Genomic DNA, 129,042 nt, shown 5'->3' with positions numbered 1-129,042 from the left:
ATTTCTCCACCAAAACCCCTGGAATTGTCCTTCTCCCGTTCCCAGGATCCCTCGTGGGATTTGGCCTTCCATTCCCAGCTCTCATCGCTCCCATCCATCCCTTTTTATGGAATTTTCCCTCATGGGAATCACCCGGGAAAGGTCAGATCTGCACTGAAAATTCCGGGTGAGGGATCCAGGACTAAAAATCCCAACTTTTCCAGCAGCTGGAGAAGTTTCCTCCAGCTCCAACACGGCCCAGAGCCATCCAAACCTCTCAGAGCTTCTGTTATTCCAAGGAAAAGGGGTAATGGAGCAACCCTTGGATGTTTTCTCTCTGAAATTCTGGGAAGGGGCACGGACGGGACCCGGAATTCCCACAAGGCATCGTTTTATTCCCAAAAATCCCGGCTCTCCATCGCTCCCAGAGGGTCTTCCCAAGCTCGGATGCTTCCCTGCTCGTGTCTCCAAGGAGTCAGAACTTTGGGATAAAGTCACCATGGCAACCGAGGCTGGAATCCAGGAAGGAAGGGAATGTCAAATCCAGGAGGGAAGCGCAGCAGCCGCGGATCTGCGGGATCCGGGAGCCTTTTCCCAAGAAAAAGGGACACCGGGATGCTCCTCAAGCTTCTGGCTCTGCTTGGAGCTGGAAAACGGATCCTTGAGGGAATCCAGGGAATGTGAGGGGAGCTGCATTCCTCCGAAAAGGACATCCCGATCCTACAGACGACACCAGATCCAAGGGATCCTTTTCCATGGGATGGGAAACCGAGGAGAGCCATTCCCAGCAACATTCCAGGGGCAACGTCCCCCGATAAATCCCTTTTTTTTTGGGAACGTGGAAGGGGCTCCCCCTCTGCAGAGGGAGCTTCCGGCACTTCCCGCTGCAGGACGGGGGAGTTGCCTTCTCCTTCATTCCAGGGGGAAAAGCTTGGGATTCCTTGGAGCTGGTTGGATTTCTCATGGAATTCCTCCTCCAGGGGCTCCCAAATGCTCCCAGCCTCCTTTTTCCAGGGAGCTGGGAAGAAGCTCCTCAGTCCATCCTCAAAATTCCCTGAAATCTGTGGAAGGAGGCGTGGAAAACATCTCCTCCGACAGCAGCTGGGCTGGGATCTGGGAATCCTCCATCGGGAAGCTGATGGGAAAGGGCAGGAGATCCTGGGATCCGGGAATCCTCCATCGGGAAGCTGCTGGGAAAGGGCAGGAGATCCCTGGATCTGGGAATCCTCCTCAGGAAGCTGCTGGGAAAGGGCAGAAGATCCCGGGATCTGGGAATCCTCCATTGGGAAGCTGCTGGGAAAGGGCAGGAGATCCTGGGATCCGGGAATCCTCCTCAGGAAGAACGGATGAAGCAGAATTCCCATCACACTGACACGGATGGGTGAGCAAGGGTCCTGTGACACGGAAAACGTTCCGGGGCTCCTGTTCCGACAGGGAATGAGTCACTTCCCACCAGGACTGTGGAAAATCCCCCGGCTCTGGGTCTGCCAGGGAAGTGGGGAAGAAGATTCCTGGGGATGGAGACCTCTGTGCTTGGATGGGGATGAAGGATCCGAGGAATTCCAGAGGGAGGGAAGGGGAAAGGAAGGAACGGGAAAGGAAGAGGAATCAGCTGCTGATCAGAGGGATTTTAGGGTTTCCAGGCTGATCCAATCCACTCCCTAAGTTTTCCAAGGTTGAAGACCCCACTCAGAGCCTCCGGATGAGGAAATTCCCGCTGCCCATTCCCGGAGTGAATTCCCAGCAGCGCCGGGAATGCGCTGAGGCAGCAGCTCCCGCCTCCGGCACAGAGACCATTCCGGACTTTTCCAAGGCAGAGCCGGCTTCTCCCATCCCATGAAATGGGACCTGAGCCCATGGAGGGATGGAAAATCCCATCTCCCGAGGGAAAAGCCTTTGGCCTGGCACATAAACATTGGGAAGACGCTGATTCCGGGGGTTCTTCCATCAAAACCTGACTCCTTCCCGGTGCCGCGCCTATTCCGGAGGTTTCCCCGCCGCAGGAATGAGTCTGGTGGGATCCAGGATCCCCCAGCTCTGCCCATCCCACCTAAACCCGGCCGTTGTCCCACCCAACGATCGGGATAAATCCCTTTTTTCCTCTGTTCCGTCATTTCCCAGGCAGCTCCGGAGCTCCTCTTCCCGGTCGGATTAATCAGGATCGGCATTCCGGGCACTAACCAAGAGCTCAGTTGGCTCCCGCCGTCCATCTCCAATGCCCTCGGGGATTCCGGAGCATTCCAGAGCCTCGGGAAGGCACAGGGACGAGCCGGATGCGGGATCCGGGAGGGAGGGATGGAAAAAGGACCTGGAGTGGGCGCTGGAGCATCCAGGCAGCACCTGGAGCATCGGATGAGGATCAGGAAGAGGGGATTTTTCATGGAAAACACGCTTGGATGGGAGATCTCGGGCTTTTCCAGGATAGGGATGAGCTGTGGAGTGCCAGAGCCACAGGTGAGCGACCACGTCCCAGACATCCCCTGAAATCCCAGCAGGAATTCCTCAGGAGCGGAACAACCTCCTCGCTCAAGAACTCCCCTCCTCGGGCGGTCTGCCGGGAATTCCAGGAGGTGGGAACGGAATCCCGCAGGGAATAACCTCCCCCGAGACACCCCAGATCCGCCCGGCAGCTCCTCCCGGGAGTTCCCCGCCCTGGGCGCTCCGGAGGAACCGGGATGCGGATGGGCCCCCCCCTCTCCCGGGCCGTTCCCGCTGCTCCCGGCGGGAGGAAGGGAAATCGGAGCTATTCTGGGAATCCCGGGTTATTGTTCGCTCCTCCGGCCGCGCCGGGGCTGGAATTCCAGGAGTTGGGGTTCCAAGGGATCCGAGGAGAACGGGGGGCGGGGCTGGGGGGTTTGGGGTGGATTGCGCAGGGGAAGGTGGGAATGTTGGAACGTAGAAAAAGAGGGATACTGGAATGTGGGAATACAGGGAAACGGGAACGGAGGGGTGTTGGAATACCAGGATTTAGGGGTAATGGAATACAGGGATATTGGAATATTGGAATTTAGGGATAATGGAATTTAGGAATATTGAAATACAGGAATGCAGGGCTGTTGGAATACTGAATCACTGGAATACTGGAATACTGAAATGCTGGAATACAGGGCTATTGGAATATTGGAATATCGGGATATTGGAACGTACAAGATACAGGGACAAATTAAAGCCGCTTTCCCCGGGAAACAAATGGATAAACCAAGAGGAAATTCCCAATTTTTCCAGCTGCCATAGGGATACCAGGAATTGGAGACCCCAGGCAAACCCTCCTTGTTAACCATCATTAAGCATCATTAACCTCATGGCTTAATTAATTCACACCCCCGGGTCCTCACCTGGTGCTGGCCACAAAATCCCAGAATTCCACCACCAGGCTCCAAACCTTCCCCTGACCCCAAACCCGGCATTCGAAATATTCCCAAAAACGCCCCAAAACGAGGGAAAATTTCATCCCAACGCCCCCAAAACCCCTCCCCCCCCGGCCTGGGAACGCTGCTCCCTCAACTTGGCTCATCCAGGTGCAGAATTCCCCCCGCTCCCAGCACTCCTCCCGCACGGAAAAATCAAAGGATCGGGAATTTGGGTCAGCTGGGACAGAGCCAAATCCCAGCCGGGATTCCTGCGGGATTCACCGGCCACGGGCAGGTCCTGACAGCTCCTCACACCCCTCGGACATCCAGTGCTGGCAGCAAAGCATTCCTGCAGCTTGGAAATCCCGGGAATTAATCAGTAATTGGACTTAACCCGCCCGGAGCGAAGTGCAACGGCCGGAGGATCCAGAGGGATCCCTCAAAACCAACCCCTGCGCCAGGATCTGAGGGATTTGAGCCCGAAAGTCTCAGGATTTTTGGGTTTGGGGGGGAAAATGAGTTTCCACACAGTGGGAATATTCCCATGGGAAAGTGTTATCCAGGTCAAAGTTACAATTTTGGGGCGGCAAAAAAAGCAGCAGCTGGAGAGCACAAGATGCAGGGATCCAGGATCGGGAGTTTTATCCCTAAAAATCCAAAGGGGTTATCCCTAAAAATGCCCCTCTGGCCTCCCCAGGAGGGTCCCCATGTTCAAATCCAAGGGTTCCCCTTCTAGAGGCTCCTGTAAGATCCCCCCCCCCCAAACCCCCGGTGAGGGGTGGGGGGCTCAGCCCCCCTCTTTGGGACCCCCCAACTTCCAGTGAGGCTCAGCTCCCTCAGGACCCCCCCCAAAATCCCCCAAACCTCACAAGGACCTCACCAAGGGACCCTCAAAAGCCCCCTCAGGACCCCCCAAACTCCCAGCAAGGGCTGGGGGTCTCAGCCCCCCCCTCAGCAAGGGACTCTCAGCCCCCTCAGGACCCCCCCATTTCCCCCTCAAACCTCACGAAACCCCCCCCAAAGGACCCGCGGAGCCCTCAGGACCCCCCAAAACCCATCACGGGCCGGGGGTCCCAACCCTCCTCACCCTCAGCTCCCTCAGGATCCTTTCAACACCCCCCAAACCTCACAAGAACCTCACCAAGGGACCCTCAGAGCCCCCTCAGGACACCCCGAATGTCCAACAAGGGCTGGGGGCTCATCCCCCCCTCACGACACCCTCAGCAAAGGACCCTCAGCCCCCTCAGGACCCCCAAATCCCCACCAAGGGCCGGGGGTCTCACCCCCCCCTCACGACACCCTCAGCAAGGGACCCTCATCCCCCTCAGCACCCCCCAAACCTCTCCAAAGACCCCTCAGGGCCCCTCAAACCCCCACCAAGAGCCGGGGGTCTCAATCCCCTTCATGACACCCTCACCAAACGACCCTCAGCCCCCTCAGCACCCCCCCAAACCTCTCCAAAGACCCCTCAGAGCCCCCCTCATCCCTCCCCAGCCCCCTCAGAGCCCCCTCAGGACCCCCACGCCCGCCCTCCCCGGGTGTGTCCGTGAGTGCGCGGGGCGTTCCCGGGGCCGGGTGCCGGGGGGCTGTGGGTGGGCGGCCCCCCCGTACTCACACCTCCAGGATGCGGTCCCCCTTGCGCACCCCGGCGCGGTCGGCGGCCCCTCCGCCCAGCACGGCGCTGACGTGCTGCAGCGGCGCGTACAGCTCGCCGTTGATGCTGCGCAGCTGCCCGCCCTCGCTCACTTGCCCGCGGACGTTAAAGCCGTAACCGGACTCGGACTTGACGATGCGGACGACGCGGGGCCCGCCCGGGGGTCCCTCCCCGGCCCCGTTCCGCGCCCCCGGCCGCGCTTCGCCCTCCTCGTCCGCCATCTTGGCCTCCGCGCACGGCGCGCGTCACGAGACCGGGCCCGCGCCGGCCGCCGTAGGGATGCCCGCGCCCCCACCCCCGTGCCACGGGGTGCGATGGGAAATGGAGTCCGCGGAGCGGCCCAGCGCCGTTAAAGCAGCTCGGGCCGCGAGGGGTGATGGGAGATGTAGTCCGAGGAGGGGGAGAGGCGGGGAGAGTGCGGCGCATGCGCTGTGGGCGTGGGAATGGGGGTGTTGCCATGGGAACGGGGGCTGTTGTCATGGGAAAGGGGGGCTGTTACCATGGGAACGGAGGGGCTGTTACCGTGGGAATGGGGTGTACAGGTGCTGTGGGATCGGGGGGTTGTTACCATGGGAACCGGGGGGGCTGTTACCGCGGGAATTGGGGGGTGTGGGCGTGGGAATCGGGGTGTGGGCATGGGAAAGGGGGGGGTTGCCGTGGGAACGAGGGGGTGTTGCCACGGGGACGACGGAGTGTTGCCGTGGGAATGTGAGGGTGTTGTTGCCATGGGAGCAGGGAGAGAGGGCGTGGGGACAGGGAGCTGTTGGCATGGGGATGGGGACTGTTGCCATGGAAACGGGATGCTGTTGCTGTGGGAACGGGGTGGGGTTGTTGCCACGGGAATGTGCGGGTGCTGTTGCCACGGAAACAGGGGGTGCAGTTTCCCCGGGAACAGGAAGGGGGCGCTGCTGGCGGCGGTGCTGTGCAGTGACGTCACGGGTGTGACGTCACGCCGCCTCGCAAGGCAGCGGGTGGGCCCCAGCACTGGGCTGGGGGTCGAGGCCAGGCCTGGCGGGTGCGGGGCTTGGGGGGCCCCGGGGTCATTGCCGGGGCCGGGGGGGCTCAGAGGGACCAGGGCTCCGGGGGGCTCAGGGGTCCGTGGGCCCCATGGCCGTTCCCAGGGGTCCTGGGGGCCCAGGGGCCACCAGCGGGGCCAGAGGGTTCAGGGGTGTCACTGCCAGGGTGACAGAGGGATCAGGGGGACAGGGACAGGGACAGGGACGGGGACAGGGACAGGGACAGGGACAGGGACAGGGACAGGGACAGGGACCCCCCAGGGCTGTGTCACCCCCGGGGCTGTGTCACCCCTGGGACAGGGACACCCCCGGGACAGGGACACCCCCGGGCCATGTCACCCCCTCCCCCCCTAGAACTGTCCCCCAGTGTCCCCCCCGGGCAGTGTCACTCCCAAGGGAAGTCCCTCCCCGGTGACAAAAAAGGGAAACAAAGAGAGGAAAAAGCCCCGAACTGGTGAAGTTTGGGGAGCCCCAAAAAATGGGGGGGGGGGGGGGGAAGGGGAAAACAGGGCCCTCCCTGCTCAGCTGGAGGGACTTTGCTGTCACTGGGGAGGGGACACGGGGACACTGGGCCTTTGGGACCCCCACGCCACCCATGGGGACCCCCACCCTTGGCTCCAACATCCCCTGGGACCCCCCAGTCCTGGGACCCCCACGTCCCCGCCATGTCCCCACCATGTCCCCACCATCACCCCCGTGTCCTTGCTGTGTCCCCACTGTGTCCCACCATGTCCCCACTGTGTCCCACCATGTCCCACCGTGTCCCACTCTGTCCCCAGCCTCTCCCCACGCTGTTGCCACACAGCCCCCATCCTGTGTCACCGACACGTGGGACGAGATGTAAATTCTCTTCCTTCCCCTTCGTCTCAAGAGCCACCACCCAGGGGACAAGTGGCCCCGGCAGTGTGTGACAGCCAGCCCGGGTGGTGGGGGACAGCGGCATGGCCGGGAAGGTGACGCTGCTGCTGTGGGGTGAGGCAGAGAGCGGTGGGGAGGGGACACCGGGGCTGCGGGGTCCCCTGATGTCCCAAAGGCCAGCAGAGCCAGTGGGGGACAGAGCCAGTGTGGCCCCGGTGTGACCGGGCTTGTGGGGTGGCTGTGGGGACAGGGATGGGGACAGGGATGGGGACAGGGATGGGGACAGGGATGGGACAGGGATGGGACAGGGATGGGGGCAGGGATGGGGACAGGGATGGGGGCAGGGATGGAGCAGGGGTGGGACAGGGATGGGGGGCAGGGATGGGGACAGGGATGGGGACAGGGATGGGGACAGGGATGGGACAGGGATGGGGCAGGGATGGGGGCAGGGATGGGGACAGGGATGGGACAGGGATGGGGCAGGGATGGGGACAGGGATGGGGGGCAGGGATGGGGGCAGGGATGGGGATAGGGATGTGGGGCAGGGATGGGGACAGGGATGGGGACAGGGATGGGACAGGGATGGGGGCAGGGATGGGGACAGGGATGGGGGCAGGGATGGGGGCAGGGATGGGACAGGGATGGGGACAGGGATGGGGGCAGGGATGGGGACAGGGATGGGGGCAGGGATGGGACAGGGATGGGGGCAGGGATGGGGGGCAGGGATGGGGGCAGGGATGGGGATAGGGATGTGGGGCAGGGATGGGGACAGGGATGGGGACAGGGATGGGACAGGGATGGGGGCAGGGATGGAGCAGGGGTGGGACAGGGATGTGGGGCAGGGATGTGGGGCAGGGATGTGGGGGAGGCATGATGGACAGGGATGGGGACAGGGATGGGGACAGGGATGGGGACAGGGATGTGGGGCAGGGATGCAGGGTCTGGCACCTTGGGGCTGGGGCAGCTGTGGGGACAGGGACAGGGGGACAGGAGTGCAGGGACAGGGACAAGGGGACAGGCACCATGCGGAGGGGCCGTGGGGACAGAGGCCATCGGAATGGGACCATGGGGACAGGGCCTTGGGGATGTGGCCGTGGGGCTGGGGGGGTGACCTGTGCCAGCACGGGGGGCCCGTGGTGTCCCCGTGCCCGGGCTGGTCACAGTGTCCCCGTGTCCTGCCTCAGCCCGGGGTGGCCGCGGTGTCCCGGTCCCCGAGGCGTCCGTGCCACCTGGATGTGGCGCGTGGGCGGCTGCGACACAGCGCTGTCCCCTGGGAGCCTCTCCAGACTTGCTGGGGACTGTCCCCGAGCACTTTCCCACAAGCACCGGTGTCCCCACGGGGACAGCTCGGGGACAGCCCCACACCCCGCCCCCGGGTGCCGCTGTCCCCGCGGTGCCACCCCCACCCAGCCCTGTCCCTTCTCCCTTCCAGCCCAGACCCTCGGCCTCGCTGGTGAGTCCTCGGGGGGATGCCACGTCCCCGCCCCGCTGTCCCCATCCCGCGCTGGCCCTGGCAGGCTGGTGTCCCCTGTCACCCGCAGGCGCCCAGACCACCCAGCTCCTCGTGCAGCCCCCCTGGACGCCACCGGTGCTGTGGGACCGGGTGACACTGACCTGCCAGGGCTCGGGCACTGCCGGTGCCACCACCTGGTACAAGGACGGGCAGCTCTGGCGGCAGAGGGGACCCGACCACCTCACTGTCACCAAGAGTGGCACCTACCAGTGTGACAGACCCGGCACCGGGCGCAGCCCCACCGTGAGCGTCTTAGATGGTGAGAGGGGTTGGGTGTCCCCAGCCTGGCACCCGCGGGGTCCCCGAGGGCTCTGGGTGGGCTCCGCTCCATGGGTCACCCCCCTGGTGTGACAAGAGCCCGTCCCCTGCACACGGGGACATCCCAGAGCATCCCAGGGCGAGCGGACGCCCGGGCTGGAACTGGGGACCCCTGGTGCGCTGGGGGTGACCCAGTGGGGGGGTCCCGGTGCCATCGGGACCCCACGGATCCCCGCGGTGTGACGGGACCCCCCTGTCCCCCAGACTGGCTGGTGCTGCAGGTGCCGGCGCGGGCGCTGCTGGAGGGGGACACGGTGACACTGCGCTGCCGGGGCTGGCAGGACAATCCCGTCACCGAGGTGCGATTCCACCGTGACGGGAACGACCTGGGGAAGTCCCTCTGGGGGCCCGAGCTGTCCCTGTCCCCTCTGCAGCTGAACAACGCCGGCCGCTACGTCTGCCGGGGCTCGTTGAAATACTGGAGTACACTGTCGGAGGTGTCGGCGCCGGTGACGGTGACAGTGCACGGTGAGCACCCCACCGCCGCCACCCCGACACCCGCACAGCCCCTCCCCAGGGACTCGGTGTGACCCCCGTCTCATCCCCAGAGCTCTTCCCGGTGCCGGTGCTGGAGGGTCCCCCCGAGCCCACCGAGGGGTCCCCCCTGAATCTCAGCTGCCTCAGCACCCCCAGCCCCCTGCGGCCCCGAGCCCCCCTCCTGCACCTCTTCTACTGGGACGGGCAGTTGGTGGGGGGCCCGCAGGCGTCCCCGCAGCTCCTGCTGCCCTCTGTGGGGGTCTCCCACTCGGGGAATTACAGCTGCGAGGTGCGCTCCGAGCGGGGGACCGTGCGGAAGAGCAGCGCCCGGCTCCGCGTCACGGTGCGCAGTGAGTGCGGGGATGGGGGCGAGGAGCCCCGACAGCCGCCACGGGACCCCTGCCTGGGCACCCCCAGCCCTGCCTGGGGACCCCCATCCACCCCTGACACCTGCCCCGGGTCCCCTCATCCTTTCTCGGGTCCCTCCCCGGGTCCCCCAGCCCTGCCCCGGGTCCCCCCATCCATCCCCGGCTCCCTGCCCCAGGTCCCCCCATCCGTCACCGGGTCCCCTCACCCCTCCCTGGGTCCCCCCCAACCCTCTCTGAGGTCCTCCCACGGTCCCCAGGTCCCACCATCCCCGTCTGGGTCCCCACACCCTCCCTGGTCTCCCCCCATCCCTCTCCAGGTGTCCCCTCCCTGAACCCCCCACCCATCCTTGGGGTCCCTTTCCAAGCCCCCCCCAGCTTTGCGCCCCCCTCTCCCTCCCTGGGGTCCCCCCGCCCCTCTCCAACCTTCTCCGTGTCCCTCACTGTCCCCTGGTGTCCCCCTCCCCCCGCAGGGGTACCGGTCTCGGGGGTGTCCGTGTCGGCGCAGCCCCCCGGGGCACAGCTGGCACTGGGGGACCGCCTGGTGCTGAGCTGTGCGGTGGCCGCGGGGACAGGTCCCCTGTCCTTCTCCTGGCACCGGGGGGGCTCCTGGGCACCGCTGGGCACCGGCCCCCGCCTGGAGCTGCGCCGCGTTGGGGACAATGACAGCGGCCACTACCAGTGCCGGGCCAGCGATGGGGACAGCGTGGCTGAGAGTGTCCCCCTGAATGTCACCGTCCTGGGTGAGTGGGACCTTCAGGAATGGGGTGACCCCACCCACCACACCCCCATCGCCCCTGGCCAGGTGCCAGCCCCGTCTGTGTCCCCGCAGTGCCCGTGGCCAATGCCACCATCAGCCCCGGTGCCCTGGCACACCCGGTGCGCGCAGGTGACCCCGTGACCCTGCGCTGCTCGGTGCAGGTGGGCTCAGCCCCTGTCACCTTCACCTGGCTGCACAACGGCAGCGAGGTGGCCCGGGGCCCCCTCCTGGAGCTCGGGGACGTCCATGTGGGACATTCCGGCACCTACCAGTGCGTGGCCACCAACCAGCTGGGACAGGACGGGCACCGCGTGTTCCAGGCGCTCAGCCCCGAGCTGGCACTGACGGTGACACCGCGGGGACACTGGGCCACAGGTGGGGTCACTCGGGGTCACTGCGGGGGGCTCGGACCGCCGGGTTGGCCCTGGCGGTGACACGGAGGGGACACGGCACAAGTGGCACCGCCGGGGGTCACTGTGGGGGGCTCAGCCCGCCGGGTGACCCCGAAGTGTCCCCTTTGTCCCCAGCAGTGGCCGCAGGGGTTGGCGGGTCCCTCCTGTCCCTGGTCCTGCTCGTGGGTGCCACAGTGGGCTGGCACCGGTGGCACCGCCGGGGTGGGTGACAATGGGGGCACAGGGGATTGCAAGGAATTTTGGGGTATTTTGGGGGCCTTTTGGGGGTCCTGTGGGGGTTTTGAGGTCCCGGGGGTGTTTTCGGGTCACAGAGGGTTGGGATTTTAGGTTTTTTTTGTGGGTATTTCGGGGCTTTTTGGGGGCGCTGGGGGGTCCTGGCTGGGTTTTGGGGTCCTGGGGACGTTTGGGGTTGCAATGGGGTTGGGATTTCAAGGACTTTTTGGGTATTTTTGGGCTTTTTGGGCTTTTTGGGGGTCCCGTGGGGGGTTGGGGATCTGGGAGAATTTGGGATTTCAAGGAAAATTTGGGGTATTTAGGGCTTTTTGGGGGTCCTGGGGGGGGAGGTGGGATTTTAGGATTTTTTTTTTTTGTATTTCGGGGCTTTCTGGGGGTGCTCGAGGGGGTTTTGGGGTCCCCTGACGGTGTCCCCAACCCCTCTGACCCCATTGTCACCCCCTCCCTCTTTCCTTCAGCTCCCGGGATGCCGAAGGACAGGAGGTGAGTGGGGGAGGGGTCTGGGGGTGTCCCCGTGTCCCCAAACGCCGCCCCGAGGTCACCCCATCGTCCCCGTTGTCCCCACAGGACCTCCCCGGTGCCCCCCGAGGAGGGGGAGGTGTTTTACACCCACGTGGTGCCCACCAAGAGGCCAGGGGGTGAGTGCGGGGTTGGGGACAGGGACGTGGCACCCGCGGGTGGCACTGGGTGGCACCGGTGTCTCCTGCAGGGTCCCCAAGTGCCACCCCCGAGGCCCCCCAGGTGACCTACGCGGAGCTGCCGGGACCCCGCTGGCACCCAGGGGACGGCGGTGACATCTACGAGAACGTGCTGTGACACTGGGGGTGGCACCGGGTGGCACCAGGGGTGGCACCGGCTGGCACTGGGGGACGCCGGGATTGGGACTAAAGCGGTGAAAACGGCAGAAATTTAGGAATGGGATTCTCCGGTTTGGGGCTTCCCCTAAAAATCCCTCCTTGGGAGGCCCCAGAAATCCCGAATTTTGGGAGGAAATTCTCCCGGAAATGGGAAAAGGATGAAAAATGAACGGGAAGGACAAAATTAAGAATAAAAATGGAAGAAATTCAAATTTTCCAGGGAAATTTTTCCCATTTTGGGGTTGCTTCGGCTTCTGCTGGATCCGTTTTGGGATTCCCCCCATGACCCCAAAATTGAGGGGGATTTAGGTTAAAAAAGGGTTTAAAATAGGGATAAAAAAGGGTTAAAAATAGGGATAAAATTGGGTAAAAATGGGGACAGAAATGGGTTAAAAATAGGGATTAAAAAAGGGTTAAAATAGGGATAAAATTGGGTAAAAATGGGGACAGAAATGGGTTAAAAATAGGGAGAAAATGGGTTAAAATAAAGTGGGTTAAAATAGATAAAAATTGGTTAAAAACATGGATTAAAATGTGTTGAAATAGATTAAAAACGGGTTAAAAATCGATGAAAACTGGGTTAAAATATGGCTAAAACCGGGTTAAAATACAGATTCAAAAACGGGGTTAAAAAATAGATAAAAATGGGTAAAAAGTGATAAAAACCGGGTTAAAAATAGGGATAAAAAAGGGAAAATTCAGGCCCAGATCCCTGGGGAATGGGGCTGGCATCAGGAGGCGGCAGGGTTGGCATTAAGAGGTGGCACGGTGGCGCCCGGGTGGCACCAGGAGGTGGCACGGTGGCACTCGGGTGGCACCAGGAGGTGGCACGGTGGCGTCCGGGTGGCACCAGGAGGTGGCACGGTGGCACCCGGGTGGCATCAGGAGGTGGCACGGTGGCACCCGGGTGGCATCAGGAGGTGGCAGCGCTGGCCGTGGCCCAGGCTTTCCTCTCCACGCGGGCGCAGTATCTGTCGGGCACTCCGGTGTCCCTGCGGGGGTGACAGGGGAGGTGACACAGGTGACGGGGGAGGCGACAGAGGAGGTGGCACCGCCGGCACCCGCACCTGAGGCGCTGCAGCTTCTGCTGCCCGATCTGTGCCAGGCGCTGGCAGCGCTCCCGCGCCTCGCGCAGCTGTCGCTGTCCCTCCTCGATGGCCGCGGCTCTGTCGCGCTGTCGCCGCTGTCGCAGCTCGCGGATCTGGCCCCGCAGCGCCTCGGCGTGGTCCCGCCGTGCCCGCTCCCGGCGCTCCCGCTCCTGTTGCTCCCGTGCCAGCTGCTCCTGGTGGCCACTGCGGGACAGGGGAGTGGCACGGGGACGTCGCCACGGTGCCCTGGTCACGCCTGGCACAGCCCCCCGGGATGGCACTGGTGTCCCCGGCGCCGCCGGGTCACACCCGGCTCCGGGACACCGCCACGCCTGGCACAGCCCCCGGGCTGTCCCCGGCGCCACCGGCTGTCCCCGTGCCACCCCGCGCCGCACCTGAGCAGGGTGAGGAAGTCGCGGCGCTCCTGCTCCAGGTGCAGCGCCCGCTGCTGTCGCCGCAGTGCCACCTGCTCGCCCCGCCCGCGCTGCAGCTCCCGCGCCAGCTCCGCCCGGCGCCGCTCCCGCTCCAGCTCCCGGCGCCGCCACGCGCGCTCCGCCGCCTCCTGAGCGCGCTGTGTGCGCAGCGCGTCCTGCGGGGACACCGGGGACACTGGGGACAGCGCCGGGGACACCGGGGACAGCGCCGGGGACAGCGACAGGGGACACTGGGGGCAGCGCCGGGGACAGCTGGGACACGAGGGACAGCGCCGGGGACAGCGGGGACAGCGCCGGGGACAGCGGGGACAGCGCCGGGGACACGGGGGACAGCGACAGGGGACAGCGGGGACAGCGACAGGGGACACTGGGGACAGCGCCGGGGACACCGGGGACAGCGCCGGGGACAGCGGGGACAGCGACAGGGGACAGCGGGGACAGCGACAGGGGACAGCGCCGGGGACAGCGGGGACAGTGCCAGGCTGCGCTTGGGGACAGCTCTGGAAGTGCCCGGCCCTGGCGCTGTCCCTGCTGCCACCGCTCCAGGACATCCCCCGACGCGGGGACAGAGTCCCGGGGTGGGGACAGAGCCCCGGGGTGGGCACAGATTCCCCGCGCCCTTTGCCGGGCTGGGGACAGGGGTGGTGGTGGCATTGTCGCCGCGGCGGTGCCACCCACCCGCGCCTCCTGCCAGCCCCGGTCCCGCTCCTGCATGTCCCGGACCCGGTCCAGCTCCCGCTGCCGCTCCCGCCGCACCCGCGCCCGCTCCGCCTCCAGCGCCGCCTCGCGCTCCTGCGGGGACACCGGGGACAGGGCCACCCGCTGGGGACAGGGCCACAGCGGGGGACAGGGCCCCGGGAGGTGACAAACCCCTGCCCTCACCGCCTTCAGCCGCTGCTCCTCCAGGGCCCGCTGCTCGTCGCGCCTGTCGCGGTCCCTCTCGCGCTGCCGCAGCCGCCGGTTCTCGCTGTCCGCCCGCCTCATCTCGGCCCAGAGCTGCTGCTTGCGCCGCTGCTGCCGCTGCCAGGCCTGGGGACACCGCGCGGGGACACGGACCCGTCAGCCCAGCGCCCCGTTCCCAGGGGAATCCCATTCCCTGGGACCCCAAAGCCCTGGGACCCCCAAGCCCTGGGACCCCCGTCCCTTGGGATCCCACTCCTCAGGACCTTCAACCGCCGGGACCTCGGATCTCTGGGATCTGCCATTCCCTGGGATCCCCTCCCTCCTCCTCCTCCTCCCTCAGGCCACGGTGGCTCCTTGTCCCCTCCCGGCGATGCCACCACGTCCCCAAGGTCACCAGAGCCCCAATCCCGCCCCGCGCTGTTCCCAACCTCAATCGTGGCCGATCCAACCCTTCTGACCCCTTCCCAAATTCCCCCTGGAATCTCGTACCTCCTGATCCTCCCTCTTCATCTGCTCCAGGCGTTCCAGGACCCTCCGGCCCTCCTGGAATTTCTGCTCAGCCCTCAGCGCCTGCTGCTCCCAGTGCTGCTCCATCTGCCTGAGCACCTCCAGCCTGGTGCTGGGAATGTGGGAGCAGAAAATGCAGGAAAGAAGGGAAAAGAAGGGGAAATGGGGAAAAAAAGGGAAAAGGAAAAAAGGAAAAGAAAGGAAAAGGGAAAAGAAGGGAAAGGGGAAATGGAAAAGGGGAAAGGGAAGATGGAGGCACCCACCTGATGAGCTCCTGTTTCCTGCGGTGCTCCAGCTCCTCCTGGAACTCCAGCCCCTTCTCCCGCTCCACTTCCATGATCTCGTTCAGCCGCCGCTCCTCCGCTGCCAGCTCCTCATGGATCAGCCGCTTCTCCGCCACTTGATGGTCCAGGATCGAGCTGCACTTGGCAGTCAGCAGCAGCTGCGGGACACTGGGGCATCGGGACACCGGGAAGGGGAGCGGGAAAAGGGAAAGGGAGAAGGGGAGCGCTCCGGCCCTACCGAGTTCAGCTCCCGCATCTCGTCCTCCTGCTCCAGCCTCATCCTGGCCGCCCGCTCCAGCAGCTCCTGCTTTTCCTGCTCCATCTCCTGCTCCAGGTCGCTCCTCCGGTCCCTCGGCTCCCGCAGCTCCTCCTGCCTCTGCTCCTCGCTCCGGGCCTGGCTCATCGCCTCCTGCAGGGACATTCCCGGGGATCCTGGGGAAAATCCCGGGGATATTCCCGGGGCCCTGGCACGGCCACGGGTGCCCCTTCCCACAGCCCTGGGCACCCACGGAAGGGTGGCATCCCTGGGGACAGTTCCAGGGATCCTGGAGACCCAAAAGGCCGGGGACAAAGTGGGGACAACCTGGGGGAAGCCACCACCCCTGGGGACATGCGGGAAGTGGGGAAAAAAAGGAGGAGCAGGAAAAAGGGGAGCGGGAAAAGCGGGAAAAGCCGGAAAAGCAGGAAAAGCGAGAGATGCCCACGAAAGCCGCGTCCTGCCGGGATTTGAGGGTCCTCAGCCGATCTGCGAGCTCCGGGACCGGACCCTGAGCCTCTTCCTGGATCCGCTCAAAATCCTTTTTCCCAATGATGAGAGAGGCCGGGGGCCTCTCCCGGGGAATTCTGGGGGGACAAGGACAGGGGTCAGGGGCATGGGGACAGCTCCCAGTGTCCCCTGCATCCCCAAATCCCACCTGGGTGGCCAATTATCCTGAGTCCCCAATTCCCCCTGAGTCCCCCATTCCTTCCTGGGTCCCCAAATCCCCTCAGGGCTCGGCCCAGCCTCACATGAGCTCCCGGACCATGTCCTTGGTGATGATCCGGATGGTTTTGGGTTTGTCCCGGAGCGAGGGCAGCGGTCCCGGGGCGCTCCTCACATTCCGGAGCATCACGATGGGGTTGGAGGGGCCCGAGAGCTGCGGGAAAGGACAGATTTGAGACCCTAAAATCCCCCAGATGCCCCACAAAATGCTCCCAAAATCCCCACAAATCCCTCCCAGCCCGGGGTTGCTGTGGGAAGGGGGGTCCAGCTCCAGCCTCACCTTCCTTGCCCGCTGTGGCTGCTCCGGCTTCTCCTTCTCCTCCTCGCGGTCACTCCTCGGGTCCCCCCTGTCCTGCAGCTCGGCCCTTCTGAGCTCCGCGCTCCGGACCTTCCGCAGGGACTCCTGTAGGGACAGGAGCGCTGCCCAATCCCGGGGACCTTCCCAGGGACATTCCCGGGGACCCGCGTGGCTCATTCCCGGCGTGGGGTGGGGACAATCGTGGCATCCCGGGACCGGGGACACCATGGATCCTGGGTCCCTGGCACAGAGAGGGGACACGAGGGACTCCTGGGACACTGGCACAGCCAGGTCACCCCTTCCCGCACCCCCGGGCACACACCCCGGGCCCTTGGACCGGTGGCATCGCTGGGGACGATTCCAGGGATCCTCCCCAGCCCTCCCTGGAGCCCCAAAAGGTGGGGGACAAAGCGGGGACCCCCTGGGGGAAGCCACCATCCCTGGGGACATGTGGGGAGCAGGAAAAGGGGGATCAGGAAAAGCGGGAGATGCCCACGAAAGCTGCATCCTGCCGGGATTTGAGGGTCCTCAGGCGCTCCCCGGGCTCCTCCTGGGGCAGGGGCCGAGCGAATTCCTGCATCCGCTCAAAATCCTTTTTCCTGATGATGAGAGAGGCCGGGGCCCTGTCCCTGGGAATTCTGGTGGGGACAAGGACAGGGGTCAGGGGCACAGGGACAGCTCCCAGTGCCACCTGCGGTGCCCACTTGGCCACCAAGTCACCCCAGGAAGAGCTGGGAGACCCGGTTTGGGGTGGGCAGGAAGGGGAAAAAAGGGGGAAAAGTGGCACCCGGATGGGATTTAGGATCCCAGGAACTCCTGGAAAACCCCGGGAGGGTTTTTTTCGCACCCCAAAATACAAATGCTGAAAGAATTTCAGCCCAACCTGACTCATCTGGGGACGTTTTGGGGATATTTCACCCTGTTTCCACCGGACATCCTTGATCCCGGAGATTTTGGGACAGCCCAGTGACACCCCTGGATCCCCAAATCCCGCAGGGTCCCCAGATCCCGCAGGTCCCCAAATCCCCTCAGGGCTCGGCCCAGCCTCACATGAGTTCTCGGACCATGTCCTTGGTGATGATCCGGATGGTTTTGGGTTTGTCCCGGAGCGAGGGCAGCGGTCCCGGGGCGCTCCTCACATTCCGGAGCATCACGATGGGGCTGGAGGGGCCCGGGGGCTGCGGGAAAGGATGGGGTGAGCCCCCAAATCCCCCCAAATTCCCCCCAGATCACCCCAACCCTCCCCAAATTCTCCCAAACCACCCCAAAGTCCCCCCAAATCCCCCAAACCCCCAAAATCCCCCCCAGCCGGGGGTTGCTGTGGGAAGGGGGGCTCAGGGACCCGCGGAGCGTCAGCTCCAGCAGCAGCGCAGCCCCCGAGGGCGGGCCCTGTCCCCTCCCTGTGGCCACCGGGACGTGCCAGCAGCGGGCCCTGTCCCTCCGAGTGGCCACCACGATCTGTCCCCTGTCCCCTCCCTGTGAGAGCCCCGGGACGGAGCCGGGGGCTGCCGGGGGCTCCTCGGCCCCACCCCACGCCCGCTCCCGCCCTGCCCGGTGCCCCCCGGTGCCCCCCGGTGCCCAAAGCCCCGCACCCGGCGCTCCCCGAGCGGCGTCTGAGCCCCGGAGCGGCTCCGGAGCCTCCGCCGGGCCCGGCCCTGGGGCGACCGGGGGGCACCGGCCCGGGGGGGACGGGGGGGAGCGGGGGGGTCGGGGCCGAGGGACCCCGGGGGGGCGTCCCCAGGAGGGCTCGGGGACCCCGGGCTGTCCCCGGGATCGCGGGCGGGGGATCGGGGGTCGCTGTCGGGTGCGGCCATCGCGGGGTCGCGGGTGTCGCGACGGCGGCCGGGGCTGGGAGCGGGGACCGGACGGGCCGAGGCTCCGGGACCGGAGCGGCCGCAACCGCCCGGCGCGAGCGGCACCGGCCCAACGCCCCCAACGCCCCCGGCACCCGCGGGGGGCCCGGAAAGGCAAAATCCAAGGGATGGGAGCGGGAGGGAAAAGGGGAGAGGGCCCCCCTTGAGGGGATGCCCGGGCAGCGGAGACCCCTCTCCTTTTTCTGTCTTTTTTTTCCCGTTTTTCTGTCTCTTTTGGGTTTTTTTTCCCCATCGTTTTTGGGGTTTTTTTTCCCTTTTTCTCTCTATTTTCTTTCTGTCTTTCTCCATTTTTCTCTCTTTCTCTATTTTCTCCTGTCTTTCTTTTTCTTTTTCTCTCTTTTTCTCTATTTTTTTCTCCCTTTTTCTCTATTTTTTTCTCTCTTTTTCTCTATTTTTTTCTCTCTTTTTCTATGTTTTTCTGTCTTTTTCTCTCTCTCGGTCATTCCCGAGGGTTGCAGGTGTCCCCAGGCCTCACTCCCAGGGAAACCGTGGATCCTGGGGGTCCAGACCCTTTGGAGAGGAATTTTGGGGATCCAGAGGTGGATCCAAGATCCCCCAAAATCCCACCCAAATCCCGGCCACCTCCCCCCCCCCCCCCCCCAGGTTCTGGGAACAGGAAAATTCCCAATCCCGGAGTGTCGGGACACGGCTTGATCCCGTTCCCATGGAATCAGGACCTGGAAAGACGCCGAAAGACGCCAAAAGACCCAAAAAAAAGACTGGGAGAAAACCCCAAATTTCCCCAAATTCCCAGTCTTTCCAACCAACCACAGCCCGCAGGGATTAAAGCAGACGGAATTGTTTTTTTATATGAAAACCGGGAATAAAAAATTCCAAGGGAATCCGGAGGGATCCCGGTTGGTGTCTCCCGGGTCAAACGTGGGGTTGGGCAGTCCTGGGCCAGCATTCCCGGGAATTCCAGCCTGTGCCCGTCCCCGCCTCGCCGGGAGACGCCGATAATTTATGGAAATAAATACAGGGAATGAAACCCAAAATCGCGGGATTCTGACGCGACGCCTGTGCCGGGTATAATTTGGGGGAAAAGCAGGGAATTCTGTGGGAAAACATGGAATCTTTGGGGCTGGGTGAGGATTTTCCAAGTCCAGGGGTGGTGCTGGAGGTCGGAGGTGGCGGCTCCCAGCTCTTTGCTGTGGGAAGGAGGAATTTTTCTTTGGGAAAAGGGTGGAATCTTCGGATTTTGATTTGCAAAAAACTCCCAAAAAAAGGTGAAATCCTGCATCTGTGTCGAATCCGGTTGGGAAAACCCTCTGGAAGCCACGCTGGCCACCCGGGACGAGCGGGAATTGAGAGATCCGGCTGGAAAATCGCCTCAGCCACGCTGCAGAGGGGGAAAATTCCCGATTCCAGCCTGGAATCTGCGCCGGGATCCCGCCCTGGGCGATCCCAAACCTCTTCCCTCGGGAAGGGATGCGAGTCCAGCAGGGAATTCCAGTCAAACCATTCCAAAGGGGAAGGATCCGGCTGGGCCCAGATCCTGGGATTCAGGTTTCCACCACTCGGATCAGGGGCAGCGGCTTCGGGCCCGGGAGGCGTTTGCTGGGAAAGGGAAACCAAAAAGGGATTTTTTCAGTGGGAAAAAGCCATGGAAAAGGGTCCTGGGGAGCTCTGGTTGGGCGCTGGATCACCAAAAGTTCCCGTGGGAGGGATTTGGGATCTGCTGGAGGAGGGAACGACATAGAAAAATCAGGGGGGGTTTCCAGGAGTATCCCCCAGTCCAAGGAATATCCCTGAATCCAAAACTGCATTCCCAAATCCAGAAGCCAATCCCCAAACCCAGCCCCCTCCCCAAATCCCAAACACCTTCTCCGCTTCCACAACCCCATTCCCAAACCCATCCCCTCCTCCCTGCCCGTCCGAGGCCGTGCTCCGGGGCCGGATCCCGGCGTTCCCGACGGACCTGCTGACGTATTCCGACTTGGAGCGTGCCCGGGCGCTGGGCCCGCCCCGGCTCACTTGCTGCTCGATCAGGTGCTCGATCCGGTCGTGCATCTCCAGGTTCTGGGAAAAACAGGGATTTGGGATCGGGGAGGGAATTTCCAGCCCTTGGGAGCGGGGTTGGGGTTGTCCCTCCGTGCTCGGAACCGGAATTTTTGGGGTTTGGGAGAATTCTGAGCGTGGAATGGGGCTGGGGAAGCAGGGAAAGGTGTGGGCAATTCCTGTGGGATTTGAGGGGTTCATCCCAGGAAAAATGAGGCTCAGGGGGACTTTTCCCTCTTGAAATCCCTGGAAGGAGCCGCCCAGGGAGGTTTGGAGGCGTCACCCCGGGCGTTGTCCCAAACAAAAGGGTGGAAGCGGCGCTGGGGACGCGGGGCGGCCCCGGCGGGGCTGGAATCCATCGTTGTCCCCACACTTTTCCACCTTCCTGCTCCCAAAAGATGCCCTTCAGGAGATGATTTTGGGCTCAGCTGGGAATTCCCAGCTGCTCCATTTCCTTGGAAAAACCACCCTGGAATGCCCAGCCCGGGACTTGGAGGGCAGCTTTTCCCGCTCCTTCTCCCACCCCATTTCCCACCCCTTTTCCCCCATTCCCGCTGCCCCAACCACCTCCACAAGGCTCTCAGCCACAATCCCGACATTCCCAAAGCAATCCCACCTATCCCAGGAGATCCAAGCTCAGATCCCACCCCACAAAATTCCAGGCCCCACCTCCGCTTCCAGGTAGGAAACCCTTTCCTTCAGCTCCTGGATCGCCGCGTCCTTGGCCTGGATCACCGTCTTGGAATTCTGGAGCTGCAACGGAGGAACTGGGATAAATTGGGACAGCCTTGGGAATTCCCATTCAGCTTTTCCTGGATTTTTCCTCGTGTTTCCCGTCACCTGCTCGATCATCTGCCGGACTTTCCGCTGCTGGCTCTTGAGCATGTCGTCCAGGTGATGGATCTTCTCCCGGAGCGCAGCCACCTCCTTTTCCAGCTGGGCTGAGCTGGGAAAACACCGGGAAAAAGTCCGGGAATGGTCCCCCAAAAAAATGGGAGAGCCCACCTCAAAAAAAAAAACCCCGGAATTCCCGCTCGAAAAAATCCCCGGGAATGCTCACCCCCCAAAAAAACGGGAATGCACACCCCAGAAAAGCCGGGAACGCCCACCCAGAAACGCCAGGAATGCCCCAAATCGCAGCTTTTTCTTGCCGGGTCTCGGGGTTTTTTTGGACAATGAGGAACGGGAGCCACAAATTCCCTTCCCAGCAGGATTCCCGAATCCCGGAACACCGCGAGGCCCCGGGAAGAACGGGAAGAGCCAGGCCACAACCCCGGCCTTCCTGGAATAACCCCATTCCCGATGATCCCCCAGGACAATCGGACAACCCGAAGGCTCCCAGCGCCCTCCAGAGATCTCCGAGAACATTTTCGGGATGAATCATCCCCGGGGTGGAGGGAGGAAGAGCCCGGCACGCCCTTCCCAGGAATTCAGCTGGCGGGATTCCCGGATCCTCACCGGTCCTGTTGGGCCACTTTGTCCCCTTCCACCTTCCGGAGCCGCTCCAGCTCGGCTTCTCCCGCTTCCATCCGCGCCAGCAAATTCCGGTGCTCCTGCGGCGGAATTCGGGCTTGGATTGGGGTCGGGAATGAGTTGGGATATTGGGAATGAGTTGGGATATTGGGAATTGCCCCTGGAGGGATTTCCACGGGGATAAATTGGGGTTGGATGGACAGAGGAGACCAAAGGATTATCCCAGTTTTTCCCCCTCTAGGATACGGCGATCCCGCTGTCGGGAATGCGGTCGGGAATGCGGCCCTGGAGCCAACACGGGAATCCCGAGATGAGAAAGGAATAAAATCAGGGAATTGTGAAGGGAGGAGCAATGCTGTGGGATGGTCAAATCCAGCCTCAGATCATCAATCCCAAACTTTACATCATCAATCCCAACTTTTAGATCATCAATCCCAAACTTTAGGTCCTCAATCCCAATTTTTGCTCATCGATCCCAAACTTCAAATCATAACATCCAAGTTTTGATCATCAATCCCAAATTTTGGATCATCAATCCCAACATCTCAATAATTAAATCCGAATTTTGATCCCCCATCCCAACTTTGGGATCCCCAATCCCAGCTCCTGGGATCGATGGACACCCCACCCACCCCGTCCTGGTGCCACCCTCTGGATCAGGAACTTTTCCCCAAAATCCACCCAGATCCCTCCGTCCTCATTTCCCCAACATTTCTGGGTTCCTCTGGCTCCGACTTTAATCCCGATTATCCCAAAATCCCTTAAAAAATTAACAAAACGAGGCTGGGAATTGCGGGAGTTCCCCGGGAGCACTCCAGGGAAGCTCTTCCACACCTGGGAAGATCCTGTTTTGACCATTCCAGGAAATTCCCTGCTCGGGAATTCAACCCCTGGGGGCTCTCCCGGTTCCCGGGGCCAATTCCCGATTCCGAATCCGCTCATCCTGATCCTGCAGCACCTTTTCCATGCTGGCCAGGAGCCTCTGGAGCTCCTCCACCTCCATCTCCTTCTCGGCCGCGTCCTTCTCCGCTCTCCGCAGGGCCGATCCCACCCGCTCCACTTCCTCCTGGTACCGTGCCACCGTCCTCTGGAAAAACACCGGGAATGGCTTTCCTTGGATCCCGGGTGGCATTCCAGAACGTTCCCAGGCAGGAGAATCCTCCTGGAGATCCCTCAAAAACCCCCGAGGGAAAAAAAATCCCTCAGAAGATTCCCTGGTTTCGGAGGGATGAGAGGTGAATTCCGCGGGAAAAGGAGATCCTGGGGCTCCAGGGAAAGCTCCAGGGGGGCTTTTTGGGATTTTCTGGGATTGCCCGGCCTGTGGGACGGCACCGGGAAACGCTTTGGGGGTGGTGACGGGAACTGGGAGGGGGTCTGGGAGCTCGGAGGGGACAAGGAGGGGTCACCTGGCCAAGGGAACGGCCTTGGCCACCACCAGCAGCGGCTCAGGGGCCAGAGGGGGCCAGGAGGGGCCACCTGTGCCAGGAGGGGCCACCTGTGCCAGGAGGGGTCACTCGGCCTGGGAACGGCCTCGGCCGTCGGCCCCAGGCCTCCGGCACCGTCGCAGGAGCGCAGAGGTGGCCCCAGGGCTCCCTCCGGAGCCACACGGACCCCCTGGGTGACCAAAGTCTCCGAATGCCACCAAACCCCCCCAATTCCCGCTGTCCCCAAGGCACGGGGACGGACACCCCGCTCTGTCACCCCTTCCCGAGGGACGGCCACCCCTGGGCCACCCCAGGGCCACCCCAGGGCCACCTCAGAGTCACCCCAGAGTCACCCCAGGGCCACCAGGACCGGTTGGGGCTGCAGGACAGGGTGGGGACAGCGGTGTCACCCTGGGGTGACGCAGCCGGGCCCTGCCCATCCGGGATCCCAAAAAAACAACCGGGAAGGGCCAATTAATCCCAAAAGGGGCCAATTAATCATGGGAGGGGTCAATTAACCCTCCAGACTCTGGAAAACAGCAAAAGATTCCCAAACTGGGACAAAGTTCCCTCCAAAAATTCACACATTGGGGCAAAATCCCCCCCGTAAAATTCCCAGACTGGGGCAGAATTCCCAGATTGGGGCAGAATTCCCAAACTTGGGCAGAATTCCCAAACTTGGGCAGAATTCCCGGCTCTCGGCGGGGCTGTCACCTCGAAGGTTTTCCTCTCCAGCTGGTGCCGCTTTTCCGCTTCCTGGAGCCTCCGGAGGAGCCTCTGGGCCGTGTCCTCCGCGTCCTCCTGCCGGGAGCGTCCCCAGGGTCCCAAATGTCCCCCCCAGCACAGAGGGCGTGACCCCCCCAAAAATTCCCAAAATCCCGCCCCAAATTAGCCCAAAAAAGTCTTTTCCCCCCCTCAAAAATTCCACCGTTTTCCCCACCCAGAGAAGAGAAATTAATCCCGAAATTCCCATTTTTCCCCGTCCCTCAAAAACCTCTCGGATTCTTCGCAAGGGGTCCCAAAAAACCCCAAAATTTTTGGTTTTCCAAGAGGTCGAAAATTCCCAGAATTTGGATTTTTAGATGAAAATGGAGCTGCACCCATTCCCGGCCCATTCCCAAATTAAAACCTGGAATTTCCCTTTGGATCACACCTCAAAATCCAGAGGAAAACACAAAAAATTTCCAAATCGATCCCAAATATTCCCAAAACCGTGGAGGTTTTGGGTTGGAAAAGGCCTTTTTAGAGCTTTTTTCACCCAGACCTGAATCCCATCCCCGAAAATTCCGGAATTTTTGGCTCCCTACCGGATCCTCCCGGGATTCCGCCCGGAGCCGCTCGGGGCAGGAGCAGCTCCCGTTCCGCTTCTCCAGCACCACCTGGAATTCGAGGGAAGAGCAGAAAAAATTGGGATTGATCCCCAATTTTTGTAATTCCCAGGACGTGCTCCCCTTCGCCCAAATTGAATCTGATTTATTCCCATTTTTCCCAGTACTTTTAAAGCCAGGGATGTGCTCCCACTTCCCGAATTTCAGCAGATTTATTCCCTGTTTTCCCCACTGAATTCCCAGGATGTGTTCCCACTTCCCAGTTTGGGGCAAAATCCAGGAATTTTGGCAAAGGAACAACTAAAAAATTCCGGGATCATCCCTGGGAGCCACAAAACTCCTCCAGAAAATCCCAAATTTTCCCATTTCCCCCCTGTTGGAATTTTCCTCTTTTTCCCTCCAAAAAATGGGAATTTCCTCCTTTTCCACCCCAAAATCCCCTCTGGAGTGGTTTTTCCAGGGGGAAATTCCATGGGTTTTTTTGGGTAATTCCCAAATTTTGTACCTCTGAGTGCTCCTGGAATTCCCGGAATTCCCGAAATTCCCGGAATTCCGTCTGGGTCTGGAGTTTGGTGCTCAAATCTTCCCGAAGTTTTTTGAGGGCGCTTCCAGCCTGGGAAAAAGGGGGAAAGAATTTTTTTGGGATTTGGGCAGGAAAGGGGGGAAAAGAAAGAGGAAAATTTGAGGTTTTCTGGGATTTGGGAATTCCAAGGGAATTCCTGGGATAAAGGGGTGGGAAGGGAATGGGAATAAACGGAAACAAATCCAGATAAAAATGAAAAAAAAACCAAATTCAATGAAAAGGAATGAAAATAAAAACGGAGAAAAAGAAGAACTTGGGGGAATTTCGGGGAATTCATGGAAATTTGTGGGAAATCGGGGGGATTTTAGGGAAATTTGGGGGAATTTTGGGAATTTCACCTCCTGGATGTACCGGACTTCGCTCTTGAGTTGGGTCACGGGCTCCTCGTGGTCGGCACGAGCCTTGAGATAAACCTGGAATGGGATCGGGATTGGGAATGTCCCAAATCCATCTGGGAATGCTGGTTGTCCCCAGTTTTTCCTGTTAAATTTGACTTTTCCAGGTTTTTTTTTGGGAGGGGTTTCTCCGCCTGCGCTGCTCCCAAGGAGAGGATTCCCTAAAAATCCTCATGGAACTCCCTCAACATCCACAAGGAATTCCCCCAAATCCAAACTGGATCCCAAAAAACTCCACCTGGAACTCCCCAAAATCCCCATTTCTTCCCTCAAATCCACCCCCCAAATCCAGGGAAAGGCCCCGGAGCCGCCCCTCCCGTCCCCTCCTCTTCCCAAACAGCCCCGCGGAATTTTGTGGGAATTTTGCGGGAATTTTAGAGGGATTTTGGTGGGAATTCAGGGGAAAATTCCCCAACAACCCCAGGGAACTTTTCCCCCCTTCTCCCCCCGGAACGATCCCAAACCCCCCGAGCCGCGGGATTGGGGCACCTTGATGATCTCCTCGTCTCCGTCGTTGGATTTGACGCATTCCGAGGCCAAGGAATTCCCGTCGGATCTCTTGGCCACCATGGCGAAGGCTCTGCCCACCGGCTGCGGGAAGACACGGAGATGTGGGGAAGGAATTCCCAGGAAAAGCTGGGAACAGGGATTTGCCACCCCAGCTGCGGTGGCTCCACTGGGATTGTCCCGAAAATCCCGGATTTTCAGGCAAAATTCCAGGATTTTCAGCCATTTCGGGCTGGTGATAAGTTGGGGAAAACCCCGATTCCCATTCCCTGTCCCAAGATTCCTGGATTTTCTCACAAAATCCCAGATTTTCACCCCAAAATTCCCATTTTCCCCCCAAACCCCCCAGATTTCCCCCCAGATTCCCAGATTTTCACCCAAAATTCCCACATTCCCCTCCCAGATTTCCGGTTTTCCACCCCAGAACCCCAAATTTCCCCCCAGAATTCCCGTTTTTCCCCCCCAGAATTCCCGTTTTTCCGCACCTTCTGCTTGGGCCGCGGCTCCCCGGGGGGGTCTCTGGGCAGGCGCAGCCTCAGCACCGGCCCGGCCTCCTGAGGGTTAAACCGGGCTTAAAGTTCAGGTTTTAGGTTAAAGTTTAACTAAAACCTCGATTTCCGGGGCGGCCTTGGGCAGGGTTTAGTCCCGAGACTGAGTTTAAGTTTAATTCCAGGTTTGACTCCGAGTTTTAAATTTAAATTTAATTTTAAGTGGAATTTTAAGCTTAATTCTAAGCTTAAATTTAATTTGAGTTCTCGGTTTAAGTTTAAATTTAAGTTTGATTCTAAGCCTAAGGTTAGGTTTAATTTGAATTTTAAGTTGAATTTTAAATGTGATCCCAAGTTTAATTTTAGGCCGCCCTGAAAATCCCGGGGTTTAGGCTGAAGTTTGAGGTTTATTGGAAATTTAAGTTTAATTTGAGGCTGCCCTAAAATTGATCCGGGAGAAATCCAGGAGAAACGAGGGAAAAATCCAGGAAAAATCTGGGAAAAATATAGGAAAAACATGGGATAAACCCGGGATGAACCCGGGAAAAATCCAGGGGAAAATCCGGGGAGAAATCAGGGAAAAATCCGAGATAAATCCAGGATGAATCCGGGATAAACACGGGAATGAATCCAAGATAAATCTGGGATAAATCCGGAACAAACTGGGGAAGAAAACTGGGGAAAAATCCGGGATAAACCCAGGATAAATCTGGCATAAATCCAGGATAGACCCCAGATAAATCCGGGATAAATCCAGGAAAAACCCCAGATCAATCTGGGATAAATCCAACCCTTCCCGCTTTTCCGGCGGGGTTGGGATGGACGAAGGGAAGGAAAAGCGACATTGGATCCAGATTTTTTTGGGGGGATTTTCCAAAAGTTTCCGCAGTTTTCGGAAAAAATTCCCAGACTCACCTCCGGATCCCAGGCAGATTTGGGACCTCCAGAATTTTCCAGGGACGTGGGGGAGTTTTCTGGGATGGGGAATTCCGGGAATTCCGTGGGGCGCCTCATGCTCGGCTCCTGCTGGGAAAAATCTGCCTTGAACCAGAAAAATCCTGAAATTCCCAAATTCTCATCCCAAGGATTTTTTCCAGCCCAGCCCATGGGGAATTTTCTTGGGAGTTAACTGGGAAATGAGAATTTTGGGAATTAACCGGGAAATTTTTCCCATCTTCAGGCATTCCCGAAATCCCGGAGGTCCCAAATATCCCAAAGAGGAGCTGGATCCCAGGGGAATGAGGCTGGATGGGATTCCCAGAATTCCTGGAATTCCAAAGCCGATTTTCTAATGTTTTCCTCCATTTCTTCCAGCATTCCAAACGATTTTTTGGGGAAAGCTCGGCTGGATGGCGAGGGAATCCCAAAAATTCCAGGGGAGGGAATCCCAAAATCCCAACCCCATCCCGGAATTCCAGAGGGAGATTCCCGGTGTTTTGCAACCTTTGGGAATTCTCTCCCCGCCTGGAACGGGCCTGACCCGAATCCCTGGGGGTTTTAAACCCCGGGAATTTGGGAAATTTGGGGAATTTTGGGCATTTCCGGCCCTTGGAAGGGCCTTTATCCACCCATTATCTCGAACCGCTCCTTATAAGGCTGGAAAAGCTGCCGGGAATGAGGAATTTCCTTCAGGAGGAGCTGAGTCACCCCCAAATCCTCGGGAAACCGGGAAAAGCGGCCCGGAATCCCGGGAAAAGTCCCAGAGCTTCCCAGATCCCTAAAAAACCCCGGATCGTTGGGATTTGCGGCCCCAAAACCCCCTTTTCCCGGGATTTGGGGCGCCGGGAAGGCGCGGGGCCGGATTTTTGGGAAGGCGCCAGCCCCGCCCAAGGCCCGGCTGGGAAAACCGGGAAAAGGGGGAAAAAAATCGGGGAAAACTCCTCAAAGCCCAGCTGGAAAACTCCGGGATGGCCGCGCCCCCCGGAGACGCTCCAGGGGTTCGTTGTTCCCAAAAAACCCGGGATTTTGGGAGAGGCTCCGGCGGGCCGGGGGCAGGTTGGGATTTTTGGGATCGAGCTGGGAGAGATTCCCGGGATTTGCACGGGGAGATCCCAAAATCCCGGGATTTGGGGCGCTTGGAGGGGCCGGGAAGCTCCCGAAAATCCCGGGATGGGGTCGGGGTTGGAATATGGGACCCCCCCCAAAGGAAAAAGGGATTTGGGATCCCCCGAAGGTTGTCCCGGGAAGGGGAAAGATCCCGGGAATCCCGGGAATGGGGGAAGGGAGAGGCCCGGGGATTTTGGGGAGGGGATCGGGAATTTGAGAGGCGATCGGGGGAATTTGGGGAAGGATCCGGGAATTTGGGGAGGGGTCCCGGGAATCCCAAAAGGGTTCGGGACCCCCCGAAACTCCTCCCAGGAGGGCGGGAACACCCCGGGAGTTCCGGGAAGGGGGGAAGGAGAGGCCCGGCGAGATTTTGGGGAGGGGTCCGGGGGGATTTTTGGGAAGGATCCGGGAATCGGGGCAGGGATCCGGGAATTTTGGGAAGGGATCCGGGAATTCGGGGGAGGGTCCGGGGGGGGGTCTCACCGGGGTCTCGAGGAGCGCGGCCCAGCCCTGGAGCCCGTTCATGGCCCCGCCGCGACTGCCGGGGCCGCGCCCGCCTCACCTGAGCGCGGGGCCGCGCCCACCGAGGCCACGCCCACCGAGGCCACGCCCATCGAGGCCACGCCCACCCACCGCCGCGTCTGTTTGGGCCACGCCCACCTCGACCACACCCTCTTGGGCCACGCCCACCAGCCCCCCCCCCCGCCCATTTTTGGTCTTGCCCACCTGGCCACACTCCAAAAGGGGGGGGAAATGGGGGAAAAACGGGGAAAAGTGGGGGGAAAGTGGGATAAAAACGTTGGGAGAAAGTGGGGTAAAAGCGTGTAAAAGCTGTGGCAAAATTGGGGTAAAGCTGGGATAAAACTGGGCAAAAACTGGGCCCAGAAATTTGGGATAAAACCGGGACGAAAGCGAGTCAAAGCCGTACCTGAACTGGGCCAAGAAATAGGGACAATCAGAATCCCACCAAAGCCGGGCAGAAACTGCCAAAAAACTGCAAAAACTGGGGCAAAATCGTGCCGAAATCGTGCCAAAACTGTGCCCCCCAAAAATTCGGGCCAAACTGTGCCAAAAACTGTGCCAAAGCCCCGCCCCGGCCGTGCCAAAGCCGTGCCCGGCCCTGCCCGGCCATGCCAGGGCCCGAGCCGTGCCAGGCCCAGCCCGGGCGTGTCCCCAGAGCCGTGCCAAGCCGCACCAAAGCCGTGCCAAGCCACATCAAACCCGCGCCCGGCCGTGCCGAAGCCGCGCCAAGCGCTGGCGGCCCCGGCCGTGCCACCGCAGTGTCCCCGCCCGCCCGGGGCTGGCACTGCCCGGGTGTGTCCCAGCTGCCACATTCCCGTGCCGTGATCTCAGCGCGCCTTGGGGACACCTTGGGGACACCTTGGGGACATCCCCGGCGGGGTCGGGAGAGCGGAATTCCAGGGGGATTGGGAATTCCGGGCCGCGCTGTCCCCGGGATGTCCCCAAAGCTCGAGGGAAACTGAGGCACGGGGGGGGTTGGGGACAGCGCGGGGACAGCGCGGGGACAGCGCGGGCACCGGGGAGCAGCCGGGGCGGGACCGGCCGGGCCGGTCCGGGGGCACCTCCGGGGACGCGCCCGGGCCGGGGGAGGGCACCGGGCACGGCCCTTCCGGGGTGGGGACACCGGGGGGACAGCGGAGGACAGCGGGGGATACCGGGGGACAGCGGGGGACACCGGGGGAGGGGGGTGGCACCGGCGGGGGCACCGGGCACGGCCCTCCCTGGGCGGTGACCACAGGGGGGACATGGCCAGAGGTGACCACAGGGGACAGGAGTGACCAGGAATTCCCACCCAGAATTCCCAGGCATTGACCGCAGGAATCCCTGAGAATTCCCACCGAGAATTCCCAAGCGTTCCCCCTGAGAATTCCTGAACACCGCCCCCCCCCGACAATTCCCGAGCATTCCCACCCAGAATTCCCAAAAATTCCAGAACCCACGGCCCTTAAACCGCTGGATTTTATTCCAAACAGCTCCGGGAGGAGGCCAAGGGGGGGTTGGAAATAGAAATCCCCAGAGCCGGGAAATCCCTGGATTCCCATGGGGACCTCGGAGCCTCCGGAGCCACCGCCTGGAGGGGACCGAAGTGTCCCCAAAGTGTCCCCAAAGTGTCCCCAAGGGGGTCCCGCCCCGTCTTCCTTCATGCCCTCGCTTTGGGAATTTTTTCCCAGGGAGCAGCCGCCTCCCAGGACTGATCCGGCTGGAATCCCAGGGCTGATCCCAGAGCCGATCCCAGGTCAGGACCGATCCCGGACCCGATCCCGGTGCTGATGCCGCCAGAATTCCCAGGAATCAGCAGGAGCTGGTCTGCAGGTTGGCCTCGTTGAGCAGGGAGGCGATGGCCGAGGGGCCGGAGCCGAATTCCTCATCCGAGCTCAGCCGCTCGTCCTGGAGCGCGGAATCCACGGCTCTGCGCCTGCCCACGGGAAAACCCCCTCAGCCCTCGATTTCCCATGGATTCTAGAGCTTTCCCATGGATTCCAGAGCTTTCCCATGGATTTGGGACCTTTTCCATGGGTTCTGGGCTTTTCCAGGCAGGAATTTTCCTTACCAGGCCTCCTTTTCCAGGGATTTCAGGCGCTGCTGGAGCTGCTCGTTGAGCTCGTGCTGCTCCTCCAGCTCCCGCTGGGTTTTTTTCCGGGAATTTTCCAAGCGCTCGATTTCCTCCTCGGCCTCGTCCACCTGGCGCTTCAGGGCCTTCACGCGCAGGCTCAGCTGGGAATTCCAGGGATTTGGGATTGGGAATGGGGCCCTGGGCGTGTCCCAGGCCAGGCTGGAGCAGCCTGGGATGGGGGAGGTGTCCCCGCCCTTGGAATTGGGGTGGCATTGGATGGGGTTTAAGGTTCCTTTCCATCCCAAACCATTCCGGGATCCCCAGGGCTGGCTCAGATGGGATTTTAGGGATAGATCCCAGACCCTGGCCCAGATTATTCCATGGATTCGCCATCCCTGGAAGCTCCGGGGGGGATTCCCGACCCACCTGGTCCTTCTGGTTGCTGCTGCTCTGCCGCTCGTCGTCGATCTGGATCGACAATTCCTTGATTTTCCGCTCCAGCTTCCGGTTGGAGGAGAGCAGGACGTTCTTTTCCCTACGGCAAATGGGGTGGGAGAGGGGACTCCGTGGACTTCCCATCCTTTGGAGCCGCCTGGGATGGTGGGAGCTGTCCCTGCCCTTGGATCTGTAGGGATCTTTTCCATCCCAAACCATTCCAGGATTCCCTGGGCTGCTTTAATGGGATATTTGGGATAAATCCCGGAGCCTGGCCCAGGTTATTCCATGGATCCCCCCCTAATCCAAGCTGCACCACCCCAAAACACCAGAAATCTCCCTTTTCCCATGGAATTAAAACCCCAACAACTTTTAAACCATTCCGGGGGAAACCGCCCCAAAAAAACCCCCAGGATTTGGGATTTGGGCTTTGGGGTTTGGGATCTGGTACCTTTCCTCCACCTGGAGCTGATCCCGGAGCTCTTCCAGCTGCGATTCCAGCTGGGAAACGCTGCTCCCGGGCCTCTGCTGCCCCTCGGAAGCGGCCAGCCGGTTCTTCAGCTCCTTATTCTGGGAATTCCCAAAAAAACCCCAATTATCCCGGTTTTTTCCCCATTTTTTCTGAGTTTCCCGAGGGGGGGGCAGGGAATTCCAGGAATTCCTTATGTAACGCGTGAGTCAGGAAGGGTTTTCCAAGGAGGAGCCGGGGTTGTGTAATGGGAATTAACTGGGATAAACTGGGAATTCTGGGATTTATCGGGATCGACGCCATTTTCCAGTGCCGGGATCCTCATCCCTGCAAATCCCGTGGATTTCGGCTCTTAAATCCCCAAAAATTCCCAAAAAAAATCCCCATGAATCAGTGCCAACTCCTCTGTGTTTTTCTTGGAATTCCAAGCGGGAACGGGAATGGCTCCAGTGAGGCTGGATCCCAAAACATTTGGCTCTTTAGGGAATGACGGATTGGCAGGAAAAGGGGTGGGAAGCGCTGGGAAAAGTGGGAATTCTGTGGGAAAGGCCCTGGGAAAGGGCAGAGAGCCCCAAAAATCAGGATTGGGAATTTTGGAGAGAAGGAAAAGCAGGAAAACTCCTTGGAATCCTGATCCCTTTCCCAGGGATGCTTTTCCCGGAATTCCTCATGGAATCAAGGATTCCTCTAGGCCATTCCCGCCGGGATTTGGGGCTGAATCCGTGGCTTTTCCTGGGATTTTCCACACCTGGCGCTCCAAGGAGGATTTGTCACATTCCAGGTCCTGGCGGCTCGAGCGTTCCTGGAGCAGCTCCGCCCGGAGTTGGTCGATCTGGGAATGAGGACCCGGAAAATTCTGGATTTTCCATGGATTTTCCATGGATTTTCCTCACCCCGAAACGCCGGGATCCAGCACATCCCAAAATTCCCAGCCCCACGGGAATCGGTGACTCCAAACCCCCCAAAAAAGGAGGAATTTGGGGTCATTCCCAAAGAAAATTCCAGGGAAGCTGGGATTGGGTTTTCCAGTGGAGGGGTTAAACTGGTGGAACTGGGATTTCGGGAATGGGGTTGGATCCCCAGGGATGCTCCGGGATTTGTGGGAAAAGGATCCCCTGGGGTGATTCTCGGCTGGAAAAACAGGAAAAACTGGGAAGATTCCCATTTTATGCCCTGGTCACGGCCTGAGGGGCGGGAATTCCCGGGAAAAGCATTCCTGGGGCGATTCCCGGATGGAAAAATGGGAAAAGGACCCATTTTATGCCTTGGAATTTTTGGGAAAAAGGAGAGAATAAAGGTTGAGAAGAATCCGTCAGGATTTAATCCCCGAATTCCTGCCCAAACAAAAAATTCCTGGGAATTTCCTTTGGGAATATTTTTTCCCCTTTCCCAACCTGTTCCAGTCCCCATTCCCGCCCAACTGACCATTCCCGACTGGAATTTTTGGATGGATCCTTGAGGATTTATTAACGGGGTTGGAATTCCCAGAGGATCCGACTTTTCCTGGGATGAGAATTCCTGAAATTCCCAGCATTTACCTGATCCCGGCTCCGGTTCACCCGCTCCGTCAGCAGCTCCACCGAGCTCCGCTCCTCCTCCAGCTCCAATTCCAGGCGCTTGGATTTGTCCTGCCGGGAATTTGGGATGGGAAAGGGGCGGACTGGGGCTTGGGCATCCCAAGGGAATGAGGGGGTGGAGAGGGAACATCCTGGAATTCCAGAGGGAAAGGGATTTGTGGGAAAAGTGGTTTAATCCTGGGAAAAATCTGGGAACGGTCCTGGGATTTGGGGGGTGTTGGGATGTGGGACAGGGCAGCTCCCACCAATCCATGGGGGAACAACCCTTTGGAATGGGGGGAAAACACCGGGAAAAAACCCTGTGGAATATGGGAAAAAGCCGGGAAAAGCCGCTCTGGAAATGCAGGAGAGCACCGGGAAAAAAAACCCATTGGAATGCGGGGAAACACCGGGAAACCCCAGACCCTAAAAAACTTCGGGAATGCAGCCCCATCCCGGCTTTTCCCGGCCCTGGGAATGCCGGCCCCACTCTGCCCCTCCGTGTCCATCCCCAGCACTGCAAGGGAATTTTGGGGGAATTTTTCCCGGGAATTTTTTCGGGAATTCCCACCTCCAGCGCCTTGGAATGCCGGGCTCGCTCGTCCTGGGATCTCTTCCGGTTTTCCAGCTCCTGCTCCAGGTTCTGGAGCCTCTGGAGCAGCAGCTCCTTATCCAGGAGGATTTGATCCCGCTCTTCCTGGTTTTCCTGGAGCGCCTGCTTGAGCCGGGAAACCTGCGGGAAAAATGGGAATTCCCAAAAATTCCCAGCTGGATTTTTCCCGAAAATTCCCAGAACTCATGGAAAAAGTGGGTCTGATTCCCAACAAACCTCATCCTGGAGCTTCCCGAGGTTTTGTTGGATTTTTTCCACCTCGGTGCCGCGGTCCTTGGCCATTTTTTGGGAATCCGTGAGTTCCCGCCGGGATTTTTCCTTTAATTCCTCCAGCTGGGATTGGAGCGCGGCCAGGGAGCTCTGGGATTCCGCCGCCATCTGCTCCAGCTGCCGGGAAAACGGGAATTTGGGGATTGGGAATTTTATAGGATGGAGGGAGCAGCCTGGATGATCCCAAAAAATGGGATTGGGGTCTGGGATATCAGGGATGGTGATCCTGGGGTTTTATGGAGTTTTCCAGGATTTTGGGGAAGGATAAATCCCAAATGGCTCTGCCTGGAATTCTGAATCCGTGCCCGAATCCAAAGAGGGATCTTGGAAATTCCCATTCCAGGTGTTGGGAAACCAAATCCAGGCCCGAAATCCCAAATCCAGGCCCGAAATCCCGGATTTCTCCCCAGACCCAACCAGGGAATCAGAGATCCCAATCCCAGGTGTCCTGGCACTCGATATCCCACAAAACAGAGATTTCGGGATGGGGAAACCCCAGAATTCCGTGAAAACCCCCAGAATTCCACAGAAAAAGCCCCGGAATCTCTTCCCAAACCTCCTTGTTGAGCTTTTCCATGGAGCGATCCAGGAGCCGCTTCTGCTCCTCCAGCTCGGCCTTGGAGCGCCGGAGCTGCTCCCGCTGGAGCTGCTCGTCCCGGAGCGCCGATCCCAGATCCCGCAGCTCCCGCTCCAGCCGCGCCCGGCCCCGCTCCGCCTCCTCCAGCCGCGCCTCCAGCGATCTCTGGGATAACCGCAGGTCCTGCTCCCGCTCCTGGGATTCGCCCAGCGATTCCTCCAGGCGCCGGCGCTCCGCCTGCGGAGAGGGAGCCCGTGGGGTTGGGGGATTTGGGGGAAGGTTCGGGGCTGGATCCCTTGGGATGGGCGGATCCAGGGGATTTTAGGGGAAAATTCGGGCTGTGTCCATTGGGATGAGTAGATCCAGAGGGTTTGGGGTGAGACCGTGGCGGGTGGATCCGAAGGGATCTGTGGGATTTCCAGGACAATCCCGGTACCTCCAGTTTGGCCACCTTCTCCCGGAGCCGGGCCTGGGCCCCTTCCCAGTTTTCCCCGCGGCGCTCAGATTCCTTCAGCTGCGATTCCAGGCCCTGGAATTCCCGGCCCAGCTCCTCGTGCTGCTCCCGCAGCTCCCCCAGCCGCGATTCCAGAACCTTCCGCGCCTGCTCCGACGCCTCCCGCGCCGATTCCAGGGAGAGCCGGGCCTGGGTGGGGCGGAGCCAGAGGGATTTGGGGATTTTTGTGGGAGTTTTTGTGGGAATTTTAGGAGATTTAGGGGGATTTGGGGGGTGGATTTTGGGAGGGATTTTTGGGAGATTTTTGTGGGATTTTTCAGGGATTTTTAGGGGAAAATTTGGGGCTGCATCCATTGGGATGTAGAGTCGATCCAGAGGGCTTGGGGGCTGGGTCCGTTGGGATGAGCCCACAGCAGGTGGATCCAGAGGGGTTTTAGGGATTTTTGTGGGATTTTCGGGGATTTTTTGGGATAGTTTGGGCTGACCCCACAACGAGCACCCCCAGGGCCCCAAATTCCCAATTCCCACGAATCCCACCCCGGGAATGCCTTCCCTGTGCCCACCCCTCACCCTGGCGGCCTCATCCCGCTCCTCCTGGAGCTTCTCCAGATCCTTCCGGAGCCTCTCCAGCTCCAGCTCCTGGCTGGAAACCTCATCCCGCAGGGATCCCCGGAGCTCCCGCTCCTTCTCCAGCTCCTCTCGCGCTTCCCGCAGCTCCTGGGATGGCAGAGAGGTGGGAAAAAATCCTGAATTTTGGGGGAAAAAAATCCCAAATCCTCGGGGGAAAAATCCTGAATTTTGAGGAAAAAAATCCTGGATTTCTCCCACCTTCCGGAGCGCCTCCAGCTCTTTGGGATCCGCGGCGCCGCTCCGAGCTTGATCCAAATCTTCCCGAGTGGCCTGGAAGCGTTCCCGGAGTTCCCGGAGCTCCTCCTCGAATTCCTCCCGCTCCAGCTTCGCCTGGAGCAGCCTGGATCCCAAAAACCCCCAAATCCCCTTTATCCCAAAATCCCAATCCCAGAACCCCGACCCCAACCCTGTTTTATTGGGATTTAGAGTGGAAAATCCCAGAGAATCCCAAAATTTGGAGCTTCCCAAACCTTCCAGAGCTCCAGATCCCGCCCCATGCCCTGGTTTTTTGGGATTTGGGGTGGAAAATCGTGGAAAATCCCCAAATTCGGAGCTCCTGGAGCTCCAGGACTCACTCCTGCTTGGAATTCCGAAGCTCTTCCTTGTTTTTCTGGGACAGTTCCCGCCAGTGCTCCGTCTCCTCCGTGCTCTCCTCCAGCTCCCGCTGCAGGTTCCGCACCAGCGTTCCCAACTTTTCCCGTTCCGACTCCAGGCTGGATTTTTCCTGCATGGAAGTGAAGAGATCCCAAAAAAATTCTCAGGGAATTCCACCCAAAATATGCACAAAATTAGCACTGATCCCATGGAATCTCCAGAGGGGCTTTTCCTGATATTTTCCCCTCTGGAATGGGGAAAAACACTGGGAACAAAACCCCTTTGGAATATGGGAAAAAGCTGGGGAAAACCACTCTGGAATGACGGGAAAAACCCCAGGAAAAGCCCCGTTCCTGAGATGATTCCCAGATGGAAAAATGGGAAAAACTCCCATTTTACCCCCTGGTCGCAGCCAGAGGGGTGGGAATTCCTGGGAAAAGCATCCCCGGGAGTGGGACCCCAAATCCACCTCAGGACCACCCAAAGTGGGAATTTTGGGATCCCAGGACCCTCAGAATTCCTTCAACCAGGAATTTTGGGACACCAGGACCCTTTCCAGGACCCAAATCCTGCAGAAATGGGATTCCCCAACGGGACGAATTTGGAGCGGGACGATGACCCCAAATCCGGCTCGGAACCCCTTAAACCGGGAATTCTGGGACCCCAGCGCCCATCCCGGAATTCCCGACCTCCGAGGCCTCCTCCAGGCCCCTCCGGAGCCGCTCCAGGTCCCCCTGGCACTGCAGCCGCAGCTGCTCCAGCTCCCGGTCGTGCGCGGCCACCTCGTCCTTGAGGGCCCCTTTGAGCGCCGCCAGCTCCCGCTCCAGGCGCCGCCGCGAGCCCAGAACCTCCTCCAGCTCCTGCCGGGATTCCAGCAGCTCCTGGGAAGGCGGGAAAAGCCGCGTCGGGGGATGTGGGGGCGTTTTGGGGGCGTTTTGGGGGCGTTTTGGGGCCATTGGGGTGGCTATGGGGGCGTACGGGGAGGGTCAGCGGAGGTTTTGAGGGTCTTTGGGGGGATTTTAGGGGGTTGTGGGGTGGTTCTGAGGGTTTTTATGGGGTTTTGGGAGGTTCTTAGGGTTTTTAGGGGGGTTTTTTTGTGGTTTTTTTTGGTGGGGTTTTAGCATTTTTAGGAGGTTTTCAGGGGGGTTTTTTTGGTGGTTTTTTGGTGGGGTTTTAGCATTTTTAGGAGGTTTTCAGGGGGTTTTTTTGTGTTTTTTTTGGTGGGGTTTTAGCATTTTTAGGAGGTTTTTAGGGGTTTTTTTGTGGGTTTTTTGGTGGGGTTTTAGCATTTCTAGGAGGTTTTTAGGGGGTTTTTTTTTGGTGTTTTTTTGGTGGGGTTTTAGCATTTTTAGGAGGTTTTCAGGGGGTTTTTTTGTGGTTTTTTTTGGTGGGGTTTTAGCATTTCTAGGAGGTTTTTAGGGGTTTTACGGGGTTTTTTAGAGGGTTTGGGGGTTTTTAGCGTTTTAAGTAGGTGTTTTAGGGTTTTGGGGGCACCTGGTAGAGGCTCTGGGTGTCAGGGTGGGTTTTGGGGTCGAGGTGGAGCTGCCCCTCGAGGTGGCCCAGCCGCGCCTCCAGCTCCTCCTTGGAGGATCTCAGCTCGCTCAGCCTGCGGGAAATAAAGGGTTAATGGGGTTTGGGGGGGGGGAGCCTTTGGGGTTTTTTAGGTTTAAGAGGGGATTTGGGGGGTGTATGGGGGGGTCTTTGGGGGCATTGGGGTGATTTTTGGGGTTCTGGAGGGTCTTTGGGGGTTAGGGGGGATTAGGGGTGGTTTATGGGGTCCTTAGGGGTTAGGGGGATTGTGGGGGCGGCTTTGTGATCTGTAGGGGCCGTGGGAGCTATAGGGCTGTTTATGGGGTCAGCCCCATCTCTGACCACTTAGGGCCATCCCGAAGGGACAACGGGGCTCCCACGGTGACCCCAACCCCTCAAAGGGCCACCCCAGAGATGTCCCCAACCCTTTAAGGGACCCCAATTACTCGGCCAAGCTTCGCTGCAGCTCCTGGGATTTCCTCTCCAGAGCCCCCCGAAGCTGCTGGATTTGGGATTGCGGTGATTCCGGAGCCCCGACGGAATTCTGGGAGATCGGGGACATTGGGGACATTGGGGACATCCCGCCCGAAAATCCCAAATCCAGCCCAGAAGGGCATCCCAGCGTTTCCCATAAATCGGAGGGATTTGGGATCACTGATCCCAAAAAAACGGGAAAGAAGAGATCTGCTCCTCAGTCCCTCAGGGATGGGATTTGGGATCCCAAATCCATCCCAAATCCACCCCAAATCCATCCCAAATCCACCCCAAATCCATCCCATATCTCTCCCAATCCATCCCAAATCCCTCCCAAATCCATCCCAAACCCATCCCAAGCCCATCCCAATTCCTGGGACTTTTGAGATCCCCCAAACCCCGGGAATTCTCCCGCTCACCGCCAGCTCCAGCTCCTGGAATTTTTCCAGCAGCTGCGAGGTTTTCCTCTTCAGGGAAATTTCGCTCTCAGTGCTCCTGGTTTGGGGTTGGATTTGGGGGAAAATATTTGGGAATTGGGTCATGGAAGGAGTGGGAATTGCTGCTGAATTCCCCAAATCCTGGATTTGGGAACATTCCTAAAACACCCCATAAAATCCCAGGGAAGCTTTGGGAAAAGGGTTGGGAATTGTGGGGTGCTCATGGAGGGTTTGGGGGGATTTGAGGGGGATTTAGAGGGGTTTTAGGGAGGCTTGGGAGGATTTTAGGGGGATTTTGGGGGTTTTAGGGCCTCACCCCTCCTTTAGGATGCTGTAAATGAGCTCCTTGGGGTTCGCGCTGCCGCCCAATTCCCGCTGATCCCGCAGCAGATCCGGGGTGGATTTGAGCTTCCAAGAAAGAATAAAAACCCCAAATCCCCCATTGCAGCCGGGAAAAAAACCCCCAATTTTATGGGGAAAAAAACCCCCAATGTTATAGCAAAAAACCCCCAATTTCATAGGAATTTTGTAGGATTCCCCCCAAATACCTGCAGCTCCACGCTCTGCTGCTCCACACTCCCAAACCCTCTCCGTCCCCGCATCCCCGCGTCGCTCCCGGTGGGGATTTGGGGGACTTGGGGCCGGGCCCCGCTGGATTCCCGGGATTTCGGCGCATCCAGGCTCTGCGAGCGCTTCCTTTGGGAAGCGGCGTGGCCGCGGCTCCTCCTCGCCGCTCGCCCCCGGGGCAAATTCCCGTCGAATTTGCTGATCAGGGAATCCACCGAGGACAGCGGCTCCGTGTCCACCTCCCCCGGGTCCCCCGGCTCCTTGGTGCCTTCCTCGTCCCGTTTGCCAAAGTTTTTCCCACTCTGGGCGCGCGGGATCCCGCTGGGAGAAGCCGCGGTGGCACCGGGAAGGTCCCCGTGGGATTGGGATCTCCGCAGCTCCTCCGCCGAGGGTTTGGGGACACTCAGGAGCTCATCACCCGAGGATTTGGGGACCCTCCGGGAGCCCCCGGGAATTTCCCCCTCCTCGCTGCCGCCGGAGCCGCGCCGGGGCCGCCTCCCCCCGTAGGGATTTTCGGGAAGCTCCGAATCGGATCCGCCGCTCCCGGGGGGTCCCGGCGGGGTCGGGAAGGGGGCGTCGCTTTTGATCTGCACCCCGAAAGAGTCGCCGCCTTTGTCGCCGCTGTTGAGGACCACGAAGGGCTGCCCGGCGATGCCCTGGACCCGCACGGCCACCCCGTAGGTGCCACCCTTGCCCCGCGGGGGTCTCGGGGGTCGCCGCGGCTCCTGGAGGTCGTTGATGAAGCGGATCTGGACGCCGTAATCCACGGGTTTGTCCGCCATGGCCTGGGCTGGAAAAATTGGGAATAATTGGGGAAAATTAGGGAGAATTCGGGGAAATGATCCCCGAAATCCCGGCAGCGCTTTGATGGAGGGACGCGAGCCAGAGGACGCGCGGTGCCAGCGCTGCGGCGTGCCCAGGACAGCCCCGGGCTGGAAAAAAATGGGAAAATCAGGAGAAATTAGGGGAAGTTATCCCCAAAACCCCGGCAGCGCTGTGCCGGAGGGATGGGAGCCAGAGGACGCGCGGTGCCAGCGCTGCGGCGCGCCCAGGACAGCCCCGGGCTGGAAAAAGGGGTGGAAATTGGGGAAAATTGAGGAAATTGAAGCCTAAAATCCCCACAGCAGCGCTGTGCCGGAGGGACGCGAGCCAGAGACGCGCGGTGCCAGCGCTGCGGCGCGCCCAGGGTGGCACAGGACAGCCCGGGCTGGCACAGGACAGGGCACGGCGGTGGCAGTGCCAGCGCCGGCATCGCTCCGCTGCTCCCGGAGCCGGGAGGGGACAGCGGGGACGGCGAAAATCCCCCCCCGCTCCCCCCGGCCGCAGCGGAGCCTCCCCTGCGCTGCCGCAGAGCCGCGGGCTCGGCTCCCGCTGCCTTTTCCCCCCATTTTTCCCGGTTTCCCCCTTTTTTTTCCCGGTTTTCCTCGTTTTTTTTCCCCCGGGTTTCCCCGGTTTTTCCCTCGGCATCAGATGAGCGGTGACATTTTGGGAGCAGCCCCAGGATGGAACCTCCCCCTCCCCGATCCCAGGGATCCTCTGGAAGCACCGGGAATGTGGCGTGGGAGGATTTGTGGATGGAAAAGCCGCGGTTCCGCCCCAAATCCCGGTTTTTCCGGGAGCAGCGGCGGCTGGGAATAAATCGGGAATGACGCGAGGAGCTGCGGGAGCCGCGCGGGTCCCAAAGAGGGTCCCCGGGGCGGGGTGGATTTTGGGGATGTTTCCTGGGATTTGGGGATTTTGGGATGCGGGGATGGGTCCGGAGAGCCAGGAAAATCCCAGAAATCCCAAAGGGAAAGAGCAGAGCGCGGCTCGGGGCGGGGAATTGATCCCGGGTGGGAGAAGGGAGCGGGGAGGAGGGATGGGGTGCAAAAGAGGGATCCCTCTGGGATCCCAGAATAGGGATGGGATCCCAAAACGGGGATGGGGATGGAAAAGAGGGATCCCAGTGCAGACGGGATGGGATGGGATCCCTGCCCAGGGGTGGGATCCCTGCGCAAGGATCCCAGTACACGGCCAGGATCCCACATCCTCCCATCACCCCAAGCCCGTGCCGAGCCCAGGGAGATCCCACAACCCCGAAATCCTGTGGGATGCAGCTTTTCCCAGGGATCCGGAGGGATTTGGCCTGGAGCCGGGCCAGACGAGCGGTTTGGGATCCCCGTCCTTGCCAAATTCCCACTGCTCCCATTCGCTGGCCCCAAACCCCGGGAGAGCCCCTCTGGGATCACCACAAACCCCACAAATCCCTGGAACTGCAGGGGAAGGATCCCGGGAGCGGAATTCCCATTCCCTAATCCCATTATCCCTGTCCCGTGTCCCCTTAAAGAGATCAGAAACTGCCACCAGCCTGAGCCATTCCCGAATCCCTAAATCCCTAAATCCCCAAATGCCATCCTGCTGCCCTTCTGGAATCACCACAAACCCCACAAATCCCTGGAATTGCAGGGGAAGGATCCCGGGAGAGGAATTCCCGTGTCCTGATCCCACTATCCCTGTCCCGTGTCCCCCACGGAGATCAGGAACTGCCACCAACCCGAATCCCTAAATCCCCAAATCCCTGAATCCCCAAATTCCAAAATCCCCGAATCCCTAAATCCTCGGGAATGGGGGTCTGGAAAAGCAGGAACCAACCTGAGCAGGAAATGGAGCTCAGGGAAGCGGCGCCGGCAGAAAATTGGGAATTTTCCAGGTGGCCAAAGGGCAGCGAGTGACGAGGCTGGGGCGGGGAGCGCGATCCCGATGGGAACTCCGGGCTCGGGGAGACCTTTGGATGGGCGAGGGGGCGACCGGGACACCGGGAAGGGGACAGGGAACCGGGAAGGGCCCGTCCCAGATCCCGGCCTGGCACGGGAATGGAGCAGGTGGAGAATCCACGGGGTGGGAGGAGGTTGGGAATGAGGCCGGGAGCGATCCCAGATGGCCCCGGAGCCGGCCGGGAACGGGGGTTGGTATTCCCGGGATGGGAAAACCGGGACAGGATTGGATTTTCCTGAACTGGGGAAGCCGGGAGAGGATTTGCTCTTCCAGAAACGCGGGAGAGGATTTGGTTTTCCTGGGATGAGAAAAACGCGAGAGAGGATTTGGTTTTCCAGAAACCTGGGAGATTATTTCATTTTTCCCAGGATAAGAAATCCAGGAGAGGATTTGATTTTCCTAAATTGAGAAACCCGGGAGACGATTTGCTCTTCCAGAAGTCCAGGAGAGGGTTGGATTTTCCCAAAATGAGAAATCCGGGAGAGGATTTTCCCCAAAATGGAAATCTGGGAGAGGATTTCTCCCAAAATGAGAAATCCAGGAGAGGATTTGCTCTTCCAGAATCCCGGGAGAGGATTTCATTTTCCAGGATAAGAAACCCGGGAGAGAATTTGATCTTCCCAAAATGAGGAATCCCGGACAGGATCTGCTCTTCCCAGCCACATTTGGGATGTTTCCGGTGGGATTTGGGAATTCGGGAAGGGCCTCAGGTGAGCCAGGCCCTGGCTGGGAAATCTCCCAGGAATTCCTCCCTCCTCCTGGAAAAGCTCCAGCTCCAGGAGCCGCCCCACATTCCAGGCTGGAAAAGCCGCCCGAGGAAAAAGGGATTTCACTGGAAAACCGCATGGAAAAAAGCGGGAAAAGGGAATTTCGGGGCTAAAAATAACCTAAATAATGGGAATTATCCAGGAGGGTGAACAAAAAAAAAAACCCCTGGATCCCACCCGGGGGATGGGGTCGGGAATGGTGGGAGAGGCTGTCCCGGCCCCTCTGGAACGGCGGAGTTTCGGGAATTTCGGGGTGGCCGGGAGCCAGCGGCGCCCGGGGCGAGGCACAAAGAGCCTTTTGTGCCTCCGGCGCAACCCAGAAAAAGTTGTTTTGCAATTCCCAGAGCGGCTGGAAAACAGAGGAGGGGGGGGGGAAGCTGGAGCTGCTTTTCCAGCCTCCTTTTCCAGGATTTTTTTTCCTCCTCCTCGGGTCACGCAGGGAATTTCAGCACCGGGATTTCGGGGATGGAGGGAGGGAGGCCCTGAGGTCAAAATCGAGCTGGTCGGTCCCAGAAAAGGGAGGAAAAAATGCTGGATTATCCCAAAGAATTCCCAAAATAGTTGCGTTTGGATCCTGGCAATACTTAGGAATATAAATTTTCCCAAATCGAGCTCCAAATTATCCCAAATCATCCCAAACCTCTTCCAGCCCGGCTGATTTTGGCTCCTGGCACCATTTAGGAATCCAAATTTTCCCAAATCAAGCTCCTCAACCCCAGAAAAGGGAGAGAAAAAAGCTGGGTTATCCCAAAGCATTCCCGAAACAGCTGGGTTTGGCTCCTGGCCCCATTTAGGATGTTCCCAGCAAGGTTTTCCCAAAATTCTGCCCCATTCCCGAGTCCTTGAGGCCCAAATCGAGCTCCAAATTATCCCAAATTATCCCAAACCTCTTCCAGCCCGGCTGGCTTTGGCTCCAGGAGATATTTGGGATCTTTCCCAAAATTCTGCGCCCTCGGCTCCTCCCCGAGTTCGCTCCCGGGCGCTGTTTGGGGCCAAAGTCCGGGATTTTGGAGCCGTACCCGGCTGCAGGACCGGCTTTTCCTGCTTTTCCTGCTCCTGCCGGGGCCGAAACCCGAGACCGGGGCGGGGGTGACAATGGGTGACAGTGGGTGGCACCGGGTGACAACGAGACCCAGGGGGATGGGAGAGGGATTTTCACCTGGAAAAGGGGGCGGGAGTGGGATTTGCACACGGAAAAAGGGTCGGGACAGGGATTTCCAGCTGGAAAAAGAGTCGGGAGTGGGATTTTCCGCTGGAGAAAGGGTTGGGAGGGCCATCTGCACACGGGAAAAGGGTCAGGAGAGGGGTGTCAATCTGGGATAAGGGTCAGAACAGGGATTTCCACCCGGGATAGGGGTCGGGACAGGGGTATCCAGCTGGAAAAAGGGTCAGGAGTGCGATATTCATTTGGGATCAGGGTCAGGACAGGGATATCCTGCTGGAAAAAGGGGTTGTGAGAGGGGTTTTCAGCTGAAAAAGGGTCGGGAGTGGGATTTTCACCCGGAAAATGGGGCGGGAGAAGAATTTGCACCTGGAAAAAGGGTCAGGAGTGGGATATCCATTTGGTATCAGGTTCGGGAGAGGGATTTCCATTTGGGATCGGGGTCGGGAGAGGGATTTCCGTTTGGGATCAGGACAGGGATAACCATTTGGGATCGGGACAGGAGTATCCATCTGGGATCAGGATCAGGAACATCCACCGGAGATCAGGATCATCCCTCAGGTGCCGCCCCCCAGGCTCCCTCCCGAGCTGAATTCCAAGAATTCCATCCCAGCCCCTGCAGAGTTCCCGGGTTAATCATCAACCCCAAATCCAGGAAAATCCCGTTCCAGCCGCTCCCAGGGAAAACAAAATCCCAGTCCCGGCCGGCCCCAAAGTGTCCCCGCCGTGTCCCCCCGGCGTCACCGCCGGGATCCATTTACGGTTTCCAAGGAAATCGAGCCCTTGAAACCGGAGCCCTTTGGATAAAATTCCCCAGGTGGGAGCGAGGAAAAGCCTCGGGATAACGGGGAATGAGGAATGATCCCAATTCCCCGGACCCCAAAAGCGCTGCGGGGTTTGGGGTCGCTCTGGGTTCGACCCCAATTCGACCAGAATTCCTCATCCCGGAGGGGTTTGCCCTGGATTCCACCCCGGATCTCATCCCGAATTTCCCCATCCCGAGGAATTCGCCCCGAATTCAGTCCCGGATCTCACCCTAAACTCCAGCCCGGATTTCACCCCGAATTCCCCACGCCGAGGAATTTGCCCCAAACTCCGGGGGGGGGGGGGGGGGGAGCCCGGGAGCGGGAACGGAAACCTGGGAATGAGCGCCCGGGAATCGGAACCCGGGAATCTGGGGGCGGGGGAGAACCAAGCGTTGTGGTGGAGGGTGCCCCGTGTTTGGGGGGGTCCCCAGGGCGCTGCCCCCTCCCCGAGCACCGAGGGCTCCGTGAGGTGCCCCGAGCTGCCCCAGTCTCAGCTCGCACCCAGCGCGTTTCCCAGCAGTTTATTGAGTTGGGGGCCCCGGGGGCCGGGGACCCCCGAGAAGGGGTTGGGGGAGGTCAGAAGCGCCGCTCGGCGTCGGGGACGCGGCCGTCGCGCAGCTCCCGCAGCCGCCGCAGCACCCGCGGCAGCTCCAGCTCCCCGAGCTGCCGGTTCTCCCGGGTCCGGACGCTGACGGTGCCGCGCTCCCGCTCCCGCCGCCCCACCACTGCGGGGGCACGGCCGTCGGGGGGGGGGCTCGGGGTCCCCGCGCCCCCCGGCCCGCACCGGCACCCCCCAAGCGCAGCACCGGCACCCCCCAAGCGCAGCACCCCCCGCCCCGGGGGACACGGGGGTCCCAGGAGTGTCTGCGGGGGGGGGGGTCCCAGAGCAGTCCCGGAGGGCTCAAAGGAGGTCCCAGAGGGGGTGGGGGGTCTCAGAGGGGCCCTGGGCAGGGGGTCCCTAAAACGGCCCTGGGGAGTTCCCGAATGGATCTCAGGGGGGTCCCAAGGGGGGGAGTGAGCTCCAGGAATTCCAGGGGTGTCTCAGGAGGGGTCTCGGCAGATTCCTAAGGGGGTCTCGGAGTGGTGCTGGGGGGGTCCCAGGGGATTCCCAAGGGAGGGACCCAGGGTGTGAATGGGGGTGGGGGCACGCAGCCACTCCCGGGGGGCTCCAGGGGGGTCCCGGGGGTCTGCAGGCCATGCCCCACCCTTACCCAGCTGGAAGTTGTAGTGGGCGAGTTGGGCCCGGCGGATCTTCCGTGCCAGGGTGGTCCCGGGGTCCCCGTCCAGGTCGGCCATGAGGCCCCCCCTCCTCAGCACCGCCTGCACCTGATCCCCCGGTGTCAGCGAGGGGCACGGGGTGGGGGGACGGGGGTCGGGGGGTCATGGGGGGGTACAGGAGGAGGGGAGGACGCGATAGGGGTGCTGAGGGAGCATGGCGGGGTCACACACTCACCTCCCGCGCGTAGTCCTCGACCTCAGGAGTCTGTGGGATGACCACGGCCTGCAGTGGGGACAGCCAGAGCGGCCTGGGGGCACCAAGGGTCACTGGGGGTCACTTGGGGACACTGGGGGTCACTGGGGAGCACGGGGGGAACACACAGGGAGGGGGTGCCCCAGGGGCTGCAGGGGTGTCCCTGGGATGGAGATGCCCCAAGCACGGAGGGGTCCCGGGGATCCAGAGGGTGTCCTGGGGATCGAGTGTCCCCAAAACCATCGTCCCCCCACGATGGGGCACCCTGGGACAGGGGTGACACCGGGGATGAGGGGGCCCAAACATCTTGGGGTGTTTCTGGGAACCGGGGGCGTCCCCGGGGATTGTGTCCCAGGGACTGGAGGTTGTCTGAAGGACTGGGGGGAGCGTGGGGTGTTGGTGGGGACCCCCTCACCATCGCCCGCCGCAGCTCTCGGCCAGCACGGCCACCATGCGCTCCACGGAGCCCAGCACGGCCCGATGGACCAGCACTGGCCGCGCAGGGCCCCCGCTCGGGCTGGGGGGAAACGGGGGTCAGGGGGGGCAGGGGGGCCCTTGCCCCAATACTGACACTGCCCAAATCCCCAGTTCCGCCTTCCCCACCCCAATCCTGATACTCCCCAGCCCCGTGTCTGCTCCCCCCTCCCAGTCCTGACCCCCCCAGCCCCATTTCTGTCCCTCCACCCCAATCCTGATCCCCCTCCCAACCCCCCGTTCTACCCTCCCAATCCTGACATTCCTCAATCCCAATCCTGCTCCCCCAGCCCAAATCCCGGTCCCCCCACACCAATGCTGAACTCCAGCCCAATCCTGCCCCCAACAAATCCCCCAGTTCTGCCCTCCTGTCCCGATCCTGCCCCGTTCCCAATACCTGGCATATTCCAGCTCGAATCTCTCGGGCATCTGGAAATCCAGCTGGATGGTGCCGCATTGGTGCTGCCGCCCCAGAGCATCCCGGATCTGGATATCGATCTGTCGGGAATAAAGGGGAGGGGGGGCTTCCAGAAGGGTCCTGGTTTGCCCCCTTTGGGGATCCCCCCTCCCCAAAACCCCTCACCTTGGGCCCATAGAAGGCGCCGTCCCCCGGGCTCAGCTCCCAGGGCTGCCCGAAATTCTGCAGGCTCCGCTCCAGCTGCTGCAGGGGCGGGTTGGGAGGGTCAGCGGGGCACAGTGCAGGGGGCACGGTACGGGGGGCATCATCGCACCTGCTCAGCGCGATCCCAAGTTTCGGGGTCCCCCAGGAATCCGTCGGGACGCGTGGCCAGGGCCAGGCGGAAGGAAAAGCCCAGGACGGCGTAGACAGTCCGGATGAAATCCAGGGAGGAATCAATCTCGCTCTCCAGCTGGGAAAGTGGTGTCAGGGGCACAGGTGATACGTTCTGGGGGGCCAGGAGGGGTCAGGGGGACGGGCACCTGCTCCAGCGTGCAGAAAATGTGGGCATCATCCTGCTGGAAGCGCCGGACCCGCGTCAGCCCTGTCAGGGTCCCGGGGGGCTCGTTGCGGTGCAGGACCCCAAAATCTGCCAGGCGCAAGGGCAGCTCCCGCCAGGAGCGCGGCCGGTGGGCGAACATCAGGCTGGGGATGGAGAGACAGACAGGCAGAGCCCCCAGGAGCGCCATGGGCACCCCAGGACCTCGTGACTCACCAGTGGGCCGGGCAGTTCATGGGTTTAAGGGAGAGGGTCTCAGGGGTGGCAGGGACGGAGAAGATGTGGGGGCTGTAGTGCTGCCAGTGCCCCGAGAGCTCCCAGAGCTGGGGGCTGAACAGGTTGGGGGTCACCACCTCGCTGAAGCCCCTTGCCCGGTACTCGCTCTGCGGGGACAGGGACGGGGAGGATGTCAGCTCAGCCCCACAGCATCGGTCACGGGGGCAGCAGGGACCAGCAGGGGTGAGAGCTGTGGCCATTGGGGCACGCCAGGAACTGGGGGGGCAACTGTGAGCAGAGGGGTCGGGGTGTGAGGGGACGGGGTGCAGTGGGGTCTGTGGGGGCACAGGCAGGGTCTGGGTGTCACAGGGGGTGCAGCAGTGCCGAGCTGCGGTGGGGACAGGGTGCAGGGAGGTCTGGGGGATGCAGCAGGGAGACGATGGGGTCAGGGGAAGCCGCACCCGGATGAACTCCATGAGGGCGTTGTAGACGTGGGCGCCACGGGGCAAGAAGAAGCAGCTGCCAGGGCTGAACTTGTGGAAAAAGAAGAGCTCCTGGTCCTGCAGCGGGGAGAGCGTCACCAGGGGGTCCCCATGGCTGTGGGGGACCCCCCGGCCCCTGGCAGGGCTCACCTTCCCGATGCGGCGGTGGTCCCGCTGAGCCGCCTCGTCCTGCGCCCGCTCCCACTGCTCCAGCTCCTGAGCGCTGGGGAAGGCCACGGCGGCCACGCGCTGGAGTGACCGGCCCCCGGCCCCCCCCCACAGCGCAGCCGAGCTCTGCGGGCACAGGGGGACGTCAGCGGGGCCGGGCACCGGGACCCCCACCCGACACCTGCTGTACGGGGGGGACGTCAGCGGGGCCGGGCACAGGGACCCCCACCTGACACCCACCGTGAGCACACGCAGGGCTCCGATCAGCCCCGTGTGCCGGAGCAGGGGCCCGCGGCAGAGCTGGAGCAGGGGGCCGCACCTGAGGGATGAATGGACGGATGTGGGGACAGTTGTGGTGACCCACGGCCCCCCCAGTGTCCCCTGTGCTCACCTGTAGACCGTGGCCGTGGGGGATGTCACCTCCTCGAGCTGCTCCAGCTGGAATCTGTTGTGCTGAGAAGGGACAACAAAGAGGTGGGTGACGGTGGGCTCGGTGACGTTAGAGGGGTGACACCGAGGGGGAAGTGACACCACGCTGGGGGGAAGGACCAAGGCAGCGACAGAGGCGCAGGTAACACCAAGCGGGGGTGACACCGGTCCCGATGAGCATCACCCTGGTTGAGCCAAACCTGGAGGGTCCCAGTGTCCCCAGGCTGGCCTCCCATGCCCCATCCTGAGATGGTGAGGGGACGCTCTGGGGAGGGGGGTCTCACCTGGAGGAGCTCGGCCAGCTGCTGGCGGGTGGCCTCGAGGCGCTCGAAGCGGTGTCGGGCACGGGCGAACGTGGCACAGGCCTCCTCCAGCACCGGCAGCTCCGCGCTCTGCACGGTCCTGGGGGCACGGGGGCACGCTGGGGACACGCCGGGGACACGCCGGGGACACGCCGGGGACACGCCGGGGACCCCGCGGGCACCGCGTGTGCCCCGCCCTACCTGCTGCCCATGTGCACGTCGCAGAAGAAGCCGTCCTCGGTGGCCCGGGTGCTGCAAAGCGTCGCCCCGAAAAACTGCTCGGCCACCGCCCCCAGGACGCAGGCGCTGGAGCGCCAGAAAGCCTGAGGGGACATGGGGGACACAGAGGGGACACGGGGGACGCGGGCTGTGAGCGGAGCGGGGCGCAGGTCCGGCACCCCGGGCCCCCGGGCTCACCTCCCGCCCCTCGGGCGTGGAGAAGTCGAGCAGCTCCAAGTCGGTGTCACATTCCAGCGGCCGGTCCAGGTCCTGGAGGGTCCCGTTCACCCGGGCCACCAGCGCCGCCTCCTCCAGGCCAGCCCTGCAGGGACATCAGGGACCCTTGGGGACACCAGAGACTCCGTGGAGATACTGTGGGGACCCCGTAAGCCCTGCGGGGACCCTGTGGGGATCATGGGGACCATCCCCCACAGTGGGAACCATGGGGACATTGTGGAGACCTCGTAAACCTCGTGCGGACTCTGTGGGGACATTGAGGACACGGCGCGGACCCTACGGACCTCGTGGGGACACCTCGAAGGGCCTGGGAACCTTGACAGGACACTGCGGGGACCCTGGGGACACCCTGGGGACCCCCCCTGGGCCGTACCCGAGCTCCGTGGCCACCTGGAACGGGGTGGTTTGCAGGGCCCGGCCTGGCAGGCGGCGCCCGCCGGGCAGCGCGATGCGGATCGGGGTCCCGGGCGGGAGGCGGCCGCCCCCGGCCCCGCCGCCGGCCCCATCCCCGGGCCCGTCCCACCGCTCCGCCGCCGCCGCCGCCCGCAGCCGCTGGAAGAGCCGGAGGCGCTCGGGGTCCGGGCCGGACACCTGGGGACGGGGATCACCGGGGGGTCACCAGGTCGCCCGGGGTGTTACGTGGCCGGCGGGGCCTGGGGAGCGGGGGAGAGGGGCGGGGGTGGTGCCGGGGTGCCCCTGGGGCGGCGGGGGCTCCCGGGGGTCCCTCCCGAGCGCACCCGGTGCCGCCGCGGGGCTCCCGCCAGCAGCAGCCGCGGCCCCGCGCGCGCGGCCATGGCCGACGCCCCGCCCCTTCCGCCGGAACACGGCCCGGGCTCCGCAACGCCGTCCTCCCCCCGCCGAAGCCGCATTGGACTCGCCCGCCCGTGCGGGAGCGCCGCAGGCGGGACGGAACCATGGAGGGAGCGGGGGCCCGGACCCACCCGCGGCGGGGGTCGCGGCGGGGCTGCGCCGCGGGCCGGGGGTGTCCGGAGCGCACGCGAGAAAGAACGGACCCGCCAAGGGCTGGTTTGGTACTTTTTATGCAGATCCTGAAGCCCACACCGGTATCAAACAGGTACGATGGAGGCAACTAAAAACCAACAAAAAATAATTAAAATAAATCAAGTAAAATCCCAACTTCATATAAAAGCCGCGGGGGCGGCCCTGGGTGTGGGGGGGACCCCCTCTGAGCCCCCCGCCAGGCTCCGGCTGCGCGTGGTGAACGATCCCAGTGGGAATTAAAAAGTGATTGTTATATACACACACATAGAAAGTCAACAGTGATCCTGGGGGGAAAAAAAAAACCAAAACAAAAAAAACAAACCAAAAAAAATCAGAAGATCCCCAAATTAACCCAAACCCAACCGACAGTCTTCCCGAGCAGGGGCGACAGGCTTGGGCCTCCTTGCTGCCAGAGTCCCGCATCCCATGCAGCTCCAAGGTGGGTTTGGGTGGGTTCCTCGACCCTTTTTGCCTTGTTTTGGTGCTTTTGGCAGACAGGAGGAACAGGGGGGGTCTCCCCTCCCTGCAGCAGCAATTTGGGGATCGGCTGAAAACCAACACCCCAACACCACTCAGCGCTCCTCTCGAAGCTTTCAGAGTTTTTTTCCTTTTTTTTTTTAATTTTTTTTCCGTTTTTTTCAACTACTACTGAAGTTTTTTATTTAACAGCAACGTGGCTTCTTCTTGTTAAAACATCGGTTTGTGTCTGTTTTCTTGTCTCACCCAGTGCTGGGGGGCTGGGGGTAGAACCAACCAAAAAGCACAGAACATTTAATTTAGGAGAAGGTTACGGGGGGGTCTCAAGGGGAGGAAAAAAGAAAAAATGAAAAAAAAAAAAAGAGAGGAAAAAAAGAGAAAAAAGAAAAAAAGAAATGAAAGGGCAGCCCCGGGAGCTGGGCAGCTGCTTCAGTACCGGGGAGGAAAGAAGGGGCGCTTAGGGGTGAAGAAGGGGGCCCCCCCCCTTCCGAAGGGCGGCCGTGGCCGCTTCAGGCTCTGGAAGGGGTCTCTGCCGCTGAAGGGCTCCCGCGGGCGGAACTCGGCGCGGGGCGTGCGGAGCAGGACGGAGCCGCGGCCCCCGGGGTCCCGGTGGGCGGGGGGGCCCAGCCCGCGCGCGGCCCCCAGCTGCTCCCGGGGCAGGGGGCCGGGCCCCGCGGGGTCTCGCGAGCGGGGCAGGGCGTCCCGCGGCTGCGCCGCCCCGAAGTGCTCCTTCAGCGTCCCTTGCATCGTACCGTGCTCCTTGGGGAAGGCGCCGGCGCCGTGCTCCAGGGGGGGCGGCGCGGGGAAGGGGACCCCGCCGTGCTCCCCGGCCGGCGGCGGCTGCGCGGGGAAGGGGACCCCGGCGTGCTCCCCGGGCACCGGGGGCGGCGGGGGCGTGGGGAACGGGACCCCCGCGTGTTCCACCGAGGGGGGCGGGGGGACGCCGTGGGGCAGCGGGAGCGGCGCGGGCGTTTCCTTGGAGAAGGGGTTGGTGTGATCCACCGACGGCATGCGTGGAGGGACCGAGTGATCCCTCGGGAAGAGGCTGCCGTGGTCCTTGGTGGGAGCGGGTGGGGGCACAGCGGGCGGCCCCACGGCGTCCCGTGGGAAGGGGTTCCCGTGCTCCAGGGGAGGCGGCGCGAGGGGCGGCGGCGGCGGCAGGTGGTGCTCGAAGGCGGGGCTGAAGTTGTTGGTTCGGAAGTTGTTGACGCTCTCCGGGAAGGGCGGCACGTGCTCCTTGTAGGGCGCGGGGAAGCCGCCCATGCCGGGCAGCTCCGAGGAGCCCGAGGGCCCGTTGTCGAAGGCGCTCCCGCCGCTGCTCAGCTCGAACCAGCCCGCCCGGCTCCCCTCACGCCCGTGGCCCCGGCTGCCCTTGCCCAGCACGCGGATGGACTCCACGGTCTGGATCGGCTCCCCCGACATGCCCCGGCTCGAGGCGTTGTGGTAGCCCAGCGTCTCGATGGGGGCCCCCTTCTCCTCGGTGCTGTCGGGCAGGTCCAGGCAGGAGGAGGAGACGCGGGTCTCGATGCGGTAGTGCTCCTCCGGCGGCTGCGGCTCACCCTTCACAGCTCCGGACAAGCTCCCCACCTCACCGGAGCTGCTTTTGGGAATCTGCCCAAAATGCTTCTCCTCGGAGGGCTTCCGGGAGGCGTTTTTGAGCATGTTCTTGAACTCAATGGTGGAGGTGGCGGAGATGGAGGAGCCCAGGGGTTTCTCCCCACCCGCCGCGGGTGGTCGGCTGGCGGGGCTGGGGAGGGCGTTCTGGGGGCAGAAGAGCGAGCGGTGGGGAAGCGCGTGGGGCGAGTCCGAGTATTGCTTCTGCGGGAGGCCGGGTTTGGGCAGGGTGTTGTGGTTGGAGTCCGGCGTGAAGAACACATCGTTCTTGCTGGGCGACGGGGACCCATCCGAGGCTGAGTCCTTCCCCCTGCGGCCGTAGCTCCCGAACATCCCCGGGGACGAGGCCAGCGGGTCACAGCTCTCGCTCTGATCCAGGATAGACCTCATGGCCGGGGGGAAGGATGGCTTCACGCCAAACTCCTGTGACCGCTGACCGTAGCTGGACAGCACCGGCTGGTACTCTGCAGAATCTGGGAGTTTACTCGATTTCAGGATAGACTTGACCGGCTTCTTCTCCAGGTTCAGCATGGCCGAGGGCGGTGGCCCGGAGTAGTCGAAGTCGCGGTAATCCTCGTCTTCTTGGAAAGATGTGTCTGGGTAAAACTTCTCCTGGGAGGAGTCCATCAGGGAGGAGGGCATCTCCCTGCTGTCCGCAGGCGGCTTGTACAGGCTGGCCGGAGACTCTCTGCCAAGGCCGAAGGGCCGGTAGCCGTGCACGGAACTGGGAAGTTCTTGGGAATATCCATCATCCCGGCCCTGCAGAGGCGACCTTGTACTGCTGGGAGTCGAAGAACCGGGGCTCATGATTTTCGACAGCAGGGAGATCGTGTCGACATTGCTTGATGTCGGCTTGTCCATCATCTCGTCCTGGGTGGGCGTCCCGCTGCGCTCGTCGCGCACCGGCGTCCCGTCCACATTGTCCATGGAAGTGCTGGTGGGACCACGCTGGAAGTCAGAGGTGTGACTCTCTGTTGCCATGCTGGACCCCAAGCTGCTGAGGATGGGAATATTCAAGTTCAGGCCACTGAAGCCAGGATTTCCCTTCAGGAAATTGTGTATCTTCATCTCCAAACTGGGAGAAGGGGGTTCGGATTCCAGCTTGGCTTTTGAAATTTCGGAGGACTGACCCAGTGAGGTTTCTGTTGGCAAAAGGGAGGAAGGACTGGTAGGGTGGGAACTGGAAAATCCCAGGGAATTGGTTGGTGGCTTAAAACCAGAGCTTGACAGTGCTGGGGTATGTCCGACGGGAGCCTTATTGACTGAAGTGGAGGAAACCTCTGCAGTGGTCGAGTTTGGAGAATAACCAAAACTTTTGGCTATAAAGGACTGCGGATTGGAAGGAACATTCCTCCCCTTCATGCATGGCACGGTCGTGTTGGCTGGTGATGCCGAGGTGCTCTGCGAGGCAGCTTCTCCCGACTGAACGGTGTTCCCAGCCACGCTCTGCAGCAAGGACGACAGCCCTGGAAAACAGAACTGCTGTATCAGCTACTGAGGGCAGAGGCAAATCACCCCAAGCCACTGCCATGGGAAAGGCTCCTGTGTTCGCCGTTCCGTAACACCCCCTCAGGCTCCGGCCACAACAAGGACTGGATTTTGCTGCAGTGACAGCAGCACCCAGTGAGGTGCAACTTTCCACCAGAGGCTTGGATTGATCCACAAATATAAATTACACCATCGAGTCTGGTGGGTAAGAGTCTGGTCTGCAGCCAGGAGTGGGAACCCCTGCCCTGCTGGCCAGGTGATCCTGGCAAGGTGCCGGAGCAGGAGCAGAACCTCTGGGCAACTTTCTGCACATAAAAAGCACAGAGACCTCTTGGGCTCCTGTCCTGCTCAGGAGCCTCACAGGGAATGTTCCAGACACGTGCGCTTTGGCCGCAGCACAAGCAGGAAGCACAGAGAAGTGGCAGATCTCACTGGTCCGTGACACCTGTGCTACCTGAGAAGGACCATCCACACGTGCCACACACGTGAAACATTCCAGTGAAGTTTTTCTCCCTCTGTTCTCATTTAGGACAAGCAGAGCAGCACATTTCAGCCCGGCCACTGCCCTCAAACACCAGCCAGCCCACCCCCAACACCCCCCCCAGTACCTTGCAGAGCTGGCGCCGTCTGAGTCTGGGTTTTGGAGAGAGCCGACAAAATGCTTTCCGGAGTTATCTCGACTTTGGAGAGAATACTCGCTAATGGATTCGAAGGAGCAGACGGGGTTCCCAGGACAGGAGTCTTCAGGCCACTGGCAAGAGCTGTGGGGCTGGTCGGCGTCCCCGGCGAAGGTCTCGAGGCGGGACTCACCCCTGGGGCGGGAGCACACACCACTCACCTGCGCTGCTCCGGCAACGCACGTGCTTCTGACTCAGGTCTCCCATGGGCACAACTGAGCACGAGCAAGGAGAGGCTCAAGGAGCGACACCGTGTGCCAGAGACCGAGCCAGAGCTCCGAGAGCAGTAACCCACTCACCACCCAGCTGCGTCAGTGCCGGCGCCCACGGCCTGGCTCAGCACTCACCTGTGCTCTTCATCACCGATGTCAAACTGCTCAGGATGGAGCTGATCTTGGCCAGGTCCACGTTGGCCAGGTTGGGTAAGGCGAGTGCCGGTGCTGGAGCGATGGGAGCTGCGCTCACCACCTTCGGAGCCGGGGGGGTTGGAGGGGCCGGGGCCGGCGTCGTCACCGTCCCCGAGGCCGTGCCGGCCACAGCAGCCGACGGCACCGCTTTGGGGACACTCTCGGTCTTGGTGGGGGCCGGGGCCGGAGCAGCCTGTTTGTCCTTCCTCTCCTCCACTGCAGCAGAGAGGGTGGAACAAGAGCAGAAAGGTCACTCAGTCCCCCGAAAAGACTCAGGACACATCAGTTCTGCTTCCCACACATGTACAGACATCTTTGTTTTGGGAGATGGACATGATCGCAGCGGGACTGTGACTTCCCTGCTTGTGTCAGGAGATCCAAACCCAACAGCCCCAGCCCACAGCCCAGCACGGGCTTTGCGCCTCCTCCACATCCCAAATGAGGCTGGAGAGGGCTGGTTTGTCCTGCAGTTCCCCCACGACAATCACGTACCGATGATTTTAGACGTATCGTCCTCCACATCGGAGAGCTCCATGTCCTCCACGTCCCGATTGTCTGTCGCAGGCTCTGGAGAGACCATCTTGCGGCCTCCAGCTGCTGGAGACCGGGTGCTGTTCTCCTCCCCCATGCCCTGGAAAGGGGACTCGGAGCCTGTCGGAGATGGGGCGTCCATGCTGGGAGAAGGGACGGGAGACTCCTCGGGATCCGGAAGGGTTGCTTTCAGCTGGTCCAGCTTTTTCTTCAGATTGCTCACTCGATTAGCAAATGTTTTATAGGCCTGAAGAAGGAAGGACACCAGACTGAGATCTTTCACGCCTCAGTCACTCCCTTGAGGAAGCAACACGCAGCCTGAGAAAACCGATTCCAAATCCCTGGACGCCGCAGTGGTAAGAACTCGGCTTCTCCGTGGAACTCACAGAGCAACAATCACAAAAAGTGGGGAAGATAAAACCTTTTTCCACTGACTTGAAACAATTTTCATAACTCCCCTGGTTTTTTAACAAATACGTTCTGCCCATTTGGGGCTTTTGGTAGGGTCTGAAGGGTGTTGGTTGTTTTTGTAACACTTTACTACTGTCCTTTCTTTGCTTGTCTAGTTCCCACATAAAACACAAGTTTCCAGAATTCAGGATTTGTCACACTAACTGTAATTTTGCCCCATTTAAGAACCTATAGGGGTTCCAAAATTCCAGCAACACAAACTGAGCTTCCAACTGCTGGATTTTGAGAGCATATCCTTGGTCTTGCCCAAAGCCTCAATTCTGCCCTCTTTGGAAACCACCCATACAAACAATCCCATCAACTTTTTAATTTGGGAATAGAGAGATGAGGCATTTTCCAGCCTCTGAGGTGCCCAGTGAGCACAGGCAGATGCTGTTCCACCTGTGGAGGACCCAGAAAAGGCACACTTACATTTGCCACCACCTTGACTTCTTTGTACTGTGCCTCATAGAATATCCCGGCGTTCTCCAGTGCCTCGGTGAGCGAGGGACCATTCTTCACTTGCTTGTCCAAGCCATTGACAAATTCCTCCAGCTTTGAACTTGCTTCTTCAAACTCCTTGGAGAACTTCTTCCCTCCTGTTTTATCTGTAGGGAGATGAACACCATGGAAGTGAGCTGCCACATGCCACAGAAGTGTGGCCTCAACAGGAGCACCCGGGATATCGGGACAGCGGAGCTGCACATTCCCAGACCACCCTGGTCATCCACTGGGATCTGGAAAGGAGGAGGCCTGGTTGCTGGCAGTGTTGGTTTTCAGCCAGTCATTCTCTTGGTCTAAGCTCTGCACCTGAGAGCTCCCACAGGGATTCAAACTAACCCAAGATTTTTGGCTCCTGATTGCTGGTTCTTAACCCCACTCTGAAATTCTGGCGTTTTCAGTCTCGACGGAGCTGAGGAGCTCCCACAACTCCTTGGGTGCCCTCGGGGCTTTACCTTTCAAGCACTTGAGTGTCTCGGTGCTGCAGACGTCCACCCTCATAGTGGAAAGCTGCTTCTCCTTCAGCTCTATCTGATCTTCCGAGCGCTTGTACAGCAGCAGCTCATCAATGAGGGACTGGGGCTGGAAAAAAGCAAACAGGAAAAGCCTCCTCATCACATTCCAGGGAAGAGAAGCCCTGCCTCCGCTCTGGCTCCAGACCTCTTCCAAGCGAGAGCTAACCCAGGAACCATGTGGATCCCAGGATTTTTAACCTCAAATCTCACGATCAGCAAACCTGGGCTCAGGCAGGAGCTGCAGTTACACAGATCTCCTGGTTAAGAGCAGGGACAGGTCTTTGCATTTCATGAACGTGTCCCCTTCTGTCAGAGGACCGAATTCAGACCAATTTCTTGCCACTCCAGACTCCTCTTCACAAGGATGTTCTGAGCCTGCCCAGACCCTCCCCATGCCGGCCCCGTGGGTGTCACAGCCCCCATGTCACAGGTGGCTCTTGGGCCTGGGGTGACCCCACATGCAAACCCCCCAAGCTGGGGGTCAGTGCCATGGGTCACTTCCACTCACAGACTTACTCGGAATTCGGCGACAATCTTGGACTTCAGAGCAGCCTTCGGGTTGGTGGAGGCTGTGGGGATAAAGGAAAATTGTGAAGAAATCAAGGAACCACATCCCGATGGGAAGTCAGTCACAACAGGCAGCCTAAGAAAAGGTATTTTAAGGTAACTCCATGTGTTACCCATCACATCCTCCCCTCCATGCATGAGTCCCTCAATGCTCCGGGCTCCTGGCAGCTCACGGGGCATGGACATGCGCAGCTGGATTGGGACCAACAAGTGACACTGCTGCTTTTTAACATGCTCTTAACGTTTCCTGGGCACACCTTTTCCCCAGGAAGACGAGTTCCTGCAAGGGTTGATCTCACGGCCTTATCCAAGGAGTTACAGCTCTCTACAAGGAAGGGAATGTTACTCCCAAAGTGCCAGACCTGGAGCTGGCATGGAGCCCAGGTTTCCTGTGGGCAGGGTCTCCCCTGGGAAATTCCTAGGTCTGACCATGCCCAGAGCCTTAACAACTGTCACACCTGGTTACAGGGTGGGGGAACGAGTCCTGCTGGCAAGAGACTGAATCCATCAGATTCTGGACAAAACAGGAGAAATAGGAAAGAAGAAGTAAGGAGCTGATGAGAAGCAAAGCGCTAAACCCTCCATCCATGCTGGATACAGTTCTGTCTGGGAAAGCAGCTTGTGGTGTTAAGCCCAGTAATAAACACTCCCAAACTCTTCTGTCCTTCTGATGTCACCCTGCGCCTCTCGCCACACCTCATGTCCCACACGTCACACCTGACATCTCACCACCTCTGTGGGGACCACTCAGGGCTTTGGCACAAAAGGAGATCATTAGGGTCGCTCTGTTGTAATAAATTCTCTCCTGCTGGTCTGAGTCCTGGGCTGTTGGACTCCCACATCCTGGCCCTGCACTCCCAGCTCCAGGTGCCTCCTCCCAGCCCAGCCTGCTGGGGCAGGAGTGTTCCTGAGCACAAAGGGAACGTCCACCTCCTGCTTCTCTCTGTCTTCTCTCCATCTCTGACCAGGCTAAGACCAGTTTCCAAGAGGTTCCACCAGCTCTCTCCTCTCCTGTCCACAACCTCTGCTCTTGTATCCTATTTCTGCCTCACTTCTTTTCTGCACATAGTGGTTTTCTACCAACACCTCCTTGGTGTGCACATCGTGGGGCCCTTCTGAGCTGCAGGCTCAGCCTTTCTGCTCCTCGAGCAGCCAATTTCTGCATTAGTGCACAGAGTTCACAGTGGTTCCTTACTTTGTGATTTCTTCCACGGCTTATTCGGTTTGTTCAGAGACTCTTTCAGCTGCTTCTGAGTTTTGAAAGTGGTACCTGGAAAACATTTCATTTTTGGCAGTCTGGCATTATGGGAGTCCTGTCAGAATGTGGTTTTTGGTGCCGTACAGTTGCACGGTGAAAGAGTGAACAGAAATTTGTTTTAAAATACCTCGACCAACTTCCTTAGAGGAGCTGCTGGATGCCCAAGAGAACCTCAGTTTACTTAGGAATGCAGCAACCTGGGGGTGGTCTGCTATTTTTAAATCAAGTTTCTGTTTGCCCTTACACTAAGACAGTTCAAAAATCACAGTAAAAAGGGAAAACACAAGGAATCTAAAAATCAAACTCTTTGGGGAGACTGTAATGGAATCAGCATCGAACAGGCAGCGGTGCCCCTTGGGAAAGCAGCCACAATACCTGATTTAACTGAAATCTCACAGACTTGTTTTCAGGTTACAGAAATGAGGGATTTCAGAGCAAAAGCACAAATGTCACTTCTCAGCATGCAACGCCCAGCTCAAGCCTGTCCTCGTGCCACAGCCCGACCCGAGACACCACGTTCCTCCTGCTGTGATGGCCACCGGCCCTCAGACCACTCCTGAGGGCTTCCTGAGCACCTTCAGCTCGCGATGACGTGAGTGAAGCCAAAACCTGATTTCCTGCAAGTACTGGAGCATTGGCTAATCCCTGGTTTTAACCGACTCCGTGTGTTTCTTCCCTAAGGACTTGAGGACTCTTCACCCTCCAGCTTTGCTTCTGCCTCTTCCTGCCCCACAAATATTATTACTTAAACCAGCCTACTACTGAACAGGACCCAGAGGTGGAGCCAGAGCCCCCTGGTCAGGATGTGCAGGACCATCTCAGCCTCACGTTCTGTTTGCTCTCAGCTGGAGCAGTTCCAGCTCATGTGAAAGAATTCACAGCTGCCCTCGGAAAGGTACGAAAGAGGTGAAGCAGGAGAATCCAGCGCTGCTCATGTCCCACACTGGGCTACGTTACAGCCTGTGCCAGGTGCAAATGCCCCTCATTCCCCTCGGTGACCCCAGACTATCTCTACAGCTTTGCCGAGCTCACGGGGCAGTTTGTAAGGTGACAAATGAGGAGCGTAAGTAACTTACTCAGCGCTTCTTTCAGTGCCAAAATGGTTTCCTCGGGGTACACGTTTCTGTCCTCCCAGATTTTGAAGATTCTTTCGATGGATTTGGAAACAGATGGATCCCTGGAAGAGAAGAGTTCTTTACCCCCTGGCTGCAGGACACTGGTGTGAGGCTTCCCTCACTCCACCTCACAGGATAATTTGGCCCGAACCACCCCCGTGTGCAAATTAAAACCCAGCTCATGCCCATCCTGGCCCACTCCACAAACACACAGCTGCTCAAACAGAACCCTTTAAGTTCTGTTGATGTTTCTAGAGAGTTCAAGATGCCAGCAGAAAGATTCCCCCTTTCTGAGACACTCGGCCTCCCAGCACCCCGTTAGTTCATTACTCACTTCACTAACGAAGCGGCCTCGGGAAGCACCTCTGCAAAGGTGTCCCGAAAGACAATGGCATTTTTCCTCTTGCAGTTCTGTATGACATCATTGGCCAAGTAAAAAAGGTTCAGCCGATGAGGAAAAGCAGCTGAGGACAAAAGAAAACTTAGAGTCAGCATCGGACACAAGTACCACAACAGCCACACCTTGATCCCAGTATTTCAGTGCTGCTTTTGGGAAAGTTTCAGAGTTTTCAAGGTCCAGCAGGCAAACCCCGGAGGCTAGAGAGGGCATCTGCAGTTTACAAATGATTTCCAGACTCCCCCAGCTATCCTCACTCCTCTGACCCTCCTCATGTTCAAAAGCTCCAACCTGAGTTACTTCATCAAACCCCTTCCTCAGGGTGGGTAAAGCTCATCCACATGCTAACGATGGTAATGAGCCCCTTCACTTCACTAAAGGACATTCCCAAGGACTGAGAGGGTGTTACTCCACACGCCCCTGTGTTGTCACCTCTCACCTGCCCGTGTCACCCCCGGGTGCAACCAGAATCAGTTTTATCTGCAAATCCCTCATTCTCTATCCTGCTTCATTTTCCAGTTGTCCCTACGTTGGTAGAGCCACTTCCCACAGCACGGCTGTGCCTTGCAGCTCTCCTGGTCTCCAGGATTCCTCTCAGGAAGCTCAGCATTCCTTCCTGGTCCAGAGCCCTGGGTGGGAGCTTGCCCCTCACTCACAGCCTGAAAAAGCTCCCAGCAGAAACGTTCTGCCCATGCTGCCCTCCCGACATCAGGGAGAGCTCACAAGTGAACTCCAGTTCAAAAGGAAGATCCTGCACAGGAGATCCTCCTCTGAGGGGAAGCAGAGCTGAGGACACAGGAAAAGGCTTAGCTCAGATGGGTCCTCAAATCCCCACGGGTCGATGTCCTTAAGCCTCCCTGAGCCCCTGCCAGCAGCGCTGGTTCTCCTGGCCCTGCGCCCTTGAGCATCACTCCAGACTTGGGCAAGGAAGGACACGGGGACAGAGCCCTCGGGAAGTCCCTGCTCCTGAAGCCCTGTCCCTCCACTGTCCCTGCCCCGGGACACACAGCAAAGGCGTGAGAGCCAAGCCACGAGTCACTGCCAGCAGCTGCTCACCCCCAGCCCCACACGGAGCCCTGGCTCCCACATCCCAGAGGAGCTTTTATCCCTGACCCTGCTCCTCTGGCCGCCCCAGCTCCCACATCCCAGGAGAAGCTTTTCCAGCACAGACTCAGCGAGCCAAGGACTTATCACCAGAACCTGTTGCTCACAACCTGTGCCCTGAACATGCTGACAGGGCAAGTTGAGGTGGGTTTTCTGGAGCACAGAGTGCTCTGCTCTGCCCGGAGGGCTGGGAATTCAACTGGAGCAGGGCTGCACTCGCCTGGCTTTCCAAAACAATTTGGAGCCAGCTTTCCCCAAAATGCCAGCCTCAATAATCTCTCAGATCATCATCCCATTGGAATGGGGCTTCTGTGATTTAGTTAAACCAGTGCTCTAGTGCCAGTTCTCCTGCTGCTCACTGGGTGTTCCCTCCATCCCAGAGACGTTTCAGCAGCAGAGACTAATGATTCCAGATCTTAATAATGTAAAATAGATTTCAAAAAACTATAAACCTTTGATTTAAACAATCCAATATCCACACGGCAGAAAGAAATCTGGACTGGGGCTCCAGCCTGACGCTGACCACACAGAGCACCACCTGCCCAGAGCCAAGTTAGTGCCACAATGTACAAACCAAGGTACCACACAGGGGGAGAGATCCATGCTGGGTCCACAGGAAGGCTATGGACATGATCCACAAAGAAAACCAAGGGTCTTTGGCTCCAAGAAGCAACAGACTGTACCCGATGGGTGAACAGCTCCTCTCAGCTTAAACCAGCGAGGAAATACGGGCAAGCAGGAAACTGCAGAGCTGAGCCCACCCCAGCCCTGCCACCTGCTCCAAACCAGGCATGATGGCACCGACATAAACGGCATTTCAGAGCCTGTGGATGGGTCCCGTTTAACTCACACTAAACACTCTGACCGGACCCTCCTGCACGGACACTCGGATTCCCATCAGAAACCTCCCAAAGGTGGAGACACAGCAGCATCTCCTCGCAGGAACATTCCTGCTGGGAAGTTCTGGCTGTGACCTGCATGGCTCATGCACAGGATGAGCCTTGACTCGGAAGTGAGATCCCAACAGCGACGTGTCAAATACCAGCACTCCTGTTCTTCCTGAAAGGACCCAGTTCTGTGTCCCAGGAGCCCCAACTCCACCACATTCCCCCTCGCCAGGAGCTCCCTGGGAAGAGCAGATTTGATGTGTTCCTAAGAGCTTTGGAGTTAAAACATTTAAAGACTCAGAAAGGAACCCAGAGCCACCTGTACTCACTGTGGCACCACCAGTGAGCTCCTCTGGCTGGGACAGGGACTTCCCACAGCCTGAGTGCTGTGAGGTCCTAGGGGCAGAGGATGAAGTGTACCATGAAGGGAAAAGCAGGAAAAAAGCCCTGTGGAAGCAGGAAGTAACCAAACAATCAGGGGTCAGGGCATGGCAGCATCGCAGCCGCTGTCAAGGATTGGTTTGGTGGGATGAGGTAGTTAATGAGGGACCTGGATAAAAGGAGGGGTGTGGAGGTGAGATCCTCACAAGGGCTGTGAAGGGAAACCTTGAAAGAATCCCACAAAATCCAACAAGAATTCCAGGCTGGTGCCAAGGGCTCAGGGCAGGAGCCAACAGCGCAGCAGCAGACGGGAGCCGGGGCAGAAACAGGGCATCAAGGACCTGAGGGTGGGAACAGTTCAATGGCTTTTGATGAGCCTGGGAAGGGGGAAGGAGTGATGGAAGAGCACTGAGGGCCTAGGGAGGTGCCAGGACAACTGTGACAAGGGACACCATGTCCAGAGGAGTTGGCACATCCCGAGGAGAGATGGGCTGGGTGCTCTTCAAGGGGCATGCGCTCGGAGAACCCCAAGGATGATGGCACAGTGCCAAGGGGGGTCCAAGGGAGGAGGATTTCCAGGAGAGCTGGCAGCAACAGCAAGGCAGGAGGACCCGGGGCACTTCCTTCCAAGGCTCTCACCTTCCTCTCCTTAATCCCATGGAGTACGAACAAAACAGATCAAACTCTGGGGAAAGAGCATGTTCTACATTCTGCAGAAGTGCCTTGACAGAGAAACTCCACTCTCCCAGACTTTCCAAAAGGTTCAGCACACACTTTGCGGTGGGAATGTTATCTCTACGTTCCTGCCAAGCAAAGCTTCCTTGAACTCCCACAAGAAGAGTCAATCCTTCCCACAGCAGTGGAGATAACACTGCTGGGCTGAACCTCCTGCCAATACCAACCTTCTCCCTCCAGGCCAGGGACGCATCCTGATGGGCACTGCAAACCCCAGCGCTGGCACCTGGCCTGGCTGTGCCCACCCCAAGCTGCTCTGGCCAGGCAGGGTACAGAAACAGGCCCTGGTCCTGGAGGCTCCAGAGTCCTGCTTTAGGAGATCATAGATTCAGGAGGACAAAGGTGCCACCACTGAGGTGCAGGCAAGCATGTTGTGTTCTTCCAAGGATGACAAGGTGATGCACACGGGACAAGAGGGAACGTTTTCAAAGTAAAAGGGACAGATTTAGATTAGGTGTCAGGAAGGAATTCTTCCCTGTGAGGCAGTGAGGCCCTGGCACAGGTTGCCCAGAGAAACTGTGGCTGCCCCATCCCTGGAAGTGTCCCAAGGCCAGGCTTGGAACAGCCTGGGATAGTCGAAGGTGTCGCTGCCCATGGCAGGGGGTGGGACTGGATGGGCGTAAAGGTCCTTTCCAACCCAAGCCTTTCTATGACGATAAGCCCGACGCTGCGCAGCGGCCGCCAACACCGCTCGGTCCCCGAGCCCCGATGGCGGGCCCGGAACCCCCGGCCCGGCCGCGCTCGCTGCGCCCCGTTCTGCCCCCGGCCGCCCCCCGGCCCCGCACTCACAGCGGCGCAGCCACTTCATCCAGTGGTACACGATGGTGCTGTGGTGCCGCTTGTTCTCCAGGCACCACGAGGAGAGGCCCTGGATCGACTCCATCGTGTTGGTCACCGCCTGCAGCTTCCTATCGAGCGAGGCCTCGAGCGCGCCGGCCGCGGACGAGGCGGCGGCGGCCGAGGAAGAGGAGGAGGACGAGGAGGCCCGGCCGCCGCCTCCGCCGCCCGCCGCCATCTTCCCGCGCTGCTCGCGGCCGGGCCGCGCGGGGGGCGGCGGGGCGGCGCCTCACGGGGCGGCGGGGCCCGGGACGGGGCCGGGCGGCGGTCACGGCCCGGGGGGATCGAGGGGGCCCGGGGATGCTCGGGCGGTGCCAGAGGCGGCGGGAGGCGGTCTCGGCCGGGGAGAATCGCTCGGCCCGGGCGGTGCCAGAGGCGGTCCCAGCCCGGAGGGATCGCGGGGCCCCGGGAGTGCCCGGGTGGTGCCGGAGGCGGTCCCGGCCCGAGGCGGTGCCGGTACCGGAGGCGGTCACGGCCCGGCCCCCCCCGCGCGCGCCGCCCGCCCCCCCGCCGCCATTTTGTGACTCCCGCACACGGGCGGGACGCGCACGCGCGTGCCCCGCCCCCGTGGCGCCTGCGCGCGCGCCCGCCCCGCCCGGCAAGATGGCGGCGCCCCCGCCAGCCGCTCCCCCCCTGCCTGGCTGTGAGGGGGCCGAGAGCGCGGGCACGGCGCGAGGTAAAAACGGCGTTTATGGCGTAAATCCCGGAGTCGCTGAGGTTGGAAAAGACCTCCGAGGCCAACCTGTGACCGATTGCCACCTTGTCACCCAGCCCAGGGCACTGAGTGCCACATCCAGTCATCAGTGCCTTGAACACCGCCAGGGATGGGGACTCCACCAGCTCCTGACCACCCTTTCCAGGAAGAAATTCCCCGATGTCGAACCTGAACCTCCCCAGGCACAGCCTGGGGCTATGTCCTTAAAAAAGAGGGGAAGTGGCTTCTGCTCCCCAGGTCCCCTCACAGGCCCCTGTCCCTTCCCTCAACAACATCAAACGCAGGGGCAATGTTGTCCTTCACCCCCTTTACCCACAAACACGCAACGGCGATTTGTTTTAAAAAATATGTCTTTAATGGGGGTGCTGAGGAGAGTGAGGGGAGCTGTCCGGCTCGGGGGCTGCGGGGCAGGAGTGGCCGCGGCGCCGTGGCCGGGCTCAGTCCGTGGACTCGAGCACGGACTCGCTGAGCGCCAGGTCCCAGTAGTGTTCGGCGCTGTGCTTCTTGAAGTGCTCCCGCGCCATGTTCTCCGTGGGGCACTGCTTGAACTTCATCTCGCCGAAGCTGCGATCCTTTGCCGTGCCCTGGCGGGAGACAAGGGGTGACGTCCTACCCGAATTCCCACCCTCTGCGCAGGAAACGCGGCTCCGGGGACGCGGGGAACGCGGGAATACGCGGGGTTTTTTTTAGGCTACAGCTCAAGGAATGTGATGGAGAGTTGGATCCCACCTCAGCCCCACGCTGGTATGGGACCACCACCGTGACTCACCTCCCAAACCAGAGAGCATTTGTTTGTTTTCTTAACAGACTCCTCGTCAGACTCGTCATCATCTGGAAAAACCCCGCCAATAAAGCCCATTTAGCCCTGGAGGTGGAGCAGGACTCCCCCCTCTCACAGCAGCACAGCATCGCTCACCCTCTCCCTTCGTGTTTGACGTCTGCTCGTCCCACTTTATTCGATGCAGCATAAGACGTTTGAATTTCTTCTGTGCTTTCGGGCCTGCAGAAGAATCAAGACACAACAAAGATCCCTTAACCTGCAGTTGGCAGAGGTTCCCTTCCTCATGGAACGATCCGGGTTTTCTGACCGGATTACTGCACCCTGCAGTCATTGCTAACCCTGTTAGCGATGTAATTAAGGGAGTTTCTAATTGCCTCCTCACTTCCTTGTCCTTCCCTAACCCTGTCACCGATTTCCATAGCAATTCCCGCTGGAGGCAAGCTCTGGAATGCTCCGTGGTGACCCAAGCCTGCCTAGGAGGCCTCACCTCCTTCTACCACCACCACGTTGACATCTTTGTGCAGGACCACCACGCCCGTGAGGTACAGCTGCCCAGCATTCGCCTCAATTTTGAATTTTTTTGCTGGATTGCTCAAGTTTCGGACCCTAAGGATAAGATGAAAAACGCATCAAATATTTGTGGAAAACCAGAACTGTTATCCCAGCCCTAAGAGGTCCCTCTCTGCCCCAACTGGGCCAGGACAGAGCTCACCTGAGTGAGTGCACTGAACTCCCTGAGCTCACGCACCTGTACACAGCTATGTGAACTCCCTGTGAAACATCTTCCTTGAGCTTTTTCACCTTCTTGGCTTTCCGCTGCTCTGCCGTGAGCTTCCTTGCCGCGTTTGCTTCCTCGTGAGCCCTGGAAGCAAAACAGGCAGCACTGAAAAGACCGGTCCTAAACAAACCACCAGCGCTAAATCCATCCAAAAATGTCCCAAAACGTCGCAGCACAAGGTGCCACCTACTTCTGTCTCTTGGCCATCTGCGCTCGGACGTGAGCTTCCACCTTGGTTGGGTCCTGGACAGCTTCCGTGCCCAGCACCCGCATCAGGTTGGAAATCCTCACTGGAAGGGAACGGAAGAGGAGCTGGGAGGGCTTCCATGGGACATGGCAGTGGGAGAGGCTCCCATCAGACACCTTTTTCCCACCAGAACACTTGCAGACACATAAACCCACCGTCCGTGCATTTCAGATCCGTGCAATCCCAGACAGCATTCCCAGCACATCTGTGCCTGGCCAGGGCCTGGCTGTCACTCACCTTTGGGCTCAGGCGGTGGCATCAGGCCCAGCCTGACCTTCTCCTGCAGCTCCTTCTGGGCTTCTCGCCGTGTCTGGCGCCGTAATTTCTTCTGCTCTTTCTTTGTTAAATACACCCCCAGGGTCACCGGCGTGTCACTGTCCACTGGCAGGGAAATGAGACCATCAGGAGAGTGCCCTGGAGGATACGGGGGGGACACGGGGCCCCACTGGGACCAGGAGGACACAGCCAAACCCCCCAAGCCAGGGCCATACCCGGGGGGTTGAGCTGGGCCGGGTGCTCCACCAGGTTTGTGATCCCGAAGTACTCGTCCTTCTTTGAGATAGCCCCGCCTTTTCTAGAAAGGAGAGAGCTGGGCATCATGGCAGAATTCCCAGCACAAATTCCTGCCCAAATCCCAGAGCTCGATGGGCTGAAGGAGACCCACAGTGAGACGGCGTTAAGGTACAGGTGTCTCCCCCCATTTCGGGGTGCGGAGGCAGGTTCCCACACCCACGGGGAACACAGCTCGTGCAGAATGCTCGTGCTTGGAAACCAAACCAAACCTCCCCAGCTCTGGGCTAAAATATCCCCCCAACTCCACAGCCCCCAGAGAAACTTTGGGAGCAAACCCAGTGCCTGGATCTCGGAGATGAGAGGTGGAATTCAATGCTCAAGCACCAACGTCTGGCCTGATTCCCCACGTGCTTCCCAGACCCACAGCCTTATCCCGAGGCAGCTCCTGGAATTCCTGCTGTGGCAGAACCACCAGCACCTGGAAATACTCACAAATCCAGGCCGTTGGGGATGATGTAGGAGTCCCACCACTCGATCTCTGGGATCTCCCCTTCCTTCAGCTCCTTTTTAGGGGTGATCAGAGCCAACTTGGTGGAAGTGTGAATCCCAGTTTTCCTGGCAGCCTGGGAGATCTCTGCCTGCAGCTTTTCTAGCTGAGCCTGAGAACGAGGAGGAAAATGGAACAGAAAGGTCATTCCAAAACAGCAGGACGTCTGTGAAAAGCTAAACACGGATCACCTGCTGATTTATCTGGGTTCTTAAACAACCTGAAGCAGACTGCGAGAGGAACCACATGGCACGTGATGGCGAAGGGAAGCTCCCAAGCCTGCCAAAACTCTGCTCTTATTCCTGAGCCCTTCAGGACCATGGAACTTTCCCAAAGGAACATCTCCCTCTAAGGACTGTATCCCTGGACTTTTGCCTCTCCCCTTCTCCCCAACAACTTGGAGTATTTTAACCAAATTCCTTTTAAATCTCCACTTCCGGGTTGATCCTTCACCCAGAGAGGGATCTGTTCTCTTGGGAACTTCCAATGTTATGTCAAAAAAAGGAGATTTTGCCTTTCAACAGGTGAAGACAGTGGTGACAAAAGCCTTTACACACACAAGTGCTGACTTGGCCACACACCCTCCCAACACAAACGGGGTTTTTAAGGAAAAGTTTCAGGTGACTTTACTGGAAAACTTCTGAATCAAAGCCAGCCCAGGTCCCTTCCCAGCCCAGGAGAGGAGAATCCCCTCCCAGCCTTGCTCTCATTAGCAGGACGAGACTCTGATACCTTCGTTCGCAACCTCTGGGCAATTTTCTCAAATTTGCCTTTTTCATGGAACTTAAAGGTGCGTTTCTGCCGCTGGGCCGGGGTTATGGAGACCCGGGGGTCAAAGTACGTGTTTGACTCCATGTCTTCCGAGGGCTTTTCCTTAAGCTGCTGTTTGAACTGCTCTCTCTTCACCGCTCGGATGTTGGCCTTTAGGGTCGGCATGCGGTGAGTCAGCTCAATCTCCTTCCCGGTCGCATCCACCGTCCGGCCCTGCTCATCCAGGATCAGCGGCGTCGGCTTGGTCTGATCCTTCAGCTCCACTTTCCTGGGGGCAGGACAAGATAGGTTGCATTCAAAAGTGAATACAGCACTGATTCAAAGGAAATTTGAGTTTATTTCTACAGTTTCCATATTTTTACAGCCCATCTGTACTGCCAGAAGGGACTCCAACCTTGCGTGCACAAGCTGGGAATCTTGGCCAGGGGAGGAGGAACCTCCATTTCACCTCCTTAATATAAAATTGGTTCCTTCAGCAGCGGTTAAAGCATTGCTGGGGACCCACCAGCACCAGAGAAACCCTTGGCTAGCCCCCGCCCGGCATTCCGGCGTCCGCCCCATTGGCTACTCACGGCGGCGCGATGCCCATGGCGTGCAGGTTGGCCAGCCCCACCATGTTGGCGTTGCCGATGAGCCCCGGTTTCAGGGCCAGCTGAGCCTGGATCCGGGCCTGCAGCTCCGCAGCTTTCCTGGCCTTCTCGATGGCGTCGTTCATGAACGTGGCTGCCTGCGAGGGCTGGATCGTGTTGCCGATGGGGAGCCGCTCCGATTGGGACGAAGAAGAAATTTTGGGCTGTTGACAGAGAAGGAAGTTTTGTTCCACGCCCGTTCCAGCACACCCAGGCCAACGTATCACAGCTGAAACAGGGACCAGGGACCTGCGGGATTTGCCCGAGGCCTCCGGCAGGTACCTGTGGCGTTGGAGGACTGATGAAACTCAGCTGCTTTTTCCTCTCTTCAATCTGCCGGGTGGCTGCCTCCATCATCTGTTTGATCTGTGGGAAAGCAGACAGTGAGTTTTTCTTTGCCATTGGGATATGATTCCTCCGTTTGGGATACAAGTTAGGATAAACTCTACACCGTGTTGGGACAGGGCCCAGCTAGACTGACCTGGAGCTTAGTCAGCATCCCTGGGCTCTCCGATGGTGGGCCTGGAATGACTTCAGGCTCATCCTCAACCTCCTCGAACCGGGGGATGCGCCGCTTCTTGACGCCAGAGGATTCCTTGGACACCTCCGAGTCATCACCAAACACATCCTGATGTAAAGAAAGAGGAGAAAGCTGTGGTTAGAACGGAGCATTCTCCTCCCAGAGCACGATTTGAGATGAGAAACCAGCAGCATGTCTCAGCTCCGGCTCCGTTCAGCAGAATTCCAGGGCAGCACGTGCAGGCTCAGCCCACGCTGAGCCTGGGCCCTGGTCCTCCACCAGAGAAACACCAATGACATCCATGCAAGAACGCGAAGGGCAGGAGACATCGCAGGGATGCGCCTGCGCAACAGCCGCCACCGCTCCCTCGGGTGCTCAGAGCGGGGGACTGGCACTGGGGAGATTTAAGGTCTCAGCGACATGGAAAGATGGAAAAAGCCTGCCTGGATTTAAGGTCTCACCGACATAGAAAGATAGAAAAAGCCTGCCCAGAGCTGACCTGACTGGGATAAAAACATTTCCACGTCTTCCACCAACTTCAGAGGGTTTGGTGAAGGAATCTGCGCTGTCCTACCATGCAGCCCTCCCAAAAGGAGGATGCAGCCCTGGACCTGGGGAGGGTTGGGACACCTGCAGCATTCCCTCACACTCCAGCCCAGACCCAAGGCCAGAGCCACTCCAGAGAAGCACAGCTCAGAGAGCACATGGAGCAACGAGCCTGCTGATGGGCTTTCAGCAGCACCAGGTCACCAAACAAAAGGCACGGTACGTTTTCCACAGAGCTCTGGTCAGGCCCAGCCCAGCACGTGTGGCTGCGGCCGTGGATTCCATCGTCAGTGCCTGCTTTGTGCATGGAAACCTGGATCTGTCCGTGTGGTGGGTACTGTAGTGTGTGTGTCAAGGTGTTATTTGAAAAGAAAATATACACACCGGTTGTAAGCGTTAGTTGCAATCCCTTCTTCACTACAACGGTTCATATCCTACAAGGACACTTCCTCAGCCACACAGGTACTTCTTGGAAAACCTACAAGTTCAAGAGAAAGGACTTGCCCATAGTATAAAGTGTGGAAACTTTGTGTTCAGTTCCTGACCTTCCCAAGCCATGACGTACCCCAGAGCGAACCGAGGAGCGGGAAGCGGCACGGCAAGTGGCGCTGGGAACCATCGCTGCCCGACGCTATGGCATCTACGTGTGCCAGCACAAATTCCTCTCCACAGCCTGCGCTGGGGCAGGGTCAGTCTGTCTGCAAGTGCTGCCACGACCTGACCACCTCAGAGACCGGTTTGTGCTCCTGCAGGGTCTGGACAGACCCAGAGCATGATGGAGAAGTTCCAAGAAATGTGATTCCAGAGAGAAGAGTGAGGATTTGGCAGGAGGGACACCCCTCTCCATGCCAGGAGCCAAGACAAGAAGGATCAGCTTCTGCTGCTGCTGCCCAGCTTCTGGCTCAGGCCAGGCACCCCTGTGGCTTCACTGGGGAAGGGTCCTCTGCTGCACCCCCAGCCCTGCTCCTGCTGCCAGCACCAGATCCCTCTGCCAGCACCAGATCCCTTCTGCCAGCACCAGATCCCTCTGCCAGCACTTGCTCTCCAGCCACCCCACCGGGCTGTCACCACGCTCCTGCCACCATCACGTGGTGGCACTGCCAATGTCCCCACCTGTGCCGTGCCCCCGAGCTGGCCCAGGGGAGCAGCTGGACCTCCAGCCCTGCTCAACCCTCGCGTTCCCACAGCCCCGGGGACCAGCCCCGCACCCGCTGCCACGGAGGGAAGAAAAGCAAGTTCCTGGTGGGAAACAGGGAGCAGCTTGTCCCAGCACTCCCAAAGAGATCCAGATCCTGAATGGGATTGTTGTGGCTCACCGAGGTTCAGTGCTGACCACAAGTGTCAGGGAAGGCCAGACTGCCGTAAAATAGGAACCTCAGGAAGAGTGAAAGGCAAATCACTGAGTAGGAGCAGCATGGAGAGGGCCTGTCAGGCTCAGCAGAGCGATGGGAAAATGCAATTCTAGGGGATGGTGAGCAAAGTCCTCAAGAGAAGAAAGGAAGTGAAAACAGCTTTGGATGCACAGGCCTTGCACCATCCCAGACAAGGGAGAAACACCAGAGCTACGGAATCCCAGCTGGAATCAACCCTGTGCTAGGACAGGAGCTGCCAAAAACCACCTACTGTTGATTCTGGGTGGAGAAAGGGAATGAAAACCCACCAGACCATCCACCACGGAGCCGCACGCGGGGCAGAGAGCGATGGGAACGCACTGGGAGCAGCTCTCCCAGGCTCCAAATGAAAACACAAGCAGAAGGAGCCTCGAGGAGAAGGGAGATGCACCCCCGTGGATTCGCTCCGCCAGCCTAACAGAAAGCCAAAGCCAGGCTTCCACCTCGCTCTGGGAAACAGAACCGCAAGGTAAAGGCTCCCACACTTCATCACGGAGAGGAGTCGTTTCTCTTGAACGTTCCAAGCTGTACCTCTCTGGAAGAGGAGAGTGTGCCAGAGCACCAGTGCTGCCTCCAGGCCACCCAACCACAGGAAAAACCAATCAATAAGCAATAATCACCTTTAGCTCCCGCTTCCGGTTCCGGTCGCTGTTGGATTTGGAGTGCCGAGAGCTTCGTCCTTCCTCCACTGCCTCAAAGAGCTTGTCTACAAATCGCAGGGTGGAATCATCCAGGAAGGGTTTCAGGTGGTCTGGAAAAGAGGAAAATCTTATCAGTGCAGAATTGTGAGCTTGGGGTGAGCAGGAGGATGGAGAATCCACAGAAATTCCTTGGAAGCTGTGGAACACTTAAATGTGATTCAACTCTACAAACACAGGGAGGCCTCTGAGGTTCTGGAAGCCTCTGGGATCTGTGGATCCTGTTGTCAGGAGCTTTAAACCAAGGGATTAAGGGAGTCCGGGCCTCAGGCAGAAGCAAAGTAGGGCTGTAATGGGCAGAAAAAGCACCCTGGTTAAATTACCGTTTCCAATTCCTTAACAAGGAATTAGTTTTCAATTAGTGGATTTTGTCACGTGTTCCAAGGCTGCCCATTGCGTCTCGTCTGGTGGATTTGCCCATACTCACCTCAGGGAGGCTGAGAGAATTTCCCTGTGCCCCTGCCCCTCCACCCTGGGGAGGCTTGGGCCGCTTCACAAGCCCAGCTCGGGACCCCCCACGGGACGTACCGGCCGCTTTCTTCTTGTCCATGCCCTTCCCGACGCAGTTGAGCGCCGCGGTGACCACGGTGGGCTCCGAGAAGCCCAGCACGCGCTTCACCGTCTTCTCGATCCATGGCTTCAGCTCGTCCAGCTCCCGCTTGGACAGCGACATCTCTGCCCGGGGCTGAGCGGAACCCCCCGGCTCGCACCTGCAAGGAGACACAGGCCATAAAACAGGGTCCTGGGGCATCGTCACCTCCGTGCCCTCCTCCCTCAGGATCACCTCCACGGGTGGGAAAAGCTCCTGAAGACCGCTTGTGCTCCCTTGTTTTTAAACCTTGGGCTAAAATGAGCCGAGCCCCACGAGGAGGAAGGTCCTGACCCCGCGAGGGGACCCTGGACCTGCTGCATCCCACACGCGTTCCCTCGTGAATCCCGGAGCGCTCCTGTGCTTCCAGAAACAGCCCAGGAATGTCTGCTCTCGGGACAGCCCCTCCCCGAGCCCCCCACGTCTCTCCATGCTGCCATCCCAGGCATAAAGGCCTCCAAGCCCCACCAGATCCCTCCGCGGGGTTGCTCTGTGGTTTGGGAAGAGAGATGCCCTGCGAGTGGAACGCGTGGGCCAGGAGAACCTGCTGCTCTCGCTGACCCTGTGTCAGGGGCACACACCAATCTGAGCCCCCTCCCCGGCGTGCAGCCCCAAACCCGGGCTGCTTCCTGGCACCGGCATCCCCTCGCATCCTGCGGCGCCCACAGACCGGGCTGTGGCTGCAGCCGCTTTTAACGGGCTCCAGGCCCTAATCGGATCTGGGAACTGTGAGGAAAATCTCCTTAGGGATGAGCTCGGCCATGGTGGTCCCTCTCCAGGAGTCCTTCCTGGCACTGGGAATGGGATCCTAGGGTTCAGTTATCCTTCTTGGACCTGGGAACGGGGCCCCGGGGATCAGTCCTAACACAGATTCCCTGAATTTCAGGTCCGTGAGCAGTTCCAGGAGGTGACTGCTGCTTCCTGCAGGGCCCGGGCTCCCTCCAGAACCTGGAAACCTCCGCGGGTTCTACTTTTCCTGGCAACTTCCTTGGAGACAGGTCCAAAGAGAGCACAAACCCGGATCCTGGCGTTTCCCCCAAGAAACTGTACAGCAGAGGCTCAGGACAAGCAGAACTAACAAATTACGGCCCCGACGCATCAACAGCTCCGTAATGAACCACAAAACTCGTGGAATTAGAGCCGGTGCAGCCTCCACCCGACCTGAGCTCCAGCAAGAGCGGCAGGAGATGCAGCAGCTTTACGGGTGCTTCCCTGGGGACCCCGGGAGCGCAGAGCCGTGCCCGTGGGGAGCAGCTCCAGCAGCCGCAGCGCTCCGAGGGCCCGGGGGGACACGAGCCCCGTGACCCCCATCAGTATCAATGAACGCGTACCCGAGCACCGCCCGACCGCGCCGGGGCTCCGCCGCCTCGTTCGGCCTTACACGGACGGACGGACGGACGGACGGACGGAGACACGGGGCTCCCGCCGACCCCGGTCCCGCGCACCTCAGCGGCCCCGCAGGACCCGCAGCCCCCGCCACCGCGGAGCTGCTGCGACCGGGGCCCGGCCCGGCCCCCTCAGCGCGGCGCGCCGGGCGAGCGGCTCCGCGCGGGCCGGGCCCGGGGCCACCTCCGCCACCGCCTCCCTCCCGGCAGCCCGCCCGCTTTCTCCGTCCCCTCCCCGCCCTCGGAGGGAGTCCTGTTTTCCTCGCCGGCCCCGTTCCCTCACCCCGGTCCCGGTCCCAGCCCGGCGGCCCCTGACGGTGACGGCGCGTCGGGGCGGAAGCGGAAATGGGCGCTCGGCGCGTGCGCGGCGCGGCGCGCGCGGGGGGCGCCGGGAAGGAAGGGTCCCGGGGCGCGCGCGCTCGGCCCCGCCCCCGCCCCTCCCCTCGCGCCGTCATTAACCAAACTCAATTAACGGGCATCAGAGCGACAGGGCTTTATTGGGGCCGGCTCCCCTCAGCAGCCCAGCCACGGGTCCTGCCGGCTGCTCCGCGCCAGGAAGGCGATCTTGCGCGCCATCTCGGCGCAGTACACCCGCCGGCACGCCTCGAACGCGCGCCGCCGCCGCGCCCGGCTCGGCTTCTCGTAGTACCGGGAGCGCCGCACGGCCTCGGCCACGCCGTCCTGCGCCAGGATCCTGCGGGAAGGGAGAGAACGGTGACAGCGGCAGGGAAGGTTCTGGGATGTGCGGGGAGGGAGGAAGAGCCACCCCACGCTGCGAACGCTGGGCACAACTCGGTCCCCGTGAGGGCCGTCGGCTCGTTCTCCTCGCCGTCCATCCACGAGGAGAGTGAGGAGGGGAAGGAATCCCCCCCCGCTAAGTTGGGACTAGCGACGGTGTGTGCGGGAGCACTGAGCTCAGCCGTGGGATCATCTCCTCCTCCGTTTTCCAAGGAATAGCGCTACCCTCGCCTGGTTCTGGGCTCGGTTATTCCTTTATTTCACTCTAATTACACCCGCATCAGGGGGGGCGGCAGGACGTGGAGCTGACGAGAAAAGCCCGGCATGACCCTCCCGTTACCTCCTGCTCAGAAATGCCGGTTCTGAACCCAGTACGTGAAGGAACTGGGGCCCCTCCGGGCCCAAGCGCCGCCCGGCGCCGCGGTTCCGCCCGCTCCTCACCTGTTGAGGACGCCGTACGCCGCCTCCACGTTGCCGCTCTGCACCATCACGGTGCGGCCCACGAAGCGCAGGTGGTTCGCCATGGCCGCGCTGCTGCGGGACGGGGCGGCTGGGACCGGGCGGCCCCGGGGCTCGGAGGAACCAGCCCCCTCCTGCCCCCTCCCCGGGACACGGCGGGGAACCCCCGGGACAGAGAAGGGCCGGTCCTTCCCACCCCGCTCCCGGGGACGCGGAGGGCCCGGTCCTCCCCGCAGAGCCCCAAGGGAACCCAGCGGGGATCCCCCGCCCCACGAACGGGCTTGGCGGGGCGCTGCCCCTGCCCTGCGACTCCCCCCGCCCCCGGCTGGTCCTGGTCAGACCGCTCCCGGTAGGGCCCCGGCCGAAGGGTCGCGGTCCCGGTCCTGTCCCCAACTGACCCCGGTGCAGCCGCGGCCGCTCCGCGCCCGGACCAGAGGCGGCTGATGGCGGAACTTCCGGCGGGAGGGACTTCCGGTCCGCCGGGACTTCCGGCGGGGCAGAGCCGGGGCCGGGGTTCGGGGCGGCGGCACCGGGGGGGACACGCGGGGTCTGTGCGGGTCCCGGGCGGGTCCCGGGCCGGTCCCGGGCCTCCCCCTCCTGCCGGCCCTGGCCGTAGCCGGGACTGGAGGCACCGTGCGCCCTCGGGGCCCCGCAGCGGACGGGGACGAAGTAGCGCCAAGGGCTGGGGGCGGCTGTGAGCCCCCCGGGGACGGGACTCCCCCAGGGACAGGAGCCCACCCCCCGCCCTCCCAAGGGACAGAGGACACGACACCGGGTGGCCCCGGCCGCTCCCGCGGCGTTTATTGCTTCCATCGGGGCCGGCTGTGGGACAGCCCCGCTTGGGAGGGCCGCAGCCCCCAACACCCCCCCCCGGGGGTCCGCAGCCCTCAATCGCCCACCAGCGCTCTGGGGGGGCCATGCACGCCCCCAGCCCCACGCCGCGGGGGAAGGCACAAGCCCGGGGGGGCCCAGCCCCCGCGGGGAGGGGGCTCCGCTCTGGCCAAGGCACGCGGCCACCCCGGAGTTGGGGCTTCTGGGGGGGTTCGGGGCCCCCCCGGTCAGTCCCGCCCGCCCGCGGGTCTCACTGACCACCGGTAAAAAAAAAAAAATCAATCAAAAAAGGCAAAACCAAGAAATGCAGACGAAATTTCCCCCCCCCCGAGCCGGGGGGGGCGTCACACGTCCGGCGCCGGGGGGGACTCGAGGGTCCTGGCCTGGCTCTGGGGGGACCCCCGCTGCTTTAACGTCCCCGCCATCCCCACGGGGCCGGCGAGGGCGAGGTCCCCGGGGAGGTCCCCGGGCAGGCGGCAGCACCGGGGAGCCCCGGGGGGGCCGGCGGGGGGGCGGCGGCGGGGGGGAGCCGCGGAGGGGGCCAGGTCCAGCGCGGGTTTGGGGGCGATGTGGGGGAACCAGAGCCGCAGCATTGCCTCCACCTGCAGCAGCGTCCCCAGGTACCGGGCACTGCGGGGAGAGAGCTCCTGTCACCCTCTGCGGGGGGGCAGCCACGGGGGTGTCCCTGTGCCCACCCCCGGGGACGACTGGGGCACACTCACCCCATTTCTGGCTTCTGCAGGACCCCGATGATCCGCTGAAGCCGGTCCATGGCCACGCTCTGTTGGAAGCTGCTCAGCCCTGGGGAGTCCCAAAATTACATGAATTCTCCGTGGGGGAAAAGGGGTGTCTGGGGGGAATATGGGGGGGCGGGGGGCACCCACCTCTGTCATAGCGGCCCCGGCGCAGCCCCTCCAGCAGCTCCGCCAGTGGCCGGATGAAGCCCCGGAGCTCCCGGCACTGCAAGGAAGGGCAGGAGGGGGTGACTGGGCTGCACCCCCCAACCCTCCTATCCCCCCTCACCCCCCACGCACTGCCCTCTCAGCCCCCCAATCCTGCTCATCCCCACCCGCTCGTTTCACGTGGGGAAACTGAGGCAGACCCAGGTATCTTTTTTAGGGGACCAAGCCCTCCTCCACCTCCCATCTTTGGGGGTGCCCCTTCGTTTTCTGCCAAAAACTCACTTTTTGGGCGAAGAGGCGATCGCCGTCGTTGGGAGGGGCATCCCCCCCCTCTCCTTTCCGCGGACGCTTCCCCCCGCGGGGTGATGGCGGCGATTCAGGGCCTGCTCGGTCCAGCCCCCCCGGGCGCTTGCGGCTGCGCTCAGGTTTGGGGGGGCTCCGGGGGGAGCTGCCGGCCTCGGCCTCGCTGTCAGAGGCCGGGGAGCCGCAGGAGCAGGCGCGGGCGGGGGGCTCCATGGCGGGGGTGGTCCCCCCAGAGGAGCCTCTCCCTGGGTTCAGCTCCAGCAGGGTCACCCGGCCGCGGCTGCCTGGGGGAGGGAGAGAAACGGGGAAAAAAAGGGCGATATCGGGCAAAAATGGAAGATGAAGAACTGCCTTGTTCTCCCGTGGGAGTGTCATCCCCAGTGACACCTCCCAGGGCCCGGGGGGACAGGTTTGGCATCTCCTCAGACAGGGTTGGGGTGCAGGGACCCCTCGCCCAGGACCATCCCCAGTGCCAGGACACCTCGCCCAGCCCCGGCACGGCCCGGCCCCGGGACTGCCCCGTCCCGGGACCCCCCCCCAGCTCCCTTCACTCCATCGCCTGCCGCCCTCTCCCCGGACTGAGATCGCCCTGCAGGAGCCCCACCCGTGAAGAGGACCCTCTCCCCCGCACTAGGAGCCGCCAGGACCACGACCAGGACCCCCCCACCCACCCGCGGACCCCCCACCCCCGTCACCGGGGCCACCCCCGGCCCCGGTCACCCCGGGTCCCACCTGCTCCCGGCTGCAGCTGCGGTGGTGCCGCTGTCCCCGTCCCAGCGCCGGTGTCCCGGTGCCGGTGTCGCTGTTCCCGTCCCTGACCCAGTGCCGGTATCACCGTTCCAGTATCACCGGCCCCGTTCCCGTCCCGGTACCGGTGTCCCGATGCCGTTGCTGGTATCGCTGTCCCCGTTTCCCGTGCCGCTGTCAGTGTCCCTGAGCAGGGAACGCTGTCCCGGTGCCGGGGTCGCTGTCCCGGTGCCGCTGTCGCCGTTCCGGTGTCCCGGTCTCTCTGTCCCCGGTCCCGGTCCCGGTCCCGCCCCGCCCGCGGCGGCCCCACGCGGACACGTGCGCGCCCGCACGTGCCTCCGCCTGGGCCCCGCCCCGCCGCGCTCCCATTGGCCGCTGCGCCCCGGGAGGCCCCGCCCCCTCGCTCCCGTTGGCTCGTGCCGCCGCCCCGCGCTGATTGGCCGGAGGGCGGGGCCGTGGCCACGCCCCCGCCCCCCCTCCCCGCGCGCGGCGGCACGGGGCACGCGGCGCCGGACAGCGCCCCCTGGCGGGCAGCGGCGGGGGGCTCTGCGGGGTCCCGGGCCCCGCCCCCGCCCCTTGGCCCCGCCCCCGCGCCCGCAGCCAATGGGCGGCGGCCCCGGCCGCGCGTCTCGGCCAATGGGCGCGGCGGCCCCGCCCCCCGCCGTTACATAACCGGGGCGGCGCGGCGCGTGGGCCCTCACGTGGGGGCGGGGACCCGCGTGACGTCAGCGCTCGCGCGTGGGGACCGCCCGGGGGGCGGGGCTCCTGGGGAGGGGGCGGGGCCGGGGCAGCGCGTGCAGGGGCTGCCCGGCGCTCCCCCCGCCCGGCGCTCCCCCCGCGCGCTCCCAACCCAAACCCCCCCCCCACCCCCTCATCTGCCCCCCCAAATCCCGCCCAGGGCCCAGAGCCCCCTGCCCAGCTCTCCCGCCACAGGAGGCCCAGGGTGACCCCCAGACCCCGCCAGGCCCCCACCCCACGACCCTCCACAAGGCTCAGGGCTCCCCTCAGGCCCCCCCAAACCCGCAGAGCCCCCCCCCCAGAGTCCCACGAACCCCGGTCCCACAAACCCAGCACCCCACAAGCCCAGAGATTGCAGCCCCAGAGCCCCTGGAAGCCCACAGCCCCATCTCCACCCTCCCCACACCCCGACACCCCGGGCATGGCCCCTCCAGCCCTCCCCGTCCCCCCGGGGGGGCCCGTCCCCCTGGGTGGGTATTTAGGGCCGGGCCGGTGGCACCCGGCCCCCCTTGCCCCCCGCCATGCTGAGTGTGCTGCTGCTCCTAGGGGGCCTGGCCCCCGCCCTGCCCGCTGGTGAGTCCCCCCGGGGTGCCCCTGGCAGATCCCGCTCTGGGGTGCAGCCCCAGCCCCCCCAGTGCCCCCATGTCGGGCCAGGGGGCTCAGCCGAGCGCCCACCCCAATGCCTCTGCTGTCCCCCGCAGGTCCCCACTGGACGTACGAGGGTGAGTGGGGCCCCACCCAGGGAGCCCCCATTTATCCCCACACCCCGAAACCACCCCCACACCCCCTGAGCTGCGGGGCTCACGTGGGGGTCCCCAGCAGGTAGCGAGGTGCGTGGGTGACAGGCCCCTCTCGATCCTGGACACCTGGGTCCCCCCAAATGGGCAGGAGGTGGGGTGGGTGACACCTCCCCCTCCCCTGCCTGCACACCTGGGTCCCCTAAAACAGGCGGGGGGGGTGATGGGTGCAGCCCCCCATTTTCCCCGTCCTGCCCCCCCCCCTCGCCCCCCTCGCTCCAATGGTCCCTTTGTGCTCCTTTACATAAGGCTCCTGCTGCCAAATCCAATTAGGATCCGGCCCTGGCCAAATCCCGCTAAGCCCCATCCTGCCGGGCCCAGGGGACCCATGGGTGCCCCCCCGGCCCTGCAGGCTCGGCTTTGTCCCCGCTCCCCCGGCCGGAAAAAATGTCCCCAGCAGATTAACGAGGCCCTCGGGAATGTCACCCGTGTCCCGGTCTGGAGGGCCCCGAGGGCGTTTTGGGTCACGGGGCCCCGCTGGGTGAAGCAGCCCCCGGGGTGAGGTGGGGGGGGGGGGGTCCCACCTGGGCTCTGGTCGCCCTCAGGGCCCCACGGGCAGCAGCACTGGCACGAGGGACACCCGGAGTGCGGGGGCCGGGCGCAGTCACCCATCGACATCGCCACGGCACGGGCGCAGCCGGACCCGTCCCTGCCGCCGCTGCAGCCCGAGGGCTACGAGCGCCCCAAGAGCCCCCGCCTGACCCTGGCCAACAACGGCCACACCGGTGAGCGCCGGGCGGGACAGCCGGGGAGTCCCCGGCGTCCCAGCCCTGCTGACCCCCCTGTCCCGTAGCCGTGCTGGCGCTGCCGCCGTCCCTGCGGCTCCGGGGGCTGCCCCGCACCTTCGCTGCCGTGCAGCTGCACTTCCACTGGGGCCGGCCCGGCCACGCCGCTGGCGCTGAGCACCTGCTGGACGGGCACCGCGCCCCCGCCGAGGTACCGGCGGGCACCGGCCGCGGAACAGCTCCGAAAATGGGTCTGGGGGCGGGAAATGGCCGAGGAATGGGGTGGGAAAGGGGCACGGGAACCGGCCTGGGGTAAGGAAGTGGCATGGGAATTGTGTGGGAAATGGCCGTGGGAAGGGGTGTTGGTGTGGGAAACAGCATGGGAAGAGTGTGGGAAATGGGTTTGCACTGCAGGAATTTGCTGCGGGGAATGGAAAAGGGGTCGTGGTGAGGGAAATGGGTCCAGGGATGGGAAACGAGTGCAGGGAGGGGATGAGGTGCAGAAGAAAAGGGTGGGAAATGGGAGCGGGCAGCAGGTCTGGGCACTGCGAGAGATGCTGGGATGGGAGCTGGGGCAGGGGCTGGGGGCCCAGGGGGTTCCCGCTGTGCTGCAGATGCACGTGGTGCACTTCGACGCCGAGCGTTTTGCCGACGCCAGCGCGGCGCAGCAGCACCCCGGCGGGCTGGCCGTGCTCGGTGTCCTCCTGGAGGTACGGACCCCACACCCACGGAGCCCCCCCCGGCTCCCCCAGCCCCCCACTGACCCCCCGCTCGCTCCCCCAGGTGGGCGATGATCCCCACCCCGCCTACGACAACATCCTGAGGCACCTTGGCAGCATCCGCTACACAGGTGAGGAGAGGGAGGGGGTGGCAAAGGCAGAAGGCAGGGGGGGACCCCAAATCCCCCTCCCGGTACCCCCAACTGCTCCCCCCCCCCCAGGGCAGACCGTGGCCATCCCGTCCTTCAGCATCCGGGACCTGCTGCCCACGCACCTGGACCGCTACTACCGGTACAACGGGTCCCTGACCACCCCGCCCTGCTTCCAGAGCGTGCTCTGGAGCCTCTTCCCGCAGCCCGTCCGCATCAGCCGGGCACAGGTAGGAGCCGCTCTGGGGAACCCCCCGCGTTCGGTGAACATGCCCCCAGCGCTGCCCCCTTCCCCTTCCAGCTGGAGCAGCTCCAGGGAAGCCTTTACTCCACGGAGGAGGCCGAGCTGGAGGAGCCCCAGCTCCTGGTGGACAATTTCCGGGCCCCGCAGGAGCTGAACCAGCGCCTGGTGCTCTCGTCCTTCCCCAGGGGTGAGTGGAGGGCTGGGGAGGGCCCCCTGCACCCTCCCACGGCTCCTGGAGCCCTCGGGGGGCACGAGGCGCTGGTCCTGACCCGCCCTTTCCCTTACAGAGCCAGAGGGATATTCCACAGGTAGGGCCAGGCCGGGACTGGGCGGGGGGGTCACCCCCGGGCCCCCCTGAACCCCCCGGTGTCACACAGGTGAGGTCATCGCCATCATCTTTGGCGCCGTCGCCGGCTGCGTCGGCCTCTTCCTCGCTGTCCACTTTGGGGCCAAGCGGATGCGGTGAGACCCCCCCCAGCCCTCAGAGGGACCCCCACAGCAGGGGGGCCCCGATCTCCACGGAGAGACTCCCCCCTCACCCCGCTCTCTGCCCCGGCAGCGCGAGGCGGGCGCAGGCGCAGGACGTCGTGTTCAAGGCTTCCTCCCGCCGCTCCCCCATGGACACCGGACCCTCCCGCTGACCCCTGGGCTGGGAGGGGCTCCCGCTGTCCCCCAGCCCCCCACCCGCAGCCCCACTGCAAATAAAGCCCTTTCCCCCTCCTGGTGGCTCTTTGTGGGGAGGGAGTGGGGGCTTTTGAGGGGTTTTGGGGCTGGATCCTGTCACCCCCGAGAAAGCAGGAACCCCTGGGTGCCCCCCAGGGCTGGAGCAGAGCACGATGGAGGGAGCGACCCCTCTCCCCCTCCCCTTCTCCCCAGCAGCCACAGTGTCCCGTGCTCTTGTAAAAGGATTTTACTCTGAATCAAAAAATAATTTACCCCCAACACCCCCTGGGAGCTGAACAGGGGTGAGGAGGGCAGAGCACCCCAGTCCCACTGCCCCCCACCCCAGAGCATCACCCCCAGCACCAGTGGCTGCACCAGGGGTAGGGACCCCCCCAGGGTGACAAACACGAGGGAATGGGGGGTGCTGCCCTGAGTTCCCCAGACCTGGACTTCCCCCAGGGCATCTGGCCCACCCTGCCTTGCCCAGAGCCTCAAACTGAAGGAAAGGTGTACCAGAATCTGGGAACAAAGGGAAGGGGGTGGTGGTCAGACCCCAAATCCCCCAGGAGCACTGGTCAGACCCAGTCAGACCCCAGACTCTCCTGGGAGCATCAGTCAGACCCCAAAGGCCCCCCAGGAACACTGGTCAGACACAAACTCCACGGCTCCCTCACTCCTTGGGAGGCACCTGCAGCGCCGAGTAGAGCATGACCCGGCCCTCGGGTTCCTGCTTACCTGGGGGGAAAAGGGGCACTTCTGAAGGTGGGGGTCGTTTGGGGATTCGTGGAAGTCCCTGGGAACGTGGCCCCCATCCAACAAGAGCCATCCCAGCAGCTCTGGCCCCCCCAGCCCCCAGAAGTGACGCCCCGGCCCCCCCTTACAGGAGAGGCACTTGAGGATGTTGCGGAAGGAGCCGCCAGCAGTGCTGAAGGCCCAGAGGCCGGTGCAGAGCGTGAGGATGAAGATGGGGCCCAGGCTGGCCTCGTACCACGGGTTCAGGAAGGTCTGGGGACACAGAGAGGTGGGTCACACCTTCCTGACCCCTCCAAACAGCCATGGCAGGGAAAGGAGTGCCCAGCCCTGTGGAAACCCACCTTGAACCCCTGCTGAGCTGTGTGCCCCCAAATCCCCCGCGTGCCCCCCAAATCCTTCACTGACCTCCTCCAGCCCGGGGACCCCCAGGACTCACCAGCCCTGAGGCGAGCAGGTGGCCGCCCACCACCAGCCCCAGGCCCCCGGCGTGGCGCCGCTCACAGGCGTCGAAGAAGATGACGCCCCAAAAGGTGTGGAGCAGTACCAGGGCCATGGTGAGGAAGGCTGTGGGGGGAGACACGAAGCCTCAGAGCCAGAGCCTTCCTCCTCCTTCTACTCCCTGCCGTGTCCCCGGACCTCACCGGAGGTGATGAAGTAGTACGGGGAATCCCCGTGGATCCCGACGGTGCCCGGCCCGCTGGAGTCCGCTAGGATGTTGGCGATGGAGAAGATGCCGCTGATGATGCCGAAGGAGAGCCCGGACACTGCAGGGGAGCCGGGGGTCAGGGGAGCCCCTGTGGCCTCCACAGCCCCGGGCTTGGTGGGCTCAGGGAAGGGCAGGAGAGTTGGATGCAGCACTCGGCGCCGGGGGTCTCACCGTAAGCCATCTGCCGCAGGGAGACTGGGGACCTCCCATCCTCGCTGAGGGTCGCCAGCCCTTCATCTGCCTTCCTGCCCCGCCAGAGAGAGAGCGTGAGCCCCATCCCATGGGAGAGGGGAAGGGAGAGGCACGGGCCAGCGCCGGGCGAGGAGAGACGGCTCCTTCCCGGGGTTTAACAGGGAAGAGACTTGGTGGGGTTGCTCTGGACACGGAGCCCCAACATCTGCTTTGGCTCCCCCAACCCCAGGGACACCCCAGCCACCGGCACAGCTCCCCGGGCCCCCGGGCCGGCTCTTACTTGAGCAGTTTGAAGCAGGCGAACCTGCAGAGCTCCTGCAGCAGCACGGCGGCGGCGGCTCCGAGCAGCAGCAGCGCCGCGTCCTCCCGCCCGCTGAGCTGCACCCACACGAACCAGAGCAGCGAGGCCGCGAGCAGCGACAGCAGCCAGAAAAACGCCCTGGGGGGAAAACGGGACACCCGGCTGGCGCTCCGGGCACCGGCACCGGGCAGAGCTGCTCGGTACAGCCGGGCTGGGAGCGCCCAGCTGCGCCAGCGCTGCCCCCTCACCCCAGGGCTCCCTCACTCCGGGAGCAGCTCCCTCAGCCGCCCCCGGCACCATCAGCACCCCAGCGTCCCCCAGGGCTCCCCCGGCCCGCCGATGGCCCCTCAGAGCATCCCCCAAAGGCCTCTCGGACCTCCCGCAACGGGCTCCGGGCCTCCCCCCCGGGCCCCTCAGCCCCGCTCCCGGGCCGCCCCGCTCACCCCGCCACCAGCACGAGGACGCGCAGCGGCTCCGCCGCCACCGTCAGCAGCACGAGCGCGGCCGCGGGGCCGAGCGCGATCGCGGCGCACCCGAAGCACACGGCGGCGCCCATGGCGGCCGCGGGCACCGCGCCCCCTGCCGGCCCGGAGGACCCGGCCAACCGCCCCCTGCCGGCCCGGAGACCCCCGCGGTGGGGGGGGTAGGACCGGGGACACCCGGGACAGCGGGGACACCCGGGACATCCGGGACAGCGGGGACACCCGGGACAGCGGGGACACCCGGGGCAGCGGGGACATCCGGGACAGCGGGGACACCCGGGGCAGCGGGGACACCCGGGACATCCGGGACAGCGGGGACACCCGGGGCAGCGGGGACACCCGGGACAGCGGGGACAGCGGGGACACCCGGGAGAGCGGGGACACCCGGGGCAGCGGGGACATCCGGGACAGCGGGGACAGCGGGGACACCCGGGACATCCGGGGCAGCGGGGACACCCGGGAGAGCGGGGACATCCGGGACAGCGGGGACACCCGGGACAGCGGGGACACCCGGGGCAGCGGGGACAGCGGGGACACCCGGGGCAGCGGGGACACCCGGGACATCTGGGGCAGCGGGGACACCCGGGAGAGCGGGGACACCCGGGACAGCGGCGGCACTGCGGGACACCGCGGGGACACCTGACACGGTCTGCGCCCAGCATCACCTGTCCGCAGGGTCACCCATCGCCAGGGTCACCTGTCCCCAGTATCACCCATTCCCAGTTCCTCTCCTCTCCTCTCCTCTCCTCTCCTCTCCTCTCCTCTCCTCTCCTCTCCTCTCCTCTCCTCTCCTCTCCTCTCCTCTCCTCTCCTCTCCTCTCCTCTCCTCTCCTCTCCTCTCCTCTCCTCTCCTCTCCTCTCCTCTCCTCTCCTCTTTTCAAGGAATTCTTCTTTAAACCGGCATTTTGCTGCATTCCAAGCCCCTCATAGCTCCCATTCTGATTCTGTCCCCCACCACCGCTGTTTACAGAAGAGCTGGGAAGAGCAGGAAAACTTTATTTAGACTATAAACATTCCACCGTCCAGCAAGAACAGCCTGGCCGTCTCCAAAGTCCCCGCTCCGGATTCCCAGGGGATGGGCAGCTCATTCCCCCTCCCTCTGGACTGACGGCGCTGCAGGGAGCGCTGGGCAGTGGTGCCATGAGGGGTCGGATTTTTCATACATCTTCACGTCTCCTGCAAGGAAAACTCCAAACAATGTCTCCTCCAGCCTCTTCCGCAGGAATGCCAACTCCTGGGCACGAGGCATTGTTCAGGGGAGAACGGGAGCTCCCGGCTGCGTTGCGTTAATTTCCCTTCTTGTTTTGCTTCCGCCTATTAAATCTGGGAAATGACACAACGCGTCCGAGAACCGCTGACTTCATCTGCACCTTCCTCCTTGGACTGAATCCCCCGACACGGCACCAGGCTCTGGATGCCCGGAGCATCCCTGGGATGCAGCCCCCTCAGCACGGCAGGAACCAGGAGCCTCCTTCTCCCTTCTTTTTTTCTCTTTTTCCTTCCTTTCCCCCTCTGTTTTGGTTCACATGTTGAGTTTTCCCTCCCTTGCTGCTCTGTTGTTGTGGCAGATTTTACTGTTGGATTTTGGCACAAAAACTTTAATAATTAAAAAATAAAGACGTAAAAGCAGAAAGATTGAGCAAAATAGGGATTTGGGGAACAGGAAACAAGGTTTTGGGATGGGAGATGGAAAAGCCCTTGGTTTGGCTCCTTTCTGTGGCTGCAATGGGTTTGCTCCCTGGTGCCAGATGTGAAGAATCAGTAAGAAAAAAGGGGAAAAGAAAAAAAAAACGGAGCGAAAAATAGAGTGGTTTCCTTTTCCATCCAGAAACACAATTCAGGATCTGCACCTGGGATGCAGGATGCTGCTGGGGTGTTCCAGCTGGTCACAGCCAGGGAAGAGCAGCTGTTTCCCCCTTTTACCACCGTATGGCACATTTTATCCAGGTCCCTTAGTGGATTCTCCAAGCTTTCCCAATTTTTTCCCCATTTTTGCAAGTCTTACGCCATCACACCCAGTCCTGAAGGGTCATTCCCAGCCCTGAGCCAGCAGACCCCGCTGAATCCTGACTCCCAGCTCCCACGCCAAGCGTTTGTCCGTTCAGCCCCACCCACCCATCGGATGAGCCATAACCATCCTCACGGACCTTCCTCGCCCCTTCCCTCCCCATTCCTCTAATCCCATGATCTTTTAACCCTCCCGTGCTCCCCCAGTGCCTCCCGGCTGAGCCGGCGGCCCCAGCCCTTCCCGGCCCCGGGATTCTTCACAGCGAGTTCAGATTTCTGCTCGGGTTGGAACTTTTGAGTTTCGATGTTATTTTTGTGGAGGAGGGAGAGGAGGGTCTTGTGGAGAGGAGGGTTTGAAGAGATTCACTTCCTGCTCGGCATTCCTTGGCACTTAACCCTTTGCCAAGCATCTCCCTACGCATGGGAGAAGCTCCTTCTGCAAAGCACAGAGAACCCCAGGGAGGCTGGGAATTGGCTTTGGGATGCGCTGAAGAAGTTCTTCAGTTGGGTCCACTCTTGGTAGGAAAAAAAGCCTGCTTTGGGGAATTTTTGGCTTAAAATCCATCCAATTCCTTAAAATCTGCAGAAATCCTTGTTTTAAAATCAACAGGAGATGAGACAAACTTTTTGGTCACTCCCAACCCATTCCCTGGCCCTGCGCCCCAAAACACAGCTCCTCCTGGACCATCCAAGACTCATCTTGCTCTTTCCTGGTTTTCTAACTTCCATTTTCAAGAGTCACCAAAATACTGATTTTTCACCACCTTATTCATCTCTGTCTCCTTCGCTTCCCCTTTTCCTTCCCCTTTCAGTCTGCACCAGTTCCCACCTGGATCCCGCCGGCTCCTTGCAGGAGCTCCGCTGCCGGCTTCTCCTCCCCAGGGTGTTTTCACCCACTATAAAATAAAATAAATCTATGACCGTTCACGTTTCTTCCTCTTGATGGGGAAACTGAGGCACGGGACGGGGAAATGAAGCCAAGACAAGAAAATCCCCCAAGATTTTACGGGAAGTCAGGACTGACTCTGGCTCCCAGTCAGCATTTCTGCCTTCTCTCCCAGAAGAATTTGCTATTTATAGCTCTGCTTTGCTCCGTTAGAACGTAATTAAAACCATCCTCTCTCCATATGAGAACGCATCCAGCGGCACTAACCCTCCCCGGGGAAAACTTCCCCAGATTTGCGATTCAGCCACCCGAAACGCCTGCGCAGCGGGAAACTTCCACCGCCGGAGCACGGGACGCGCTCAGCGCGGCACTGCTTCAGCCCCGGGCACAGCCCGGGCACAACCCGCGCTGCCGAGGACGCTGCTCGGCTCAGCCCCCCGAGTCATTTCCTGCCTCCGCGGGGACGGCTCGGGAAGGTCCCGCGGAGCACGAGCGGAGCCGCTCCGGCAGCCGACACCCAACGGAGGACGATGAACTTCTGCATCGCGGTGCTCCTGGTCCTTCACTCCTTACCCGGTAAATGCGCTCCCCGGGTTTTACAGCCTTTTCCAGGGGCAATTTAATTTTAGCTCGCTGCTCTGATTATTCCCACGCTCCTGGGATGCCGCGGGGCACTGGGGGGGGGGGGGGTCTGGAGGCTGAAAGATCTTGGGGGGACTGGCTCGGAGAAAGGGGGCTGCGGGGAAAGAAACGCCGGGAAAACACGATGTAATTACTAGAGGTTCCATGAAGCCTGTGCTTGGAGAACAGTGGGATAGTGAATGTTTCCCGCACTGTGTTCAAATCATTCGCAAATTCCAGCTGGGAGCTATTAGGAGACAGAGAAAAAAACGCAACAGGATTTCCTGAGAATTACGTGGGCAGTTTGTAGATGGGAAAGAGTGGAATCAGGGTACTTTGGGAGGAAAACCCCAACCTGGAGCTGCTTAGGGATGAGCAAGATAATCCCCCACCTCTGGGAAGGTGGGATACGGAGCCGCACCGGCTGAGGGGACTGGAAACTCTGCCGTGCCAAGAGCCTTCCTCTTTCTCCTCCTTCTCCTTCTCTTCACCGAAGGAACGGACCCAAACGTGAAACGTCAGGCGAGGGGATTCCCAGCTGGAAGCTCTTTTCGGGATACAGTTGCCTTATTATTCTTAGTGTGACTCCAACGTAAATACAAGAGCCAACTCGGAAGGGTTTGTGGGAAAGCTCCGGGCACAGGATAACGCGCTCCAGAGCCCGAGTTCGGCGCTGCCGGAGCGTTTTCGAAAGATGAGCACGATAAGGAGCGGGGGTGGGTGGGCAGGTCCCAGTTTCGGTCCAAATTTCCCCGAAAGCTCAGGGTGGGGCTCGAGGCGTTTGGCACCGCGACGGGTGAGGCCGCGCTGAGTCCCCCCTACAGAGCCCCGATACCGCCCTGGATTCCCCAGTCTCAGTCAGTTTCCAGAGAATTCCCCAATGAGAATTCTGGGACCTGGGACCTTCTCCCCCTGGCTTTGCCGGTACTGGGAAAGTCAGGGATATGAGAGGAAGAAGTGGGAGGGTTTGGAAAGGGACCTGGAGCTGCAGCTGGCCTTGGGCATGACTGAAGGCATCAGTCCAGCCATTAATGGTGTAACTTATAATGACAATATTATAATTATTTATGACTATAAATGAGTATCAAACTATCAAACTATAAAAATATCTCATTATTCCATGGGTATCTTCCGTTCTCATGAGTATCTTAGTGTACTAATCTGTGACTATTAGATTCGATTCGAACATTCCCGATTAATTTGCTTTAAAAAAATCCTCCCAAAACCCATGAAAAACCCACAGAACCTTTGTTTGGGATAGGGAATGAGCCACTCGCTCCAACTGTGACAATGTCACATGGGTCAGAATTTATTTATAGTGGCTCAGCCCTAAGGAAACATGAGAGTCCCTTCTGGGCCCTTGGCAGCTCCACAGTCAAAGGCGCTGGAGCAGCTGGATCCTGGATGAGCAGCTCATCCCAAAGGGAGATCCACCCCGGCTCCGGGTCTGGGTTGCAGAAGCGCAGCCAGAGGCTCCATCCCTACCACGGCATCTCTCGCTTCCGGCACATCCATACCCAGAAATGAAGGAAAACCCCAGCTCTGCTCTAACCTCCCACACCTTTAGCTGGGATCTAATTACGGGTCAGGTTGTAAATCCATCCCTCCCACAGGAAATGGGTTTTGCCCAAAGCACCGATAAATCAATGAAACTTCACGCGACCCCGCGCCCACGGCTCGACCCGAGGCTCCACACAATGATCCCCGTGTTGTTCCTTTGCTTTCAGGGAAGGCGGAGGTCGAAGATGACGTGGAGGAGATCGCACAGGATTTATACGACTACATGGCTCATTTAAGTGAGAAATGCCTTTTTAAAAGCATTTTTACCATTTTCCACAAGCCACGGGAGGGAGTTGGGATAACCGGGGCTGGAAAGGCTGTGGGAGTCTCCATCCAGCCTCTTCCAGGCAGGGAGATGAGGCTTTGCCCACAGAAAGGCGCTGAGAAGCGACTGAATTGAGTCCTCTGAGCTGACCGTCATTCAGGTTCCATGGGTTCATGGAACAGATTGGGTGGGAAGGGTCCCTAAAGACTTTCGTGTCACCCCCTGCCATGGGCAGGGACACCTCCACTAGCCCAAGCTGCTGCAAGCCCCATCCAACCTGGCTGTGTACACCTCCAGGGATTTATCCAGGTTGTCCAGATTAATTGGAGTTACACTGTCTGTTCAGAGGGGAAAAGCTGGGTGATCACAACCCAGGACATGGAGGAGGGACTCATCCCTCCCACGCTGCATAGGTGTCCCCAGCCCCCATAGTGCCACCTCACCGGGAGCTGTTTCCATTCCAGGCAACTACTACTACTCCACAGAAGATTATTACTACGACAACATCACGGCAACCCCCGCCACGTACATGTATGAGTTGGATTCATACGAGGTGAGTCGGGTTCCTCTTGGTATTCCCCTAAAAACCAGGTTTTCCTCACCCAAATCTCTGCCACAAGGAAAAATAAATGGATTAAACCTGCTGATTTTTAGACCCCAGAACAACTCCAGTGAGTTTGATCAGAGCATCCATGAACAGCAATCATGGAATGGTTTGAGTTGGGATTTATTTTTTCAGCTTGCACAGAAACTGTGGGAAATTCCTTGTTTTCCCAATTAAACACTATCAAACCCATCCCAAAGAGGGATCTGTCTGCATAGGAGTTAAACCTATGCTGTTACTTACCACGTTATTTATTTTTCTCCACATCCAGACAAGCACCTTTGGAGAAGTGGACTGGGATAAGTTGTTTCCAGAAGAGAATTCCACCACCGAGATTTCAGGAATACCAGATACAAATGCTCCAGGGGATTCCAGGGATGCTGAGGACAGTCAGGTGGGTGCTTGGGGTGCTTGTCAGCTCATGAGCTCTGCCACGGGTTTTCAGCACATTAAAATGTGGGACTTTGGGACTGATTTGTTTTCCTTGCCCCACCAGGACTCCCAGGAGTCATTTGGATCGTCCCTGCAATGCCACCTCACCCTCATCGTCCTCCTCAGCTTCCTGGGTCTCCTGCTATGACCCCTCCAGCCTCCTCCTCCCAAGGTACTCTGGGATTTCAACACTCACTCAAAGCACGTCCTTTAACCCAGGGAAATCCAATTCTTTCTGAAGCAGCAACTTTCCAAAGCAATGGAAAGATAACAAACCCTTCCAGGCACCAAGCTGCGAAGCCAGGGAACCCACCAGCAGCTCTGATCGCCACTGGTGGCCTGCAGAGGCTTTCCAGGGCGTTTTCCCAATGACCTCTTGGCATTCAATGGGACCTTCAAGGGTGCAAGCAACCAGGCACCTCCCGCTGCTCATCCACCCAAATCCCCCTTTCCATAAAACCCTGCAATGGTTTGGGTTGGGATGAACCTCACAGACCAGCTGGTTCCACCCTCCTGCCCAGGTTCCTCCACAGCTCCATCCCACCCGGCTGACATTTTCCCACAGCTGAAGCTCTCCAACATCCCAGGAAACGCCGACCCCCCTCCTGCCACACGCGGGAACTTCCTCAGCTTTTCCCCTGTTCCAGACACGGCAGCTGGGATGGTGACCAGGACACTGTCAGGCATCGACCACGGATGACATCCTCTCCATGAGGCGTTGCCTCCGTTCCAGAAGCGCCGTGCCTTTGTGTCCAAAGGTTTTGCTGGAGGGACGGTGCCGCCCCGTGGCGCGAACACGGAGAGCTCTGCAACGCCTCAGTCCTCTCCTATTTCCTCGGATTCTGCTGTAAATAAGAACCTCTGCCAATAAAACCCCCAACACTCAGTGTGTGGTCTGTCATGGTAAATAATTCCTAACCACCACCAGGACTGGAGTAACAAACGCAAGCAGCGCATGCAGCGCTTGTCCCATCAGAAGGATCGTCTCGAGCCTCTAAACCCAGCCACGAGCTTCCAGCTTTGCTCTTTCCACATTGCTCTTTGCACCGTTTATTCTCCAGAAACGCCCGCAATATCTGGGTGCGATGAGAAGCTGGACCAGAAAACGTCCCACCACCCCAACTCCCCCACACGGAGAGCAATCTGTTGCAGAAATGGGTGACTTTGGTCGAGAAGTGGGAGTTAAACTCCTTTTGGGGGGAAAGGAGCGTGATTCCACGCTCGGTGCCTATGCTGCTTTTCCTTGGAAGAGGAAGAAGGGCTGGAAAACCGGCCCAGGCATACCCCCAGGTAACCCCACAAGACAAAAGAGGCTGAGTCAAGCCAACAGGAGCTTCATGGTGGTCACAGTGCCCAGAGCCCCCGGCTCCCTCCAGACACCTCCCAGACCCCGGGAGGATGTCCCGAGGCGCCAGAGCACGCACGACCCATCCCGCTCCCCTCCTCTGCACGCACGGAGCAGCGGGGCCAGCCCCTGCCTGTCCCACCACTCACAGATTACCCAGGCCCCCAGCCTCGGAAAGAAGAAGAGTTTTGTTTCCTAGGGAAGCTGAAAGGCTCGAAACGGGTTCAGAAGCGGCCGGAGGAGCGAGCCCGGATGCGCTGCCTGGCAGTGCCACCTCCTGGCTCTGTGCTGCCATAAAGGTGGATTGAAAAAAGCCAAGAACGCCCCGGAAAATTATTTAGGATCAAACAGCAGTGAGATTTCCAACCCTGGAGTGGAGTAAAAAGCAATTAAAGGAAAACAAAAGATGTGGACGAACGTTATGAGTTTATTCTTAAAAACCATCCCTCCAATGCAGACACGGGAAATAAACCGGTTTGTTGTACCCTGGCTTAACTATGAATTGTATCGCTCCCTTCCAGAGCAAATCCTCCAGGTACAAACCTTCCCGACCCAATTCTCACCTTCCAGCGGTGTTTCGGGACAGAGATGTCCTGATGCAATCACACCACGGATGGACAGCTGGACATGCCCTCCCTGCTCCCAAAGCTGGGAATATTCACCCAGACCCCTTCAGTCCCAAAATGACACCATCCTCCCGGCTCTTTCACAAGCTCCTTTCCCAGATTTTTTCCCCCCACTCGGAGGGTGGTGGTGGCTCCACAGCCACTGTCTCCATGAGCAGCCACCCAGCTCTCCCGGCAAACCCCCGGCATAAGCAGCTTTAACGCCAAGAGGATTTTCCCTGCAGTTGTGAGAACCTTTCCCAGCTACCTCCCGGCAGGAAGCAAGCAGAAGGCTCTCAAGGTCCCCGGCGTTTTCCAGCAGCTCCTTATCAAACCAAGCCGGCACCAAATCGTGCTGTGCCTGCTCCCAGCACAACTCCCACAGTCCGGGAGCGACGTCCCGGGGGCCCCGCAGCCCACGAGGGCTATTTTTGGGTTTCAGCCCCAAAAGCACCAGTGAGGGACACAGAAACACAGTCAGGGAAGAGCCACCCAGAGCCAGCAGTGAGGAGGGAACCGGCTCCAGGCTTGCAAACACCCTGTTTAGTGACCTGTGAAGGTGGTTTTGTGCAGATTTAGGCAGTTAGGGAAGGGGGCTGGGGCTGCTCTCCTGCATTTAATGTTCCCAAGTTCTTGTCTTCCCTCGGTGAATTCCCAACTTCTCGTCCTCACCACTGATGGATTATTGTCCATCAACACGGACCTTAGGTCAGCCCTTCCAGCTCCAGTGTGGAGAACATGAACTGTTTCCATCCACATCCTGTGGATCTGGAACACAAGTAAATGATCATTCACCTGCTTCTCCTTACCTCTCCCATTTTTCCTCCATTCCCGAATCCACAATATCCGGTCTTTCCAACCCCATTTTTAACCCTTTTCTAAAATACAAGACAAAGTCCTTGGCTGACCTCTCCACATTTGATCCTGAAACAGGAAATATTTTCTCCATGGAGTTTACACAAAGCCAGAACAAACCCGAGATTCCCATGTTGGGTTGTCGGTTTTTGTGTTTTTTTAATTCTGTCACCAAGTTGCCAAAATGTATCCGGTTACTTGTGCCTCCAAAGTTAAAAGAGTCAACATGTAAATATTTGGAACTGCTTGTCCTAGAATTGTCCTGCCTGGGCATGAGGGATGTTGGCGGCTCGCAGGCTCTTTTCAAGGATCATTTTTCAGGAGAAAAGCTTCAATAGATAAACATTCATTCATTTTAAATAGGAAAAGAATTTCCATAGGGATATAAATCCCATCTATCCACCCAGGGAGATCTAAATTACATATATCCAACGAGAGGGGAATATAAATCCCTTCTATCCACCCCAAGAAGGATATAAATCCCATATATGCACCCCGAGGGGAATACGAATCCCAAGTATCCACTCAGAGTGGGATGTGAGTCTCATCTATCCCCCCACGAGGAGCTCAGATTTTAGGAATCGGGCTATTCTCCAGCTGCGTGAACAAGTCTCCCCTCCCCGATGCGCTGGCAGTCCTGCCGTCGCCCAAATTAACCAAAAATAGCACAAATTCCCAGAAGCTGCTGCACCCTAGGGCGAGTGAGACCCTGGGCCCCCGCCCGTGACACCGGGCGTGTGACCCCCGCGGGAGCGACGGGAGGTGCCGAACCGCACAGGACCGGGGCTGCGAACGTTTCCCCGCCTCGAACCATCACGGAGGTCCCCGGGGAGGGAGCGGCGGGCGCGGCCCCCGCGGGCAGACCCTGCCCGAGGCCGCGCAACGGGGCACGACCCCCAGAGGGAGCAGGGGTGGGGACGGCCGCGCACAGCCCGGCCCCGCAGCGGCGACGACCCCCGCCCCGCCCCGCAGCGGCCGCGATCTCCGGCCCGGCCCGGCCCCGCAGCGGCCGCGATCCCCGGCCCGGCCCGGCCCCGCAGCGGCCGCGATCCCCGGCCCGGCCCGGCCCCGCAGCGGCCGCGACCCCCGGCCCGGCCCGGCCCCGCAGCGGCCGCGATCTCCGGCCCGGCCCGGCCCCTCAGCGGCCGCGACCCCCGGCCCGGCCCGGCCCCGCAGCGGCCGCGACCTCCGGCCCGGCCCGGCCCCGCAGCGGCCGCGACCCCCGGCCCGGCCCGGCCCCGCAGCGGCCGCGACCCCCGGCCCGGCCCGGCCCCGCAGCGGCCGCGACCCCCGGCCCGGCCCCCGCCCCCGCCCCCCCAGGGCCGCCCCGGGCCCGCGCCCGGCCCCGCCCCGCGTGCTCAGGGCGCGCGCACCCGCCGGCCCCCGCGCGCGAGCATAAACCCCGCCCCCCGCGCGCCCTGACGGGCAGCGCGCGCGGCCAATGGCGCGGAGCCCCGCGCGCCAATGGCGGCGCGGCGCGGGGAAGCCCCGCCCCGGGGCGTGGCGTGGCCGGGGGGGGCGCCATGCGCCGTGTCATGGAGGCGCAGTGTGCGGGCGGCCATTGACGGTGCCGGAGCTGCGGCGGAGCGGCGCGGCCGGGGCGGCCCCGGCGACCCCCGACCCACTCCCGGCGCGCTCCCGGCGGCCGCCGCAGCCGCAGCGACCCCGCGGCCGCTCTCGGCCACCCTCCCTCGCCAGTGCGGAACCGCGGGAGGGGGGGCGATGGAGATGAAGAAGCGCATCAACCTGGAGTTGCGGAACCGGGCCCCCGAGAAGGTGAGGGGCGGCGGGGCCGGTGGGGCGCGCTCCCCCCGCCCCGTGGAGCCGTCGCTGCCGCCTCGGGCCGCGCGGGCCCGGCGGCACCGCCGCCGAATCTGGGTCAGCCGTGGCGCAGGGCCCGGCGGGGCGCGGGCGGCGCTTCCGGCGCGGCTCCGGGACCCGCGGCCCCCCCCGCGTTCCCCCTCCGCCTCCTCCCTCGGGGCGCCCCGAAGTTCCCGGGGGGCGCGGCGGCCTCGGCTTCCCCCGACGTTAATCCGCCGCTCTCCCTGGCCGCAGTAAACAGGTCATGGCGACGGCCCCGGCCGCGGCCCGTCGCTCATCTCGGCGCCTTTAATTAGTACAATTAACCTTGTTTCCCGCGCCCGCCGCCCCCCCTGGCGTGCCGTGGGGTGCCCACAGCCCTCCCGCGTCCCCTCGCGCTTCCAACTTCCCGTTTCTTTGGAAGAAGCCAAAAAAAAAAAAAAAAAAAAGCCCCAAGCTCCTGGAATCGCGGGAGCGCACGTGCGCGGCGGGGCCACCCGCTGCCCCCGCCGCCTCGCCGGCCCCACGCGTGGCTCCGGAGCATCGCTTTCCGGCTTCCCACTGAGGAAATGAGCGCCTGCTTCGTCCCAAGAGTAAAGTCCTGAGACGTTCGCTTTCCCTGACCTGGCGCATGTGGGTTTTGGGGGGAAAAATCTGCCCAAAACTGTTGATTTAACCCACCGAGTCGTGTTTGCGGGTGGCAGGTACCCGGAGAGGCCTCCTGGCGCTGCCAGCGTGCGGCTGCCGGGGACGAAGCTGGGAACCTCACTCTGTGTCCGGCAGCTTTCCTTAAAACTCGGTGTTTGTATGGAATAATGGAGTCTTTTTTAATGAAAGAAATAAAGTAATAGTGGGAAGCTGGCCTCGTGCCCGTGGGGGTCTGCAACACTCCCAAAATCTTGTTAGTGTGCAGGGAAGGGAAGAGTCACCTTGTGCCTGTCCTTTACCGAGTGGATGATCCACTCTAGATAAAATAATTTTTAAATAATTGGCTGCTTCTTGTCGCTGCTTCTGCAAGCACGCAACCTGTATTGATTATCGAGTGGCTTGGGCACAAGGAAATTATTTATTTGAACTCAGTTAACCTCCAGGACTCTCTGGGAAAATAATCTGGACTCGGAAGGTTTTAGGTTCAGAGGGAAACTGGTTTTATGAGTTTGATTATGCACAGTTAAATGATGAGTCCTGAGGAGAAGTCAGCAGTTGGCTGCGTAAGGGGCAGCTGATGCACCCTGGCTGCAGTGGTTCTGTGGGGACCTGTACCAGCGTACTCCGTCGGTGGAGTTTTGGGGTCAGCTGGCAGTTTTTGCAGAGTTTGATGTGTGCTTGGAGGAGGGGAAACTGCTGCATAATTTTTAAATTAGGTGGGTGTTGGTGATTTCAGGGCAGAAGTCTGGTCTGATTTTAAATCAAGCCCCAAACCAGCAGCCACTGCCCAGTCCCTGGGCTGGGGTTCAGGTGAGTGTGGGGGTTCGCTGCTGTGGCACCCACACGTGCCTCGCTGGCCTGTTCGCAGGTGACGGAGTTGGTGCTCGATAACTGCCGGTCCAGCAACGGGGAAATCGAAGGGCTCAATGACTCATTTAAGGAACTCCAGTTTCTCAGCATGGCCAATGTTGAGCTGACGTCGCTGGCCAAACTCCCCACGTTGAGTAAGCTCCGGAAGGTGGGTATCTCCTGGCTGCCCGCGCTTTGGGACGGCAAAGTCATAGGTGACAAGCTGTGGTCGCACCTTTCAGCACTCGTGGTTGGACTTGTGTGGCGCTGAAGGTGCTTCGTGGGCCTCTGAAACGTATTTTTAAGATCTGAATAGTTGTGGGTGTCTCCAGTGGGTTATGGCGAGTTGGGCTTGGTCAGCGATTCTTGGGGCAGTAGCTCCTTGGCTGTGGGCATTGTGAAGGTTGGCCATGCCTTGCTGACCAGGGGGCCTTGGTAAGAGGCCCTTGGGTTGCTCATTGCTGGCAGTGAACTCCAGTCCTGGTGACTTAAAACTGAGGTGCCCAAACCCGTGAAACTTTTAAGGAGCAGTTTATAATTCTCAATTTAAAGGAACTTTTTGACAGCCAAAGCTTGTTACCTTGGGTGAGTCTTCAAAAGTGATTACACTCTTAAAGGGAGAACAATTAACAATGATGCAGCTGAATCTAAGGCTGAAAATCCAACTGTTTAATTCCTTTTTTTCTGTACAATAGCTGGAGTTGAGTGACAACGTCATTTCTGGAGGCCTGGAGGTCCTTGCAGAGAGATGTCCGAATCTCACATATCTAAATCTAAGTGGCAACAAAATCAAAGATCTTGGCACTGTGGAAGCTCTTGTGAGTATGAAGTGGGAGGGGCTCTGGGGAGATTTAATAAATACTATTTTTTATCAAGAACCCTTAGTATTTTTGCAATGGATTGGTACAAAGGTTCGTCAGTCTTGTGGTTGGTCTGGTCTGATGGACTCTTGTGCCATGGTTGTAGGACAGCTTGTGTAACCCCACTACTGGAAAATGCTTCTGTGTCAGGAATGGGATGTCCCAAATCAGAGATGGTTTGGCTTGTTTTGTTTTTGAAGAAAAAGTGGCCAAGGTGTGTTGTGCTGATTTCCCTGTGCTTGTTTGTTAGGGTGTGTTTGTCTGATGAGTTTTCATTAAACTGTGAAGTGACTCAGACACGGGTGGGATACAGCCAGGAGTGGGACAGTGAAGCAAAGAAGGGAGCTGCCAGTGGTGATCCATTTGCCCGTTTTTCTGGATGATTTGAGTTTCTGTCCAAAACTGGGCTCTGCACACATAACCCAACCCCCAAGTGTGGGGGAGTGTGGGGGTTCGGGAGCTGTGTGGGAGTTGTTCCACGAGTGCCTTCGTTGGGGATTCGGACACTGCCAGCAACTTGGACTGAACTTTGAGGGAGAATGACTAGAAATGAGGGATGAGGACAAAGTAAATTCAGTTATGCTTGTGCTGTGACCCTGCTGTATCCAGGAGCACCACGGGAAATAAACTTTTCATTTATTTTCAGCAAAATCTGAAGAACTTGAAGAGCCTTGACCTGTTCAACTGTGAGATCACAAACCTTGAGGACTACAGGGACAGCATCTTTGAGCTGCTCCAGCAGATCACATACCTGGATGGGTTCGATCAGGAGGACAACGAGGCACCAGACTCAGAAGATGATGATGACGGTAACTTCCTGAAACAAACGGGGTAGGAATGGGATGCTGGAATAAAGTGTAGCACAGGGACTTCCTGAGCACACGAGTGCAATTCTGCTTGTGTTCCTGAAGAGCAGAGCCCAGAGCGTGTTTGGTATTAATGCACTGGTAGAGAGCAAAGACTCCCATCAGAGGGTTCCAGTCCTGCAGAAGCCACCTAGGCTTAAGGGAATTGGACTAAAGACACTTTTGCAAAGGCACAAATATTCTCGAAGTTGTTGCCAGCCGTAAAGCCCTTTGTGCCACTGAGTGGTACGGAGCGAGGGGACACGCACGCTATTTTGAATAAAAAATTATAATTTTACAGGGTTCGGTAATGGCTTCAGCCCCCTGCTTCAGGATAATACAATTTTTAGATCTAAAAGCATACATAGTTCCTTTTGGTCCCACCTCAGTTGCAGTCCTTAAAGGGGGCTCTTCTGGCTGTCAGCCCCTTCTGCTGGCAGGGGTTTGCATTTGTAGCTCCTTCAGACATGGAGAGTTTTGCCTGAAGCTTGTGATGGAAAAACACTGGGAGTCTTTCTTAGAGGAAAAAAAGACAAAATGTAACTTGGTTACAATTACGGTCATTTCCCATGTGTTGCCTGGATTCAGAAAAAAACAGTAAAAATCCCCAAATCCTTCAGGGAAAAAACTATTAGAGCCAGCCCATCCTGCTGTATTCAGAGAGGAGTGAATGGAACTGACCTTCTGGCCTGTATGTGTGTCCTTCACTGCAGAAGGGGATGAAGATGACGATGATGATGAGAATGAAGCTGGGCCTCCAGGAGAATACGAAGAGGAAGATGATGAAGATGATGGAGCTTCAGATTTGGGGGAAGGTGAAGAGGAGGAGGAAGTTGGTCTTTCATACCTGATGAAAGAAGAAATTCAGGTAAAGTTTGTAAATTCTGCCAAATGCAGAAAGCAAAGAGAAGCTCCTGTGGGGTTCTGTGGTTATGGGAAACAGTTCTGGTACAGTTCCCAGAGCACGGAGAACAGCCACCTTTCAGAAGGTGATGAGTAGAGTCTTGTAGCTATAAACTGGTCACACCAATTACAGGCCAGAAGTAAATCCCTGGGTCCTGGTCAGGTCCTCCTCTCTGACGGCTGCAGAGTCTCGACAGGAGAACGTGTCTGGTGTGGGGTTTGTGTGTGCCAGCAGCACCCGTGTTTTGGATCAAAAGCTCCTGTGGCCAGCCAGTACTGGCTCTTTGATAAGAGTTTGCTTCCTGTTGGAGTTAATGTGGAGTGGGTTTAATTCCAGTATTCCAAGGACAAATATCGGAGGCTTGTTTTCCCATTTTGACTTGTCACACTCCCCTGTGTATAAAATTCCACCAAGCAGAGGAACATAAAAACAAGACTTGAGTTTGTCGAATTCTCTGGAGCTGATTGTTAATTCGTTTACATTTCTCATCTATCAGCTTTAGAACAAGACCAAAAAAAACCAACACAACAGCTTACTCATTTTCACAGAAACTTGGGAAGACGATACTGTTGTCCACTTTTTCCTCCAAGCCCTTACTGACTGTGGGTGCAAAGGAAATCTAGAGCTGCTGGCATTTGTCTCAGAGTTAATTTGTCAATAACCTTGAGCTGGCTTAAGACAGTGAACAGTGGGGAAAAGCAAAGAAATGAGACTCTGGGGCTGACTGATGCCCTGGTGGGAAAAGTGCAGGGAATTCCTGGATTTCTGCTTGGGATCATCATGGAAGCAAGACTTTGATAAACAGCAATTGTAAAAATGTCTCCCAATTTTTGTACAGGATGAAGAAGATGATGATGACTATGTTGAAGGAGGTGATGAGGAGGAAGAAGGTAAGTGCTTAAGTATTCAAGTTGTGACTGAAACAATTCTGTATAATTCTTTGTGGGGTTGGGACATGTGTGTTAACACAAAAACAAAATAAAAGTAAAGTGAGGAAGAAACAACAGTTTTCTGAAAGGAAAGACACTGTCTCTTACGCGTGCAGAGAGGAGCGGGACTCTGCTGTGCATCTTATTAATCACATACCTTGAAAATATCTCTCAAGTGCACCAGAGTCTGCTGGCAAAGCCTGACAGCCAGGAGCAGCTGGAGCTTTCCCTTTATCCAGCTGAAAGTGGCTTGTCCATAAGCAATTCTACTACAGGAACAAAGTTCTGTTTGCAAGAAGTGGCTTACTGGAGTATTTTTTAATAAGATTTTTCATAAAAAATCCCACGTCTCTGTAAAGACAAATCCCAGAATTTGTCCCCAGCTGAGCTCCCATCTCCTCCACATGCTGGGCTCAGTAGAGCAGGTTTGGGAGCTGGATTTTCCGCTTGTAAAAACGGGAATTCTGAAGGAGCAGCGCGAATTCTTCACTTAGTACAAATGCAGCCCTGGAGTCAGGATGGGCCACTGGCCAGGGAACGACTGCTGGGGAATTCATGGGTTGGAGGGAGCGGCACTGCACCGCGGGCTCCGGCCACCAGAGCGCACAGCGCACCACCCGAGCCCGGCCTTTTCCTGCAGGAAAACTCGGGGACGTTGTGCGGGATCCTGGTGCTGGTGGTGCAGGGATGTTCCGTCAGGAACGCGTCTGCCCATCACCTGGCTGTGGAGTGCTGTGTGGGCAGAGCTTAACAGGCTGTGTGCATCCCTCTCTCCTTAGCAGAGGGCGTCCGAGGGGAGAAGAGGAAACGAGAGCCCGAGGATGAAGGTGAGGAAGAGGAAGATTAATTTGCAGGACCAGACTCTCCAGTTATGGAAGACGCAATAGTGATTATGCAGCTCTGTATGTCCATGTACCATAGATGTCCTGACAGAAATCCTATGTTAACTTTTTATAGCAGAAGTGTGGTTTTACTATTCCTGCCCCTTTTTATCATTCCAGATAAGCTCTGGTAGCCCATAGGGAACCTTCTGTAGAGAACAATTTTCAGCCCTATAATCACTGAAGCCATTGGCAAATTCCCCCCCCCCGCCAGACTTTTCTTTGGAGCTCTTTAATTTCGTACAGTCTTGCTGTGTTGGTCATTGTTAGCCCTGAATCCAACCCCATGCCACATGGGTTTAATACTGGGAGTTTTCATTCAGGATTTTAAAAGTTTTTACACTTAAAAAAGCTGAATAGAAAAATGCTCTACAGCAAATTCCCCACTCTCTTAAAACAGTTGACTCTAGGCCAAGATTTCCATGGATTCAACTGGAAACCCCCAACTGGATGACACCCATGGTTAAGTTTTTAAAAAAGTGACTCCTGTGATTTTTTTGAAGGCTCCTCTCTCTTTTGGGTGTTCCAGGGTAAAGCCACAGTGCATTTCAGAAGATGTTTTTGTTTTCCTGCTTGCTCCAATGTTCAGTGTTTGGAGTATTCACTAGATTCCTTCAAGGGTGTATTTTGGCAAACTGAAAGAGTTGTGGTCCTTAAAGGGTTGCAATCCATAAATTTTCTCCCAAGTCCATTGTCACTGCAGGTATTAACAGAGTAACTATGTGTAGTTTTAAACCTTTTTGCTAGAAATCTTTGTTAAACCTTCACTCATTTTGCTCTTGCATTGTTATTCTGGGAATTCTGCACCACTCATGGCTATAAAATGTATAAAATAGATGAAATATGCATTTCTGATGCAGAAGTGAACGGGTAACTCCTCCAAGCGTGTTGTTTTCCACCCCCCCCCAGCTTTCCTAGAACTGTTGAAGGGAAGGATGAACCCAAGTTGGCCCTTCTCTGCACGTCACCTCTTAAACTGTTTAAATCTGGCTGTAGGCAAAACGCTTGGTTTGTGTATAACAGTTGGGAATATTTGGGGGTTTATATTGAGTGGCTGCAGAGACACGTCAGGAGCAAGCATGGGGGATGTGCAGAGAAGCTTTTTTTTCTAGCAGCCTTTATAATTCCTAATCTGCCCCAATGTATCATCTTTCCTGTTGGAAACAAATTTTGACTTCTGGCATTCCTCCTTCAGGCGTGATCTGGGTTTCACACAGTGTAGTCACGGTATCACACTGACTGACATTGTCTCACATAGGTCCTGAACCAAATATCACACACAGCTTTATTCCAGAGACTTATTTTTGTATCTGTCCTGGCTGTCACTAGCTGCCGGAAACTGGGGAGAGCCTGCGGGTGGGAAGAAGGAGGTTCCTGGGCCTAAGCAAGTCAGTCCCTCATCACCTGGTTCCCTGTGGATGTTCCTTGGGAATTTCACACACTAGTTCAGTGTGACCTCCAGCTCTCCAGTGGAGTTTAGATCGTGCAGGGTTGAAGTTCTGCAAAGCCCCACTCCGTGTGTGTGGTTTTTTACCCCCAACTAGAGCCTTAACTCTGGGTGTCTCCTGTAGCTGTGTAGCGGGGCCGAACCTTCCCGGCCTTGAAGCGGAGTCAGGTGGGCAGTGGCACACTCGGGAACAACTGGCTCCTTGGGCTTTGTGTTTTTTAAGGAATATCTCTAAAGACACTAGAAAAGTCGTGGTGAAACTTCCTTTGCAGCCACAAGCAAGTCCTGTGTTTGTGATGAGTCCTGGGTGGGTCAGTGCACAGCTGTCATGTCCTGGAGGCTCTGGGCGAGGCACTCACTCCGTGCTCAGCTTTGAGAGAAAAAGTGTTTTCCCATCCTTTTGCTTACTGTCTTTAGATTGAAACTTGTTATTTATAAGTGTGTACGTTAGAGCACCTCCATGTCAGGGTTTTACTTAACTGTTACTGATGCAGATAAAATTAGTTTTAAATGGAAAAAAGAGTCTATTTTGATGGATTAAAATTATGTGGGTAGTGGGCTTGTTTGGATAAGCGAGTCCAGCTCCTGAGACCAGACAGAGTTCCCTAGGCCAGACTTCCCACTTCCCAAACACCCGCAGTGCCGTGCGTCAGCCACCACGTGGAACCTAAGCCCTCACAAACCCAGCTCCCCAAGAATCTGTTTGTCCCAGTGTCACCGTCCCCGGTCCCTTGTCCTCCGCTCGGCATGCAGCAAACAGCGTTTTTTAACGAGGAATTCAGAGCCTCCAGATAACTTTTGAAACTTTTTTGCTTGGTGGGTGGTCTTTTCATGCAAATACGTCAGGGTGGGTTTTATATTTTGTAGAGGTTTTGTCCTATTTTAATGCTCTTTGTATGGCAGTCTGTATATAGTGTGGTTCGGTTCCTTCTCCGACTCTTTCCTGAAACTTTGGAGTAACTGATTTTGTGCAACTGTGTTTTGAATAAAGCCATGACAGTGTTAAATTAAAGACAACAGCCCTGCAGCACTCTTCTGGTAACTTTTAGTTGTAACAAACATGTTTCCTCCCCATGTGTGCTGTAAATTTTAAATTAAAAAAGTTTTCAAACCGAATTATTTCAAATAAATTGAGACTATTGTGTATTGGATTACTTCTCGGGGTATGTCCACCTGTGGAGAATAGAATGTTTCTCAAGGAATGGAGTAAGAGGGAATTTTCTTTCCTGTTATGTTTAAGTGGGGTGGAAACCTGCAGAATTGGTGTGTCTTTCTGGGGACGGAATTTGGATGTGTGGTACTTTAGTCCTTGGTAACTGTTGTAACAGTCGAGGATGTTCTGGAGAACCTGGATGGTTCCCTGAGTGCTTCCAGGTGAGTTTAACACAGATGTCATCGACATCCGAGTCTGGGTGAGTCTTGAGATCTGCTTTTCACAGATCCTGCCTTGTGCCTGGCAGCCTGAGCCAAGTCTGGTGCTGAATTATTCCTCACACAAGAACAATGTTTAAAAAAACCCTGCTGCTCCTCCCGAGCTAGAGAGAGCATTGTTTTATCTTGGGATTAGTCCAGCATTCCCGGCAAAAATCCCTTGGATGCACTTGAGAAAGCCCTTGGCAAACAGGCTTTTCTGCTGCTGGATGAGCAATTAGGCAAGAAAGGGGTGGTGACTTTCTGGGATATTTTATTTAGTTTTAAAGGGTGGGGAAGAATTGCAGTTCCAGCTGAAGCCCCACACTGGCGCCTCTACCCTGTGCACCCATTTCCCTCTGGATTTGGGGCCAAACAGGGAACCTGAGTTTCAGGGTGACTTTAAACAGGTTAAATCCCTCCTTTGGGGGTGCGGGTGGGTGAGGTAAAACCAGGCTGTACTTTGATGGCAAAGGAGAGAGGAGAAAGCTCGAGTGCTGTCTGGGCACATCTTCAAAGCCAGGAAAAACCTGCGGTGTGGCTGATGGGCTCCTCGGCTTGTCACGACGTGCGTGGAACCGGCTCTCCCTGCCCCAGCTTCTGTTTACACAGCTCACCTGCTGCCACAGTGCCAGGCACCTGTCGCTCCCGGGGTCTCGGGATAGGATTGAGCAGGGACCAAGGGATGCGGCCGCTCCCCGTGGTCCAGCGGCGCCCCAGCCTGCCGCCTGTCCTACTGGACAGCCCCCCCGCCCTCCATTTTGTTGCAGTGAGGGGAAGCCGTGCGGCGGGCGGCCGGGCGGCTTCTTCCGCCCTGCTCCTTCCTCCTCCTCCTTCTCCCGGGGCTTTTGTCTTGTGGTACCCCTTCTCGCTCCTTCCCCGACCCTTATCTCCCCCTCCCAGTGGTGCTGCTTCCCGTCCTCTTCCTTCCTCAGGGGTCGGGGCGCCTTCCCCCCACCCCAGGGAAGCGCCTGAGGGGGCGCGCGGGCCCCCGAGCGCGGGAAACCGCGACTCACGGGGTTCCCCAGATGCGGGCAGCAGGGGCCGAGCCGCGACCCCGCCGCTGATTGGCTGAGATTTGCCGCAGTTCCGCCCCCCCGCCTTCCCGCCACCCGCGCGCGCGGCGCCCCGCCCACGGCCCCTCAGGCCCCTCATGACGGCGGTGAGGGGGAAGCGCCCCCAAATGCCCCATTTCCACCGCAAAACAGCTTCTGCTCTCCCTCGAAATGCCCCATTTCCACCCCAAAACAGCCTCTGCTCCCCACCAGCCTTCAGGAGAGGCTTTTCACCTCAGGCTGTGTGAACTTCATTCCGGTGGTGGAAAACAACGTGATTCATAATCCAGGCGGAGAAAAATACTCAAAATACAAACCGTGATCCCGAAGGTGGTTATCAACGTCGCGTGAGGAAGGGTAAATTCAGCCAGGCTTTGGTACAAACGCGCCGGGTGAAAATAGGAAGAAATTCCTCATAAAATTCTTCAGATTGCCTAGTTAAGCTCAGTAGCGAGAGAGCTTCAACGTGTGTGCTTCCAGGCAGCTCCTGCTGCCATGTAGTTCCTAATGTCCCCCAAATTGGTCCTACTTTCCCAGGGGAATGTGGCACGTGCAGGTTACGAGGCAACTCTTCCCCTTTCTCACCTACATCCCTACATCCCATTGCCCAATTCCACGTTAATTCAACCCAGCCACAGTACTGAAGGGATTTGGGGTTAGTTTTGTGACCCGGGTGCCTGGGCCAGGGGAGTGATGGTCTGGGGCTCCCACAGGTCAGACTTTCAAAAAAGGGAGGGGTTTTTGGTATTAAATGTGACCAAGAACTACTAGAACTATCCCTTGCCATTCCCACACATTCCGTAATGACCACTTACCCTTTTCCCCCCTTTATTCTCCCTCAAATGAAATTAATTTTAAAAACCTCATACTGCTGAGGATATAAACCCCAAGGGTCTCTCAATGCCCAGCCCGCAGGCAGCTCACTTTCAACTTTCCTCATCTGTATTTTTATGTGAGAATGGGGAAGCTGACATTCTTGTGGAATCCCATGAATTCAGGAATTTGGCCTTGGAGAAAACTAAAATCCTTTGAGCTGCAGGATGGAGTAATGAGAAATCTCAGAATGAAAACTGCCCCATTCTACAGCAAACAGAGCTGTTGTTGATTTTGGCAGCAAGACCTGCTGCATGCTAAAAATACACCAGTTTCACTGGTCATACCCATTGCAAAGGTCTGAACCGAAGAACGAGATCTGAATTTACGAGATAAAAATGATGCTTGAATTACTTTTATCTATTTCTGAGTCTCTTGGTTGGGCCAGGGGTTGCACTGTCACATTAGATGTGCACACTCGTGTTCTCCATTTGCTCATCGATCGACCGGCACAAATGGAGAGTCAGGAATGCGGCTCCCCCGGGGTACCAAAATGCATGGGATAGGACAGAAGGAGTCAGGGTCAGCAGCTGCTTGAAGCAGGACATGGAAAATGTCCCTCTGCAGAGCCTGGGGCTGGGAAATTCGTGTTGCTACCACTGTTGGGAGGTTTCTCACTGGAGTTAGAGTTTGGTCTCCTGGGGAACACTCTTCTGGTTTTAAACTTTAAAATTACAGTTCACGGTATCCTTCATAATATGCTCGGTTTCTGCTTTGAGTGTGTCTCATTAAAAAAAAAAAAAAAAAAAAAAAAAAAGAGCCCCAAAAATAGCCAAGGAAAGTCTTTCCTCCTGCTTCTAATTTAATTGGCACAAATGAGGGAGAATCCAAAAGTAAATGTTCAGCCACAACAGCAAACCAGCAGAAACCCACAGGACACAGTAAAGCTGGGAACTCTTGGCACTGAGAAAAGGATTCTGTTCAAGGAAAAAAATGACCCCAGAGTGTGGGTTCATGTTGGAAAAGGAGCTGGTCTCTCCTGTGTGAATGAAACATGTTCACACAGGGTGTTTGAGGGGCATTTCCTTCTAGAGTAGAGTTAATTCAAATAAAATAATCTCGTGATGGCTGAGGAGCAGCCAGTCGTAACTCCTCAGCATGGCCTCAGCGAAGCACTGGTATCTTCTGGCTGTTTGTGAGGGGCTTGGTCACATCCTTGTCCCTGGGAATGCTGAGGACATGCAGGAATCATGTTTAATTAGGAATCTGAGGCTGGAAGGGAGCTCCTGGCTAATGGCGTTTTGAAACTAAGGTGTCTCTGCAGCAAGTGCCTTTCTGAACTCATTTCAGAATCACATCTGTGTCTCTGAGCTTTATCACCAGGATGACTCATAATTATTCTGCTTTAAAGTGTGCTGTGGTGTTTCTTCTACACTCTGTGTGTTTTGAGTGAGCTCCCATGTCACAGCAAAACCCAGCTGGAATGACTTGGGTAATTTGTGTTCCTGGAAACCAAGAATGTCTTCAATCTCTTCTTTCATCAGCATCACTGTTGGAGGATCCACACCAAAAGCTGTAGGATCAACCTTGGGAATTCAAGTCTTGCCCTCTTTTGTGCAAGTCATAAGTGTATTTAAAAATGTAATTGAGTGCTGACTTTTTAATGCCAAATACTGGCTATGCTCACACCTCCTGTGCACACCCACCCCGTACTCCCGCTACAGTTGTGCGGCTCCAAAAGCTTCTGGTGTTAAATTCTGTGTTTGGGGTGTGCTTTGAAGCACAGGCTTGTGGAGATGAGAGTGTTTTCTCTGATGATCTGCTGAGGGGTATTTCCATCTCAGTCGTGTAGCGCTGGGGGGGGGGGGAAGGCTGCTTGTTGGTGAAATCTTTTACATTAACATATTACACAAATTAACGAGGTTTTTCCTGAGAGAGCCCTTTATTTCCCACCATCATCCAGAGTTCCTCCTCACTCACATCCCTGCACAGACCATTCGTCTGCAAGCAACAGGAGGGACAGAAGGAGGAAGAATATTAACCTCTCTCTGCTCTGAGGTTCTGGATCACTGGAGGCTTCAATTGCTGCAGAATTTCTACATGAATGTTAAGCATTCTCACTACAAAGAAGACTCCCAGATCATCACTGAAAAGCAAAAAGTATTCCCTAGAACAAAGAGAGGAATCCCGGAGAAGATGGGAATAACCAAATGCCTGCAGAGACAAACTGGTTAAATTTGGGAATTCTCATGTGCATCTCCATCCAAGTTTTTTGAAGTGCTTTAGTAAACTTCCCAAATCACTCTCTTTCCTCTCTCCAACACACCTGGATTTCTAATGGTGTGGAAAATGTGTTTCCATTGGGAATCAAACAGGTCTGGACCAAAGTTAGGGCTGCCTGGCTGGGGTGGGAACGGGCGGCACTCAGGTTTGCTGCTCTTGGATGTATTTTCCTGTCAATCCGTGCGTGCACTGCACGGGGAACCGGGCTGCTGCAGAGCCCGTGGGATTCCTCCTGTGCCACGGGCGGAACAGGGAAGGGAAACAGTTCAACAATTGCGGTTCCATGGAAAGCTCCCCATGGCTATTCCGTAAGAACGCATTCCCGGTCCTGCCGGTGAACTCGGGCTGCGGAAGCCCTGGATCGGGAGAACGAGCACTAGAGGGCACAGCGCGACCAGCGACGGGCGCCGGCTTTGGCGAGGCGGAGGCAGAGCCCGGCTGTCTCTGAGCTGCCTTCCACCCGTGAAGAGTCCGAGTGACTCCTTAAAATGGCACCTTTCGGAAGGTTCTGGACTCATTAGCTGCAGTAATTCAAGGACGAAAATGCGGCAGAGAATCCAAGAATATCCCGAGTCGGAAGGGGCTCTTGGCCAGGGAAACACTGCAGCTCTGCATTTCTGTCCACATTCCATAAATGACCAAAAAAAAAGGGAAGGTGAACTTGTTGGCAGGAACTGTGAAAGAAACAGGAGGAAAACCCAACACCCCTGTGTCGCAACACCCCAGAACTTAGTCAAACGGAGCAAATGTGTTTAAAATGAGAAATGCAGCACCAAAAGATAATGACGGTGCATTCTGGGAGGCATGGAATGCTCTGCAGAAGTTGTGGTGCACTAGGATTATCAAGAGCAAGTAGGTAGAAGAGTGAAAAGAATTTTGTTAAGCACAGGAAGAAATCAAAGGCATAAAATGCAGGAAATCAGTGGTTGGAATTGACTGAACTTGGTGGGTTTATGCTTTGCACAATTGTGTAGCATGGAAGCTTGGTGATGACAGACTTTCCTGATTTATTTCTGATCCCTGTTGCTGCCTCCCGAGAAACCAGGATTTCCCAAGATATCCTTTCTTTCCTATGACTTGATTTCTAGAAATCTGGAAGGAAAAACTCCAGAAGGAGTAGCCCTTCCATTTCCTTCTGGTTTCATTTCCCTACATCTTCAGTAACATGAATAATTTTATAGGTGATATAAAACATTTCCAGAAAGCACACATTGAAAGCATGAAGCCCTCAGGACCCTCTGCCCAAACAAACTCCTTCCTTCCCTCTCCCTCTGTGTTTCAGCGAGTGCTCCAGCAGCCTCCTTGTTTGGATAATTCAGGGTGCCAGATGGCTGTAAATATGTTCACAATCCTCCTTACCCTGCTCCCTCCTCCCTGGCACCCTCACTGCTCTACCCGGTACTGAGCACCTGGTCTGTTCCCACTTGGAGTCTCCCTTCTCCCCTCTGGAGCTAAATTGGCACCTCTGGTTTGTATTTTCCCTTTAAAGGAAGTGGGAAGATCTTAGGGAATGTTTTGTACCAGGCAATACTTCCTTCACTGCCACTTGCACCATCAGTTAATCGAAAACATGCCTCCTGCCCCGTGGCATCAGCTTCCTTCCCGCAGGAATCCTGTCCCTGACATAGGAAGGTGCAGCTCACCTGCCAGGAATCACAAGGGAGGAGCAGCTTCTTCCTATTTTGAGCGCAGCGATCTCATACTTACCCTTGGCATGGGGTAAGGGCACACAGAACAGGGTGATTCATCCCCAATCATTCCCCGAGGACCTGGCAGAGGCAGCATTTGAACAACCGGCCCCATTCTTCCCTGCCTCACAGGCTCTGGATTCATTGTCATACTCTGATCCTGTTATTCCATAACTCAGGAATGCCCAAATCCTGGGGCCTGAGCCCCTGAGATAACTTTCTGTGTAATGAAACATTCCCAAACTGCTGAGCAGTAAGAAAATGACAGAAAACTGTTTCAGTGGCACTGTAAAAAGGGAAGTTGGTTTTTAGACATATGAAAATACAGGCAGTGATGTTTTGAGAACTGAGGAATAACTGAGGTCACGAGCTGCCTGAGGAACGCTGCAGCAGCACAAACTCAGGTCATGGGAAGGATGAGCTGTGCCCATGAAGAAATGAGAATTTAGCCAGATTTGTCTGTGATTTTGCTCTCATTGATGAGCTGGTGGGTGAACTCTTCCCTGGAAGGCAGGAGGGAGCAGATGGCATCAGGCAAATATCTGACTTGAGCAAGGAGAGAGAAACTGATTTTCCAAAGGATCTATTTGACATACAGAGGCCAAATGTTATTTTTATGAGCCAGTATGAGCCAGGCCTCTCATTTATTGAACTTTACCAGTTTGTGTCCTGCCAGCAGACCTAAACCGAGTGACCCTGTGACCTATAAAGGACAAGAGAGCCAACAGCCCGGAGCAGGCATTCCGAGCAGGCTTTTCCAGCCTGAAATTCTGAATGCCACCTCACGATTTCTGGGAAGCACGACTCCCAGCTCGGTCTGCAGAAAGGTAGACAGTGCTCAGATTATATATAGCAGCAAGTGGGCTGGGAGGAGAAACACTGGGCTGCATGGAGGGGAGGCTGCTCTGGAGAAACCCAGGGAGTGTCTTATGGTGCAGCACAGACCACAGTAGCACCCGGCGAGTGGAGCTGGGCTAGTGCTGGCCTGCAGGCAGCTTGCACTAACAGAGTGAAGGAGAGCCCTGGGCAGTGCCAGGGGCAGTTTGGGTGCACTCAGATTGATCCCTTGCTCTCAGCTCTTCGTCATCCTGTTCCATGCCCCTGCCATGGGCAGGGACAACTTCCACTATCCCAGACTGCTCCAAGCCCCGTCCAGCCTGGCCTTGGACACTTCCAGGGATCCAGGGGCAGCCACAGCTTCTCTGGGCAGCCTGTGCCAAGGCCTCACCACCCTCACAGGGAAGAATTCCTTCCCAAAATCCCATCTAAACCTCCTCTCTTTCAGTTTAAAGCCATTAATGACTCAGCCTATTTGTTGAGAGTCCTTTAAATAATGATGTCCACATCTCCACCAGCTCATTCCAGTCGATGCCAGACCTTTGCCTACTGCCCAGCATCAGCCTGTGAGCCACAGATTCCTTCAGCTCTGAATGGTTCCCTCTGTCCTCCTGTCCTACATGTATGGGCTCTTTATTCCAACCACAGGCCCCGTTCTGTCGGCCCCAGGGCAGGGGTTTGGAAGGAGAAATCCAATAATATTTCTGAAATACCATTTCAGTGCAGAACTCCCAAGCCACTGCTGTTAGGAGAGGGCTGAGCTCCACACTGTGAACTCTGGCTCGTCTGGCCTCTCCCAGACATTCCCAAATGTTAAAAAGATTTAAAAATCCTGCCTTGCCTCTGAGCCGGGATGATCCGAGTCAAAACAGAGCAACAAGTTGTTAAAACACATTACAAATTAAGGAAGTGGAAGAGTCACTGTAGTTTTCAGTCCCCCAAGACATTCTGTAGACTCAAACAAAACAGCAGTGTCTGAAAGCAGAGGAGATTTGCCATTCCTGGGCCAGGCTCAGGAAACACTTCCAAAAGGTACAACTACAGCTGCACCTTTCGCCTTTTCCGTGGTGTCACTTTACCGGGTGTCATGTCAAACATCCCTAGTGTTGAACCAGTCCCTCTGGCCACTCAGGGAGGGGAGTGTGGGAATATCTGAGCCTGATGAGGAACTCCCCAACAGCTCAAATTGGATTTAGGGAAAAGAAATCCAAGGCACCGTACTGTGTATCTCACCAAAGAATTCCTTCTTAACGAGAGGGAGCACAGACAAATCTCCACATGTGCATATTCCAGGGATACATTTGCACACAGGTGTATCTGGCATACAAAACCACTGAATTTTTCCCTTTTCTCTCTTTTTTAGGGAAGTGGGTCTGTTCTTGCTTAGCTTTAATTTGAAAACCCAGTTGGAACTTGTTAAGTCAATAATTATTCTTGTGAATGTGGGTCAAACTATTTTATGTCTCTTCCTCTCTAGGGACTTGGAAGAAGATTCAATCCTCCAGCACTCCGAGGTAGGGAGAACCACGCTTTCTATTTTATTTCAAAAGTCCAAACTGATTGTCCCATGGGGGGAGAAGCTGAGGAGGGACAGGGTCGTGTGAGCAAGCGGCATTGCTGGAGCGCCGGGTGTTCACCTACAGCTGCTGGCACAGGTGTCCAGGAAAGAATGCCCTCAGCTCTGATAACACATTGGAGTGTCTTGGGATCCCATGGAATTTATTCTAAGGGTATGCTGAACATATTATTCAGTTGGGGTATTGGAAGGTCTATAGCTTCCCACCTTCCACCTCTGGACACAAATCCCACTCTCTCTTTTTAAGGCATTTGTCTTATTGGAGAAAAATAAAAAAGCAACAATTTTTGCAGTTTTCTCCATCAGTAGCTCCAAGAAATCCTTCTGCACAGCAGGAGCCATTGGCTGTGTTGGAAAATTTTATTTATCCACCCCCTCCTCAGCCTGAGAACCCTCTGCCATGAGTCACTGGCGTTCCTACTCCACTCGGGAGGTTAGGGGCTTTTTCCAAGGATGGAAACTGCCAGAGAAATCGGACTTTATCCGCCACAATTTAATTCCTGTGAACTGCTTTGTTAGGTATAATTCCAGCCTGCAGAATAGCCCACTGCTACTGGAACAACCTGAACCCGTTTCTGCTTTACACCCGAGTTTTGCTGCCCGTCAGCAGCGTGAAAGTTGCCTCCAAGTGTAAATTCTATTTAAAGCCACCAAAAGCCTCTTAATCGGTACCTCCTGCTTTCCAGCGGCCTCTCAGCGCTGCGGAGACACTGCAGCTGCTCCCTCTGTCCCAGATCTGCAGTGGGTGAAACTTAGGGTGGCCGTGTGTTGCATGGGGCGGATCTGTGGGGCTGCACCCCAAAACGTGCTCCCCGGGCAGGAACTGTGTGGGGTGGGGTCAGCTCCATCTGAGCACAGCCCCTGTGGCTTGTGGGGGCTTGTTGGGTTTTCAGCCTGCTCTTCCCAGGCTGTTGGGTGCCAATGTTTCATAGAGCCGTGGAATCATGCAGTGGTTTGGGTCTTCGGAGGGACCTTAAATCTCATCCAGTTCCATGCCCCTGCCATGCGCAGGGACAACTTCCACTATCCCAGGCTGCTCCAAGCCCCATCCAACCTAGCCTTTGACACTTCCAGGGATCCAGGGGCAGCCACAGCTTCTCTGGGCAGCCCATGCCAGGGCCTCACCACCCTCACAGGGGAGGAATTTCTTCCCAAGAATTCCATCCTAAGGTGTCTCTCTGTTATTCCCTTAGAAAGGCAGAGGAGGGAGGGAGGGAGGGAGGGCAGAGGGGGTTTGCTTAAAGCTTTTGAGGCGGAGAGGGAGAAAATAACCAAAAAAAGGCGCTTTGGCTGGGAGGGTGGGTGGGCTCCTGTGTGCCGCATGCAGCCGGGGTTCCTCGCCCCGCGGTCCTTATTTGGCTGGGAGCAGGAGCATTCCGGGGATTGGCTGTGCTGGGAAGCAGGCAGGGAGTGCAGGCACTGGAGCCGAGTGCCAGCTGACGAGCACAGCACACGCTCGCCCGCTCCTCAGCATGTGTTGAGCAAATTGCAGCTATTTTTATAGGAGACGCTTTGCCTACATCTTAAGAATCCAGTCCCAATCCCGTCTCCCTGTAGTGTAATGGGAAATCCCCTTCCCAGCCCCCTTTTCCCTGCTCTGTACAGGTTTTCAAGGCACAGTTGGGCAGAACCCAGACTTCTTGGCCGTTACTGGGCTTCAGACTTCTCTGCTGTGCACCACCCAGCCAGGGCGCTCTGTACTCCTGTAATGATCCAGCGTTTTGTCTCCAGAGCCAACATAATTGCCACACTGGACAATACTGGCCCTTTCTGGGAATGGCAGATGGCTGCTCCACTGCTGGGCGAGCACAGCCCCTTTGTGCAGCGTTATTCCCGCATGGATAGACCCACTGACTGGGGGGCGACACACAAAGCCACGTCTGTGCTGCCCTTGGCTTTGAAGTTCCATAGGGCTCCCTGCACCATGCCAGAGGCTTTGGGAATGCCACCAAGGGCAGGGGGCCAGGCAGGGGGCCGGCGGGAGGCGGCAGAGAAACAGGGGGGGAAAAGCTGTGAGGGGTGAGGAGAGAGACAAGACCTCCAAAACAGCCCTTAGGAGCTTCAGGGCCTCCCTGAAGAGCAGGGTAGGGCTGCTCAGGTGTGCCAGGGGTGGCTGCACCAGCAGCTGCTCGTGGTGACCTTTCAGCCCTTCCTGGAGTGTGTGGTGGCTCTTTCAGAGGCCTCCACTTGGAGCAGCATGGCAATGAGCATTCCAAAATCCAAGGAGAGTTGCTGGGGTGGGAGTCACAAATACAGCACCTTGCTGGCACTACCTGGGATGCAGGAGGTCACAAGTGAGGTTCAGTGGTTCTTTGCAAAAAATTTTGTGGAGCAATCCAGTTCATCAACATGGAAAGGCACTGAAAGTTATCCCTGGAAACATCACCGGAGTCTGGTTAAGCCAAACTCATTGAGAAAGGTTTAAGGTTTGGTTTTATTTTTTCTTTAATTTAAAAAAATCCTGTCATCGCAGCCAGGAAAGGAAATAGAAAACACCAACCATGATCAGGAAGTAACTCTGTGGATTTAATATTTTCATGGACTATTTGCCATGTAGGTAAGGGAATTAGGTTTCCTTTTAAAAAACAAGGAACAGTTGGGTGTTACCACGAGTGAACTTGTGAGACACAGCCACGTCCTGCTCGTGGGTGTGAAAGCTGAGCCAGCCCGTGAGCTGACGATCTGAGCTCTGCTCCAGGCTCAGCTTTCGTTGCAGTGGGGCTGATTCAGATCTTGGGCAGCCCAAGCAGAGCCTGCTGCTGTCTGTGACACCTGAGTGAGCAAGGCAAACCTACCAAAACTGCCGTTGGCTCGTGGTGTCCGGCTCCTGCACATACCCCGATTTTTCAGCTCAAAGAAAAGGTAAAAAAGAAGAGAAATGAGAAGGAAAAAGCCCAACCCCCCCAGCTGCCTATGTGGGCTGTCAAATCCAAGGCTTTGATCCTCTGGTTGCACAGAAGGGAAGACACATCGCTGCTACCTCCCACTGCTCGGGACCAAGGGGGTCTGTGAAGCTTTCACGGCCCGACAGCATCAGGGTGGTTATGGATTGCGTCACTGCTGCCCTTCCGGAGAGCTCTGTCTGGACCCCAAAATAACAGCTGCCAGCCCCAAGTTCTTTAGGGGACTGTGCCAGGACTGCAAGCAGCGCTCAGCAAATGCCTCGATGGCCTTTGTAATGCTGGAGACCAGCCTGGACTTCCCACATCTTCAGGAGAGTTCCTGGACAATGGGGACTTCCAGGCAGTGGTGGGGATGGACACCTTCTTTGACTTTTTAATGTCATTTATTTCTGAGAGGATGGTGAGGGAACAGGGCAAGTGTCCTGGTGAAGGAGATGTAGTCTGGGACGCAGCCCAGACATGAGAGCAGCAATGCCAGGGCTCATCCAGCTCCGCCCCATGGGATGCTCCGGGCAGACATGGGCAGTTCCTGGGAACCAGTGCTCGCTCCTGTCCTTGGAGCATGACAGGAGCTGCGGCCTGCGGTGCAAAGGGAGCTCTTACAAAGGAGGTGTAAACTGCAACTGATTTATTGGAACACTGGGTTGATTCATCAGGGATGCGATGGAGGACAGGAAGGGTCCAAGCTTTGAGAAGCAAATTTGGGTGAGAACAGGCACCTTTTCACTCTTTTGAACACTGTAAATAATAATAATAATTAAAAAAGAAGACCAGATGGCCACCCTCCCCAGTCCCTCCCTCCCATCCCAAGGCTTGCCTTCACATCATGCTCTTCCTAAACTGCGACTGTGAGCTCTGTTTGGGCTTCGAGTCTGACTGCTGCAGCTCAAACTGTTTGTACAGGTCCCTCAGCTCTTTGATCTCCTGCAGCACCCTCTTGGCTTGGCTCCAGGTGGAGGAAGCCTCCCCCAGCAGCCTCTCAGATTCCTGCAGGATCCTTTCAGAGTCCGACTTGGAAGATGATGAGGAAGAAGAGGTGGTGGTGATGCTGGTGCTGGTGTTGGAGTCCTTGGTCTTTCTCTTGCCTTCCCCGTAGCCCTTCACCTCTGTCAGCAGTTCCTGAGTTTTTTCCAGTTTCAGTGCAACCAGTTCCTGTATCCGTGACAGCTGCTCCGGCTCTGCCGAGGCAAACTGAGCCTCCAGCCCCTTCCTCAGCACCGCCCGGTGCGTGGAAGAGTCCCGTCGGGACAGGATTTCTTCCATGGAGGCACATTTATTCTTTTCTGAGTGTGAGAGCTTTTTGGGGACCTGCGGTGTGTACATGGTCCCTTTGTCAAAGGAGTCATTGCGCTGCCCAGCTCTGTCCCACGAGGTCACCTCCTGCCGCGGGAGGCTCCCTGTCCGCCCTTTCTCCGATGACTTGGTGTTGTCCGAGTCCGAGCGGCGCCGCCCAGCAGTGAGGTGTGCCACGGACTTGTCCAGATCCACCCGGAAACTCTCCTCGCAGGTGCCGTGATCCTCCGGAGAGGCGTCTTCCTCCTGGATCAGGTCGAGGGTCAGCATTCCGTCAGAGGTTGAGGTAGATGCCTGGAGGAGCAGAAAGCAGAGCTGCGTTGGCACCAGAACAGCTGCACGTGCCTCCAAGGGTCTCTACACTGCGGATACACACTACAGAGGGGGAGCGGGAATGCTCCCTCACCCAGTGACAGAGCCTGGGTGTGGGGGGTCTGGCTGAGCTGCAGATCCACAGACCCAAAGCACCGTGGCTGAGCCCTCCCTGCTCACCCACGAGCAGCTCCCTGGCTGTTCCCAGCGGGAAACTGAAGGAGCAGGTGTCAGTGATGGCAAACTGGGACTTTGCCAGAAGGTTTGTACAGTGGAATGGTCCAGGAGAACAGAGGACAAGAGCTGATGACCCCAAGCTGTCCTTATGGCAACTCTCAGTTCAGGATGGCGCTCCAGCACCGGCTCTCCCTGCACTTTACTTACAAATGGAGCACTTCCAAAGGAATTTCACCCGAGGAGGTATCTGGGCTTGGTTGTACCTACCACAGCCATGAGGTGACCCCGCGTGGGAGGGCGCCGGGAGTGCTGGATCTTGGCTCTGTCGCGCGTCGGGTGGGCAAGGAAACTGTCCTCTTCCACGGTGACCTGCAGGGTGACACCGGCTGTGAGCACAGAACACGAGCCATTCCCAGCTCCTGGAGCTGTAATCAGGAGGAGGCTGGCAGGGAATGGGGTGTAGGAATCCAGCCTCAGAAGCAGCCCAGTGTTCCCCTGGTCTCTCCCCTCTGTGCCGTGATGGGATCAGATCTGCTCAAGTCATTGCTGACAACCGAACCTGTTTGCAAAGATTCCCGTGACAGACTTTCCTGGAAGCTATGTCTGCTGGTGTTTGCCATGCTGCTTCCTGTTCTAAAGCCTCTCCCATGGTCTGACCTTGGTTTTCCTTCATTACAGGCTTTGTGCTGCCATCCAGGAGAGGAAAGAGCCTCCTGGCAGTGCCACGGCTCTGTGGGAAGCTGAGTGCGAATGGGAGATCTGAGACAGGTCTGAGCTGAGGAAGGGTTGCCATGAAACATTAATGTGAGAGTCAGCCCTGGAGCGAGGGCACAGCCTGCTCCAGGCAGGTTCTCCTTCACACTGGAGGAAACTATGCGGGAATGCTCACCCTGACCTGCCTCTGCCAGCCCACCTGGTGTTCTGAGTACACCCTGTGTCCCCAGGAGGAGGTTGAACTGGAGCTGCTCTGTTATTTTTCCTGGCAGAAGCTGCTTTGTGTAACGGGGATTTGCACACTCCCCTTGAGAACTGGGAGGAGCTCTGCTAGAGACACTTTGTGTGGATGTGTCGCCAAGACAGGGCTGTTCCCAGCAGTCTCAAACCTTCACCCAGGCTGAGGCAGGGGAGCCAGGGCCAAGCCTGAATCCCGCTCACCTCGTCCAAGATCCGGTTTTTAGCACGTGTGATTGCAGAGTTGAGGGCGTTAATCCAGGACTCTTTCTCTTCCGGACTCACAGCCAGGAAGATCAGATTTGGTGCCTACAAAAGAGGGAATTCAGGTCAGTGCCGGAACTCACACAGAGACGGGCCCTGGCCAGTGTGAGGCCTGCAGCCTCTACAGAAAAGGCAAAGCAGAGCTGAGCCTCCAACCCTGTCTGCCCCACACAGCAAACCCCAGGACCATGTACATCCCTCCCTTCCCTGCATTCCCCAGGACCATCCACATCCCTGCCCACCCCTGGAGCCAGTGGCTCTTGGGCTGGCTGCATCTGGGCAAGCCCCACATACCATGTTTCCAGGCTCCCTGGAGTGGGCGAGGGTAAATTTGCTGTGGTTCTTTTTGCTTCTACTTTTGGACTTCCTGAGCTCTTCACATTTCTCGTAGTCACTCAGGTCAAACATTTCCTGTATGTTTTTTTCATCTTTTACCTGCAAAACAGCAAGAAAATTAGAGCTTTGCAGATGTCAGACAGAGGCTCTGCTGCTCCAGCCAGCAGGATTTCAACATGAGGGTTTTGACTTGTCTCTTCTGGAATGATGGGGCATATTCAGAAGGATAGCAAGAAAATCACACTTTGCCAGGTTAATTCCTGCCTCTTCTACCCCCAGAGTTACTGGGTGCAGGCTGAACGGCCACGCAGGTGTGATCAGACCCAGCATTCCTGCTTCTGGACCCTCAAAACGTGCAGGATTTACTCCAGCCACAAGGAGAGGGCCCTGTGTGTCAGGAGGGGACTGGTGTGGACGTGGGAGGTGCTGGAGAAGGTGGATTCTCATCTCTGGTTCAAAGGGACAATTATTCTCTGCAGACAGCAGAACAGGAGCTGGAGGGATAAGGATTAGCACTTCCTATTTTTACCCTGTGCTGGCAGCTGGCTCTGGGGGAAGCACGGCCGGTCCCAGAGGGTGGACACGACGCTGAGCCCCAGCCCTGGAAGGGGGCTGTGGGCAGAACCCACCACCCAGGGCAGGGGCTGCCAGGCTGTCACGAGGCTCTCAGTGTCCTTTAGAGAGCCTTTGAGTGACCACTTTACAAGATCTCCCATTTTCCAGGTCTGTTTCCCAACACTCTGCACTGCCACAGTGTGACAGGTACATGGCGATGGATCAGTGTCACAGAGGCTCAAATTAAAGATGGAGCTTGCACAGGGCCACTGAGGCTGCAGCTGCACGGGGGGGACAGGCAGGGATCTGGGGGCACACAGGGCTCTGGATGCTGACCCCTGACCTGACAGTGCCGTCCCTCGGGGGGACACTTGGAGCAAAGGGGAGATGGCAAAGCTCTCTGTACCCTTTCTCTTCATTGCACCATCCTCAAGTTCAGTCCTACAGCAGGGAAGCTCTGCTCTTCCATGGTAAACACAAGGAAGTAAGAAACTGGGGTGGGAGACAGCTCGGGTTTGCATGTCCATTACAGACACTGCAGCAGGCTCAAATCCACATCCATCTGCTTAATCTGACTCCAGCCAGTCATTCCAGGCTGGATTGGAGGGTGTGTAACTCGGGTGCTGGGAAGGCAGATGGTGGTGAGGTCTGAGCCCTTGGATTTCCTGAAAGGACTCCACCCCATTTCATGCATTTCCTCCACAGTTTTGGGAAGCACTGAAGGAACTCCCCATGATTCTTCCATAGAATTTAATCAAAGAGGGTGACTAAACCAGCTTCCTAACCAGGGACATGGATAAACTGACCATCTGGCCCTGCCTGATGACTGCAGCTCCCCTCTGTCCTTTGTCCTTGTGGTCCCGAGTGTGTCCCCAGGATCATTGGCACGGCCATCCTGCTTGTGACACATCCCCTGTGTCTGGGTGTGAGAACAGAGACTGTCTGACTGCACATCCTCCCTACACACTGCTAATCGGCTTTGATCTCTTCCCACTCCCATCCTACAATCCACCTCTTTCCAAGAATCTCAGCGGAATTCAGCCCGACTCATTTGCAGCAGGAAAAGCCAATCCCCTCCGAGCCCCCAGCTGTGCTCTGTGGCTGAGATCAGAGCCCTTGCTCCAGATGTTTGCTCATGTGGGTCACTGGGGCTTCCCAAGCCCCCCCCCCCCTTCCTCCACAGAGCTCACAGAGCTGGGACTCAACCTCCTGCCTCCAGGAATATCCACAGGAGGCTGCAGGACAGAGCAGGTGTCTTCAGTTCAAACACCCTGCAGGTGCAGCTCATCCTTTAAACACCTCTGAATGACACGAGCCTGGGCTCTGACACTGTCCTTGGACACACTGAGGGGATCCTACTCCTGTGTGTGATCTGTTATAAAATGCTTAAAACTGGGAATGAGCAACATCCACAGTGGGATTCCTGGGGGAAGAGGGTCAGCAGCAGCCTGGAGTAGGTGGCTGTGGTGGCCCAGCAAGTCCAGGGGGCACAGGAAGGACAGCGGGTGTCTCACAGGGGGCATGGCCAGCCGAGCCCCCTCCCATGATGATGTAACAGAGCATCCAGTGTGCAGAGAGAAACTGGAGAGAAGGAAGGTGAAAGTCAACTCCAGAGGCACTTGCCAGCTCTTTTGTCCTTTGTGGGAGGCTGAGGCCAAAAGGAGGGAGGTGGTGGCATGAGAGACAGCCCAGAGCAGCCTCGGAGGTAGGAGAGGCCGAGAACAGTCGTGCAGCCCATTCTCCATGAAAACAGGACAAAACCAGCCCCTGAGGAGCCACAGACCCACTGGGACCATGTGGTCAACAGAGCTAAAATCCCAGTCACTGCATCTATTGCAGGTGGGTGACAAACCTGTGAGGTGTCACCTCCATGTTCTCAGTGAGACAGGGACCATCCAAATCAAACCTTCCAGGTTTCTCCAAAGAGGATTTGGATGGATGTGTCCCAGCACCCAGGCAGTGCCCAGGAGGAAGCAGCCTCTGGTATCAGTTCTCAGTAGGAAGGGATGAAGCAGGAGGTTGATGGTTGATTTTGCCAAAACCATTCCCAGCTAGGAGGTTTCCGGCAGGTCTTTCCTTCCCCACAGCTGCCAAGGGCTTAGGAGTTGAGGGATCTCAGAGCCTCACCAGCAGGTGGGTCCTGCCCTCTGTCCTCTACAGGGAGCTGGGGATTGGAAGGATTAAGGTGAATCAATCCCAGCAGGTGCTGCCCTGGCAGCCTGCTGGCATTGCTGTCGAGTTGTTCAAGGCAGACAAAACAACCTTGCCCTGTGGTTCCGCCTGGCTCCTACCTGTGGCCAGGTGAGGGAAGGGAAACTGAGGCATGGAAAAGGAATCCGAAGCATCCCCCATATCCCTACAGCAGGGAACATTTCCCTGCAGCCATGAGACCACAGAGCCCCACACCCCTGGCAGCTGCCCCAGCTCGGGGTGTCACTGCCTGTGCCAAGGCTGACACTGCTGATGCTGCTCGGATCCAAGGAGAGGAGCTGCATTCCTTGCACTCCTCGCACTCCTTCCCCCGCAGCTGCTGCCCGCCCGGGTCGGCCCCAGAGACACCCGGCCCCCGTCAGCGACTCCAAACCTCCTGGACCCAGATCAGGGCTGTGTTTTGGGGCCAAACCATGCATGGAGGGGAAGGGCAGGTGCTCAGTCACACCAGTCTGGGATTTTTGGTGGAGATTTGCTTGAGCAGTTCCTTGCTGCAACGGGACATGGAGAAATGTGGAAGGTACAGAAAATCACAAGGCACCCACGGGACACTGGGGAGGTCACAGTGTGGCTCAGCATGTAACCAGAAACCTCCGGACCCTCAGTGGAGCCAAATACCCAAATACGGGCAGTTTTGGGCCAAACAGTTCCCCTTGTAGCCTGCAACCAAAGTTTCACTTCCTCCAGCTGAGCAGCTCTACCTCAGCAAGGGACGGAGCTTCCTGCAGATCTGTCTGAAGCCAGGCTGCCACTGGGACAGGGATGCACATGCATGAGCGAGACCTTCCAGTCTTTGTCACAGCGAGGTCGCTGCCCTGAGCTGATGAGTGCATGGTGGCAGGATGTGGCTGCTTCAGTCCCTTCTCCAAAGAGTCATTGCCAAGGCTACCAGAGACACAGGTTCCCCAGAATCACTGAATCATGGCATGGTTTTGGAGGGACCTTAAAGCTCATCTTGTTCATGGCAGGGACAGCCTTCCAATAGCCCAGATTGCTCCAAGCCCCATCCAGCCTAGCCTTGGACACTTCCAGGGATCCAGGGGCAGCCACAGCTTCTCTGGGCAGCCCGTGTCAGGGCCTCACCATCCTCACAGGGAGGAATTTCTTCCTAAAATCCCATTGTGCTGTGTAGGGGGCAAACTCACCCCATGGAGCACTAAAGAACCGAGTATGCAAACACACCCCCGGCCCCTCGCCAGCTGTGCCGAGCTGGAACCGAGGAGCGGCGAGGACCAGCACCTCCTCGAGTGCTCTTGTGCTAATTGAGCCGATGTCTTTGGTGGCAAACAAGGGAACGCTCAAGAGAAACGTTTCCTCATCCCCCTCGTCGCCTGGGTTCGAGCCGGCTGGCGGCCCCCGGCTTCCTGCGAGGAAGTGCCGAGCCCAGCTGTGTCAGCTCGGCCGCTGCTCCCCGGCGCAGGCAGGGACAAAGCTGGGCCAGGAACAGGGAACAATTCCCAGAAATGTGCCGGGGGGAGGGACCGTCGTGAGGAGAGCGAGGGGAAAGAATGCAAGAGCGAGCTAAGAAGGTGGTGGTGTGCTCAGCAGAGCTCAGCCCGCTGCAGCTCTTCTCTACAGAGCTGGTTTTGGCCGATGACCAAACGCTGAATAACGAAGGATTTTGGTGTGAGTTCACAGAGTTCAGCATCCGTGGAGGAGCGGAGTGAGCATGGCCAGAGCCTCCAGCTCCCATTTCAGGAGGTGTCAGACAAGTCCCACGGCTTTCGAAGGGCAGGACTCAAACACCCTGTTAGCATTTTACATCAGCTGGGCTGAAAAACTACATTTCCTCTCCTCACAGACGTGGCTCTGCCAGGGAGAAGCCCAGGCTCCTATCAGGCATTCCCAAATTCTCCTGACAAAACTGAATAATCAGGGCTGGTCTTTGACCTGCAAGCCCAGGTCCTAGGCAGACAACTGGAAAAGCACACAGATTCCCAGGAGGAATCAGTGTGGATATTGATGGGATTTTGTTAGTCTAAATTTTGGAAATCTCCCCATTCCAGACCTCAGCCCATGCTCAGCTCTGAGCAGTTCTGCTCCACGGTCTCTTCGTGCAGCATCAACACCTGCCCCTAGCCAACATCCGTCCCGGGGGATCCCGGTGTGGAACAGACAACTCCCCTTCCCCACGTGCTTTGGGGAGATGGGATTCATTGCCCTGCTTCCCAGATGGAGAAATTCAGGCACAAGTAAATAAATGTCTGGTTTGAATTCATTTAATGAGCACATGGCAGAGCAGAGGAGCTTCCAGGAGCCTTGGGATTTAACCCTTTCTGCTCCAAGATGGTGGAGAGGGCCAGGAATGTGGCTTCACCTGCAGAACCATCTCTGGAACAGCTGCTGAGTGCAACAGGCGCTGCCAGGAAACAGCAGGTGCTCTGGGAGCAGAGCTTGGAGCCACACGTGGGCCTTCCCTGGGGCCTGGGAGGGGTCCTGGCCTTGCTAAGTGCTGATGCTCCAGTTGGTATCAAACCCTGCACCGCCCGTTCTGAGACCCTGTGAGCGGGAAGTTTTGGGATGCCCCCCAGGAACCCCTCGGGATTCCCTACAATGAGACCCCCAGGATGCCAGACCCCGACACTGGCGTATTCCTCTGTGCCACAGGCACAGAGTCACCTCAGTGCACACCAGCAGCACGTGTCACCTCCATGACCAGCACAGAGTCACCTCAGTGCACACCAGCACCAGATGTCATCTCTGTGACCACATCTCTGCCGACCACAGATTCTTCCATATAAAGCCTCAGCAGCGGCTGCTGCGTGTTATTTATGGTCTCTCACACACACGTGGAGCCCCGGGGCCGCCTCAGGCCCAGCTGTGAGTTTTTCCCCGTATGAAACACAAACACAAGAGCTTCTTGTTCGGAACAGACTCCGCATGGCCCCTCCAGCCTCTCTTGGGCTCCCAGCACACCTGGGTTCGAGCTGTAGCTACCTGGACATATTTGGGAGGGATGGACAGATGTCTTTTCCCTGCACCTCTTGCCTGTGTTGATTACTATTTGAACACCTGCTCTCACTAGTCCAGCCTACTCCCAATTCCATCCCAGCAGTCCAACTGTGTTGTTCTGCATTACTGCTAGGAAATTTGGGAGGGCCACAGCCATGGGGGATTTGTGCCGCTGGCTCTGTGCCACTCCCATCCATCCAACTTTCCTGATCTGTAAATGTATCTGTAGATCCATCATGGAGTTTGCGTCTCACTACCACCAGCATTGTCCATAGTCCCTAAACCTTTTCTCATCACCTCTCTTTACCCGAGTATTCCTGAGGCACCATACCCCCCTCCTGCAGACAACATCTACTGCCTGTTCCTGTCTCTCTCTCCAGCTCTGGAGCAGCCAGGAGGTTGAGTGAGCTCTGGAATGCCAGCAAGCAGCTCAGCACGACCTGGACATTCAGTCCACTTTTTAGGCCATTTCTCTGTTGTAACAAGCCCTGGTCCTCTGCCTGTGCCATGTCCATGGCTCAACCAGCCTTAAATCAAATTGTCCCTTCCTCTCTCCAGGTCCTGACAGAGCGAAACCAGGCAGCCGTGCATCCAACCACCGTCTGTTAGGAAATGACCTCCACTGAGGGGGGAAACCCAGAGAGACCAGGATTTTACAAGTTCCCTGACTTGGAGCAACCCCCATGCCTGCTGTGGGCACCACTCTGCCCAGTGCAGCGCTGGGATGTCAAAGGGGATAGGAGGGAGAAGGGCTCTGGCCTGGGGAGTTCTCTCTCATGGATTTATGGAGACAAAAAGCACAGGGGGGCCGTGCAAGGACAGCCAGGTGCTGGCTCAGCCTGACAGTCACATCTGATTACCTCCAATGTCAACACCACGTTAAATCCCAAACCCCAGCAAGGAGACGAGGGGCAGCGGAGGGGGCACGTGTTACAACAGGATGTCAATCCGGGATGAAATGTCCCCGTTTTCCTCTTGGCATGGGGGAAAAATACAAGAGATCGACCTGTAAATGGCTCGATTCCAGTAGGGAGAGTGGAGTTATTTCCAAGAGTGAGCAAGTGGGAACACGGCAGTGTTGGGCTCAAGGACGGAGGACAGGCACAGAAGGGAGCCGGCACTGCTGTCGCCGCGGCGGAAAGAGGTTTGAGGGCTTAACTCTCGCTAAGTGAATCCTTTCGTGTCTCCTCGCCGGGAAAATGTCTCCCAGCAGAGCTGTCTGGGGGAATCGCTCTCAGAGCCGACACCGACCCCGACCTCGGCCGGGCCCCGCCGGCGCCAGTCCGGGGAGAAGAGAAGCCCCCGAGGAACCTCCTCGGCCCGGCTGGCGCTGGAGGGGCGCTGGGAAGGGCCGGGGCTGCTCCTTTTCATATGCAAAGGGAGGAAGGGGGGATGGGAAAGGAAACTGAAACCGATCCTACCTCCTTCTCCGAGATGTAAAGCTGATCTCCCTTCAGAACCACATAACGGTTTTTCCAGATTTCCCTAAAAATGCCTTTCCCGCAAAATTTCCGCACCCAGCCGACCTTCTCCGGCTGCACAGGTTGCTGGTTTCCATCCTGGTGCCCCTAACACAAAGAGAGAGGGAAGAAAATGGGGGAAAACGGGATTATTCTTGGTTTTACACTCCTCTTCTCCCCCCCCTCCCTCTTTGCCCAACTTTTGTCTCCCCCTCCCTCCGGCCCCTCTCTTCGCCGACGCCGGGACCGAGTCCTTCCCCGGGGTCACTCCACGGGGATCTTTGTGCTGCAGACACCAAGCGACAGCGGCAGCATCGGGAGGACGCTGCGAGGAGCGGGCAGGGTTCCCTCCGTGGTTATATAAGACAGGCCGGTGTCTCTATCGCCTCATCCAACGGGCATTTACCCGTGGAAAGGGGAACAGGAGGGGGATGGGCGGAATTTAAACCAGCAGGGCTTTTTACTGCGGTCAAAATTGCATTTCGGAGCTTTTTATGACCAGTTAATCCAAAAGGTGAAATCTATGGTTGGTTTATATCAGAGGCGTCTCCATAGGCAGCGATGGTCGGATCGCTGGGTGCAGCACACAGCACGGCACAGAGCGGCGGATTGATGGTGCCTCCGGATTTTATCGTTTCCTTGTGTTCCAAGATGAAAACTGCCTGCCTACATCACCCAGTGTCTGTGGCGGGTGCGGGAGGCAGCAGAGCCGCTGGGCAGGGGCAGGAGAAGGGCCGGGCGCAGGGTTTGGGTCTCTTTGGATCTCGGGGGTCTGTGCGCTTTTTGCGGGGGGAGCAGAGGCGAAGCGAACAACCGGCCCCGAAGAGACAAGCCCCCCCTCCCCACAACATCCCGGAGCCTCCCTCACCTCGCCCTGCCCCGGCGAAGAACCGATTCTCTACTCACCCTTTTTGCAGAATTATTTTTTTTCATCGTTCCTCGGTGCGCTCGGAGGCGATTTGGGGCGGGGGTCGCAGAGGGGCTCCCGCGGCCTCCTCGCGCGGGGGAACACCCGGCACTGCGCCCGCGATCCGCGCCGCCTTCGCCCCGCGTGGCTCAGGGCCCTCTCCCGTTACACGGCGCCCGGTCCGGCGCTCTGAGCCATCGCCAGCCCCGCCGCCGCGTCCCCCCCCGCCGCCACCATCCCGCAGCTCGGGGGGCTGCGCTGGGCTGCGCCGGGCTCCCGAGCTCCATCTATAGCCGCGCGCCCGTGACGTCGGGGTTCACGGCACGGGGCGAATCGCAGCCCACGAGGGTTTTTCTTCTTTGTCTCTGACTCACCGGGGACGCGGGGTCCGTGGAGCAGCGGGCGCGGGGAGAGCAGTGCCTTGCCCGGTGTCCCCACCGGGGCCCAGCCGCGTTCCCGGCGGTGTCACGGGTCACCGGGAAACTTCCTAGGAGAGGGAAAAGCAGCCGGGTGGCACTGGGAGGGTTTTCTCCCCAAAAGGTGTTTGGAAGTGTGAACAAATCCCTCTGGAGAGAGGAGCTGGGAGATCTCCTGGGGAGGGGGCTGGGGGAAGGGGTCGCTTCGAGCACGGAGGGTCTGACAGCCGGGATTCAGCAGGATTCAGAGCATGGTTTCCAAAAGTGAGGAGACACTTGGCTTCCTAAAAAATGCCCTTTTTTGGCTTTTGTCCATCTCCTTCATGTCCTGCAAGTGCAGAACTGTCTGAGTGTGGGACTGAGGTCACGGATGGGATTTATGGATCAGAAATGGGTGCGGTAGAGGGAAAAGCAGAGAAAGGAGAAAATTTTCTGTTCAGAAATAGATTGATCCATCATCCGTCAGTGGATCAGCTTTCCAATGACACTGTCCATCCCATCCCAGCTTTATAGTCCATCCCATCATTGGACGACATCCCTCCCCCGATTTCAAGTTGTAGTTTTACCCCAGTGCTCTGGAATTAATGCACGCAGAGTCCTAGGAATGTACTTGGATTATGGAGCATTTGCAGAGCTTCTGTGAGTGTTGCTATCCCATTCTGAGCATTGGCATTTTTGCCATGAGCTGTGGATGCCTGAGAATACCTAGGACGGGGACACAAGTCACTCTCGACACCAAATTCAGGGGTTGCCTTTTTGTCCTGTGCC

General features: G+C 58.6%; 14 protein-coding genes across 24 annotated transcripts in view; 3 read left to right on the top strand and 11 right to left on the bottom strand.

The window, feature by feature from the left end:
• SNX27 (sorting nexin 27) overlaps positions 1-5,212 on the bottom strand; it is a 14,674-nt gene extending 9,462 nt beyond the window's left edge. Inside the window, exon 1 of the mRNA XM_068995275.1 lies at positions 4,945-5,212. Coding sequence (XP_068851376.1) covers positions 4,945-5,204 — 260 coding nt within the window. The 5' untranslated portion in view covers positions 5,205-5,212. The remainder of the gene's footprint in view (positions 1-4,944) is intronic.
• A 571-nt stretch (positions 5,213-5,783) lies between these two features.
• On the top strand, positions 5,784-11,753 carry LOC138098733 (Fc receptor-like protein 2). The gene is made up of 12 exons (XM_068995472.1): positions 5,784-5,954; positions 6,871-6,952; positions 8,290-8,310; positions 8,399-8,629; positions 8,893-9,156; positions 9,237-9,515; positions 10,004-10,273; positions 10,363-10,665; positions 10,818-10,904; positions 11,396-11,420; positions 11,505-11,575; positions 11,647-11,753. Exons 1-12 carry the CDS (start codon positions 5,784-5,786, stop codon positions 11,751-11,753), a joined length of 1,911 nt encoding a protein of 636 aa, XP_068851573.1.
• Positions 11,754-12,707: 954 nt separating this feature from the next.
• LOC138098458 (cilia- and flagella-associated protein 45-like) lies at positions 12,708-18,104 on the bottom strand. Its single transcript, XM_068995025.1, has 14 exons — positions 17,883-18,104; positions 17,341-17,468; positions 16,787-16,928; positions 16,273-16,395; positions 16,019-16,146; positions 15,715-15,853; positions 15,249-15,419; positions 14,990-15,168; positions 14,709-14,838; positions 14,199-14,345; positions 13,995-14,108; positions 13,278-13,471; positions 12,862-13,086; positions 12,708-12,786 (listed from the first exon to the last, which is right to left on the bottom strand). Exons 1-14 carry the CDS (start codon positions 18,102-18,104, stop codon positions 12,708-12,710), a joined length of 2,121 nt encoding a protein of 706 aa, XP_068851126.1.
• An 843-nt stretch (positions 18,105-18,947) lies between these two features.
• Positions 18,948-28,993, bottom strand: TUFT1 (tuftelin 1). Of its 2 annotated transcripts, none has more exons than XM_068995369.1 (14): positions 28,890-28,993; positions 27,276-27,386; positions 26,358-26,426; positions 25,855-25,956; positions 25,309-25,383; positions 24,893-25,000; positions 24,367-24,438; positions 23,774-23,860; positions 22,594-22,722; positions 21,621-21,715; positions 21,003-21,108; positions 20,832-20,915; positions 20,083-20,183; positions 18,948-19,721 (listed from the first exon to the last, which is right to left on the bottom strand). In XM_068995369.1, exons 1-14 carry the CDS (start codon positions 28,929-28,931, stop codon positions 19,667-19,669), a joined length of 1,236 nt encoding a protein of 411 aa, XP_068851470.1. In that variant the 5' UTR covers positions 28,932-28,993; the 3' UTR covers positions 18,948-19,666. The 2 variants fall into 2 exon arrangements, with proteins under 2 accessions (XP_068851470.1, XP_068851471.1); XM_068995370.1 differs by having other exon boundaries at positions 27,276-27,383.
• A 1,375-nt stretch (positions 28,994-30,368) lies between these two features.
• On the bottom strand, positions 30,369-44,111 carry CGN (cingulin). Of its 3 annotated transcripts, none has more exons than XM_068995318.1 (20): positions 43,996-44,111; positions 39,569-40,377; positions 39,337-39,428; positions 39,003-39,078; positions 38,556-38,653; positions 38,074-38,185; positions 37,269-37,460; positions 36,561-36,709; positions 36,184-36,325; positions 35,926-36,072; positions 35,338-35,544; positions 34,881-35,138; positions 34,271-34,441; positions 34,013-34,174; positions 33,424-33,513; positions 32,634-32,717; positions 31,868-31,986; positions 31,408-31,516; positions 30,979-31,142; positions 30,369-30,843 (listed from the first exon to the last, which is right to left on the bottom strand). In XM_068995318.1, the coding sequence occupies exons 2-20, from the start codon at positions 40,367-40,369 to the stop codon at positions 30,720-30,722; spliced, it is 3,297 nt and encodes a 1,098-aa protein (XP_068851419.1). In that variant the 5' UTR covers positions 40,370-40,377; positions 43,996-44,111; the 3' UTR covers positions 30,369-30,719. The 3 variants fall into 3 exon arrangements, with proteins under 3 accessions (XP_068851419.1, XP_068851417.1, XP_068851418.1); XM_068995316.1 differs by having other exon boundaries at positions 43,749-44,052; XM_068995317.1 differs by lacking the exon at positions 43,996-44,111 and adding an exon at positions 42,219-42,294.
• A 1,469-nt stretch (positions 44,112-45,580) lies between these two features.
• Positions 45,581-50,987, bottom strand: TARS2 (threonyl-tRNA synthetase 2, mitochondrial). Its single transcript, XM_068995173.1, has 18 exons — positions 50,768-50,987; positions 50,404-50,621; positions 49,992-50,115; positions 49,776-49,897; positions 49,557-49,674; positions 49,235-49,296; positions 49,084-49,162; positions 48,826-48,969; positions 48,655-48,753; positions 48,194-48,360; positions 47,961-48,123; positions 47,753-47,890; positions 47,605-47,682; positions 47,419-47,519; positions 46,963-47,064; positions 46,530-46,602; positions 46,288-46,402; positions 45,581-45,801 (listed from the first exon to the last, which is right to left on the bottom strand). The coding sequence occupies exons 1-18, from the start codon at positions 50,897-50,899 to the stop codon at positions 45,653-45,655; spliced, it is 2,184 nt and encodes a 727-aa protein (XP_068851274.1). The 5' UTR covers positions 50,900-50,987; the 3' UTR covers positions 45,581-45,652.
• A 67-nt stretch (positions 50,988-51,054) lies between these two features.
• Positions 51,055-65,151, bottom strand: RPRD2 (regulation of nuclear pre-mRNA domain containing 2). Of its 2 annotated transcripts, XM_068995170.1 has the most exons (11): positions 64,926-65,151; positions 60,967-61,096; positions 60,594-60,694; positions 59,455-59,529; positions 58,209-58,261; positions 57,633-57,759; positions 57,109-57,284; positions 56,188-56,473; positions 55,636-55,911; positions 55,220-55,423; positions 51,055-54,589 (listed from the first exon to the last, which is right to left on the bottom strand). In XM_068995170.1, the coding sequence occupies exons 1-11, from the start codon at positions 65,149-65,151 to the stop codon at positions 51,939-51,941; spliced, it is 4,305 nt and encodes a 1,434-aa protein (XP_068851271.1). In that variant the 3' UTR covers positions 51,055-51,938. The 2 variants fall into 2 exon arrangements, with proteins under 2 accessions (XP_068851271.1, XP_068851273.1); XM_068995172.1 differs by lacking the exon at positions 59,455-59,529.
• An 869-nt stretch (positions 65,152-66,020) lies between these two features.
• Positions 66,021-75,423, bottom strand: PRPF3 (pre-mRNA processing factor 3). 2 transcript variants are annotated; one of them, XM_068994985.1, is made up of 16 exons: positions 75,367-75,423; positions 73,638-73,819; positions 73,032-73,162; positions 70,436-70,582; positions 70,237-70,320; positions 69,898-70,118; positions 69,287-69,593; positions 68,500-68,666; positions 67,986-68,068; positions 67,732-67,875; positions 67,438-67,537; positions 67,218-67,331; positions 66,957-67,075; positions 66,605-66,688; positions 66,458-66,519; positions 66,021-66,272 (listed from the first exon to the last, which is right to left on the bottom strand). In XM_068994985.1, exons 2-16 carry the CDS (start codon positions 73,780-73,782, stop codon positions 66,126-66,128), a joined length of 2,055 nt encoding a protein of 684 aa, XP_068851086.1. In that variant the 5' UTR covers positions 73,783-73,819; positions 75,367-75,423; the 3' UTR covers positions 66,021-66,125. The 2 variants fall into 2 exon arrangements, with proteins under 2 accessions (XP_068851086.1, XP_068851087.1); XM_068994986.1 differs by lacking the exons at positions 73,032-73,162; positions 73,638-73,819; positions 75,367-75,423 and adding an exon at positions 71,405-71,494.
• Positions 75,424-75,561: 138 nt separating this feature from the next.
• Positions 75,562-77,423, bottom strand: MRPS21 (mitochondrial ribosomal protein S21). 3 transcript variants are annotated; one of them, XM_068994989.1, is made up of 3 exons: positions 76,679-76,774; positions 76,263-76,352; positions 75,562-75,777 (listed from the first exon to the last, which is right to left on the bottom strand). In XM_068994989.1, exons 2-3 carry the CDS (start codon positions 76,343-76,345, stop codon positions 75,597-75,599), a joined length of 264 nt encoding a protein of 87 aa, XP_068851090.1. In that variant the 5' UTR covers positions 76,346-76,352; positions 76,679-76,774; the 3' UTR covers positions 75,562-75,596. The 3 variants fall into 3 exon arrangements, with proteins under 3 accessions (XP_068851090.1, XP_068851089.1, XP_068851091.1); XM_068994988.1 differs by having other exon boundaries at positions 76,263-76,355; positions 76,679-76,773; XM_068994990.1 differs by lacking the exon at positions 76,263-76,352 and having other exon boundaries at positions 76,679-77,423.
• Positions 77,424-77,446: 23 nt separating this feature from the next.
• Positions 77,447-79,163, bottom strand: CIART (circadian associated repressor of transcription). The gene is made up of 5 exons (XM_068994993.1): positions 79,049-79,163; positions 78,296-78,600; positions 77,996-78,071; positions 77,834-77,912; positions 77,447-77,741 (listed from the first exon to the last, which is right to left on the bottom strand). The coding sequence occupies exons 2-5, from the start codon at positions 78,527-78,529 to the stop codon at positions 77,456-77,458; spliced, it is 675 nt and encodes a 224-aa protein (XP_068851094.1). The 5' UTR covers positions 78,530-78,600; positions 79,049-79,163; the 3' UTR covers positions 77,447-77,455.
• A 965-nt stretch (positions 79,164-80,128) lies between these two features.
• On the top strand, positions 80,129-83,119 carry CA14 (carbonic anhydrase 14). Its single transcript, XM_068994987.1, has 11 exons — positions 80,129-80,374; positions 80,503-80,523; positions 81,144-81,323; positions 81,392-81,534; positions 81,938-82,033; positions 82,107-82,173; positions 82,264-82,421; positions 82,493-82,622; positions 82,723-82,743; positions 82,813-82,897; positions 82,995-83,119. The coding sequence occupies exons 1-11, from the start codon at positions 80,323-80,325 to the stop codon at positions 83,074-83,076; spliced, it is 1,035 nt and encodes a 344-aa protein (XP_068851088.1). The 5' UTR covers positions 80,129-80,322; the 3' UTR covers positions 83,077-83,119.
• Positions 83,120-83,330: 211 nt separating this feature from the next.
• APH1A (aph-1 homolog A, gamma-secretase subunit) lies at positions 83,331-85,615 on the bottom strand. 2 transcript variants are annotated; one of them, XM_068994992.1, is made up of 7 exons: positions 85,494-85,615; positions 85,030-85,188; positions 84,729-84,802; positions 84,493-84,615; positions 84,257-84,415; positions 83,980-84,103; positions 83,331-83,833 (listed from the first exon to the last, which is right to left on the bottom strand). In XM_068994992.1, exons 1-7 carry the CDS (start codon positions 85,604-85,606, stop codon positions 83,830-83,832), a joined length of 756 nt encoding a protein of 251 aa, XP_068851093.1. In that variant the 5' UTR covers positions 85,607-85,615; the 3' UTR covers positions 83,331-83,829. The 2 variants fall into 2 exon arrangements, with proteins under 2 accessions (XP_068851093.1, XP_068851092.1); XM_068994991.1 differs by having other exon boundaries at positions 84,288-84,415.
• Positions 85,616-96,355: 10,740 nt separating this feature from the next.
• Positions 96,356-105,019, top strand: ANP32E (acidic nuclear phosphoprotein 32 family member E). 2 transcript variants are annotated; one of them, XM_068995169.1, is made up of 7 exons: positions 96,356-96,488; positions 98,029-98,178; positions 98,705-98,827; positions 99,516-99,678; positions 100,428-100,582; positions 101,457-101,508; positions 102,330-105,019. In XM_068995169.1, exons 1-7 carry the CDS (start codon positions 96,435-96,437, stop codon positions 102,392-102,394), a joined length of 762 nt encoding a protein of 253 aa, XP_068851270.1. In that variant the 5' UTR covers positions 96,356-96,434; the 3' UTR covers positions 102,395-105,019. The 2 variants fall into 2 exon arrangements, with proteins under 2 accessions (XP_068851270.1, XP_068851269.1); XM_068995168.1 differs by having other exon boundaries at positions 102,327-105,019.
• A 10,964-nt stretch (positions 105,020-115,983) lies between these two features.
• Positions 115,984-128,110, bottom strand: PLEKHO1 (pleckstrin homology domain containing O1). 2 transcript variants are annotated; one of them, XM_068995451.1, is made up of 7 exons: positions 127,858-128,110; positions 126,913-127,059; positions 119,732-119,872; positions 119,378-119,482; positions 118,490-118,591; positions 117,258-118,027; positions 115,984-117,178 (listed from the first exon to the last, which is right to left on the bottom strand). In XM_068995451.1, the coding sequence occupies exons 1-6, from the start codon at positions 127,882-127,884 to the stop codon at positions 117,260-117,262; spliced, it is 1,290 nt and encodes a 429-aa protein (XP_068851552.1). In that variant the 5' UTR covers positions 127,885-128,110; the 3' UTR covers positions 115,984-117,178; positions 117,258-117,259. The 2 variants fall into 2 exon arrangements, with proteins under 2 accessions (XP_068851552.1, XP_068851551.1); XM_068995450.1 differs by having other exon boundaries at positions 115,984-118,027.
• Between the last annotated feature and the right edge of the window lie 932 nt (positions 128,111-129,042).

The sequence above is a fragment of the Aphelocoma coerulescens genome, chromosome 25, assembly GCF_041296385.1.
Source record: "Aphelocoma coerulescens isolate FSJ_1873_10779 chromosome 25, UR_Acoe_1.0, whole genome shotgun sequence".
Classification (NCBI taxonomy): Eukaryota; Metazoa; Chordata; class Aves; order Passeriformes; family Corvidae; genus Aphelocoma; species Aphelocoma coerulescens.
The sequence above is the reverse complement of the archived record's forward strand: the minus strand, read 5'-3'. Positions and strand labels throughout refer to the sequence as shown.

Excerpts from the sequence above, each read along its gene's own strand:
- ANP32E (XM_068995168.1), top strand. The coding sequence starts at position 96,435 with ATGGAGATGAAGAAGCGCATCAACCTGGAGTTGCGGAACCGGGCCCCC. Across the intron at positions 98,179-98,704 it reads CGTTGAGTAAGCTCCGGAAG|CTGGAGTTGAGTGACAACGT; the intron begins GTGGGTATCTCC and ends TCTGTACAATAG. Across the intron at positions 101,509-102,326 it reads AGGTGATGAGGAGGAAGAAG|CAGAGGGCGTCCGAGGGGAG; the intron begins GTAAGTGCTTAA and ends CTCTCTCCTTAG.
- CIART (XM_068994993.1), bottom strand. The coding sequence starts at position 78,529 with ATGGAGCCCCCCGCCCGCGCCTGCTCCTGCGGCTCCCCGGCCTCTGAC. Across the intron at positions 77,913-77,995 it reads CCGGGGCCGCTATGACAGAG|GGCTGAGCAGCTTCCAACAG; the intron begins GTGGGTGCCCCC and ends GGGACTCCCCAG. Across the intron at positions 77,742-77,833 it reads CTGCAGAAGCCAGAAATGGG|TGCCCGGTACCTGGGGACGC; the intron begins GTGAGTGTGCCC and ends CTCTCCCCGCAG.
- PRPF3 (XM_068994985.1), bottom strand. The coding sequence starts at position 73,782 with ATGTCGCTGTCCAAGCGGGAGCTGGACGAGCTGAAGCCATGGATCGAG. Across the intron at positions 70,119-70,236 it reads TCAGTCCTCCAACGCCACAG|CCCAAAATTTCTTCTTCGTC; the intron begins GTACCTGCCGGA and ends CTCTGTCAACAG. Across the intron at positions 67,538-67,731 it reads GCCACCGCCTGAGCCCAAAG|TGAGGATTTCCAACCTGATG; the intron begins GTGAGTGACAGC and ends GTTCCCTTCCAG.
- LOC138098458 (XM_068995025.1), bottom strand. The coding sequence starts at position 18,104 with ATGGCCGCACCCGACAGCGACCCCCGATCCCCCGCCCGCGATCCCGGG. Across the intron at positions 15,420-15,714 it reads CCCGGCAGGACGCGGCTTTC|GAGGCGATGAGCCAGGCCCG; the intron begins GTGGGCATCTCT and ends ATGTCCCTGCAG. Across the intron at positions 14,109-14,198 it reads AGGAGCAGCGGCTGAAGGCG|GAGCGCGAGGCGGCGCTGGA; the intron begins GTGAGGGCAGGG and ends GTGTCCCCGCAG.
- TARS2 (XM_068995173.1), bottom strand. The coding sequence starts at position 50,899 with ATGCGGCTTCGGCGGGGGGAGGACGGCGTTGCGGAGCCCGGGCCGTGT. Across the intron at positions 48,970-49,083 it reads GAGCCCTGCGTGTGCTCACG|AGCTCGGCTGCGCTGTGGGG; the intron begins GTGGGTGTCAGG and ends CTGTGCCCGCAG. Across the intron at positions 47,683-47,752 it reads CTTGGGATCGCGCTGAGCAG|CAGCTGGAGCGGAGCCTGCA; the intron begins GTGCGATGATGC and ends CCGCCCCTGCAG.
- PLEKHO1 (XM_068995450.1), bottom strand. The coding sequence starts at position 127,884 with ATGAAAAAAAATAATTCTGCAAAAAGG. Across the intron at positions 127,060-127,857 it reads AAAATAATTCTGCAAAAAGG|GGGCACCAGGATGGAAACCA; the intron begins GTGAGTAGAGAA and ends TCTTTGTGTTAG. Across the intron at positions 118,592-119,377 it reads AAAACCGGATCTTGGACGAG|GTCACCGTGGAAGAGGACAG; the intron begins GTGAGCGGGATT and ends GTCACCCTGCAG.
- TUFT1 (XM_068995369.1), bottom strand. The coding sequence starts at position 28,931 with ATGAACGGGCTCCAGGGCTGGGCCGCGCTCCTCGAGACCCCG. Across the intron at positions 26,427-27,275 it reads AATCTGCCTGGGATCCGGAG|GAGGCCGGGCCGGTGCTGAG; the intron begins GTGAGTCTGGGA and ends TTTAACCCTCAG. Across the intron at positions 25,957-26,357 it reads AGCCGCGGCCCAAGCAGAAG|CCGGTGGGCAGAGCCTTCGC; the intron begins GTGCGGAAAAAC and ends GTCTTCCCGCAG.
- LOC138098733 (XM_068995472.1), top strand. The coding sequence starts at position 5,784 with ATGCTGTTGCTGTGGGAACGGGGTGGGGTTGTTGCCACGGGAATGTGC. Across the intron at positions 9,157-9,236 it reads GGTGACGGTGACAGTGCACG|AGCTCTTCCCGGTGCCGGTG; the intron begins GTGAGCACCCCA and ends TCTCATCCCCAG. Across the intron at positions 11,576-11,646 it reads GCCCACCAAGAGGCCAGGGG|GGTCCCCAAGTGCCACCCCC; the intron begins GTGAGTGCGGGG and ends TGTCTCCTGCAG.
- RPRD2 (XM_068995170.1), bottom strand. The coding sequence starts at position 65,151 with ATGGCGGCGGGCGGCGGAGGCGGCGGCCGGGCCTCCTCGTCCTCCTCC. Across the intron at positions 57,285-57,632 it reads GACACTCAAGTGCTTGAAAG|ATAAAACAGGAGGGAAGAAG; the intron begins GTAAAGCCCCGA and ends ATCTCCCTACAG. Across the intron at positions 56,474-57,108 it reads AAGTCAAGGTGGTGGCAAAT|GCCTATAAAACATTTGCTAA; the intron begins GTAAGTGTGCCT and ends TTCCTTCTTCAG.
- CA14 (XM_068994987.1), top strand. The coding sequence starts at position 80,323 with ATGCTGAGTGTGCTGCTGCTCCTAGGGGGCCTGGCCCCCGCCCTGCCC. Across the intron at positions 81,324-81,391 it reads GGCCAACAACGGCCACACCG|CCGTGCTGGCGCTGCCGCCG; the intron begins GTGAGCGCCGGG and ends CCTGTCCCGTAG. Across the intron at positions 82,744-82,812 it reads GCCAGAGGGATATTCCACAG|GTGAGGTCATCGCCATCATC; the intron begins GTAGGGCCAGGC and ends GGTGTCACACAG.
- MRPS21 (XM_068994990.1), bottom strand. The coding sequence starts at position 77,199 with ATGGCCCCCCCAGAGCGCTGGTGGGCGATTGAGGGCTGCGGACCCCCG. Across the intron at positions 75,778-76,678 it reads GCGGCCGCGGCTGCACCGGG|GATCCTGGCGCAGGACGGCG; the intron begins GTCAGTTGGGGA and ends CCCTTCCCGCAG.
- CGN (XM_068995316.1), bottom strand. The coding sequence starts at position 43,785 with ATGGTGCCAGGAGCCAAAATCAGCCGGGCTGGAAGAG. Across the intron at positions 34,442-34,880 it reads TGGAAAAGCTCAACAAGGAG|CTGGAGCAGATGGCGGCGGA; the intron begins GTTTGGGAAGAG and ends TTTTCCCGGCAG. Across the intron at positions 31,987-32,633 it reads AATCCTCCTTGGAGCGCCAG|AATAAGGAGCTGAAGAACCG; the intron begins GTGTGGAAAATC and ends GGGAATTCCCAG.
- APH1A (XM_068994991.1), bottom strand. The coding sequence starts at position 85,606 with ATGGGCGCCGCCGTGTGCTTCGGGTGCGCCGCGATCGCGCTCGGCCCC. Across the intron at positions 84,416-84,492 it reads GTACTACTTCATCACCTCCG|CCTTCCTCACCATGGCCCTG; the intron begins GTGAGGTCCGGG and ends CTCCCCCCACAG. Across the intron at positions 83,834-83,979 it reads CATCCTCAAGTGCCTCTCCT|GTAAGCAGGAACCCGAGGGC; the intron begins GTAAGGGGGGGC and ends TTTTCCCCCCAG.